This window comes from Sceloporus occidentalis, unplaced genomic scaffold (assembly GCF_023333645.1).
Source record: "Sceloporus occidentalis isolate IW3139 unplaced genomic scaffold, rSceOcc1.0.p SCAF_50, whole genome shotgun sequence".
Lineage (NCBI taxonomy): Eukaryota > Metazoa > Chordata > Lepidosauria > Squamata > Phrynosomatidae > Sceloporus > Sceloporus occidentalis.
In genome coordinates, this window is record NW_028317030.1 from 3,383,732 (window position 1) to 3,522,243 (window position 138,512).

Here is a 138,512-nt window from a genome sequence, read left to right on the forward strand (position 1 = left end):
TAAAAATTACTACCCCAAACTTTAACAAAGGCTGGGGGTTGAATTTTTGTGCATGGAAAGAGTTAAAATACTAGCATTTGAAATAACTTGGTGTCTCGTTAACAACAATATATACTTTGATGGGGTAAACTGAACTGACAGGGCCCTTGATGACCAGATTCGGGGGGGAAAAATTGTTTTGAAATGGCAAAACGCACCTTGTACTTTCACTTTAACGTTTTTGGTATTTCTCAGAATAAAATCTATTTAGAAGGTTTGCTCAGATCTTTTGAAAAAAAGTCGGGAGTTTTTTTTTTTGTTTTTTTTTATAGTAAATTAGCTGATAAGATCAAAATATTTGTATCTAAACAAATCAATTCTTGTCCTGGAAAAAACAAGATATAATTTGTGTGGGTATAATAAATAGGAAAATGTAAGCGCAAATACTGCAGAAATGTTAAAACAGCCATTTGTCACGAAGGGTACAAAAAGTTTAGAAGCCAGCCCTGTCCCTAAGGGGTTAAGAAATACACCAAATGTTCATCTTTGAGTCAGTAGGGTTTAGGAGGAAACTCTGCAATGTTGTCTCTCTGCTGCAGGGCACCCAGCAGGGTCAGGATTCACAAACACACACACACACACACACACAGGGCCGGCCCAAGGCAAAATGCCGCCTGGGGCGAATTTTAAACTGCCGCCCCCCCCCATTATCTACCCTTCCTCTCCCTCCGTCCCTGCCGCCCCCCCCCATTATCTACCCTTTCTCTCCCCCTCCCCTTCCCCTTGTACTTGCCTTTCAGCAGTCCTGCGGCGAGTCTCCCTGTCCCTGTTCGGTCTCGGTGCCGGCTTGTAATGCTGAGCGCCGGAAATCTTCCGGCACTCAGCATTACAAGCCGGCACCGAGACCGAATAGGAAGACTCGCCGCAGAGGAGAGAGAGAGGGGCGCCGAGCGGGTACTGACAGCTTGGTAAGCGAAAACCACTCGGCACCCCTTTCTCTCTCTTTCGCTTTTAAAAAAAAAAAGGGCTTGGGGCGGCAAAGTGCCGCCCCTTCAAAAGTGCCGCCTGGAGCGGTTGCCCCACTCGGCTCCATTGTCGGGCCGGCCCTGCACACACACCCCACAAATTGTGTCAGCTGCAGCAAAGACTGCGTTGGGTGTATATTTATTAATGTATGGTGTTAGAGAGTGTGTGTGTGTGTATCAGTGGTGTGTGTGTTAGTGGTGCTAAGGAAACGAGGAGGTTGTTTGTGTGGTGTTAGCGTGTGCGTGTGTTTTAGTTACGGTGCGAGGGAACTAACTAAATACCGCGAGCACGTGTCACTAATCCAAGACTCAATCCTACTACTTCCTCTGATAATCCAAGAGCGGTGGGTCCTCTTCAGTTGCTATAGTGTCATAAAGTATGAATTAGTAAATGTTACACAACTATATATCACACGTCTTAAATTCTACAATACAGAGGCTTCTCTCCAACATCTGATAATCAACTGGCAAAGAATATAAGGTTAACTGCTCTAAATAACAATAGAAAATAAGTCAGAAAAGAGATAATTAGATATCTTATTTTATATATATATTGTACAAAATGCCCTCAGTTTAAATATTGTACCCAGTCCTGGCATCAGTGCTTCATGATAGTTCAGTGCCAAGAGACAGTTACCAATACAGGAAGGTTTTAGTGAATTTGGCATGGGTGTACTCGTATAAACAGCCTGCGGTAAATTCTGTGCCCGCTACACGCATGCATTGCCAGTCAAACTTTGGACTAAAGACTCCACGTCCAAGAAGCTGCATAAATTGACATTAGGCATGGTTTTTATTTTTAATGGACTCAACTCAATAAATCAAAATTAAATTCATCAATATTTTATAAAAGAAAAAAACATCACATGTAAGATATTTAAATAATTAATTGCCAGAAAATCTGATACAGGGAGTAACATTATTAAGGTTTTATATAAAAAAATGTTACGGCATACGGAGTGATTAAAAATAAACAAATATATATTTTAAAATAAGAATTAGCAATAAAAATAGGCGAGAGGTATTTTAGGGGTAGTTTTTATGTTGCACTCGTTATTTTATTCATTGTCTTTTCATTGGATTCCATTTGGTCTGCGTTTGCCCTCTCGTTGTTTTGTGCCTACTCTTTATACTTATCTTTTGGGAATTTAAATTCATTCATTTTGTGGCTCATCAACTAATCACTTCACAATCACATCAGAAATGGAATGTCTCATGACATCACAAAAGAAGTGACATAATAAGATACAGAAACGTTCTGATCTTTGCCATTTAACTAAAGAGATTGAGTGGATATTGACAGCTGCAGCTTCTAGTATCGGTTAATTGTTATCGCCACTACTGATTATTATTATGTATAAAAACATTTATCCTTTTTCAACTATTTGGTTAAATTGGTAGAAATTTGGTTAAATTGGGAATTTGGAGTTTAAAATTTAAAAAATTTAAAAAAGTGTTAGGTTGGGGAAAAATATTTGTTTTTAATTTATTTTCTAGAAGCGAGAATTAAATGCAAACGCTCTTAATTTTCTCATTGGATGCTTTGTATTATTTAACGATACATGTTATATATTATGTTTTCATTTATATTGTAAATTTGTTTTCTTCTGTTGTATTTCCTTCACGAAGTTACTAAAATAGATATACTGTAGATACCAATATTCCCCTTCAGATATATAATTTTCTGTCTATATAATATCTCCTAGCAGTCTATAAGCTACCTGTCAGAGATCCCTGATGTACAGAGAGAGGATTCAGGGACGCGAGTGATTTATTTGTGTGTCGGGACACGTGTGATGTCATTTATGACACTGATAACTAATAGCTATCTTTTTCTTTCCTTTTTTAGATTCAGAAATGAACCCGTCCCACCAAGAATCATTCTTTACAGCAGGTAACACACTGGATGTTATATTAATACTGGACTAATGACAGAAAATAGGAGATTCCAAACCTACCTGACCAAAAAATGATGTCATTCATAGTCACCCGACCAATTAGCTCTTTATTATAGTTTATTGTTAAATCTTTTTTTGGGGACTGACGTTCCGAGTCGTTATTAAATATCGGGATAATGGCGCATTACTGGAGCCGCAGAGCTACACAATGAAGCTCGGCTCCTCTCGGGCGGATGAAACTTGTTCTTGGGCTGAAACACAGAATTCTATGGATGTGAGGTCACTTCTAAGTATGAGGTTCTCGTAAAATGACTGTTTTTCTCTCTCTTCCAGTTTCCCGGTATGGATTATACGGGCTTCTAGGCCTGGGTTTGATTGTGGGGATTGGATATTTTGCAGTGATGACATACAGACGCAGGTGAGCGTAAGGCTGATGTAACATCATTTCTCGGGCACGGCGTTTAAATAATGGCCGTTTTTACCTCTGCTAATAGAGGGTGTTTGGAAGGGAGGGCTGGTAAGGGGCTAACGGGTGACCTGAAAGGAGATGCAAACTCAACTTCACTTCATCAAACCCATAAATTAGGTCTCAATGGTTGTAAAGAGGAAGATCTCAGTGACTTTAACTGTCATCCCATCTTTGCCAAGTCCCATAATAATTATATTCCTTGTACAGGGGGTATTTTCGGCAGCCATTGGGCATTAGGGAGTCTGTTGTAGTGGCACAGAGTGGCGCAGAGTGGCACAGAGCTTTTTCTTAATGTTGTTCATTTAATATGCAGAAAACAAGAACAAGCGGAGAAGGAAGCGGAATTCGATCAGGATGACGTTTGATCGTGTTTCATCAGAACAACATATATGAAGCCTCCACCTTCTTTGTATGTCACCATCTATTCAGATTGTTGTTGATATAAAATAACATCAATAAACAAAAATAAAATCTGAAAGATTTGTATCCCAATTATTTCAGCAAAAAAACAATTGTCCCAAACGGTCTATAAAATTCACTGTTTTACAACAGCATTATTCCTGTATATAAATATTTATATATATATATAATATCTGCAATATATATATATATAACTCCGACATATTACTGTAATGGAGATGCATGGATCTTGGGGGGGTCCTAACCTGATTTTTACACGGTCACATTGTGACAAAAATGTTATGTCTTCCCCCAAAATTGTAGCCCTTTGTGACCTTGAGGAAAGAATAGAATGCTCACCCCTTTATCACTCGCTAATAATTAATCCATTGATCACATGCTCCTAGTATGAATAGTATATTTGCCTAAATTATCTTAATTTTTGTGTTTGTTTTTTTAATTCAAAACTAACAATAGTAAATGGGGGTGACTGTGGGTTAGTATTGTGTATCGATAAAAAAAATCATAATTTTTTTATTACTATTTGATTTAATTGGTTGAAGTTTTTTGAATTGGGAATCTGGAGTTGGAGCACACAGATTTTATATATATATATATATATATAACCAATGAATGTGTTTCTTATATAGAGAATTCTATTTAAAAGATAATTGCTTTAACTCGATGTTCCAAATAGAAAGCAGGGATAGCGAGGGCTAGTAACTCAACAGAGGATTATAATTTTCCTATATATATATATTTTTTTCAATATTATCGGTCCCACTGATCAAAGAGGAATGAATTCCCCAATAAACATAATTTCCCCCAAAACATTAGGACAAATAAAACCTTAATTCCCTCTAAAGCAACTGGGGGTGTCCCATTGGATTTTAAATTACACAGTATATGGATCAAATCCTAATTTTGATTCTCCATCAAACAGTTGCCCGCAAGCGTGGTTCATAACTAAAGCAGTCCCTTCTTCTGGAACTAAAAACAAGAGGGATACATTCGTTCCCGGGGGGCGGACGACTCGTTTTAAAGGGTTTTCCCTCTTGACGTTGGATGAAGAGGCAGTCCTGGCACTTTAAGGTTGGCAGCCATCTATGACGTCAGTTGTATAGTTGGATATTAGAGGTCACGTGTTCGCTTCTATGTTCACACAATGTAACATCCAATCTGCTGCTGGAGCATTTAGAGCGATGTTGGTCACCACCCAATCAGGCATTTTCCTGACACCTAATGGCCAGTCCCGATCTGCCCCAGAGCAGTGGTGGGCAACCATGGTGTATATTTATACCTTATCAGTTATCATATCAGCTTTATTTACGTCAATTTCCCTTTTTGAGGCTGAATAGTGGGGTTGGACCACAGGCCAGCTCACTCATGGTCCATCCTTTAACTTGTTTTGCAACAGAATACAGTTGTATAGAGGTCTGTTATGGGGGCTGGTGTCTGTATTGATATCCATGTCCCAAAGGAATTCCAGACAACTGCTGGTCCATTTGTTGTGTCTCAGGCCAAACTTGAACAAACTATCCAGCAGCCACATTATCAAGTTGATCTCGCTGAGTTGAGACAAAAAGAAGCAGATGACATAAAAGAGATGTAAAAATAAATAAATATGTTTCCTTTTTTTTTCCAAGAGGCCGTTAAGAACCCAGCCAGGGACTTTTCAAACATATTGGTTTAAATAAAAATAAGAAATAAGTAGGTATTTCAGATACAGGGTAATTTTTTTCCTTATTATAATTCGTGAAAAACCATTATTTGCCCCTGCGTCGTGGGGCAGCACTTAGGCTTCTTGCAGAGGGTTTCACAGAGGAAAGATGTACCAGGGGAACCGACACATTTCTACAAATCAAAAAAATTATATTACTAACTCAATTTTATGCAAGACAACGCTTTTAGAGCCTGACCTACCACGGAGAGCCATTTAAAAAAATAAATCTCAATTCAAGTGTCTTACAAACCCCGGGGTTTTTAAGTAGCACTTATTTACATTCAGGCAAGATGGGCTTCAGGGCATTCGCTTCAGCGAGCTTTCACGATCCTTGGATGCTTAAAACACAGCTTCTCTCTAAACATGCGCCTGTTTGCTCGTCGTAGAAACCCAGCTTACTGTCCTATGATAAGGTCATTTAATTTGTCATCCTAAAAAAAATTATTATAAAAATATTAACGTTCGGTTATCGTAAAAATTATGCAACATTTCTAAAAAAGAAAGTGTTCCCGGCTGCAAGATGGGCTGAGCATCCTGGGATATGTAGTTTAGCAATGATGACTAGCGAACAGTAGGTGATCCAAGCCAACCTTGGTTGGGTATTCCGTATCAGGCAATTGGAAATTAACGGGCAATCCGCCTCATTTAGATGATTCACCTGAGAGGGTGTACAGATGTGACCAAAAAAAGTTAGTTAGAAACTTTATAGTTTTTGTTTTTTTTAGAAATAATTCTATTCTGGGATCTTACATCATAATGCTAACTGGCACCATAGAACGTGGGGTTATTGATACTTATTCCTTTATATAATAGATGTTATTGATACTTATTAACCCCTTATACATCGCCCTTCAGGTTTAATAGATGTGTCTGCATGCACGATTTGTTTTATATACAGTACAGGTTGCCATTTGTTTTATATACAGTACAGGTTGCCATGGTTCCCCTCAACATCTTATAGGAATCCAAATGTTTATTCCAGAGTAGCTTTTTGTTGTATTAGAATGTCCATTATTTTCTTTAGGTCACTGGGACAGAAGTTTATAGTAACAGGCTGTGTGGATGACACCTGCGACTTCCAATGGACTGGGCCTGAGGGTTATTTGAAGGGGTGGATAGAAATGGTGGGAAAGCAGCCTCTCGTTCAGTTTAAATCTTCACATTAGCCCAACTGCCCGAGTAAGCTGCAGCCTCCCCCCCCCCCGTGTAGCCCCCTATATCTATAAGTAAAAGATGTTTCCAGACATGGGCGTAGGAACCCCTAAAAATCTGGGGGGGATAGATTTTTTTACTGGTAGGGTATACCTGACCATTTCACCAACAGGGACTTTTATGACATCGCATTATAAATACATAGACATTAATATGTAGTTGGTCCCCCTTTGCAACTATAACGGCTTCCACTCTTCTGGGAATGACTTTTTTGCAAACCATGCCTTTATGGACCTTGTTTTGTACACTGGGGCACAGTCATGATGGAATAGAAAAGGACCTTCCCCAAAACTGTTCCCACAAAGTTAAAAGCATAGTGTTGTCCAAAATGTCTTCAGCTCATAAAACGTTCTACTAGATGAATGGGAGAAAATTCCCACAGAAACTCACAAAAAAAGAAAAAATTTACAACCACAGATGGACCCCACTGGACACGGCCACAGAGACTACTATGATGTACTGAAGGAACCATTTAAGACTCCTAACACGTCATGCACACAGGAACATATCCACACGCTTAAACACTTGAATAACATACACACGCATGCACACACTAACATACACACACACAATGGGTTAAACATGTGTTACAGGGAATCATTATCTTCCCTTTAAGTACGACATGCCTGCTCATACACACATATGCACTGCTCTTACGCATGCCTGCCCACAAAAACACACATATACACTGCAATTGCCTGCACATACACACTTGCCAAGCACTCACACAAATGCACTACCCTTATACACGCCTGCCCAAACATACATAAACTGCTCACACACACACACATGCCTCCCCATAAATATACACTGCCCTTGCACATACTTACACAGACGTATACACTATAAGACAAATACACTCCTTATATACACACATATACACTGCCCATACAGACGTACACATATACACTGCCCATACACACGTACACATATACACTGCCTATACAGACGTACACATATACACTGCCTATACAGACGTACACATATACACTGCCCATACACACGTATGCACATACACGCACATATACACAGCTGCCCTATACACACACACATATGCCTGCCCAAGTGCCCATACACATGCCTCACCATATGTATATGCACACACAAATCTACCATCAGACCCCCCACCTTCGTTCTCCACATCAGACCCCCCCCACAACCTTCGTTCTCCACATCAGACCCCCCCACCCACCTTCGTTCTCCACATCAGACCCCCCTCCACAACCTTCGTTCTCCACATCAGACCCCCCTCCACAACCTTTGTTCTCCACATCAGACCCCCCCACCCACCTTCGTTCTCCACATAAGACCCCCCCACCCACCTTCGTTCTCCACATCAGACCCCCCCAACCCACCTTCGTTCTCCACATCAGACCCCACCCACCTTTGAGGAAAGATGACATATGGTGACACATGAAGGCTGGTTATGGGGACTGACAAGCTGTTTAGCAAAGATGGAACATGCAGGCTGTTTGGTGGGGGAGAGAAACTGGGGGCACTTGTAATCTGGGGCAAGGATGGCACAGGCATGCTGTTTGGAGGCTAAGATGTCACAGTCAGGCTGCTTGGTTGCAAAGGCGTCACTGGAAAGCTGTTTGGGGGCACTGACAAGCTGTTTGCAGGCTAGGGTGGCACAGACAGGCTGTTTGGTTGCAAATATGGCACAGACAGGCTGTTTTAGTTTAATGATTGCACAGATAGGCTGTTTGGGGCAAAGATTGCACAGGGAGATGGCACTTATAAGCTGTTTTGGGACATAGGTGGCACTGTGGGACATGTTGCCCCTTTGAAAATTATCATTTCTAGTTATGCAACTGTGTTAAACTTTAGAAATTAAGGAAACTTTTGTTGAATATTTATAAGCTTGGACAGTGAGAAACCCACTTGTTGAGTTGCAATCCGTAGAAGCTGTACTGGTTCCTGTATTATTTTTAAGTATACATCTTCTTTTGATGTTTTAGGTTACACTTTCATAGAGTTGGCATCAAAGGTCCTGGTTTTTCTTTATCTAGACTGCAGTAGCTACCAGCAATTATTTATGTGATGCGCAAGCACAAATATTTACAATAGTGTTGCATCAGCAAAACTCTTATGAAGTTAGTTGGGAAAGGATTGCTATTAACCTGTTTGTGACATAAATAAAAAAAATCATTTATTTCTTCTAACTCCCTGAAAGCTTGTGTCAACATTTCAAACACCGCGTTTGTTGGTTATAAATGCTATATTTTAACTGAGCATTTGCAAATATGGCACTGGCAAGCTGTTTGGGGGCACAGACAAGCTCTTTTCGGGGCAACAATGGCACAGATAGACTTGTTATAGAGGAACATTAATGTACTATTGGGTCACATTCAGTAGTGGGTTCCGGCAGGTGTGGTTGGGGGTCAGTACCTGTGCCGCATTACTTGGAGCTAATTGCCCACCTTACTCAATGGGACGGCTGGGGAGATGATAGATCTCCCATACAACTTGCCCATCTGCACTCCTTCGGAGGATGAGTGCCAGGACACGATGCCTGAGAAGAACATGCATACCTGCTAGTGGTGGGACTAGGTTTGGGGAGTTAGGCTCAGGGCCGTGACCCCCATAAAAACCCTACTATACATGCAGAGACATATGGGTCCTGACCCAGTGCAATGCCCCAGCTGTTCCAAACCTCTTACCTTAGCGCTGCCATCTGCCGTGCTGTGTACTGTAACTCTTACACACAGTACTCCATAGCATATTTGGCCCAAGTACTAGGGGAGTGCTAGCCTGATCAATAGGGCAATCAGTCCCCTGGTAATGTGGAAGAGGGGCTGCCACCCCCCCCTAAAAAAAAATCACATTTAGAGACATTCACAAGGGGCCGAATAACCCTTTTTATTCTCATTTTCTCATTATAAACCATAGATTTTTACCATATCTGACTTTTCTTCTGTCTTTCTGTTCCTATCCATTTATTTCAAGGTGTGACCCTTCTCATCTGCAAACAACCCACAAAGGTAAGTAATCATTTTAAGACGTCACTTACCTTTCAGTATCTTAATGGTAAGAGACACGCTGTAAGGGTTAACTGTATCGCCGAACCTGGGCGTACATTTTCAACAAGTCAGCAGATTAGATAACTATTTTCTCATGTCCGCTCAATTGCTCAATGACCAAAAAAATATGTGGGATGATTAAAATGGATTTAGATCCATTTAATTTTGATTGATTTGATCATTCCACATAATCCTCTGTTAAATATGCGCATACCTCGTAATCCGCTTTCTTCTTTTGATGACCATATTAGCAAAATGTGCAAAACTGCTTTTTACCACCCAAAAAAATTTCAATTAGATAAAAAAACTATAATAACTGGAACTCTGTCAGGAACTTGATATAATGCAGTATAGTTACGTTCGTTGTTAACACTGGGTGCAAAAAATATGATTGTTATGTAAAGTTTTAAAAGTTATTTATAACCATAGCAACCACTGGAATGTCACTGCTGTTTGGGTCACTATGATAGGAAGACCACTTCTCCAACCATGCACCAAAAATGGGATTTAAATACTTGGGTGCCACATTTCTGATGCATGACATCACTAAAGAGCCCTAATAAAGGACAAAATGAGCGATATTGGTTGTATGTTATATAACTGGTATTTCGTTCATTGTGTTTTTATCTTACTGAATATTAGTATTTTGTATTTATTAAGTGCTAACGTATTCCGCAGCGCTGCACAATTTGAACGGAGGATGCCTGTAAGCATACAAAGCTCCTGGTAAAAATGGCGAGCTTATGATAGCCTTGCTCATGAGCTTACGATCTAAACATTTTTCTTTACACAAGGGAAAAATGACAAAAGTGTCCGAATGGGCAGTCGGATTTCTCCCTTGGACTAAACAAAGCCAAATTGCCCAATTATACAAGGGCACAATTATATATATATATATATATACCACCCCATACCTTGTATTTCAATCGCTCCTGTCTTTGCACCCAAAAATGATGGCCCTAGGGTGTAAAATAATATAAATAAATAAATATATATATATATATATATATATATATATACAGTGTGTATGTATGTATATATATATATATATATATATGTGTGTGTGTGTAATTTTCTCTCACTCAATAAATAGACATTTATCTATGGACCGTCTGAACACATCTCAGAAAAAAATGACCTTCTACGTTACATAAATTCCAAAAAAATCCTGTAAATTAATTTCTATATGAAAGGAAAATGACATTGCAAAACTGATGAAATGTTAATGTAAAACTGGTGGAAATGGAGCATCCCTGGATTATTAATTGTACCTCATGGATCTCATTGCACCGCATCCCAAAGACGTGCTCCTGATAAACAACAGATAGTATCGCGTGCCGCGTGTGTGTCAAGTAGATAAGGAAAGTTCATTAAATTACAAAAAATACGCTATGTGACTGTTGGACACATTTACAAATATGAAAGGCTTCTTGAATCCAATATACCATCAAAAAAAAAAAGACATCAAACAATTAAATGCAATGATTTAAAAAGTTGCAAACGCTTCGGTACGCATTCATAATCAGAGAAGGCGGTGATATATTGGCAAGTCAGGGATGGTTAAATTACATTTTGCAAAATATCTGATACACCTTAAAAGGTTTTCTCCGCACGCTATCTTTAAAAATTAATGCACTTTTTTTTTCAGTTTAGCCATTTTTAAGTATTCAGCGACCCAGTTTTTAAAACCTTATTTTTAATGCAAAATAGCGTCCGCCTTCAAAACATCAAATAATATTCTCCGTTTGCTTTCTTTACTTCTTACAAAAGTTCAGTAGTTCCAATGTAATTACTCCAGGCTTATGTTATTAAACTTTTATCTAAGGTCACAGCGGGCGCCAATCATATATATATATATATATATATATATATATATATTTAATAAACTATATAACATCACGGGCTGGTATGCTTACAAATGCAATTATGCATATTTAACAGTATATTTCATCTTTTAAGTCAAAAGTGGTATTTTTATGTGAAAGGATGATTCGGAGCGTTTGCAGTTATTGTAATGCTATATGGACACTTGTATAAATATAGGTGTTATAAAATTGTGTTGTGTGTGAGGTGCTGCTTTAAGAAGCATATTCAGAAAAAAAGGTGTCTGAAAGGGAGAAAATTCATCTTTTTAAGCATTCTATTTGTTTATCAGGATGTATGTTAATGAATGTATTCCATCAGTCTTTAAGACAACAAGAAATGTAATGTTCAGCACCCAATAATACATAACCCACCACTATCTTACCACCTAACACCTTCATCATGCGAAGCAGCCATGGTTGATTTGCTTTGTCTTACCGACCACTCTCAGCCACACTGATACACACTCAAACACAATGACCACTCTCAGCCACACTGATACACACTCAAACACAATGACCACTCTCAGCCACACTGATACACACTCAAACACAATGACCACTCTCAGCCACACTGATGCACACTCAAACACAATGACCACTCTCAGCCACACTGATGCACACTCAAACACAATGACCACTCTCAGCCACACTGATGCGCACTCAAACACAATGACCACTCTCAGCCACACTGATGCACACTCAAACACAATGACCACTCTCAGCCACACTGATGCGCACTCAAACACAATGACCACTCTCAGCCACACTGATGCACACTCAAACACAATGACCACTCTCAGCCACACTGATGCACACTCAAACACAATGACCACTCTCAGCCACACTGATGCACTCTCAAACACAATGACCACTCTCAGCCACACTGATGCACACTCAAACACAATGACCACTCTCAGCCATATTTAAAGGCCATTGTTTCTATCCTGAATCTAAAGGACCAAAAGAGGTTTGAGTCTCTACATCAGCATAAATGGGAAGGCCAGATGGGCTAAATGGTTCTAATCTGCCATCAAATCCTACGTATCCTACCTATTAGGTGTGTGTTGCACCCGTGTTCCAGCTTCTTGGGGTGTCTTAAAATATTAAGGTTCTAACAACCGGTTCTAAAAGCACATGGTAACTGCAGATTTTTTAAGTACATGTTAAGTACTTCTTCATGGGTCAGAGAAGTATAACGAAACAAAGTTGAAATCAGTGTGCATTGCGATAAATCAAAGCAAATACAAAGAAACATAATAGTAACAACACTCTGTCACATAGATGGAAGGTACAATAATATGATAATACCATACATGAACACCCGTACACCCAGACCCGATCAAGAACCATACGCAAAAGCACTGCACTAAACCCCGATGATCGGACGAAGACCCCTCAGAACTTGCAGACAATACCCTTCAGTGGTGTTGAATGCATTAAAAAGTGATTGGCGAGTATCCCTGTTAAGGGTTTCGATATAAGGCAACCAGTGACCAAAAAGCGGCCTCGCTCTACTTTCTTTGTGAAGAACGGACACAAGCCAGTCCATACGGAATATGAGTTGCAAACGCGGGAGGGCCATTGCTAGAGAGGTGGCTTTGGGGAGATCGACTGAGATGATATGGCACACATATATTACTTTTTATACATAACACGTGCAACTATACAGAATTAGACAATAAGCACATCATAGCTGGAAACGGTGTTAGCTACTACTACTCCGATGAAAGGTTCACGGGAATGATTGTGAGGTCACACGCCAGAAGCGTATTGTGTTAATCGTCATCCTCAAACCTAAATGCAGATTAAAATGACTTGTGGTTATATAAGAGTTAGTTAATAAAAAGCACTAACCATCTGAGAAGATCATGGCTAACAGCACATGATGCCTTTGAGGTTGAAGATCAATTATCCCCTTCATTTTATGGCTTCAAATTGTCTTTGAAACATTTTGTAACTAAAGTCATTTTGGTAAATTCATACTTTATGCCAGAACATGATGAGCTCCTACATAAGCTTACATTTAAAATATTAGTTTTTAAATATACCCAAAAGTAAATTAAATTATCGGTAAATTCATTGTCATATTAATATGTGCTTTTGACATGTTTTTGTTAAAATCCGCTGTCCGGGGGGGGGGGGGCAATCAGAGAGGGGCGCCCTCGAGATTCCAGGTCTTTGTAGCAGTCATGATTTGATGAAATGGGCTGAATATTAAAGAATATATTAAAACAAATAATGCTGTTAAAAATACATAAGAATAAAAGGAATTAGTGTCATGGGAACCTTTTTTTAAAAACCAGTGATTCCATTACTTATGAGAGCATTTCTTATGGTTTACCCCTTAAAATTAAGCTGTATATAACGCGTATGCGATATTGCGGTCAGGCCCAAAAAGACAAACGTTACTAGTGAGCAAATATAAACCACAGAACAATCATAGTGAATATTCACCACAATTTTGTAGAGTATTCAATTACTAAAATATTTGAAACCTGAATTTTATAGAATTTTAGTAAAGTCTGTGCCCAGGAGTTGACACACTTGTCGCGAGGCTCTTCTCACCTCTTGATGAGGTCACTTAATGACATTTAACACGTTTTGTTTAAAAAATGAGTGCATTGGAAACAAGTAACTGATACCGCCACCTGGGGGGGCGCTGGAACAATGGGGGGGGGGGGGGTAGTAGCCTCGGGTGCAATTGGGGGTGTTGAATAAAAATATGGGGGCGGTGGATGAAAAAAGAAGAGAAGATAATAACATTTTGAAAAAACATTCGGACATGTTTCATCTGTTGTGTAACATAGAGTTAAAGTCGTAATGATTACTTTATTTTCCAAATAAACACAAAATGCCCGTTATAACTATAAACCAGTTCTTTCAAAAGTGGGCGATACCACCCTCGGGAGGGGGGGGGGGTCCTGCTGGGTAATTTTTTTGTCTGAAAAGGGGTGGTAAGCCAAATAAGTTTGGGAACCTTTGTTTTAGAAGATAAGCATTCACAGCATTTTAAATGAGTTCACCAAAACTACCTTGAAATTGTGCTTTTTTGGGGTTTTTCAGTTGTGGTACTTGATTTTACATATTTAGAGATCTTTATATTTGGGGAAAGATGCTAAACATGGCAGAACTAGCATTATCCATGCCCTGGTTAACAAAGGCTATCTGAAACAATCAATTACGCAATGAAAGGGGAGAGTGTATAAAGGGGAGGAATAACCCTGCAGATCCTGAGAACAGGATTGGTGCTCCTATTTGCACCCAAATTGGGGATTTATTAGGTTTATTTTGTGTAGTGTACGGTTTGGAAACAATGACGGACGACTTGACTTCAAAGTACTGAAAAGATGAATTCTACATATATTTAGAAATGTTAATCAAATGCGAATTTGGGTTTCTGCTTCACTAATCTCAAACTGTAAACCTGGAATATGTTTTGTTTGAATCTCATTCATTGTTTTTTCAAGGTGAAACAGATTTCACTTGAACAAATGTAACAAACCTTTATGATGGGCCTACCAAAACGTCTCAATGAAAGCTATTTAATAATTATATGAAATAATAAGCAGCCCTGCTTCATTGCTCAATTATAACAGAGAAAGGAAATATTTGCAAAATATTGGATTTCTTAAACAAGGGAAATATTTTTTTACTTTTAACAGATTAAAAATGTATTCCCAAAACCCATTGTGCTTTTGGTTTTTTTTGTTTTTTTTATTACCATTACATAAGTTATGGTGGGTAAAGGTGATGGAAACCCTTCCACTAAATTTAAGGGGGTAGTAGAAGTATTATTATTAATCAATCATCTACAGACACCAGACAAGCCAGAAGGCTTGTTTTTCCCTCAGAAATCTCATGGTGCTGCCACAACAACAAGGGATTCTGGGAAGGCGCATGCAAATAAGGTCAACAATGATCACCTTTTGCCTCTATGTCCACCTTATACATGGATCCTTTGAAAGTCCCTTTCAAGGGATCCATGTATAAAGTGGATATCGAGGCAAAAGGTGATCATTGTTAACCTTATTTGCATGCGCCTTCCCAGAATCCCTTGTGTTTGTGGCAGCACCATCTGAGAGATGTCTGTAGATGAGTGTTTAATAATACTTCTACTACCCCCCCCCCCACAGTTCTAGTTTTTATTTATTTATTTATTTATTAAATATAATATAATGTTTTCAGGTAGCTGCGCATTATTGCATGAGTTCTTGTTCTGTTATTTGAGCACAATCAGTTAGACAAACACCCTGACACCTTATCATACTGCCCGTGGGAAACAATAGAATGGCTCAGTCTTACTCAAATAGTTGGGCACTGAGACTACTGAAAGTGTATGAAGGAACAGACTTCAGTAGCATTACCATAACTAATTTACCCTCCAGGTCTGCAGATAAAGGGAGTTTAAAGGGAAAGCAGGTTTTTGTCACTGCTGATAAGATTACTGTATACAGCGCTGGGGGTTACTTCTGCCCTTTTAAGAAACACGGGAGCAGGTGATGGCGTAAAGTCTGTGTACGGACCCTATTTCATAAAGTAATGTTTCACCATTATTGATGTTCAGTTTCCATGTAAATCAGCATACTGCATGTCTTGGTTTACTATGTGCTTTTCCTCTAAATGTCCTGCAATCCTCTTTATAAAATAAATGACACAATAAGCGTTCTCTATTAAGACTTCAATCTGTCTGCATCGTTCCATATACCTGAAAGAATTCTGTAACCCCCCGGCATGTAAGAAATCGTCATCGCACTCATTCCATGTCAGTAAAAGTATTCATAGCCCAAACGTTTCTTCGGCTTGATGAAAGGACAGACGGATAGCGGGAATCATTAATACCTTCTCTGTGATGCATCCTAACTATTGTTTAGAGGAAAAGTGCCCGTACCAAATTGCCGTGCTCTGCCGATATTCATAAAACGGCCATTATTGTTACGGACGAACTGATGAGACATGATGCAAAATATGACAAAAAAAATAAAATGCTTTGAAATTATTTTTTCTCTTTAAATTATGATTAAAGATGAAGTCGCTCAACTAAAATATTTATCGGAACAATAGTTTGAAGTTAGTTCATTGTTTAAGATTGTAAACTATTGTAACACCTCCACCGACAAAAGATGGTCAGCTCTTCTACCTCGGCTTACATTATCTATCAGAGGTGGCGTTTTAATGGCACCCCGAGTGTTTGGGTTTGATTATGAAGAAAACAAAGAGAAAATCAGTGGTCCAAAATTGCTAACTCCCTGCTGTTTTACGCACCAGACGCCTGTGATGCCTTCTCTCCACCGTGGAACATGTTGCTATAAGAGTTTGAGAAGATGGGCTTCAGTATTCTACCGTGAGGTCCACAAGGCATGGTTTCCTCACTGACTCAAAGGGTTAACCCCCCAGTACTAACCGATACTTATTATTATAATTAATAATAATATATTTGATTTATTATTTATTTATATTATTATATAATAATATATTTGAGAAATTATTTATTTATATTATTTTATAATAATATATTTTATTTATTATTTATTTATATTATTATATAATCATATATTATTTAAATAGCGCCAACAATTTATGCAGCACCTCTTACAATACATATATTCGAGGGCTATGACAAGACTAGAATTGACAGACCAAGACAAAACCGATACTTTACTCCCATCTATTTTAATTAGAGCACTTTCCTTTCAATCAGTGGCAAGAACCGTCCTGCAATGTCAGAGGAATGCAGCTGCAGCGCTGCAGCTTCTATCTTAGTGAAGTGTTTTTTTTATTTTTAAAAGTACTCACAGATGGTTAGGGTTAGTCACATAGTACTTTAAAATGCATTTCTTTTCATTAGTATCCCCCTTAGCTGGATAGGCACGATGAGAGTTGTAGTTAACGTGGGATTGTAGATTTCCCGCACTTCCTAATAACGCTAGATAAAAGTCAATAAGAGAATTCTGCATTAATTTGAATGCATTTATAGATTTTACAAGGTAATGTTGAAATGTTTCTGGTTCTTGGCTTATTATCACTTGGGTTTCTAAGGCTGCTGTTTTCTTGAGGCTCGGCTCTTTTCAAGTTCTCGGGCCCTGTGTTTGATCTCAAACTTCATAGACTCCAAAAACACTACAATGTGAGAAGTCATTTCAGTGGCTCTGCGGATAAAAACACCAAATGTTCCGCAAAAAACACGGATAAATAGCCTTTCAGCAATCACTCTGAAGACATCTGCCGGCTCCGGCGGGTACCTCGTCTGCTGAAGAGGCCCAGGGAACAAACGCAGAGCCTATGGTCTGCCACGAGTATACAGAAAAGTAACCCCTTCATGAACCCCTTCATGACCTAGTGTCCAAAGCTTTTTTTTTTGAGGACAGATAATGCTTTCTTGTGAAAGATTTTTTTTTTTTATGAATAGTCCATTATTATGTTAAAAACAAAGAAAAACTAAATAAACCCCCACATTTTTACTTTTACAAATGAGGTCCCACCGATTTATGTTCAGCAACATCAACCATTGGAATAACGGAATAATACCCTGCATGCAGAATGTTTCCTTCCATCCCAAACATTTTAAAAAAATAATAATAATAAATCCCTAGTTGGAAGGGTCCGAGATGTTTTAACCTTTTTTTCACATCCTTTATTTGTACTTTTTAAACTTTTTTTGAGTGGAGATGCTTTAGGAGGCTTTAAACATTGTACATACAGCCGTCATCATCCGCACAACAACCACAGGACACCCGTAGACCTCTCAGGTATGCCTCAAGTGCCTGTCCCTCTGTCTTTCCTTTCCCGCCTTCCCTTTTTTTCTAGGAGCTCAGAATGTTTGCCGGGCATGAGAGTATCGAAGGGTTCTACAGTCTAGAACCCTGGAACTTTAAGGGTTCTAAATTCACAATAATGTAAAATAGGCTTATAACATAAATTGTCTAAATAAAATACACTATTCTTTTTCTAAATGGTTTGTTCAGTTAGTTACATAAATAGCTAATAAAGTCACATAAACTTTTTGGTAACGCCATGTCTTTAACCACAGCTTAGAAGACAGAAGTGTCCTGTTCTTGGCCGTTTTAAATGTTTGGCGCCATTTAGGAAGGGCGCTATGTAATTCCAGGATGTGCAGCTTCTGTATGTCTCTCATGTAGCAGCCTTTTGATGGAAGCCAAGGCCCTAAAGAGTGATATACTGATGGACAGGGTCCGACCTTTACCCTACACACATGGGCACTCACCAAAACTATGACAGATGGAGGAACGTTACCATAAAGTATAATCCAGTGCTGGACTTGTATTTGAAAAACACTAAACTCCCATTCTTCGATATTTAGAATATTCAGGATTGGTCAGATGTAGCCCCATCTTGGCATGATACCTTGGAGATTATGGCAAATATCTCATTCTATAGCTACATTATGCAATCAATGTATACTTTCACCTGCACATATCATAGGACGCATTAGGGGAAATCCAGTCCTTAAGGGTTTTTCAAAATCAGCATGAGTTGGTGGACAGGTTATACATTTCAACTCAACAACTTTACTCAACTGCATCATCTAAGAAAACCATATGGCCAAGTGAGCGGTCCACCGAGTTTGGCCCTTCGTGAAAGCTGGTGAATTGAAATGTCCGTCTTATCTACAGACTCACATTTTAATATATAATAAACGCAATGGATGCATTTCAACACACAGCAAATATTATCCAAAGGCTTTAAAACTTCTTACGCACTTTTTCCCGATGGTTGTATGTTCCCGGGCACAAGCCCACTGGCTGACATCCTTCCATGTGTGCGTTCTGTTTATATCGATAAACGCCACTAGCCATGATCTACAACCCGGGGCAAAGGACTCTTTATTTTAACTCTCTGGCCTCTCATCATCCTCGAATGCTTCACCACCAAAACCCTGCTCCCCACCATCCTCCATTATAATGGACCCAATATCCCCAACATCTCTCAGGCCTTCTCTCAACAGCCGGCAAGTAAATCCTTTGGTATCGGCACCTGTGGAAGTTCTCCGGATCACCCAACGTGGGCATACGCGATACTTTGATCTGTACAGGTGGCTCTATGTGACCGGACTTTTAAGCAGACGTGTCAGCTCACCACAGCAAGGAGAACTCGTGTCCCAAACCGTCTGCACAAGCCGGACTCTACCTTTTATAATTCTTTCTATTGCTGCTGTCGGAACGTAACTCGCAGGGGATATTTGGTCTTTCTTTTATTTAACACTTAAATTATGAATTAGCTCTCTGTAATTTAATTTATTTGATATCAGGAGATGGTGCGGCAGAACATTACGCATTTAAACATTCATATAGAGAAAGGAATACAAATGTATAATCAAAGGTGTCGGGACGGGAGAAAAAAAGAACGAGGAATGGGTGTAAAAAAAAGAACCTGCTGTAAATCTCTGATACCGGGTCATGGGTCAAAAGAAAACGAAAGGTACTAATTGTAGATTAAGACCCTTGGGGGCTACTATCTCCATCTTCCGCGTATGATATAATCCCCTCTGAGCGAATGTATCTCCATCAACGTGTCCAAAAGAAAATTTGCTTCAAAGGGATTGTTAAAATACAAGCAGTTCAATAACTTATATAGTATTCCTATGAATAATATTATTCATTTTGCGATTTCTGGCCCAAAATTACATCAATCAACACTTTTTTTTTTTTTTTTTTTCTTTTCTTTACTTTGAAAGAAAAAAAAAATAGTTATTTTTTATATATATCTATAGAAAGAGAGAAGAAAAGAACAACTATTTCTCAACTGCAAATGGGTTGATCTCCCAAGAAGAACAAAAAAAAGGAAGCTTTACTTTAATAGAGACCTTTTCACTAAAAACGAATTGTCAGAAATGTCATTTGAAATTCTACGGTACATTTGGTTAAATGTTTTAAAGCTATTGAAATAAACGCTTTTCTATTTAAATACATCACTTTCTTGATTTTTTTTTTTGTTCCGTCCAAGACAATTACATTCTTAATTCTTGTAGGAACTAATGTTTGAATAAGAACGTTAAAATCTAGCATATTAAATATATATATATATATATATATAAAATATTTCACATATTACTCATAGGAAGCTCTGAAAAAAAACCTCTTTTTTCTTATGCAACCTATTCCATTAAATCGTGTTAAATAGTTTTTTTTTTTACTAGCTGGAAGGCGATTAACCCTTCTTGTGCTTGGAGGGTGGCCAATGCTTTGTGCAATAATGTTAACTATTTAACTGCCAGGTTGCAAATGTTTTTTGTTTTAAAAAAAAAATATTTTTACACCATTTTACACTATTTGTACTCTTAGCATTATCGGCACTTTTGTATCCAGAGACTGTGAACGAACTCATCCTCTTGCCTAATCTCCTCCCTACGGTTAGGAAGGCAGGCTTTAATTAACTCTTTTCATGCACGCCGTCAGGGAGGGAGTCCGATCTTACTCTCTCTTCCACAAAACAGGAATGCTTAGTGATCTTTTCAGCACTGGTGCTGTCAGTTAGAGAGAGAGAAAAGGAGAAGGGGGGAATCATACACCAAGGGAATTTCTACCCTGTTCCAAAAGCTATCGGACATACATGCACGCAGGGATCAATCGGAATGTCCTTAGACTTTACAGAAATTTACTGCGAAGTATTGTATCTGTCTGTAACAATAGCGTTCTACGACTCTTAAAAATATCTTGAAATGAGGGGCATGTTAGCACTTTCACTAAGGCAGCGAGACACTTGTTTGTGTCGGAAGAACATCAACTGAATTGAAGTTCCGTCCAGTGTTTTTTTGTTTTTTTTTTGTTTAACCCTCGTCGGGATTAAACGAGAAGTTCGTACAGTCAACATCATGCCCACTAATGGTTCGCAGCTAACAAGCCCTGAAAGTTCCACGCCGTGGAGTCCTTTTCACGGACCTCTAAAAAGCATAGAGCCCTGGAACTTTAAGATCCTGGCCGTTCTTATGTTCCTGATAACATCGCTTTCCATCGCTGAGAACTTTATAGTGATCATCGTTACGTTCAAGTTCAAGCAGCTGAGGCAACCTTTAAATTATATCATTGTAAATATGTCGGTGGCAGACTTTCTGGTGTCTCTTATCGGTGGCAGTATCAGTATTGCAACTAATAGTAGAGGCTATTTTTACTTGGGATCTTGGGCTTGTGTTCTTGAAGGCTTTGCAGTGACTTTCTTTGGTAAGCATCAGTTTCATTCACGTTCTAAAACTGTAACACTCCTGGCATTTAAAGTGTTAATCACTGTATAGCGTTTTGTAACGTGCATTCATTCGCAGTATTACCGGCGATAGTTCATTCGTAGTATTATTCATTCGCAGTTTCCTTAAAGGGAACACGTATATGCACTGCCGTGTAACGTATCAATGCCAGGCATGTCATTTGTAAAATGTATCAAAGTTAGTTTATTAAAGTGGCAGCAAAGTTATTTTCTGTTATATTAGGAATAAGGTTTGCACACTTGAGTGAAAGTCACCTGCCGACGCTCACTCCACCTCACAAGCTTTCTCCCTGGTCTTCGGTGGAGAGCTGGTCTCCGACCGTGCAGGAGCCGGCCGTGGCCATATCGTCCTGATGCATTCAAGTCAGCATTGGCAGGAAAAGAAAACTTTTTAAATTATTTATTTAACTTAATTTAAGGTTTACTTCATAATTTTCTTAAGAAAGAGGGGAGAACCTTTACTGCCCCTTTAAGAAAATCTCACGTGCGCTCACGTGGCTGCCTCTCTTTTCACTGAATCCACGCACATGGTCTGTCTGACGATTCCCTTGCTTGATTGAACCTAAAAGTGGTTTTTAACCTCCGAAAATCATTATTCGCTCAAACTTGCAGGAAAGTCGAAAGATTTCAAATAACCAATGTTTATGAATCATTAAATCAGTGAGACGACTTTAAAGATCTCTTCCCACATTAACAATGCATTATCCTGAGCCAGCTCAGCGCTTCTTACAGGAGACCCGTCGTAATCCATAGTGAAGTCAGGGAGTTGGAGGCGATAATCTGAAAATGATAATAATCCTCTATTTTATGGAGGGGCTTATTTGCTAAACGGTCAGTGGCAACCTGACGGACTTCAATATGTCGGTATGGGCCAATTCTAGTGGGTTTCTACTTCTCCAAGGGCTAGGTCGGACCTGCGTAACGTTATAGTCATAGTAAATTCTTCATTTGACCAAATCCTTATTGCATTTTTATAGCTACGTTGTAAGATATGACCTCAGGGAAAGTTATTGTGGAAGGCGAGCGAAGCCATACAGAAACATCCATCCAAACTTTTTACGCAAGTTCTTGTTAAATAAAATATTATTGTACAATTGTTGAGTTTCTGCCTTAATAATGTATTTTAAATTGTGATAATTTATTAAAATCTAAAGCTACGTTGACAGACACTCCCAGCATGCGATTTTATCAACTTATTGAAGAAATACTTTCTTGCACAGTTGGCATTTGCATAACAATATTAGTTTCTGTGTCTTGAGAATATCTCATGGCCATTAAATAACAATCAGTTGTTACATAAATGATTAAAGGCAATACTTCAAAAATGGGGGGAAAAAAGTGGATTATTAATTTAACGCTGATCCTGAACTCTTAGATGGTTTGTACTAAGAGCTTTCCTCCGACATCTATGGCCATGAAGGGTCAAAAATAACTATTGGACTTTTTGGACAGCCCTAAAGTAATGATTCCCCCAGTTTTCTGATAGGAACTCAAGAGCGATTCATTTATAACAAAAGCCACGAAGAGTATACAATGATCATTTTATACCAAAAACTATTTACTAAATAACCCACATATCAAGAAAATCAGGAAAATTAAACATTCTTTAGTTACTTTTAAACAAAAAATGAATACGCCTATCTTATCTTATTCTAATGATGAAATATCCCAAAGGGTTGTAGTTTACTTATTACCAAACTGGAGAAGGCAAAGGCCATTAACTAAAAAAACAAAAACATTGGGAATTCACAAAATAAAAGATGTATCTTTTATTATTATTAATAAAATCCCCATAGTTGATTGTTAGTAGTGTCCAACATTTGTCTGCCGGCACCGTTAAAGTTGTATCCGTTTTATTTCTTTTCTCTTTTTTTAAGGTATTGTGGCCTTGTGGTCGTTGACGATCTTGGCTTTCGAGAGGTATGTGGTCATCTGCAGACCTCTAGGTAACATACGTCTTCGGGGCAAACATTCGGCTATCGGCATTTTGTTTGTATGGATCTTCTCCTTTGTGTGGACCTTCCCTCCAGTCATGGGATGGAGCAGCTACACTACAAGTAAAATTGGGACTACGTGTGAACCCAACTGGTAAGCGTTCTCACCGACATGATGGCAACGTAACTCATCACTCCAAGACTGAGTAAAGTCTTTCTTTACATTTAAGAAGTTAAAAGGTGGCCAGTCAAGGAAATGCAGATTTACACTTTTCTGCATTAAAACCAGATCTTACCCACTTAGTGGACATCCCATTTACTTCTTAAGTCAACTACTCATTGAGATGGTTGGTGAGCCATCTTGCAATATGGGGGGGGGGCAATCTCAGGGATGTGAGTATAAAGCGTTTTTCCTTTTTGGGGTGGAAAAGTCGACTTAAACAACGTGGTAATGGAATGATCTAGAAATAGGATACGTTCCATCACAGATACGTGATGTATAATAGAAAAATAAATGACAATTCATTAAATTATTAAGATATAAAAAATATTAAGATTTAAATATTCAAATTATTAAAATTAAAAGGTAATTCCAAGTTGAACTGCAAAAATTTAAATGAAGGTGATGATGTCATATGAACTTCTAATGAAAATGAAAATGGCTGTTTTAATTAAAATTGAATCGGGAGCAATACCAATTTGTTTTGGACTCGCGTAGTAGATAAGAAAATGAGTTTGAGAACTGGCTCTAAAATTAATGGGGATTTTATGACTAATTTTACATTTGTAACTTCTGTAATTTAAACTTTTAACTTTCCTACGGTGATTGGAATGACTTTTTTGTTTGGTTTCATCCTCATTCAGCTCATTCAGCTCCTTTCGAAACTGGTTGTTTATTCAATAAATTCGCTGTTGGGCAAGTCAAATACAAATTACTTTATGTAAACACCTAAAAAAAAATTGATTGTTACTTTTGTGTCTTTTACTAAATCGACACAATATATTGGTGAGCATTATGACATACATTTCATTGTATTTTACAATACGCAGATTATGCTTCATTATGACATATCGGACAGTATATGACACAAAACATGTACTACTTTATGAGGCGCGTGCGTGTACATGACATCACCCTTTAGTGTGAGATTATGACCTATTGCCCTAAAACCAATAGAACAAGAGACTCCCTTCTGTACTTTGTTAAATTTATTTAAGTATTTAAACATTTCTATGACATCACATCTCTTCTCTCCTCTAAGCTACTCATATTGACGCCCTGTAGTCTTTGCTGATCATCTCCGTCCTGGACCCATAGAATTCAGTGCAATTGTACTGTTAGTTCCCCAAAGTTTCTTAACTCAAGGAAAGGGAACTCAGTTCATGGGTGGGTCCGTAGGGGGTGCAATGAGGCAATTGCCCCCCCCCCAGAGAGTTCCAGGACGTTTCTCGAGTTCCTCATCTTCTTTATGTCCCTGATTTCCAGGAGGAGACGAGGTTCACTGGGGTCACTATGTGAGTATAACAAAGTAACGCGCGGTCACTCAAATCTAGCTGCACTTACATCATCTGGTGGCCTGTGGCCCTAAAGTGCCGCGACCAACCCGGCATCGCCAGACTGGCCCTGCTTACAACAATTTTACTCCTTAAACGGCTTCATCAATGGGTCTGATTAAGGTCATATAAAATATCCCCTACTCCTTATTACGGTTAATACGATTACAATCAATGACGCGGCTTTTTCTTATTATTCAGTATAAAGTAGGTAATCTCCTACGGAGCGCATCATTCATCGCGTAAAACAAATGGTTTATTAATAATTGAGTCCCCGCGCGGTTACGTGGAATTAATATTATCTTTCAGAACAGAACCTCTGGATGACATAACACGTCTGCCAAAAGTACCAAAAACTGACGCGCTAGATAAATAGGATACAAAATGCTTTTTTTTTTTTTTCTTTTTTTTGCTATTTGAACACCATAGTTATGTATTTTTAATGGATTTCCGTAACGCATTTTATTTCAAGAACAAGTAAAGCTGTTGTGCAAAGAAATAAATAATTCAGAAGGGATTGGGTAAGGAGCGTAGTACAAACCGAGTAATAGAAACAGAGGTCGTTGTGCAAGCGGGAAAGGTGCAGGACCCGAGGGTAATACGGGCGAGTGTGTGTGTTCATGAGTCCACGCGTTCAACAAGAGAAATAGAAGGGGCCGACTAACTGGAATATGGTAGAAGCATAGAATGTGACGGCGGATAAGACCCATTTGGCCCGGGTAGTCCGTTGTGTCCACCTTAATCAGTGGTCGGTCTCGTGTTCAGGAGCCATATGCCTATTCCATGCATGTTTAAACATAGCGTCTCCGGGGAGTTGGTAGATAGATGGAACAGCCTCCCATCAGAAGTGGTAAAGTACAACTTCCTTACATTTCATGGAAACCTCTGACTCTCTAGTTTTCCGGACACTGAGGCTCGTGGGAGGTGGGGATTGAATCTGAATGAGACTTCCCTTTAGGTTCGATTAAATGTTATGTATGGACAATGCAACAGTAACGTATATAGGTGATTTATTTCATGTTAAAGCTTAGCAGGTTAATGCATTCATGTGTATTCATATATATAATATAATATATAATAATACGTATATATATAATAATACATATATATATATATATGAAAAAGACTTTGGTTGCCAATTCAAAAATGTCAACATTTATTTCATCAATCAGCCTTAAGAGATTAAAATATTTTTGTGACTTTTTTTTGTTGGTAAAACAGCCTATTTAACAGCTATTTGCCTCTGTATTACATCACATAAAATGATACACATTACCAGTTTATTCATTTGTTGATCGTTAATAGCTATTAATTTCAGATTTTTGAATGAGATAATAAACTGTCTGCACAAGAGGGGTCGGTGTTCATTTCAGTAATCCAGGAGGGCGATAGACAGAAGCCTGTCGGAGTTAAAGGTCCTCCGTATGGCCATTTAATATTTTATCGTCTCAAAACGATCACGTTCCCCCGGCCGGTGCCTGGAAATTCTGTATGCACCGCGTGTTAGAACGGAAATACATGTTTTATACTGCGTGTCACAACGCCGCACAATCTACATTACAGAATGTCTTATTCTAGCATAAAGGTTTTTTACGGAAACTAATGATTTGTTGGGAAGAAAAGCATGGAATGGGAATGAATCAATAAAAATTCACTGTCAAATAACTTGCCGGGCTTTAAACAAACTGCCTTTTTGTGCAGATTACGGTGAGATTGTGCCCAGCGACATATAAATATCGTTATCAATTTTTCAATTTCAGTATTTTTCTTCTGAACATTTTTCTATTTTAACCCAAGAAATGATTACATCCCAATAAAACAGAGAACCTCAGCACAAAAAAGAAAGCTTCGCAATATTTGGGGATGAAGTTATTTATAGAATGGATTATTTTTAGCTATTAAGCTATTTTGAAGATTATTTTATTATTTAAAACGCCTGCCTGATAAACATTCTGTGCACCTAGAACACAGGGACACCTGGAGGGGGGAGGGGGCAGATGTATTTTGGGACACTTGGGAGCTATACTAATGTATTTTTTTCTTCCAGAAACGCAGTTATTTAAGGAGCATCCAAGATACTCACTAATCCTTTTTTAATCCACTGTTCTATGTAGCGGGGGCTTTTATTATAAAAATACTGGCTCCTGACTTGTAATGCCAGAATGTGACACTAGGGGGCAATGGCGCCGATTCCAAAAACTTTCTGTCCCTGAAGGGCAGTTTTTAATATTTTTGAGTAATGAATGCTGGATTTTAGGATCCGCGCTGTTGATTACTGGAGGTTGTAAAATTAATAAAAAAAATATGTCTAAATACGTTCAAACAAATCACATTTTTACTTTACTTATTTACGGTAGCTTTATGCACAAGCTTTCTGGCACTCTTTTCTTCTACTACTGGAAGTGCTTTCTCTGTATCTACTACCCTTTAAGAATTAATTAAGGATATTAAGCCTTTCCTGGTATGTTTTGTTAGGTACCATTTAGTGGCCTTTTTTTTTTTTTTTTTTTTTTAATCTACTATAATATTTATGTTTTTCGGAAGCCATAGTCTCTGGAACTGATTTAAATACAGGTACCCAGCACATGCTCTGGAAGCTACGACTCCCAGCAGGCTGAGCCGGCCCTGATAATGTATAGTTCAAGCAGTTATATTACTTAAATCATGAAATCTAACTCATTTAAATATGCCTTATACAGGGCCACCCCAGCTATTCTTTGGGTACGATGCCTGTTGGGTTTGGCTGCAGCTCTCCTCCAAACTCTCTCTATTTATTGAAGAAGCCTTAGGGTGATAGGGGTTCACATTACTAACTTCTGGCCACGCAGTAAATTAAAAGCCATTTGTGACACCATTAGCGTGACACCATTAAATGTTATCTAATTATGTCGGGGGGGGGGATTAATCTGGCGGCCAGGTTTGTGCATAAATATTGTATTAGTGTTAATAATTTATATGAGCTTAAAATCTTCACCCAGAAGCAGTAATATAACCTTTCACATATAATCATTTTTACATTTTTTATGAATTGTGGGTTAATTTATTGCTTTTTTTACAAGTTAAGTTAATTGATCTTGGACCCGTCACTCAGAAATCCGTTTTATTTTAATCCCTGCAGTGAGCCGGGGGCCGCTGTCAGCGGATTCGTGCAAACGTATTGATTCAAGGGGTTGGTTTGATCTAAAATGTTTTAAATGATCGCAGGGGGCAAAGGGAACACAACCTATTATATATATATTATATATATATATATTATATATTTTTTTATATAGATATATACCGGTATATAAAGTGTTCCGAACACTATGTGCTCTGTATATGTATTATTATGATTAATATTTATAGAATGGCGGATATTTATATGCATGCGCAATATACCCAAACATCAGATGCAGAACAATGATATACGAAAGCAAATGTTCAGTGCATAAAAATGGAAATCTGTGTAATAATTTGATGCGTGTGTCGGGTGGGCATATTTTTAATAAATTGAGTATGGCTGCTATCCAGTGACCGAGACGTCCGTGTAAAGTTCTGCGTAAGCACACTAGTAAATTTCTGTAAGAAAAGGTAAAATTCCAGTGTTGTCTTTTTTTCTTCCAGGTATTCGGGAAAGAGTTCGGATCAAACGTACATTATTACGTTCCTTGTTACGTGTTTCGTTTTGCCCCTGATGGTCATTTTTGTATCTTACGGAAAGCTGATGAGGAAGCTACAAAAGGTGAGAAAGGCCAAGCGGGTCGTCGGCGAGGAAAGATTTATGAAGCTGAAAGGAAAAGATGGCGTTCCCGTTGCTGAAAATGCTCATGTGATATGGATGTTATTGCTCCTTGTGGGGAAAATTAGACTCTCTTATGCACCCTAAGCATAACTAGGGACCCTCAGGGTTTGACCTCAAGTCTCAGGGTTTTTGCCCCACTCTCAGGGTGAAGGGGCAGATTCTCAGGGTCACACAGTCTGAAACTGAATCCTTCCTGTTTTACACGGCCGGGATCATATCTCAGATTCCCAATTAGTGCTTTTGCTACTAGTATGTTGTGGTTGATATCCCTGCTTGAAATATATCTTTAAATAATGAGTGAGTGTGAGTAAGGAGAGAGGCAGACAGAGAGTGAGTGAGATGATTTGTATGTATTTTACAATGAATGTGAGTCTGTTAGCATGAGTGTGTATGTGTAAATGTGTGTGTGTGTTAGCATGAGTGTGTATGTGTAAATGTGTGTAAGTGTGTGTTAGCATGAGTGTGTATGTGTAAATGTGTGTGTGTGTTAGCATGAGTGTGTATATAAATTAGGGTAAGTGTGTTGGTGCAATAGTTTGTAAATACGTATGCTGGCGCTTATGTTAGTTACTGGTGGGGCATCAAGGGGTCGATAGGGCAACTTGGCTTTATCTGCTCCACGGGCCAGAAGGTGCCAGCCCTCCCCTCCTTAAAGGAGGAGTAAAAAGTAAAAATCCTCAGTGGATCAGGATCTATCTGTATTGCAAATAGAATGACAAGGACAAGGAAACCGTTTATCTAAGAAATGTTTTTACACAGGTGTCCGATACTCAAGGTAGACTGGGGTCTACGAGAAAGCCAGAAAAGGAAGTGACTCGGATGGTTATTATAATGATTATTGCCTTTCTCATCTGCTGGTCGCCTTACGCTGCCTTCTCCATACTAGTCACGGCCCGGCCTTCCATTCAACTGGACCCGCGATTAGCTGCCATACCTGCCTTTTTCGCGAAGACGGCCTCAATGTACAATCCCGTCATTTATGTCTTTATGAACAAGCAGGTACCGTATGAATGCTCACCTGGAGTAATATATGGGGCTTCCAAAACGTATAGCAGAAATGTCAGGCAGATTAGACGGGCTGAACGGGTCTGATCTGCTGTCAGATTCTGTGTTTCTGTTACATGCATTACTAGGTACAACATTATGAGCCTACAAACAATGGGGTAAAGTCTGTGTGCGTGTGTGTGCGCGTGTGAGGGTTTGTACCGGACTGAGCTGCAGGTGGTTTGAAACATATCAATGTTTTCATCAATTTTCATGGCAGCAGCTCATCAGAACCGATCCGTAACGCATATGTAACGGGCTGCGATGAAATGCTTTAACTCGCGTGCCACAAAGAAACGTACCTTTTTTTTTAATTCCTGTGTATAGTAAGTGCCCCTCTATAGAAAAAATATTCTACTGAGGTTTTACATTACATCAGAACTAGCACTTTGCCCCTGTGTAATAAAAGGGTTAATTTATGTTCTGTAGGTGTCAATTCATTTAGTGAAGTTAAAGTGCCGATTACATTAAAGGAGGAAGAACTTGCTGAAGTCAGCGAGGTTCTCACAGATCCCCCTCCCCTCCCCCGAGTCTACAGCCGACGCATTAACATTTTCTGCCAGAAGAGCTAAGTTGCTGAATTTCACCCGAGGCTTTTAATGGATCCGCTTGTAACGGAGTAAAGTGATAATTAAAAACTGTCCGGTAAGCGGTGATCGATCCCTTCGTCGAGTCAACGACACCTCTGGTCTCTGTAACACGGCGAAAGTGAGTTCATTCTTTCACTAACCCATAAAGCTGTGTCCATGTTATAACAACAGGTCATTATCTAAAAGTAGAAGATTAGAGACTGAGACGTAATGGAAAGAAGTTTTACTTTACTGAGAGGGTGGTGGGTAAATGGAACAGCCTCCCAGCAGAAGTGGTAGAGCCTAATACAGCGAGGGGATTTAAACACGCACGTCATCGGCATATGGCTCCTGAAGACGACGCTGATTAAGGTTCGAGTCTTTACAACGGGAACATCGGGCAGACTAGATGCGGCTGAATGGATATTATCTGCAATATTCTGTTTCATCTTAGATCCAATTTCTACCAACAAATGGCAGTTTGGGGGAGATTAAACGGCCTGATACATTTTACCGAATCTCTTTTTTTGAAGGCAATATTGTCTCTCACTCAGCTCCCTGGGTTTAAAAACATCAGCAGGCAGAATATCCCGTCTTCCACGGCTTCTTGCACATTCCCCGACCCCCCTGCTGTGAAAGAAGCTCTTTTTCGGATTCAATTTACGAGATCCCTTCTAGAAGTAATAGTTAATAGTTCCATTGTGAGTGAAAACAAGCTTCTGCTGCTGCCGGTCTATCTTATCAGCATGCCGTCTCTCGCGTGCAACGCACAAAGTCCCGATATTTCTTAGGAATACAAACAAACAAAAAATTCTCAGCTTCTCAAAACATCAACCCGAAAAAATCCGCCGCGTATATAAAGTCGGGATGCCTGTTAGGGACTGACTTCTTCTTGTTACATTTATCGTGATTTGTGCAGCCCTAGTCTAGTAGATTTTAACTGGATCGATGCCCTCGCTACACAGATATTCAAAATGAAACAAAATTGAGACATTGTGCTCGGAATTACGCGGGATTCCGGGTATTTCTACGCTTCTTGTAGCGGCTGATGCTGTTCTGTGCAGTTAAACTTGTTGCGACTCGACATGATGAGTCCCGGAGCCAACGCATCCCAGACTAAGTCGTATCTTTCCTTTTTTGTAGTTCAGGAGATGTCTTCTTCAGATGTTTCACTGCGGTGACACGGAATCCAAAGAGTCGAACGTCAACCCAACTTCCGACAGAGCCGGGACTACCCGAGATCACCAGGGAGGGGAAATGTTGGCCATCGCAGCTCATATCACCACTTCCAATAACCGGAGAACCGAGGAGGAACAGAGCAGCTGTAATTCCTTCGCTCAGCTGCCAACGTCTGATAACAAGGTGTGCCCAATATAGACGGCTACGTGGAGACATGTTCTGGAAGATCACGGATCCTGGCTGGTGAGCACCCAAGGCATGGAAACCGCTACGAGTCAAGCGATAAAAGTACATTAGTCTTCTGTACGCTGGCATCCCGCGCATCATATTGACTTTTCCAAGCGTTAAAAGTTCTTCATTTGAAACTATGTGTTGAATAAAAGCGAGACTCCGGTGGGTCATAGCAAACAGCCACCAACCGCATATGGAAAGGTGGTGGGTGTGGAGAAGGTGAGCAATAAATTCAGGGGTCGGCACCAACCCGACTCATGGTGGACATTTACTGGGGTCTGTGGTGGACACTGTTTAAGGGTTAACTTAATATATATATATCGATCGCCTCTGAATGTAAAGCACAAGCTAATCCTGCGCATGTTAATATTTACGGAATGAAATATTTTTTCACTTTATCCTTTAAAGGTTGTCCTATGTATGTTTAGTATTAAGTTATATTGTATGTTCGGTCTTGGAATTCATATGTTCACCGTTCATATGTCCCTCTCTTTCCTCTCCATGTCTTCCATCTCTTTCCTCTCCATGTAGTCCATCTCTTTCCACTCCATGTCGTCCATCTCTTTCCTCTCCATGTTGTCCCTCTCTTTCCACTCCATGTCGTCCATCTCTTTCCTCTCCATGTCGTCCATCTCTTTCCTCTCCATGTCGTCCATCTCTTTCCTCTCCATGTCGTCCATCTCTTTCCTCTCCATGTTGTCCATCTCTTTCCTCTCCATGTCGTCCATCTCTTTCCACTCCATGTCGTCCATCTCTTTCCTCTCCATGTCGTCCCTCTCTTTCCTCCCCATGTCGTCCATCTCTTTCCTCTCCATGTCGTCCATCTCTTTCCTCTCCATGATGTCCCTCTCTTTCCTCTTCATGTCATCTATCTAAGTCAACCCCAAGTAGCCGCTGACAAGGGAACTGCCGCCGTCACAGCTTTTAGTGGAACCAAAAACTTAAAGAAAACGACCTACAGTTTGTGGCTTTTGTTTGACAATCAGTCGCTTTGGGGATAAAGGGAGCAGCGGGTGACAGGGCCAGCATTATCTAATTCCTCATCCCTTCTCATCTCCCTTACAAAGACTGCCTGAACCCATCAACAAAAATCAGCAACTTTACAACAGGAGATAACGTTACGGGGAGGAATAATCATGCAGATCCTAAGCAAGTTAACCTTGCAAACCAAAAAAAATCAAGAGTTTCTTATTATATATAATTATTATTTTACTCTATAATTTCAGTTACATGAGTTTATTTAGTGCGTGGAATTTGGAGAAATCTTCAATTTACATTCATTTTGATTTATTTTCTTTCAAGTATTGAAAAATGAGAGACGATGAGTTTGCACCTATTTCTCCTATTTACGAATGAAATAATCGGGTAATTGGCAATATTGTACTTAGAAACGTTTCTATGTTCTAAGTGCTTGCCTGATCCCTAAGGTTTCGGTTCTCTTTTTAAAAGCCATATTTTTATTTTTTATTTTTAGTCTAACTACATGATAATAAATATAAAAATGTTTATAATAATGCTATATTATAATTTATATATTATTATATTATATAAAATTAATGTTAATGGCTAGATATAAAATGTGTGACTATTTTTTGTTATTTTATGTATTTCTGTGTTGTTTAAATTAAAAAAAAAAAAACGGCCAGGCGAGGGCAAGGTTTTTATGAGCTTGTAAATTGTAAGCTCTTTGGAGCAGGGCCCTTAGCTCTTTGTGCACCCATAGGTATTGTGTGTCCTTCTAACGTCTAACATATACAATGTTATACTAATAATGAATAATAAATAAATAATAATAAAATGATGATACTCATGTAGGCTGATGTTGGTTTAAAGGTCTATTGGACTGGCACGGGTGACTTGCTGTCCAATCATTTGGACTCTTAACCTCTTTTTTGATTATTGGGCAATGAAGGTTTTATAGGATGAAAAATCTCCGGGTTATTACATTAAACACACTTGTTGTAATTACATTTTCCACGTAGAAACAAAGAATTTGATAGCAAAGCCATCTAGAAGCCCAACTAGCGATTTTACTGAAACTCAAACCTTAATCAGTCGTTGGTCTCATCTTAGAGTCAGGAGCCGTATGCCGATCCCAGGCGTGTTTAAATCCCCTCGCTGTATTACCCTCTACCACTCCAGATGGGAGGCTCTTCCACTTATCCACCACCATCTTAGTAAAGAACACATTCTAAACTTACAAGATGCAGCATGAAGGTTACGCACACATGTAAGTTCAAAGGGCTTTTGGTTGAGAAAATAGACCCTGTGGTCTGGAAGCGATGGTGAAGAGTAATACAGTAAAGGAATTAGTGACAAGGCCGCATCCAAAAGGCAGCCCATAAGAACGGTCCATTCTTGGTAACCAAACCGGCAGTAAATCTCAGGCTAGTGGCAAGTCAACAGGGCAGAAGGTAGTCAATGAAGCATTGGTGAATTGGGATAAGTGCATCAATCCACAGTGTCTTCGATGGAATGGTTACAAACACAGAATTTGGATGAGAACCATTTGGCCCGCCATTATTCCTGATACAGAGACTCGGACCTTGATCGGCCGTCGGTCTCGTCTCAGATTCAGGAGCCATACGCTTATCCCACGCGTTTAAATTCCTTTAACCTCTATGACTGCCAGGCTGTGTCCAACATGATCCCGCTCGCACCGGTTAGAAGTATTCAACGCGCATGGTGCCACAATACTTACCCAACACGAGACATCATCGCAACTCCCACACGGTTACATCGGAGATGCCTTTTGATGTCGCGTCCTGATACAGAGCACTCAAGTCTTTGAATTTCTGTTCCTGACGCTTCTGCTTCCCAGAAAGAGAAAAAGGAGAGAGCAATGTAAGTCAGGTCTGTGTATTCCTTCTTAAACATTAACTTTCTTTCATGTTTCTCTAGAGCTTCGAGAGATTACGCTGACGCCGGTCTGTCGCCTCCGCACTTGTATGCACTTCGGTCTCACAATAATACTTTGGGGCCCTCAGCGTTAATATTTAGCGTTTTTATAGGAGGTATTAGACCAATGAACAAAAAAGTTGATGCCGTTTATCAAGTTCTGATTTTTGATATAGAAGGAAAGTCTCATTCTCTAACCCCAAAAACTAACGAACGTCTGCATTTTCCCTTGAATTAGAGGTGTTTCCAGCAGATGTCAGCGGACCAGCCCACCAATGTAAGCGGGACCACCCACCGATGGCAGTGGGACCACCCACCAATGTCAGTGGGCAGTCCTGGCCACGTCCCGCAAGGGAAGGCTCCGGGTAGCCGGAGACCAAAAGTTCCCAGGTATGTATATTACCGTGTACAGCGCTGGGGGTTATATTACTATATACAGCGCTGGGGGGTTATATTACTGTATACAGCGCTGGGTGGGGGTTATATTACTGTATACCGTGCTGGGTGGGGTTATATTACTGTATACAGCGCTGGGGGGTTATTACTGTATACAGCGCTGGGGTTATATTACTGTATACAGCGCTGGGGGTTTATTACTGTATACAGCACTGGGGGTTATTACTGTATACAGCGCTGGGAAGTTATTACTGTATACAGCGGTGGGTGGGAGTTATATTACTGTATACAGCGCTGGGGGGGTTATTACTGTATACAGCACTGGGAGTTATATTACTGTATACAGCGCTGGGGGTTATTACTGTATACAGCGCTGGGGGTTATATTACTGTATACAGCGCTGGGAGGTTATATTACTGTATACAGCGCTGGGAGTTATATTACTGTATACAGCACTGGGGGTTTATTACTGTATACAGCGCTGGGGGTTTATTACTGTATACAGCGCTGGGGGTTATATTACTGTATACAGCGCTGGGGGTTATATTACTGTATACAGCGCTGGGGGTTATTACCATATACAGGGCTGAAGTTTATGCTAAAAGGGAGAATTTTTTTTTTTTTTTTTTTTTTTTTTTACCACATATCGTTTTTTGTACAGAGCAGAAGTGAATGAACTTTAAAATAAATAATTAAAAGATTCACCATAATTATAACGAGAAAGAAAATGTGTTTTTCTGAATATCGGATAACTTTTACTTTTGCTTATTGTTTGCAGAGACAGCGATTTGGACGACAGAAAAACAAAAGTTGTGTTATTTCCAATCTATAATAGCAATTAAGGCGACTGTATGAGAAACATTGATCCCGGCTTCTATGTAAATACCACAATGTAATAATTAAACGGCGGGTGGGAGATTAGATAATGAGCCTGTGTGCTTAAAACGAGCAGCAATCTCTTTACCATTGAAAACGTTACAATGGAATAAAAGCTACACAAAAAATTCACAATAACTGCCACTTATTGTCTCACCCAGCGACTGTAACAACAACGATTCCCGCGCTCGCGTGTTACATCCACCGCCGGCACATTGTGTTGTTGGCTCATTATGATGACAATGCTGTATTACCTTTACGAATTAAACTGTTTACCCATTCTTATTAAATATTGACATTCGTTCGAACAATTTGCTAACGAGACGCGGAGCAAAGACATCGATTCAAGGAACTCATTGCGAGACATCATTAGATGTGGGCCGGATAGTTCCACCCAATCGCCCCCAGGACCAAATTCTGTCTCATGACTTATTTTAGGTGAACGCGAGCTATAAAACAGATATTTTAATATATATATATATATAAATATATAATAATTACATGATTTTAACTGAGCTTCAGATACCTAGAATAGTGGTGGAAGTAAATAGAAAGTAGTAAAACAATTAGGATAAAATAAGATTGGTATAATACGAAGAAAGGAAGATCATCTATGGGGGGACACAAACATAGATAGCGTGGTAGGGATACGGAGAGACTTTGGGCTCAATTCAGTGACTTTTTGTAAAAGAAAGTATTATACTCACAGGTAAGTATTCCCGCTTTCCGAGGACAAATCCAAAAATGATAGCGAAACGTTCAAATGTTTATTGTGTTTATATAAGCTGCTTGCACGTCCCGCACTCTGCGCCTACAATCCTGTAACTGGAATCACTATCCAGCTATCCGTACAAACGGGGGAGCGGAGGAGAGGGGGAGCGGAGAGGAGAGGAGTGGAGGAGCGGAGCTCCCAACAAAGCCCTGTGCGAGGACGTTATTTTTCCATGTAAGCGTTCAGCACTTTATTATTAAACTTTGTGCTTTTATTTTATCAGCGTGTGAGTCGCTCCTCTCTCTATCTGAATACTCCATTAAATCCAATAAAAGGAGGAATAGCGAGACGTGTGTAATCCCTACATATAGAGCAAGCTATAAGTGTTCAGAGCAGAGCGAGGTTTCAAGGGGGAATATATAAAGTTTATATATATATGCAGAAAACACTATGAATTATATTATATATAATATAAGGCCAGCAATATATATATATATAGAAGGCCAGCAGGGTGCTGAACAATAGAAACATGCTTTACGCATGCAGGGTTCGTAGCTTTTTTTTTTTTTCATGCACTTTTTTTTGGTGATTAAATCTTATTTCTGGTTGTCTTGTGCTAATAGAACCATAATTTGCAGCGCGAAGCATAAAACAAAATAGAAATCTTCGTTTTTGTCAATTATGAAGAACAAAAAGGTGGTTAAACAAAGGGTTTGTCAGCCAGAGCTATGAACTAATCCTCTTCTTCTCTTACATGAGCACAATTGGCAGAAAACAAGATAAAGTTGCTCTGTGAGATACGTTGAAACGGCTAAATCACGGTTAAGAAAGAGGTGGCGGGGTGAACCGCGGGATCGCCCTTCTTACTGGGATAAAGCTTTCATCTTTATCATGTGTCTCAGGAACATCGGACCGGTTCACGGAAAAGTCAAAGGTCTGGATTCAGCAGTGCTTGAAATTCAATAAAAACCAGTTTAAATGCATTAACGTTTCAACACAAACCCTTTTTTGACCCATTTACACACCGAGGACGTGAAACTTGGATTTCCTTAATAACTCTTTTAAGTTTAATTTTGCGAGTTGCAGACAAGGACCACTCAAGGAGCCGAGCTCTGGGAAGCAACTTGTGTGTTAGTGAATATACAACATGCTTTGGAAGTGTTAGTGTGCGCAGTCATGCAACCTCGGATAAGTTAACCCTAAACTCGACTGACTGTGCAACTTTTTAGTGAATGGAGGCCACTGTGCTCGCCGAGACCTGAAAAATAGAAATGGAATTGCCCTCTCCGATCGTCAAATAATTTTAATATCAATATTTGAGAGAAACCCATTGGTTTTGCTATAATTTACCATTATAAGCATAAATGTACAAACAGTTCCTGACTGTACAAAAATGCGTGCGTGGAATGCCAAACACACTATACATAAAAAAAAGAGGTTTTTACAACTAATAAAAATACTCCACGGTTAGACAAATAGAATTTGGTTTATTTAATCCAGTTATAATGTGGTTTTACAAGCAGTTCTACAGTTCAAATTTTAATTGGCATCCCATAAATGGCAGAGCTGTATCGTTACAAAACTTTTCCTAAACATGAAAAGAAAAACTTCACAAAGCCGCACGGAAATAATATAAATAGCCTTCAGTGATCCTGGGGGGTAGTTTTAAGCTTCTATTTAGTGATTACCAGCCTCTAAGAAATCTAGCCTTACTCTGGACAAAAAAATACAGTTTATATAATGTTATAAAAACTGATGTTAACAGAGCAACAACAAAAAGTAACAAGAATTACACAACAATCATGTTTGGTAAACCATACAGAACATAGCGGAAGAGCGATGGGTCCTCGGGGGGACGCGTTGAGTCACAAGGGCCCGGGGAAGCCGCTCTCCGCTCGCCTTCAGGAACATCATTCTCTTGTCCTACTGGAAAACGAAAAAGTATTTCAGAAAGAAGGTAACAGAAAGTATCAGATCCCACGCTATGCTTTAAGACAGAGTAACAAACATCATAAATGTTATATTTTCACATTAAAAAAGAAGATATGTATTTAATATATATATTTAATTTTGAATCTTTCTATTTCTATGTTAAAAATGAAAAGAACAATAACCAATCTAATTCAGTCATTTGTGATTTCCCATCCAGATTATTGCAACTCTCTAATAATTGGCCTCTCCCTCTCCTGCCTGAAGAGCATCCTCGCAGTGCTCAGCGTCAGGGCGTTGCGAGAAAGCCGGGTGAATGAGATCCGAACCCCTTGGCTGCAAAGAGGCGTTTTAGCCGGTACAAGATTGGTGATACCGAGCAGGTGAAGTTCATCGCTACCGGTGAAGATTGATACGACTAACCAAGCTTACCCTTCAGTGAAGCAGAGTCCCCGCTGGCGTGTCGCAGACTGTGTATGGTTTGTCCAGATGTTTTCCCAAGTCCTAATAAATCTACAGAATAACAATGTTTCCGGTCACATCATAATCATACTTTATGGTATCTGGGGATAATTACAATAATGATGCTTTCTTAAAAATAACCTACTTTCTGATAAGAAGTCAAGGTTTTTTGCATTCTGTTCCAGAGTCGCGTGCCACTGATTTAGCATGATAGATTGAACACCGGTGACACTCAACAAGATGGCGGTTTCCACTGGACTTTCCAACGCCAACAACGTTTCGCTGGAAAAAGATATCCAAATGAACAGTTTCTATTGAAAATAAACTCTCACTCGTGAAATAAATCGTCAGGGGCGTCTTGAGGACGACTCGAGTACACTTGGCTCCTGGTTGAGGCAGACATTTTTTTAGTGTCTATAAATGAACTATTGTAGGGCTGCAACAACTAATCGATAAAATCGATAATAATCGATAATGAAAATGGTTGCCAACGAATTTCATTATCGATTAGTTGAATCGATTTTTATCGATTATAAAACGAGGGTTTTTTCAGAGCAAACGCTCTGAAAAATACCCCTCATTATATAAACCGTTTCAGTGACTCACAGCAGCAGCTCCTACTTACCAGCCCCTCCCTGTAATCACTGTGACAACTGGCCCCGCCCCCTTCCTTCTCCCAGAAGGCCAGAACCACATGGCTGTGACACTCATCTAACTGTAAGTATAACATTAATATTTGGGCTGCTGAACGTTAGGGGAGGTGGGGTTTAATTTAGGGGCAGTTATGGTTAATTAGGTGTTTAGGGTTAATTTAGGGGCAGTTATGGTTAATGGGGTGTTTAGGGGCAGCTATGGTTAATTGGGTGTTTAGGGTTAATTTAGGGGCAGCTATGGTAATGGGGTGTTTAGGGTTAATATAGGAGCAGCTGTGGTTAATGGGGTGTTTGGGGTTAATTTGAGGCAGTTGTGGTTACTGGGGTGTTTAGGGTTAATTTAGGGGCTGTTGTGGTTAGGTCTTTAGGGTTAATTTAGGGGATGCTGTGGTTAATGGGGTGTTTAGGGTTAATTTAGGGTAGTTGTGTTTGATGGGGTATTTAGAGTTAATTTAATGATGAGGACTGAGGGTTAATTTAATTACTTTAATAAAGTTAACTTAAGGTGCAGTTAGAGGTAAAGGGGGGCAGACTAAGGGGAATCTAAATCCTGGGGGCAGTGAAGATTAACCCAGTACTGATTTATAAAAGTATGGTGTCAGTGTGATGCGAACGGGTCTGTGACTCTGAGGGGACTATGAGGTATCTGGGGGGTATAAGGCATATCTGGGGAGGATGGAGTGACATATCTGGGGGTATAAGGCATATACGGTATATAAGGCAAATGTGGGGAGGGCAGCGTGGCATGCCTGGGAGGCAGTGTGGCATGTCTGGGGAGGATGGAGTGGTGTATCAGGGGGTATAAGGCATATCAGGCACAGTGGCATATGTGGGGGTAGAGTGGAGTGGTATATGTGGGAGGCAGCATGGAGTGGCATATGTGGGAGGCAGCGTGGAGTGGAATATGTGGGAGGCAGCGTGGAGTAGCATGTGTGGGAGGCAGCGTGGAGTGGTATATGTGGGAGGCAGCGTGGAGTAGCATGTCTGGGAGGCAGCGTGGAGTGGTATATGTGGGAGGCAGCGTGACATATGTGGGAGGCAGTGTGGCATATGTGGGAGGCAGCGTGGAGTGGCATATGTGGGAGGCAGCGTGGCATGTCTGGGAGGCAGCGTGGCAAGCCTGGGCTCAAATGTGCATAAATTGGGGGGGCTGGTTGGAAAATAAAGACAAGAAATGCATTTTATCAAAGTTTTTTTTTTTATTCTGCTGTTTGTATTTAACATCATTTGTTTATTAAATTATTTTAAATAAATGAAAAATGTACATTCATTTTTTTTATCCGATTAATCGAAAAAATAATCAGCCAACTAATCGATTATGAAAATAATCGTTAGTTGCAGCCCTAAACTATTGAATGAAAGATTTCCACCTTTTCAAGCCCATCGTCTCCCTGTCTATTACTTTCATTCATGCTCACCTTTTCTGGACGTCGGCTGTTGATTGTCTAGAGACGCTATGTTTTGTGCGTACGAGATCCAGAAGAATCATCAGCTGACACTCTGAAAGTTAGATTTCATAAAATAACACAGTAAAACAGAAACATAGAATTGGACGGCAAATAGGAACCATTCCGCCCGTCTCGTCTGTTCATAGTCCCTGGTGGAGACACTCAATCCTCACTCAGTCATTGTTTTTGTCAGGAGCCGTATACATGTCCCATGCATGTTTAAATTCCTTTGCTGTATTACCCTCTGCCACTTCTGTTGGGAGGCTGTTCTGTTCATCCACCACCCTCTCAGTAAAGTAAGACATTACATCTTCGTGTAACACCTCCCTGAGATAGAAGCTGCAGCCTTCAGCTGCCCTTCTATGCGGTACGATTCTTGTCAATGATTGGCAGCTTGAAGCAGCCAATGAGAGAACAGTGCTCCCAATCAATGCAAGCATGTCCGCCCATGCTCATAGGGCTCTGTATTTGCTTATCCAGAGCGGACAGGAGGTAAGTATATCATATGTATAGAGATGTGTCCATCTGAATACTCTGCGGTGTGGTGAAAGGGGCAAATGATTACTGGGGGACACGCATTTGGAAGGGGGGCACTACGCAAATTTAAAGGGGCCGCTCAGATCTCCTATGCATTAAAATGCATATCCAATTAATATAATGAGTGTTTGATTTTAAGCAATGCATACGAAACACCCGGATAATTACTTAATAAAACATCTCCAGATAATAAAGTCACCCTGTCTACTTGGGTTGTTGCATTCGGGTTATTCCTTCCGATAACAGTGTACTACGGGGTAGTACGGGGGGGGGGGGGTACTACAGGGTTGTTTTATTTCCAAGTCAGACTTACCCGTAAAATTCATGGCAGCAAATCTGTCGAGTAACGTATGTGCCAGGAACCTCTCCGTTCCGTAAAAGAGAAAAGCACTGCAGTCCGCCATCAGTTTTTCCCAATCTGCGTGGCTGGAATAAAAAAATATATAAAATAGCTTTCCGAGTCTCAATTATGTAATCATTCAAATGCAAAAGGAGTTTAGAAAGAAGTTTTTTGTGGCAATTAATGTAATTTTTGATGGTGTAAGCCTATAATCTGTCAGGACTGCCTGTCTAGTAACAAAAAAATAGTTCACCGTTCTGCAGGCAATCATGTGCGACGAACAAAAGCTTTAATTCAATTGTATATATGGGTTTTTAATTTTGTTTGACATTTTTTTTGTCAATTATTAGGTAAAGCATGCTTTTAGATTTTTTTTCATACTATTATGTAACCACTGGCGGGGGGGGGGAAATAAATATCGTACCTTTATTAACGATTTTTTAAAGGGACTGTCCAGCCATCAGATGCACTTTAAAGCACATGATAGCTGAGCATTACCTTTAAATATTTTGTTTCTCCCGTTGCGAGGTTCTGCACATCTCGTCCTCCTGGCAGCGGCAGTAATGTACCCGCTTCCAATGACTGAAGAGCTATGTGAAGTGGGGCAAAGTAGCTCTTCTTGCCCCCTGAGCTTTGCCGGCAGCGTAAGGCGATGATCTGGCGAGCTTCCTTCTGGCGTTAGCGTGTATTTGGGGACACCGCCTGACTTGGGCAGACGGGACACAAAGTGGCAGCCCTGTCCCTAAGGACGGACCGGATGGAACGACAGAGGGACGGACTTTAAAGCTAATAATCAAAAGGCCAATCAGAGGATTTGTTAAAATTACATATAACTGTCACGTGGCCTGTGATTGGATGCAGGCATGTTCAATATACAGCCCTGGAAGGGGGTAAGTGGATTTCCATCACAGTGCAGAGGACCTGGGCTTTCTTATACACGGCAAGTAATAATAATGGACACAAGAAGATATAAAGAGTTATGGGGAGACGTTTTAACGCGCAAAGTACTCGGCAGAAGTCGATGGAAGTACCAGTCCCTAAGAGATATTACCGTGTTTTTAATATTCTTGTTACAACTTTAGACATTCTCAACAAATACAGATAATAGATGACAGCGGGTACAATTTCAGATGCAGCGAAAGTTTTAAAACAAAGGCATAATAAATCAAGGAGCGGGACTTTGAAGAATAATGCAAATTCATACAAGGTGCTTTTATAACAACGAGACATTCTCTAACTGATATATATATCAATGTAGTCATTTATAAAGAGCTGTTGTTTACGTTCATAATAATGTAAATGTGTCTCCTACAGAGCACAGTGATAATTATGGTGGTTTATAGGAACTATAGATCCATCCAGAGATCTTTAGAAACCTATAAAAGCCATCTCTTTATAAAAGGTTCTCCCAGAATGGTCATATTGATCAGACCGGTGTAATTTGTGCGGAATAAAGCGCAGCTTGCTTCCCATCGAAGCGCTTTGTGTGGATTTTAAAGTAAAACCAAAGATGTATTCACGCACATAACACACAAAATCACACGTCAATGAGACCGGACCCTTGGGATATCGAATGTAACGTCGTCCATACAACTGTAGCCTGAGTACAATTAAAAGATAACAGATGGTATTGAGCCGTTTCCATTGACGGTCCATCCTAATCACCGTATTGAAGTTTGGAAACAAACCTTGGGACCCGGGAGCTGCCGATAATTCCTTCCCAAAGAGCAGTGAATTGCTGGCCGTATTTTCCAAGAATCTCGTTCATTTTATAGCTCGGGCTGATGACTTCTAAAAGGAAAACCAAAGAAATTAGAACTCTGCTTCTCAGTGGACCTGCATGGAAAAGAAGAACTTGAACACGCATGAGATGCCAACATATATTCGGTAAGACGCTAATGAGACGGCGCTCTGTTTACCAATCGTGGACATGGGGAGGACAACATATCACATGTGACAAGTTAAGAAAGTCCATCTATTAACGTGTGCCCTTAATATTTGTGATGATTTCAGGGCTTGGGAATAGCAGGATCTCAAAGTAAGATGCCTATCAAAGCTTTTTGGACCCTCAACCACTGAAAGGTTGCGGCGCAGCCCCAAAGCGCCTTTCAATATATATTGCTGAAGAAACAAGAGGCATCGGCCGGCCAGCCAACAATACCATGCGATCATCTCTGATTATCTGCTATGTATTAAGTAACCAACAGGTAGCCTGCGAGCGACTCTACGGCTGCCTCTTGTGGATCTAAAGCATATGGCATTCTTAATGTGTACGAGAAGCCGATGGCATGAGATGTCTCAGAACAAATATCCCTTCTCGTATAATTACCTGGCTCTCTTGCTTCATTGTATGGATCCACAATATCTTATATATAGTGTAAAGAAAGATAGCAGACAAAAGATGTTTTAGGTCCTAAACTGAGATCGAGCGGCTTAATAAAGGCGAACAACGTGTCCACCCCAGTTACTGACCAATTATATTTCCATTTTATTAACCATAAAGGATACATTTGAAACGATGAGTGTCCACCGGCAGGCAGTTCTGCGGAAGCACGCGATTGGTGGGCACCTAAAACAAAAGCCCAAGAGTGTTTATAGCGGTAACGGCATTACCCGGTCTTTTTCACGTCAGATACAATGTTTCCACCGTAACTGAAGGAGTTGGATTTTACAAGAGAGTGACGACTGGAATATCTGGCTGAGGAATAATGTTGGTACGTCGATGACATACTCACAATTTTTACATTCCGTTTTTGCTCGCTTTTTGGCTTTGAGTCTTTTGCGCTTTTTGCGTCTCGCTTCGATTCATCTTCTGCTGATGAGAAAAATCAAGGGAAGGAATCAGACTTTCCCACAAACGGGCCTTCAGGGAATAATTAATCATCCTATTGTTTGCCTTTTTTCTGATCGAATTCAGATTTGGCATTAATGAAGTCCACCCAATAATTATATTTGTGCGGCCTCGAATCTCGGGAACTGTTTAATTATAAGGTTTACGACTCAAAGTGGTTGGATACACACGCTGCTGTATGTGACGTTGCAATCACGAGCTTTATTATGCTCAGCCTTATGTTATATATTGATCCAGAATGGTTTCTGAAATCACAAACGTCATATATATCAAAATAACCAGCGCTTCATTCTAATCTTTATCGCCAGAACCTTCTGGTAAAGAGAAGGGACAAGACAGACGGAGGGATCCTGAACACCTGCCTGGGGGGGCGAGGGTGGGAAGCTCTTACCTTAAGCACAGCTATATATATATATATATATATATATATATATATATGTTTAGCGTTATGGAAGATAAGTTATCACTCAATACATTTTCTTTGCGGTTATAAATAAGAATTGTTTAGTTATATAAGATGGTCAATCTATTTAAATAAAGAGCATACGCGGTCTACTAAAAGAATGAAATTCATCTTACAAAAATAAATAGATATTAGTCCATAGATCACCTAGTCTAGCCTAAAATTCTATAAAGTTGTAGATTTATTTGACTTTATTTATAGCTTTCCCGGTTCACGGATTTATGGATATGTGTCGATGACAAATTGTGATTGATAGAGAGGCGCAGAACACCTTCCATCGTTCGTTAGGGGATCTCATTACAAAAGTGAAGAACTATTTACCAGCGTAATCTTGCAGCGTTATTCAACAATGTAGTAACTTTGTAAAGCAAACTGAATTTAAGTAAAACTGTTCTCAAAATGACTGTGCCTAACAACTTAACCCCCTCACACCGGGGGATAGGCGGAAGAGGGGGGGCAGATACCCCAAAAGGTACTTCCTTCATTTGTTTTAACTGGGAATGGAAAGAAAGGCACAGAGAGGGGACCTGAAATGGGGTCTCATAATGCCCATTCTAGATGTTGTTAACTTTAACCTCCATTCACCGTGAGTATAGTTTGGGTCTATGCCCCCCCACGGTTTATTTAATTACCCCCCTCCTCACCGTGCATGAGCTCGAAGCGGGTTAGCAATTGGTTAACAATTCTTAATTACTAGAGCCAAATGTGCTCCCCAACACCTGAAGATGAGGAGTTAATCGGCAAGTGAAGCGTTAATACCGGAATATCACTGCACAGAACAGGATTGCCCCCATTACCCTTAACGTCTCGAATAAGGTGCTTCGATGTGTTTTAAGGTTGTTTTAAGGTTTCATGGGAAAGCAAACCGGTTCTGTGCGAGTTCTGGTTGCAAATACGTACTTTCTCATAATTTATTTTTAACTGACATTCGGTATGAAACTATGTCTGTTAGGGGTTAAACAATGACAGGGAGGCACAAACCGTCATTTAACCCCTTAAGGACAAACCTTAAACCCATTAAAAACAATGAATTGTGAGCCCGTACATGTACGGCCTTTGTCATGAAGGGGTTAACATTCCTTACCGTTTCATAAAGTATACTGTTACATAGTGTTTATCGCTTAAATCAATAAGTGAAACCTTTGTGTGGCGCGCGATGTGCCAGAGAGAGCCGGACCGCTTAGTCGCGTGTCTAAGAGATGTTCTTAGTCCAGTGATCGTGATTTGGGAGCGGGGAAATAACTCTGTGCAGAAAGCAGCGCTGCACAATGGGTAAAAATGACCTAAATAGTAGATAACAATTTTCACCAACAGGAATAAAAGGTACGGGGGGAATATTTCACAGAAGGTAAAAGTGTTGATCCTTGTAACAGATCGATCAGTTTAAATACTGGATGAATAGATAATATTGCTGGACATAAGAACAGTCCTACTGCAGAAGTCAGATTAGGAGAGAAAGCTACAGGTAGTTATTCTATCTGCTGACAGGATTCAATAAAGAAAGGATAAAGTCCAATAGGCCAGGGAAGGGCATTCCGGAGGCTGGGGGTAGCTTCTGAGAAATCATGTAGGCAAGCATAAGAAGTGGAAACAAGAGAGGAGGACTTATTGAGTTATCCGTAAATACTTGATTTGAAATGCTTGATTTCTTGGTCTCCATCAAGGTAAATGATTTTCCTAGCATCTGTGTTTTTTGAGAAAGAAAACATCCAATTGCACCTTCTATGAAACCCGCCGGACCTGGTTCCGAGCTGGCAATCTATATTTAAAGCCGCATTTTGTTACCTGTTGGTGCTTTTCGAATCCTGTTGTACAATAACTGAAGTGAGAAGTCCCTGGAAAGAGAACTCATTCCTTCCTCCCTGAAAACACTCAGGGCTTCCAGAGGTAACTCCATGAGAGATCTGTCCGCCAACAACACAAAGCAATCTCCCGCGTCTACCGAAGCACCTACAACGCATAAACCAAAAGATTTCCAGCAACTATCCCTATAACGCAACAAAAAAATACCTTCTACCAGAATTTAAAACACGATCAGATGGAATTCTTTATAAATGTTTTGTTTGGTTGTTTAAAAAATCTTGGTATAAATTATCAGAACCTATTTCGGTTTAATTAATTAATTAATTAATTAATAGAACCCTTTTCATTTCTATGAGTACATAATGGCACGATAGAACTATTTCTGCCAACGCTTTGACGAGGATGAGATCCACTAACATAAGTCACACAAGGATCGGGAAAGTGGAACGGAAAACATACTTGACGTTGTGTGCTTTTCGGCTTTTTCTCTGGACTTCGCTCTAGATGTTTCTGTTGCTGAGAGCAATGGAGTCGATGACCTGCAATTAAAAACTCAGAGCTAGCCACAGTATATTCAATTATCGCCCTAGTTTGTTGCAAAATTGGAAAAAGCCACAAACTGGGTTTTTTGCCTTCTTTTGGATCAACAGCAAATAACAAAATAACAGATATGAGGAAGGCTGCACTTGATGGACGCATGTCTTTTTTCAGCGTTGTTGCCCCGTTACACAAGGTGGCATCGCCTAGTACACAGGACACAGATTCATGTTTCGCTAAGCTTGCTTATTATAACTGAAGAAGAATAACACCACAGAGTACTGTTTAAAGAGACGCAAATTCCCTTAAAGGAAGTCTTTTGGATTTTAAATGTTTCCCCGCGGAATGCGCTGCTGGAGGCAGAGAAAGACTTTTGATCTCTCTCTGCATTTAAAGACGACGGCACAAAAATCCACCGGGAAATATAACCGACATTCCTCATTCAAAAGTCGGGTTTTCCTTTTCACACGGAAAATAACTTGAAGCAGATGCTCTATTGTAAAGTATAGAGTAGAGTACATTTCAAATAAGCGGGAACGTTAGGAGAAGAGATCATACTTTGAAGCGAGGTTCGTCGGAAAGGCCTATTCACAATAAAGTTATCGACTGAGTTACAGAGATAGCTTCTCTGAGCTAAATCAAGCGCATCCGGCAAACCTGATCGGTAACTCGTCTATCCGCTAAAAACCGCAGCGCTGCTCTGTTTGAGAGTTTTGAGTTTTCCTTGAAGTTGCGTTGGGCTGTGATTGGCCGCTGCCGGTATGGAGGACGGTTCAGACATGTTGGCCGCCGGTCAAGTTTCTCAGTCTATTTGATTTAATGAAATTCAGTCTAGACGCGAGCCAACTCTCCCTCACCTGGGAAGTTACGTTTATTTCGTCGAGTTGTCCTTCTCAGCTTGACCCCTAATGTGACTTTCTGAGGCTTCCAAGGTGACCCAATTCAAGGGGTGAGATAAGGAGTAATTTTTTTGGTATTTGTTTTCTGTTGAAATGAGCTTTGAGCTGGTCTTTGGTTTACGCTAAGGGAAAAGACTCCACACTATTTCTATTCACAGAGGTGGTGGTGGTGGAATAGTCTTCCAGGAGAAGTGGTAGAGGCTAACAGCCCTCGTCTTTTTAAGATGTGCGCTACTTTGTTCGGTCAAAGCTATCTTTTTCTCAACATGACACATTCTTGACGCTAAAAGGCAGTTTTTATCGCGGTCTTTTGCTCTTTAACAATGTAAACTTATCTGGATAGTTCAGATAGGATGGGTATTCGGAAGGATATTGTGCATCTACAGCAGCGGTCCTGAACCCGGTCAACAATGCACGCTAACAGGGCATGATTTAGTAATTAGCACATTCTTCTCATTTAGCTATACATTTACTATTAAAAAAGAAAATAGAATAATTCGTGAATAATAATAGTTTGGAAGCTGAGAAGCAGCACTGATAAGGTTCAGACGTGGATTTGTGAGCCGTTTCCAAGAACTTTTCAGTGCTAGGATTAAAGAAAGAAAGAAAAAAAGGAAAATCCTACCGAAATGATGAAAAATCCAGCTTTTGCAGCACAGGGCTCAGGTACGCTTCCATGTCACGAACAATTTCATTAAAGGTTGATAAGAGTTTCTTCTCTTCTTCATCTTCCAAGCTGCCCGATTCCTTCTGGAAGGAATCCACATTAGCATTTATACATAACACGGTAACTATTACAGCTAAAGGAAAGAGTCACCATCACAACTTTTAACACAACTTAAATGTATTTATTAAAACGACGTATAAATGGCGCTATCATTTGGATTCATCATTTTGGAGATTTCCGATTTAAAGGTTTCGCTCAGGCAGCTGAGATCTGTGGCTCAGAGATGGATAATAATCTAATCAACATCCCGAAGTTCTCTGCCTTCTCCTCACTCAGCCTTCCAATGTATGAGCAAGTATGTGTGATTAAGGGAATGAATGAGTATCTGTAAATAAATGAGTATATGAATGTGTGTGTGGGGGGGGGGGGTGGCATGGCATAGGGAGCCTGTAATCACACTCCTATCATGCCCAGGTTCTAGCATGTTCTGGCTGCCTGGGCATGATTAGGAGTGTGATTGCTGTTAGACAATATATATATATGATATATATATATATAATATATAACAATATTAGATTTTTTTTGGTGTGTTAACCATTTTTATTAAAAGTAAATACACCAAAATTGGACAAAAAAATGCAACAACAATAAATATATATATATTGTTAACAGCAATCACACTCCTATCATGCACAGGCATTATTATTATTATTTTTTTTAAGGAGGGGGTTCCGTTCGGTTTCTGCCAAGTGAATCCTGAATTTTCGGTTTCAGTCCAGAATTTTCATTTCAGTGCATCCCTAATACCTGTAATAGAACTGATGGTGTTTTCTGTAAGGAACTAGCTTAACACCAATCAGAGATCCAGAACATGCAAGAAGCAGAAGCTCCAAACTACTTTGTTGTTTTGGGGGGGGGCAACAACATGAAAGGTTCTCCAGAACATGAATGTTATCATCGGTTGGAGAAACAGCAGACATACTGTATATATGCATCAATGCTGATTTACTGAAGGTTCTTTACATATTAGAAAAAGAAAAAAAGATTTGCATTATAAAAAATTACCATTTCACTGTTCTTGTTGACTTCTTGAATTTTTTCAAACACGTTCTTCTGTCTACTGAAGCTTTGTTGATAATCCCTTTTAAGGAGAATCTGCATCATATCGTGTTTAAACAGCTCGCTTCTCGCCAGCAAGTCCCGAAAAATGGAAGGATTCACAGGACATCCAACTACTTTTGCGCTCGCTAATCAAATAAAATTAAAAAATTTTCAAAATGTAATGTTTGTCAATCGTATAGGACTGAGACATCTTAATGCTAAGATAAGAGTCAAACAATAATTACAAGTACTTAGAATTTTTTACAAATTGGTACTTTTTCTCTTAACAGAAGTAACTTACTGCCTTTGTGTTGTTGATTTAATTTTCCCTTCGGTGCGGAGCTACTTTTTGACTTTTCAAGGACAGCGCCATACAAGAAGGAGCTGTAAAAAAAGAAAATATTTTGTTATTCACCGATATGAACTAAAAAAAAGATCAGGGACGTGCAACATGAGATCAGGGACGTGCCACAATTTTTGGATATTTCAGCCTGAGTGCAGGTGCTTTACAGAATATCCAGTATTCCTGGCCCTTCTTGGGCCCCGGAGGACTGGAAATGCGTATCCATGTTCTTGATGTATGTTGCATGTACTATAAGCATCTATGGTGTCATTATTCGCATGGGGGGGTAATAATGTTTGTTGCACCCACTTCCTCCCCCATTAAGGCTGTGCCATATCCACAGGGATGGGGTACTGCAACGTTAGTAAATCATTTATTAAAAGCTAATATGACTTAACCAATTAGCTGTGTTACCCACAAACTGAGTGATTGGGTCAAAATGTCAATAACACAAATATTAAATTCTGCATATAGCATAAAATCAATAGATGGGTATATAAAGTTACATATAAATAAGCATAAAACAAAAACTTAACAGAAAACACACGACTAGATACGTGATTTACCTGTCTTCTGAGTGCTGGAGAACAATGAGGTTGAAGTTCGACGGCAGCTCATTAATTATGTTGAAAAACTGTGTGTTAATCTGAAGGTATTCCCACACCTGATGAACAGAAACAGTATTTTAACACGCAGAGAACAACATACAATACAGAACATCACTATCAAGAATATATACACACACACACACACACACACACAACACAGTGTACAGACATAGCCCAAAACTTGCTGCCTACGTCTGTCCCTCCTCCGGCATGGATGTAGCATTTAGCCCCACCCATTACCCGCCCAGTATGGGCAGTGTTAGCCCCGCCCTTTGAAGACACTCCCCCTAGGAAGATCACAGGTATGTTATACATATAGCCAGAATTTTTGCTCTTAAATTAAGGGGACCTGCTGCCTTCACAGCTTGTAGAATTACTAAAATGACCCATAATTTGTGTTTTTTTTGTTTGTTTTCTTTTAAACGGTGTATCATTGGCCATATTTGTCCAGTTAAACACGTGCAATGCTAATGGAAGAGATTGTATCAATTGCCCTAGTTTTACAGTTTAAATCTCTATTTTTAAGAAGATTTTGTGTTGTGTAGCAGAGTGAACGCGCAAAGCCATTTAATCCCATATTTTATTATGATTAATTTTAGCAGTGATACTAATGTGTCGGGTCGACAGTACCTTTGAGGTGGCAAAAAGTTTCTGCTCGACGGTTTTGTACAGACGGCCAGTGTTGCCTTTCCTCTGCAGATGCTGATGAAGATGCAGCAAAGCAGCAAACTGGGAGTTACTGGTATTATACGTGGCACGGCACACCAGATCCTTCATCATCATAGAGGTACAGCAGCTCTGAAAACAGAAGAAACAAGTTACCGGGAAACCTTGCAGGCATTTCGAGAGTAGAAACGCTGAACCCGGTGGGCGATAAGAACCGTTTAGCCCGTCTGGTCTGCTATAAAGACTCAGATCTTAATCAGTCCTTGGTCTAGTCTTAGACTCATCTCGTTACCTTCTGGTAAAGGCCACTGCTCGTTTTGCCCATCTTAAAGATGGACCTGGTTCCTGTCTGATTATTACTCACGGAATATGTGTTAGAAACACTTGTAAATAGTTACTTTCATCAGGTGAATGGATAACTAGATAAAGTTGCACAAAAAAATGAAATAATTGATTAAGCTCATAAATGTACACGCCAATGCGAAAAAGAGAAAAAATAAAATATAATTGATGGATTTTTATTAGCTGCTCATGTCAATCATTATTTGAATCATAATATTTTATAACACTACAGCTCTAAGGGATACAATAACCCGTTCTCTCCAGTTACCTGATAAAGAGCCAGGAACATTCCGGTTGAGATTGGGTCGAAATGTCCGAGACATGAAGTGATCTGTAGACTCGCTGCCGACAAGGTGCTCACAAGGTGGTTACTGATTGCGCAATTAATGGACTGAAGCAAAACTTCACTGGCCTGTGCAAGGAAAGTCGTGGCATCTGCTCTTTTTCTCTAAGAAAGAAAAAAAAAACCCAATAAAAACTCATGTTAATCTGCGTTCAACCCAATTTACTCGAAATATAAAATAATTAAATGTTAAAGTGACTGGGAAGATGAGGAATGTATAAGGAGGGGAAATGCCTAAGATAAAAAGTACTAAGATGATATGGGAAGTGGCCTGTTCCCAGAATCCTCCATAGTGCCTCCCCATTCCTCATTATATAGAAAGGAGAAGGGGACAGAGCAATACATAAAGTCCCTTGTGAAAAGATTAACCATTCGATGAACGCCCAAGTTCACAGGAGCCATAGTAGACGTCCCTTGTGCTGGACTGAAACACGTGAAAGAAAAAGAAACTGGATTGAAGTAGGCATAGAGGGGTAATAAGATGGCGGAATGGTGGGTAACAATAGGAGGGGGTAGTTAGGGAACCTGTAGGGGACCAACAAACACAGACTCACTCAAGAAAGGGCCTAAACCTGAAGGAGAATGGACTGTATTTAAAGCCTGATAATCAATCACCATACTGTCAGCCCTTTGCGATGAATCCAGAATAATCCCAAGAACGGTGATGACATAGTGTGGCTGATAAACAGAATGTTTAATTAAGCGTCTCTGAAGGTACAGGGTAGAGTTTCTAGCCCACTGTGCCTTCAGTGATACCAACCACCTCTCACTGGTGAGCCTCATGAGATCATAACATACGCCGGGGTCATTAGTTGAGGAAACTTGGCCTGCGTTTCGGATCTAGGCTGTCCGTGCAGGTGAGATTAGTCCGATGTGCTGGTGGAACCTTTTTTACCCGCCGTAAGGGTAAAAGTGGCTAAAGCAGGGACTTACCGTACAGTAAGCATTATCTGTTCTCGGGAAAAAACTAAAATCCTACATTTACAAACGTAATGCACACAGAAATCATACAAATGTGGAAAAATGCCAAGAATGCATCTTACCTTTAATTCCACAAAGAGTTTGACTATATGGTCTCTCTGTTTGTTAGTATCTTGTAAACAACCATTGGGCAATTCCAAGTCTTTACCGCGACTTATTGCAGCTCTTTTCCTTTCATCCTAAAAAAACCCCAAAAAACAGTAATGCTTTATATAAAGAATTTTAAAAATCAAAATTGTTTCCATTTTCTTTGAAGGATTAGCTTGCAGCTACTTGTTACTGGATTTAATAAAAAAGTCTATTTATCAACAAGCAACAGGAATGCGCTGTACAAATATTTTATTTACAAATAATACTATTAATTAATTCTTCTGAAAACCTTATTACACGTTAAATAATTTGTCAAATGCTCTGCTGTTAATTAGCGACTTAAACCTATTAATTAGCAAATTGTACTTTGTGCAAACCTGAAAAATTAACATACCAAAAAGCTTTCATCCCAGTAGACGTCTTTACCGAGTGGATCAACTTTCACCGAGAGCAAGTAGAGGCATTTCCCGGTAAGATAGAAACATCTCGCTTTCAGATCAGGGCAGCCGACAATTAATGTTAAAATACTGGCCAGCTGAGAAAGAGCGATGGAGCCAACAATGCGTCCTAACGTTTTCCACTCCTAAAAAAAAGGGAAAAATTATGTTTAACAGATTACACATGAAATGATGAAGCCTCTAGGTATGAGAAGTGAGAAAACTTACTTCGCTTACCAAAACTAGATGTATCCCAAATTGAGGTTTTATTACTCCTTCTAGAAGGGGTAGCCCAATGGGCAGATATGTAAGAGTGTGGAAGACATTAAAGTTGAATATCTATTTTATACATTATTGAAATAAAATTACTGAAACCAAGAAAGTGGCCTGGGCCAGACGCCAATTTCCGTGTATCTACTTTAGTCTGAATTCAATTAAAATGTATCTATTGAGGATTATAAAGTTGCGGTGTGATAAGGTAAGACAGAGATGACATTCCTTCCATCTCGTTTTATACCTGGTTATCTGTAGCTAAGCATGCAAAGGCTACTCTAATGACAGTTAAATAATTACATTTCAGTGAAAAGAGACTATGCGCACCCAAAAAACGAAGAAAAACCCCTTTATTTGCGTTGAATTCAATTCCCCTGAGGGTCAAGTTAAAAAATGCTAAAGTTAAAAACATATTTATATATATATATATATATATATATATATATATATATATATATATATATATATTTTTTATATAACACAGGGAAATACAATCACAATGAGAAGGAGAGAGAGGTAGAGAAAACGTCAAAGGCAGAGTTTACAAGCCTTGCCTTTGTCATGTGACGGCATCCCAGCATGTGATTGGCTGTAGAAGCGATCACATGAACGGAAGAGCAGGGGTTCTACCGCAGAATGAGCGCTCGGGTTGTATTTTACAACTTTCTGCCTGATTCTGATGCCTTCCGATCTTCATGAAGGTATCATTGTGAATAAATGAAACGTTGCAGTCTAATCTCCAGTGCGAGAGTTTCTTGTTGATGACCCATTACATTACATGACATTTATTTATAAAGCGCCGGCCGATTTCGCCCATTCATTAGACCCCAAATGGATCCTGCTAATATCTGGCATATAATACCTACCTGTGCTATCGACTTATAATCAGGAGTAGCTCTGACATATTCTTCAACAGCTACGCGGAGATGTCCTTTACTCTTCTCATCTCGTAATTTCCTGCTTTCCTCAGCAGTAACAAGCTGGATTATTTCCAAGGACAGATCCGCCAAACAAAGCTTTGCTTTTGCGAGTTTTCTCATAATTGGCAAACTTATACCCCCCACCTACCAAGAAAACAAAAAGAAATATGTTACAAATGACAGAAAATGCCTAAAAAGGGTTTGAAAGCAGTGTAGTTAGCAGCACAAAGACAATTCGGAATCATTTCGCGGTAGAGCTGGGTGTTTAGAACCCTATTAGGCAGACAATGGCAGCGATCCATACAGTTTCGCTATAATATGTTTTTCACAAACATTATTTTTTAAATTACTATCATACAAAAACAAATGTTTTATTAATATGGTGGCCTTGATTTATAGATAGATATTATTTTATTTGCACTTCTTATTTTGCTTATACATTCTCTTTCAAATCCTGCAATGACTTACCCCTAATGACTGCTACACGAGAGCTATTAGGCTAGGTTTCCACTTGGGTTTTTGTCCTGCGTTTTTTTTCTTGATGAAAAACGCCAAGAAAACTGCCACTGCATTTTCCTGCGTTTTGGCATTTTTTTCTGGCGTTTTTTCTGGCGTTTTAGCCTTTCTGTGGAAATTGCTTTTTTTGACCTTAGGCAGTTTTTCCAGCCTTTACAAGTTAGAAGTTTCACCCAGCTAAAAGGGATTCGGATAAATGGCAAGTATCTGCCCCCTGATGTCATTTACTTGGTAGAGTTCTACTTAAACGCCCCGGCGGACCCTTTTGTCACTTTTCTGTGGTTTGTAAGGCCTGCTTTATTCCGAATGTCTGCTCCTCTGGGAAGATTGGCCCCAAATGATGGTGCAAATTGTTTGCTGTTGCTTTTGGCACGCAGAATCCAGTTGATGTGTCGCGTATGTTTGTTTGTAATGGCATGTTTGTTCCAAATGGTGTAAAATTCAATATGAACCAGTCCAGGACTTTGTTTTGTGTGAAACTGTTTGTTTCCCGCCTATTTCTCGTAGGACACACAGATACTGGGTCCATCCTCTGCATTGTAACTGTGGAAAAAACGCCATAAAAAACGCCAAGGCAATAAACCCACATGGCTTTTTCATGGCGTTTTTTCTCTCCCATAGACTTCTATTGGAGAAAAACGCCAAGATTTCCTTGAAAAAACGCCAGAGTGTCAACATGCTGCGATTCTGAAAAACTGCCACAGAGCCCAAAAAAGCAGAAAAACGCCAAAGAGGACTGAAAAAACGCCAAACAAAAAAACGCCAAGTGGATCTGGCATTCTGCGATTTCCTATTGAAGAACAGCTAACATCTGGCTGCTGCGTTTTTCCACTAAAAAAACGCCAGGTGGCGCTATTGGCGTTTTTATGGGCGTTTTTAGCAAAAAAAAAACAAGTGGAAACCTAGCCTTACTGCGTACTTTTACCCTCCTTTTGTCTCAATTACCCTTATAATTCCATTTAGAATTTAGATCACGAAGGGGGCTCTCATAAGTGCCATGAAGCTGGATGGCGAGCTCCCGGGCAGGGTCCTTAACTCCTGTTGTATTTGCATGGGTAACTATATCCTCTTTATTTATTAACACCTTATCAATAAAGTATAATAATGATAATTATTAGTGTTAGAAAATCTCCTGCAGTAATTATGAGTAATTTTCTTGCTAATGGTCATGGGGGTCTTTGCCTGCAGAAGTGTTTTTCCCATGTCTGAAATATAACTATAAATATGAATTGGATTTTATATTTCTTATATTTCCAGTGTAGGTTCTTCCAAGGAGTAATATTTCATGCAAAATAATTTGAGGTGATTACTTGAGATTAAGCATGTGTTATTCAAGGTTTAGAACTCTTTAGCACACAAGCTCATTCATAATTCATTCAATCATAACCGGAATTTATAGTACCTTACATGATAAACATTCATCAATCTCTGTTTTAGAAATATATACAGATATTTGCTTTGTCTTGGAAGACCGCTCGTAGTCCTATGTTACAGGAATCTTATACATCTTATACGGTATTTGACTAAAATGAATGTTAATATTAAACTTGCCGTCTTTAATGTATTTCAGATAACATAACTGGTTCTTACCTCATTAATGGAAAACAAACTTTTAATATTGTAATGTATCTGTTCTAGAATGCTGATTGCGCTCTCTGCCATGGTATATGCATTTAAGTAGTAATGGCGCTTGCATTCTTCGTTATCTGCTAGGTTGGCAAGGATCCTAAAAAATATTGGAATCAAGTTACAAGGTTGTCCTTAACCCGTAAAGCTGTATTGCTATTTCTTAGCATGCATTTGTTCGAATGATCCAGTTCCCATAGGTTTGAGGACTTGAAAAGATGTGTCTCATATCAGGTAGCGAAGACGAGACAGACCCACCTGCTGACCCCTAGTAGACCCCATCTTTACTTATCTCTTCCAAAGTTCAATACAACCCCTTTCATAAAACACAACCGAAATGTCCACAATATCAAGTTTATTTATACCGGTCAATGCTGCCAGCTGACCCCAAGAAGGGAAAAAAGGTGCAACAGTCACCAGTTGTCCTAATGTTGTTGGTAATAAAACAGAAGACGACGCCATTCACCTGAGAACATCCACGTGTTCCAACATGAATTCGGCTCTGTATTCTTTATGTCCACATTGGAGAAGGTCTGTTTCGGTCTGGCTCATGGTATCACATATTTCGAGCAGCGTGACAATTGTTTGAGAAGATGCAATACCGCTATTCATAACGTTCTTGGCTTTCTGGATGAGGATTGAAAATTTCCTAGGGCGAGACAAACGAATAAGTGTGTTCAGAATTAGATCCATACAACAAATCATCATCATAGCCCACTGCTTATGTAAGCGCCGTCTGAACTTCATTTTTAGAATATCTGATTAGAAGATGCAAATTTGGAAAAAGACTAATACAAGAATATAAGACATTGGTGTTTTTTCGTTGCTAAAAGGCAAGTTGTGTTGTCCATAGAAGCACATAATTTAATGGCAAATAAGAACCATTTAGTCCATCTGGTCTGCCCCTTTTTTTTGATGTAAAGACGCAACCCGTAATCAGTCTTTGGTCTTGTCTTAGATTCAAAATAGCTTTATGCCAGAAAATACAGAAAATTAGGCGCTAGAAGGACCCTGTAGAACACACGTCTCCGTGCTAGACATCAAAGGGATAGTAACATATAGTTACATAGTACATAAGGTTGAAAAAAGACCTAAGTCCATCAAGTTCAACCCTTCTACCTAACCTTCCTACTCTTGGATGGCAAAATGACTTGCAATAGAGAACCATTAAATGCTGGAAATACATACATTTTAATAGTGGCCATTTAGTCAACTGACATTTAGCTTGGTGTATATTATAGATTTATACACAAAAATAAAGCTCCTTCAGTTGATGAAGACGTTATGGTTTTTGACCCACCTTGCTTGTAATGATGCTATGAAGTATCCATAGTCTGATCTTCTGTTACTTTCTTTTTCCATCATTGTTTGAAAAGCAGATATAGCGGCTTCCAAAATCTTGCACGCCTAAAAGAAAGTAGTTGATTTATCCAGGTGCGCCCATTTAAACAGACATGTTCAAAAATGTATCAAGCAGGCCATTAAGTATCTTAGTGCAACAATTATATTTGCAATAAAATATTAGCAATTATATATGTTGTCTGTTTAGTTGAGATGCTGAGGCTTCCCAGCATTCAGCCCATTTTGTTTTATAACTGGGGCATAAAACAGGAGAATTAGCTCTTTCAAATCTTTTAGCACATAAGGAAACTGAGTGGGGTAGATAATGGCGAATGGAACACATTGTCGGGCAATGACCCACTACACATTTGCCCAGACTGCCCAATGGCCGGCATTGACCCGTTTACAATATGAAGCCTTGTGGGTTAAAAATCGTTACCACAACATACAGGCACTTTCTTTCTACTCCCCTGCTTAATGTCAGGTTTATTTATGCTGAAAGGTCTGTTCCTGAATCAGAACGCAAAGCTTGGTTAGAAACGAGCTGCTCTGCTGCATTAATAACTAATGCTCTGTGATACCAAGAATGTTTATTCACTATAAGACTGATAAACTACTTATATTAAAGTCTATCGCAAATAAATATTTATTTCATGTCATCATGAGAAGAAAATGTTTCCTTGTTCCTTGCCAATGTTTTTAAAAGAAAAGAGATATCATTATACCAACCCTTACCTTTTTCTCGCTGTCCTTGTTATTTTCACCCAAAACGGCCTCTGTCATGCTAAGGGTGGTCTTGTACCACAGCGCTGCGTCCCTGTCTGTTTGATGAGCTTCCCGAAGCAGTTCCTTGGCTTGGCCGTAGTTCCTCTCGCAGTTAGCCAGCAGAGAGAGGGTGTAGAGGCATTTCATCTGATAATATTTATCTCCAATGACCTGCAATGAACATGAAATTATTCAGATACCCCAGCCTGAGATACCCCAGCTCGAGGACTGGCTTCTCTATTAAACATGAATCATGGTTGGATACAAGGATAGCCAGGAGTCCTGGCGTCTCTGGCACCATGGAGGACTGGAGTAGTGCTGCCCTGCTTTTACCCAACACATCATCAAAGTGCATATCTATTCGATCAATAAAGTACCATCGCTGTAGTCAGCCTACGCTTCTTATGGTCTTGTGGTACTAGTAAAGACAGCCAACAGATGAAAAGAAGTCCACCTCCTGCAGAGCACAGCCGTTTTGGGGACAAATAACCTTGGTCACACGATATGTGTCGATGTTTATATATTAACATGTGTGATTCGAAGATATTGCCCATGTTTACCGTGCCTACTTCACATGTAGGCCATATGGCAGGGGCGTCCAACCTGCGGCCCTCCAGCTGCTGCAGGACTACATCTCCCATCCTCCTCAGCCAGCCCCTTAGCTGAAAGAGCATTATGGGAGATGTAGTCCTGCAGCAGCTGGAGGGCCGCAGGTTGGACGCATCTGCCATATGTGCTCTAAAATTTGAGTCCAGCCACAAGGTGCCAATTATTTGAAAGGGGAAGTCATTCTTGGTTGCACACCCGCAATGCACTCTCCAGTAGGAGGCTGATAGAATTGATTCAAGGTTGAAGCTGAAGGACTTGACTTTTTTCAACCTAAATGTCCCTAACTAGAGAAACAGAAATGTAAAAAAAATACCTGACCTCTTTAAAAGTCTGTAAGTATGGATTTGCAGCATATTTTTCGTGATCTCACCTGAAAGGACTGATCCGCTTCAGCGAGAAGAAGCCGAGCCGGTTGGTAAAAGCCTAGCTCTATCAGCGTGTCTGCTTTCTCCAGCCACACATAAGGAAGGGACCGAGCGCTTAACCCTTTCCCATCTGGGTTTAACATCAAGACCTGAAAATAGAACAAAATATATAGTTTTCACTCAGTTTTATCTCACTCACCCTGAAGACAGAAAGATTCATACATCAAAGAAAGTGTACCTTTGGTTTTGTATCAAGAGGCTGGGGCTTGTCGCTTGAGTCCAAATCAATTTCATTCTGTTCTTTGTCCTTAATCAGAGACATTTCTTGCCGGCAACTGTGAGAATAGTTTTACGTGAATGCAAGAAATAACAATTAGGGACCGGATCATACATCGCTGCGACACTAGAAATCATGATTTCTATCTTCTATATAAATGCATATATATATTTATTATTGCTAGAAACATGAAGCAATAAAGGAAATCTATGTTATTAGTTAGTTCTAACCGGTCTATAAGAAGACAATATTTGATACACGATGTTTCCATGGCTTGACATATCAACGACAAACAAGAGCTCGGAGAGGCTGATGGTTCTTATTTATTTAAATGACTATTTAAATAATATATATATTTTATGTATTTTTTGTTAAAGTAGCATTTTTGCAACGTCTTTTAGTGAGCAAATTATTCAGAACGACCAGTAACAGCACCAAACACGTACCTGATCTGCTCCTGTTCACTAATGAACATATTTCCGACTGTTTTTTCATGATAAGTAGCTGCTTGATACAATTTCAAATCTGCACAAACTAAAGACATCCTGTAAAAAAACATGGCAGTAATTAAACAAAAGTCTTAAAAACCCAGAATACAACAAAATGGTACTTTACTACGAGATCCTCTAAAGTGTAAGCTTGTGAGCCGGGCTCTCTCTACCTGTATCAGCTTGTGTTATTCCAGACCCTTTAAATGTAGGGACTGTAAGAAGCGCTGTGGAAATTGTCTCTCTTCATTAAACTGTTTATAATAAAATAGGATCTGCCATATTCACAGATTTAATCATTAAGCATAACATGTAGAGCTTGTGTAATTGTGTTGTGAATATCTGGTTTAAAAATAAGGATTATACTACATTAGCCACGCTGAGACTTGTATATAGAATATGAACTACTTTAAGGCCACCAGGGAACAGCTATCAACAGTCTTGATTGAATTTATCCCGGAGTAAAAGTTGGCAAGGCCACCAGAGCCAACCTGTGTAGGTTCATAAATACCAACCTCAAATGGTAGAGATCAGACAGACTTTCGCTTCCCACAACATCATGCGCAATGACTTCGGCGAGATGCAGCACAGGGAGGGTGAGATGAGCGAACGACATGCCGCGCAACTCATGCGCTAGAAGGTCCAAGTAGTAGAGGCTGTACGTCTAGAAAAGAGAGGACGTTTGTCAGGTATCGGAACGCTTGAGAGTCTTTGCACACACAATTCTATTTAAGACAAACACAATCTTCTAATAAGGACATCCTTGATAGGTCCTGCGAAGACTACCTTAGAAAGGTGGGCGTCATTAAATTGTTAACAAACAACTATTTCTATCTATCCATCTATTTTTTACTTGAACAAAGTAATAACAAGTGAATTTATAGGATCTCATGGAATGCTTACATAGAAATGCCCATTCAATATAGATAACCGATTGGTAGCTGAATAAATAATTATATTTATACGTATATATGTAATATATTATATTATTATCCCCCCGATATGTGAAGTACTGCTGAGGAAAGTAAGGGGTGGTGGAGACAAACCTACTTACCGGATTCATCATTGTGGTTGAATTAATACTAAAGCAAGACGCGTCGAGTTTGAATGCTTCTCTGATTTCATCTGGGCAATCAAAATGAGCCCACTCTTCTACATTGGATGGTAAGGCATCAATCGGTCCTTTCCGTCTGGATTTCTCCTTAACCACTGTTGGCTAAATAAAGCAGAGTTGTGAAAGCTTTTCAAATACTTACTAGCCTAAGAACCCATGATCTGATGTGAACATGTGATCAAAAGCGGTAGAACGTTCATTCATTTAATTAGACTGGGTAAACAGAAACATAGACTCTGACAGCAGATAAGAACGAATCGGCCCAGCTAGTCCATCCAGTGTCCACAATGCTAAATTCTGCATTGGGATTTTTATAGCCCAAGTGCATTATTTTACATTTATCAACATTAAACTGCGGCTGTCACACTTGTATCCATTCTTCTAGTTTATGTAAATGATTTGCCATTTGACTTTTACCACTCCGAAGGTCTACCCTGTTGTGGACCGTTCTATCATCTGCAAAAAAACATACCTGACTTTCTGTATAAAAATATTAGAAAGTGCGGGTCCCAATACTGAATAACTGAAGTTAACCAGATAAAACCGAGTACAATAGGGAAATATAGTGGTTGCTCAATATGTGGAGTAGGGTTCCAGCAAAAGTAGTTATTTCAGTGGGAATATATGAAAAAAAATAAATACAAAACCAAGGTTTGAGGGGGAAAAATGGGCAGACTAGCTGTGTCAAAATCCCATCAAAATATATGTTTCTGTGTAATCCGGCTGGCCCTGCATAATTTAAATTACCTCCACGGGTTCTTTTTTGCCTTTTTCTTTCCGAGATGTCGGAGGCGACGGATTCTGTGTTTGCGGAGGATTTTTGGGCAATGATTTCATTAAAGATACAGCTGCTGGCAGTGACACCTAGAGTGAAATATTAGAACAAAACACAGATGCATCAGATGTTCTTGCGAATAATGGATAAGTACACCGTGCATTATTGACGTCGGTACAAACATTAAAGCCACGCTTGAGAAAAACACAGAATATATCCTAAAAACAGAACGGTATTGTTATGCTAGCACAGTACCCTTTCTCAAGTTATCAAGAGAATACAAATGTTCAGCGTCATCTCTATACCAAGAATACTTTTTATACCGCAAATAATACGATGTGCTGTTGTACTGCAAAGATCAGGACTTTAGGTGTCGGCCGACAGTTACAAGTCATTTGTGAGGACAGTAGATGGAACACAATTGGCACCCAATAACATTTATGGCATAACGATGGGAGACAGGGGGTCACAAGCAATTAGAGCAAAATAAAGGGAACACAGAGCATGACCGGCATCCAGTGCCCACAAAGACAAGTATTTGGAGTTTCACTGTTCGCCAGAGAGCAGTGAACAAAGCTTTAAAGGGGTGGTAGACATTTCAGTGTTTTCAGATGGTTCTGCTATTAAATCATCCGTCTGTTCCACCGGATGCCATTGCGGTTCCAATGAACAGCTTACCTGCCAGATACGCATGATGCAGGCGTATGCCATCAAGCAGTACTGTTCATGATCAGGAGAAACTCGGCCACCAATAACCGCCATTAATGTAAATGCCCGTGCCAACGCTTCCAGCTGCCTGATGTTCCTCAAGTCTTCAAAGGAGTTACTGGCGTGAGGAACGTCCTCTTCATTCTTGGTCTTTGCTACGCTCGCTTCGAGATCTTTGTCCTTATTCTGGGAAGACTTCTTTCTTGCTTTTGTTTTTTCTTTTTGACTTTTACCTTATGTAAAAACCATAAAAAGTAATTAAGCTGGGAGAGCATGGCATCGGTTAAATCTGTCCGGGAGTACAAAAAACTCAGCGTTACAAGCAATATCATGGCCCAAAAAACCCATCTAGGTACTGAGGTATAAACTCAATCTAAGCCGGCCATGCATGTCCAGGACACAGCAGTATGTACTCAATGAAGACATATATAGAATATATAAACTGCACAAGGCCCGGTTGATGATATGATGAACGGATGTTCGTGTAATGGTCACATGTCGGAAAGACATGTTGTTTTTCAGTTAAGGGAAGCAGAAGTTTCCCCAGCGTTAGAACTAACCACACTAAGGTAAGAAATGTTATGTAAGGCTCTCTATCCTGGAGGGCTGAGCTAGCCCTGTGTAATGTATAATTCAATGTACATTGTTATAGTGAATGTGTGTGTAAGGGTAGGTGTGCGTAAGGATGAGCGTGTAAGAGTGCGTGTGTTAGTATCAGTGTGCAAGTGCAATTCTGTTAGCATGAGTGTGTGTGTTAGTATGAGTGTGTTAGTGTGTGTGTGTGTGTGTGTAAGGCTGTGTAAGTATGTTTTAGTGCAAAAGTGTGTGCCAGTGTGTATGTTGGTTGTTTAAGAAAGGAAAGGGGATAATGGGGCCATCCGGCTGTACCGGCCCCTTGGGCAAGAAGGGGCCAGCCCTTCCCTGCGGTTAACTCTCTCTTTAGTGAACAGACTCCATATTTCATCTTAGAACCTGTTAACCCTTGCCTTTCCAAATACACGTGCGCACCTTTTGATGAAAAAAAGTCCCATTTCAATTTAGATCCCCCATGTGGACATTTGTAGACGTGAAAGTTTAATACAATTCTGCTCATAGACTAATTTCCTGAAATCAGAACAGCCCATGTAATAAACCCACATTTAAAGAACACAGACAACAGATACATTTGGATCTTACCTTCATCTGTGTCACTCACAAACTTCATTTGAAATAAAATAGCCAGCGCTGATTCAAGCAGGACGAGGGCATCGCTCACAGGGAACTGCTTACAGTACAGCCACTCGGACATCTCCATCATATAATCTACTTTCTGCCACTGGTTTTCAGGTTTCTTTAAAGGAACAACAGAACAGCGGCCCAAATTTAATGACAATGTGATGCTGTATTCCGTGAATTCCAAGCCAGTTTAAAAGACGCTGCGTGACATACGAACGTACGTCCAAAAGAAAATGATTGGCGCAGGAAGGATTCTTTCATCTTAATTCTCTATATCTGGAGAGCTCTTGGATTTGGATCTAACGGACCTAAATGGTCAATGTTATCAAGGAGGGGTATTCAAAAGCATGAGTTTTTGGGTTAGATGACATGAGATCAAACGTTGCAGCTCAGTGACTTCATTATGCTGTAGGAAGGGCTAACTAACCCTTGTTAGCTTTTGCTATAGATGGGCCCTGCATAATGGGGGGATGTTTCTTAAATAAAGTTCTGCGTTATGCGCCATGCCGGGGACAGACGAGCCTTTCTCACAGGTGAAGATTGTCAGTTATATGTATAGTGAAGTCTTCGAGTTGAATCGCTACATCTAATGTCAACTTTCTCACGCTTTGGGAATAACTCCCCTTAACTACACGGAGTAACCCAGTGTTTTTTAAAATACGTGTAAATTGTCCCCAAACTCGCAGTTTAGTGCACAAATCCCTGAGCCGGTTAACAAGTAATGTTTAGAATCAATTTGGAAGGATCAACTTGGTCCTCCCAGCTAGAAAAGCTCACACCTTGAAAGCGCCAACTCAAAACTACTCCAATCCAACCAGGAATCCCTAAAGTACTCCAATGAATATTGCTAAACGAGAGTAGTTATATCTACTGTTCCTTTGTATATGATCGCAGCTCCTGTACTTACTGGATCCTTCTGATGCTCTTTGTGATAAGCCTAAGAGCTAATAAAATATGTACAAGTCTTTACATGCAAAAATGAGAAAAGCAGATAAGTTTTTTTTTTATAAATGCAAGAAGTCCACTGAAGTACCCTTTTGACAGAAAAAAGTTAAAGATATGTACATCAAAAGTATATTATTATTATTAACAATTATTATTATTATTATTATTATTATTATTATGTTGGCTGAATGTCTTCTTTGCATTATATATTTATCCACTGCTTGTAGAAATAAAAGAAATAACAAAAAAAATAAATAAAGTATATTCATTCAAGGGGACTAACCTGAAATGTCCACCCCAAAAATTGGAATAAAGAATTGACACACACGTTTCATCTGAAAGAACTCTTCTTCAGGGTTAATTCAAAATGGGCTTATCTGTGTGTTATTAAGAAATATAACTAGCATTTATCATTTTCACCGACCTGTAAGACATCAATTGCGTTCTGATAGCAGGCTAATCGTTGGGCTGTGTTTTTGGATGCCAGCGCAACGTGGTGCCAGATACAGGACAGGTAGTCTTCGCTCTCGTCCCGGAATTTCTGAATGTCCATGAAGAAATTCTGACCCAACCTTGCCTTCACCAAAACACGGTGTTTGAAAATGTTGCTGGGAATTAAAAACACAAAACAAGTAATTTAGTGAAAAAAAAGGGATTTAAAAAAGCATAATAATAAGACGGAGACTATCGCTCTGATTAAACAACACTGGGTGGAAAGAGCACGGCCAATGCAATGTTTTAGTTTCCGGGACCCCTTGAGATATACAAAGTGGTCTATGGGCCTGGCTTGGTCTTGCTCATCAAAATTGAGGGAATATTACTATCCAAATCAAAAAAAACATTACATCATAAAGATGGATGTAGAAATTTTCCCCAATATAAATGTTTGTTTGGAATTTTCAGTACAATTATTGACTTAATTGTCTGAATATACTATAAAAAATGATACCATTTACTATAGAAATTTATGTGGGATTTTTGGGACAGACTAAAAATTCATTAGATCATTATGAGGGAAAACAAAATATTCGGCGCAAGTGGGACTTTATTTATACCAACACTACTCCATCACATTGTTTTATAATACACTGATGGATAGGACACAGGGAACAGATCAGTAGGAGCTCCATTCCTTCTAGTCTGGGACAGGAACATATGGCAAGTCCTTTAGCAATCAGAGACTGGCTTGTGGTGAACCCATGCCAGGTCTACCATCATCGAGCCCCACGGACTAACAATGATGATGACAAAATAATAACAATAACAGAGAATAATAGAATGACGACTTACAGTCTATGTCTAGTACGTGGCAGAACCTGGATAGCTTCGTCCAGAACGTTTAGGCCAGATACCCAGTCCTTTTTATCTGCATATATGTTGAAGAGCAGCTCATACAGTGAAGCCCTCAGACCGAGGTCCTCGCTGGTTTCATTACTAGAGTCTACGAAGTTAAAGAAATATTCATGTTATCATATATATAATATATATATATATATATATATATATATATATATAATCTGCTTACGGGAAAATGGCCGGTCAAAACCAAAATGTACAAATGTATGGAGGAGGGAAGGCAGTAGGTTAGATGTCCCCTCTGGAGCGTTCTGCTCAGAGAACCATGTAATAAATAATGTTTCTGTTACTTCGGTCATTTGCGTACCATCACTTACCATCACTTAAGATCTCAATATATATGTAAAATTACACGTGGTAATGATTTTGGAAGGGAAAGAATTTGGGAGGGCTATGTGGTATGGAAAGGGGAGAACTTGTTCACTGGTACAGAATGGAGAGGACTTTTTCTTGGTACAAATTCCCTTTTTTGGACATTTTTTTTGTTGTTTATTTTTATTTATTTACCCAGAGCCCCCCGGGGATAATTCACAGGTAACATTGTCTTTTTTATCACCATATTAAATGAATTATTGTATTGCGGGGGAGACTACTTTACAGCCAGTGCTATTTTAATGGAAGGGGGTTGATGGGGTGAGAATCCATAGTAAATAGTGTCTGCTTGTCTGGCAGTATGGGTGTTATTCAGCAAAGATCACCAGTTGGACAGCCCTGGTTCATAGAATGTAGCGCACATATAGTGCATTCTAAAAGCAAATCCAGACTGGTTCTAATGGTCATGAAAGTCCCTATATCAGATCCGGCACGGCGCCGAGGGATGTTTGAGCGTGGATCTGTCTGATACCCAGACTGCGTAATAAGCATTATTATTCAAAAAGTCTCATATTCAGGCAACGCACATCAATTATTCATTCTAAGTAACCCATTTTCAGTAAAGGCTATAATTAACATTTCACTGATATTGGAACAGAAAAGGTTTCAGGCTTACTTTTAAATGAGTCTGTTTGGCTCTGGACATCTGCAGAAGGCCACAAGTGCAAATAAGTGATGTCATTGTCTGACCCCTTTTAAAAAAAAAAATATCAATGTAGCAATAATACTTTCCATTCGAGCATACAATAAAGAGTCAGAGAAGAACTTCTTCTTCAAAATCTAAAGCTTTTATTTACTTTAAAAGAAAAATATTCTAAAAGAGACCCTGCACTTCTATTACGATTGTAAGTTCTGCAGTCAAGTCTCTCTGTAACACTTACATTTTTACTGTTCAATTACTTAAAAAAATTGTAAAGCATTGGGCTACTGCACTTAGAGTGGTAGATAAGTGGAACAGCCTCCCAGCCAAAGTGGTAGAGGTTAATACAGTCAGGTAATTTAAACATGCATGGGATAGGCATTTGGCTCCCAAATCTAAGACGAGACCAACGGCTGATTAAGGTTTAAGTCTTTACGGCAAAAATGATAGGCAGAGTAGACGTGCCAAATGGGGCTGATCTGCCTTTAAATTCTATGTTTCTGCGTCTAAACGTTGCCACTGCACATAACCGACTCATTAAATCTCAATTAACTGGGAATTACCTGCTTGCGACTGGACGCTGTGTCGCTTAGGGCTTTAATCAGGGACAGAGCGGCTTCTTTTAGCGGTTCTCTTTCTTTAGCGGACCTTGTAAAAGGAAGGCAGGCGTGCCAGAAATGTTCCGCCGCTTGTAATGCCAGCGTGGGGCTGCAAGCTTTGCTGGCAAACCTAGAAAATGAGAAAATTTTTACCACGTGAAAAGTAACACAATAGATAGGGACGACAAAGCAAATGGAATAATAATAATAAACATTTATAACGCGTAATATGCGCTTTAATATTACTTTGCCTACCTTGCGCTTAGCTGAAAGGCTTTGATGGCCGACATGCGCAAGTGTCTTTTCCCAGCCAGGTTATTCATTATACACTGACCCTGGATGCAAGCGGCAATACTTAACACTTCATGTTCCGGTGTAAAACTGCGCCTGCAATAATCAAACAGTATTTTATTATTGAATTAATCCCTAGTGTGTCATACAGAATAAGGGTGCCGGACTGGGACGCTAAAGCGAACCATTGCTCCATTGATGCCTTATAATAAAAGAATGGCCTCCGATGCATATAAAAGACATTTTTCTGCATTAATGAGTCGTAATGATTTGGAGCTCAGGCCGTCATCCATCCACCAATTCTGATAAAACATGCTAGCAATCTATACTGGATGCCAACCAAGCCGTGATCAGAATAAACCATCCATGCTGAAAAAGACGACCTGCAATAATATGTTCAGCCAGCAGATGTCACTCTTACACTTCCATTCTGTTCCTAAACGAAAAGATTTTCCCGCGCAGAAAATGTTCATAGTTAATATTTATAACAAATCAGATTGGAGCAGATTTAGTTCACAAAATCCTAGAACTCACACGAGAAACGTTAAGATGTACGAAGGTGAATTGAAAGAGCCAACAATTAATACACAAGAAAAAATCTAAGCAGTCACGTAATGATCCATCAACCTTCACCAAATCTTCCCAAGACTCGTAAAGTACCAGGTATCCAAAAAATGTAGAGGATCTGGTTACGATACCATAACCATTGCCTTGTTTGCATCTTAGATTCCTATAAATGCAATTATGGATCCGAACTTTGCAAACCTCTAATGATAATTGAGGTATTGTGTACATTACAGCTGTATGTGGCCCCTCTTTAGGACCCAAGTGACAGAAAGCATATAAGTAAACGTTTACTTACAAGTCTTGCTTTTTTGGACTATTCCTCCCGTCGAGCTGAAGTGCCTTCTGCGTGCAAGACATGGCGAGCTCAAAATTGCGAGCATTGTATGCAAAGTGCGCTAGTCTGGAGAACACCTGCAGCTGGACCAGAACATCGGACCAAACGCATTCTGTGGCCATTGTGAACACCTGGAAAGAATTTTAACACATTTACTATTATCACGATTTAAATGTGTTCCAGGCTAGCTTTGTCGTCCTAAAATAAAAGTTTTTTTCGTTTTCTCTCTCTTCTGCAGCAATGTTGTTCGATACACTGTAGATCTTTAACATTTTAAAAGCCACTTCTCCCTTCTTTAGCATTATCATTATATTAGTCCATTTAATAATGATTTAAAAAGCCCCAGATGTAAAAATACAGAGTAGGATGTTTTCATGAATTAGCATCATCGGGTATTCGGCTATACAGTTATTGTGCTAAAAGCCTGTGACGTTATTATTATTGAAGTGCAGTAGCTTCTATTCTGTTTAGAAAGGATTCATTGAAGGACATTCAACGTCCATAATTGTGTCGGGAGGACGCATAACCTTATGTGGACCAGGAGAACATGCAGTAGCTGTTAGTATACTTACTTGGGACAAGCTGGGGACCGTGAAGTCCATTAGTCCAAGACCATTGCATGATAGCATTTCTAGAGCAACAAGAACTCTTGTCATCGGATTTTGCCCTTCGTTATTTTCCTACAACAATCATGATGGTAACATTTTAGAAATCACAGAATATGGTACACCGTGTCTTTTTTATACGTTTAGAATACCCACGCAGGCTCTGTATCTGTAAGTATTCTGTTGCGCCCCTCAGGTGCCTGGCTGACTTCTACACTTTGGGGTAACCATTGGTCCCCCGGGTCCAGTCACCGCAGACAGCCGCCTGACTTCCCTGACACTAGGACTCCAGCCATCATATGTACGTTAATGCATGTGATCGCTGAGGGGTCCCTTTAAATGTATCTGGTCCCCTTTGCAAGTGGAGTGACCCTATAGGATCCCCCGCCATTACGTTGGTCCTTTACCAGTCCACCACTGGTTGTCATGCTGGAGATGATGTGCCTTGCCAAACACATCTCCGGACCGGTGTCCACTTACCATCAGTCAGCTCCAGTCCCTTTAAATCACGTTAAGCAAATAAACCTACGCAGATCTGATGTGTTATTCCCACCTCAGCAGCTTTTAGCACACAAAAAAACAAGAAAATAAACTTTTAAGAAGGGGTTTCAGTTTATATAGAGACCTATCAGTGGCTGCTTTCATTTTGTCACATGGGATCAGTTATTTTGGGAAGGTTTGGGGCATTTGGCAGTAGAAGGAATTACATTTCCAATGCTGAATTCAGTTACACAAGTGTGACGGCATGGAACATGGCGGTTTAAGTGATGTAAGAGAAGACAAGACTCTTACTAAAATTGTGTCAGAATATCATACGTCTTATTGAAACACTGCTTTCAACGAGGACCATCAGAACATCGGTACGACCTGTACCTGATGAGACTCTCCCATTTCGCAGCCTGTCCTGAGAGTGACCGGGTGCTTTATTAAACAATTAACAGAAGGATCCAGTCTACCTCATCGGCCGTTCCTAGTTTATGTCCAATTTGCTGCTGAAGTAGTTGCTTTGCCTTCACCCAAGCAGAGATGATCTGATGTCGTACAGAGATGGGTACCAAATCTTCTGTTCTGTTCCCATTTGTCATATCCAAAGCATATTCACAAATCTAAGGAAAATGTATAGCGGCGTATATAAATATATATATTCACACACACACATATATACACGCTTTCATTGCATGATTCTATCTCATGATTACCGGGGTTTTGTTGCTTTTCTAGAAGTCATTATTTGTTACTTTTCATGCTTTTACTTAGTTTCCCTTTTTTGCTTTTCTATAGACGGCTTATGTTGGGGTTAAAGGGTACCATGGACTGATTGCTATTGATTGGCAGATGACAAGGTAATGCCGTCCGCTGCACTTTAACATGACAGTTGTATTAATTGCTAAAATTATGATAGCATATGTTTGATGCGAGTGTCCTCCGGACATTTTTTAGAGTTGATCTGATTAAATATTGTGTATTTAGATTGTAATTTATCTGGCAATATTTCACTTTTTTTCTTCAGGCTAATCTGACCAATGTAAAAGTAATTTTATAATTCATACTGGATTCTATAGGTTGATGGCATAGCAAAAGAGGGTAAATGTTAAATATCAATGGAGAATCATAGTTACATAGTTACATAGGCTGAAAAAAGACATGCGTCCATCAAGTACAGCCTTTCCTATATCTGTTAATTTGTTTGCTGATCCAAAATCAATATAGAAGTTCACAAAAGCGAAGTGCACAATGAAATAAACACAGAAAGGATCCAGTCCAGTATGGGGGCTGCAGAAATTCCATTGTATTATGGTGGCTATATGTGGAAATGATGGTTATCCTTGCCAGCACACCCCAACACATTAGTACCTCTAAAGCCAGTTTCACATCTGGAAGACCATTTGGATCAATGGACAAACTACGCCCTAAATTTGATTTTGGGGAGCCTTTGCTAGGAGCTTTTCTCCCCTTTTCTGAATTGAAAGCAGTCTCTGGTGTTTTGCTTGCTGCTGATCCGGGTATCCAACGTTGAATTAGGCCCTTTGCCAGCGCACTGGACAGCATCACCAAAAGCACAGGATTCCTGCAATTATAAACCAAAAAAGGTCACTAATAATTCTAGAAGTGACTACAGGTATAGAGAAGTACAATTTCTTTACATATATTATTATACAATCCATTATCAACACATAAAATGCTTTCATTCCAGACAGTGAACGCTATGGGTATATATACGTTCTCTGTACCACTTTTTGTGATCTACTTATGGGCCCTCGAATGCGCTTATGTCGATGTACGTGGTTCCTCGGAATATCTCTGCTGGGACAGGGGCCACAGGATCTTCAGGGAAGATTGATTCTCATGGACACAAAGCCCATTGAACTGCACCCTCGACTACACCCCAGGCAACTGTTCTGGGTGCTCAGGAAAAGGTGAGCCAAGACTAATAACGTACCCGTTGTGTCCCGTTTTCTCAAGCGCTGTGAGCAGTTTCTGAAGGGGATCTGTAAGCTCGGAGAGTCTCCCAGTCGCAATGAGATGCTTGTTGTAGTTTAAGACGTACACGGCTGCGTTGTGAGTTATCCACGGTTCGTGCAACTCCACTCCGAGCTCGGCAGAGCGCAGAAAGTCGTCTGTGGCGTACCTCGAAAGCTGAGAAATCCAGTCTCTATAACATAGATGTTTAAAATAATGAGAACGGCCAGAAAACACAGGATTCGAGGTCAAAACTATGTATGTGGGTTTCAACACACGAACTCTAAGAAGTATAATATGTTACATTTCAGAAAGTTAACCTTTTTGGACCATGTTTATAAAAAACTGGGAGAGCAGCTACATTTGGAATAACCATCAGAAAGTGTTATCTTAGAGTCATTTATCGTATGACCCTTAGCAGTAACAAAAGAAGTTATAGTTGGGTGAATAAAATGTAATCTTACCTATGTCTTTGTGTTGTACTGCGTATGTAATCAATGTATAGAAATTGAGTTGGCTGCTAGCGCGCAAAGTAAGATTCTTACTCAAAACCCTAACCCTGGGCTCTACAAACTACCGGGCAGCATCCAGAATTGGGCTTCTAGATGTCAACCAGCCTATTGCAGTAGTTGTTAGAAAAAATATTTTCTTTGATAAGTTCATGAAAATACATAAAAAGCGTCTAGGAGCCTTCACTTTCCTTGATGCGTGGCGGTCTGGAAGGAGACAATGCCTGGGCTCGGTAAGCAGAGACTCTCAGCCAGGATAGCCCAATGACGTCAATTGTCCTCAAAATCTGGCCAAAGCCAAAGAGCTCCAAGACAACGAAAAGAAGTGTGAAGGATGGTACTCGACCGATAGGATGTAAAACGGATTACCAAAAGTAACCTGGATTAAGGGCAGCACAATACTTTAGGAAACTAGCCATCCTTTGGTTTTTTTAAGACTATTTTAACTCTTGGCCTTTGAAGCTACACACTGTAATCCTGGTCAACAAATATGTTTTTGGAAGTTTAAACTGTCAGTTTGTCCATGTTGAGAAGAAAACTTGAGCCTTATCACAGGTATCCAGGGTTTAACTTATCTATAAAAGTACACGTCACAAATGTCTTTCTACGTCACCTTTTTTTTAATGAGGCATCCCTTTAAAGAGTATTATGAAGAATGACCCATTTCCAGTAGGTAGGGTTTATGGCATATTCTTGCATGGAAGGGTAGAGCTCCTCTAACTGTATGAGACATCAGGAATTGTAACAATAATCTCTTATATAATAATTTCATTTTAAAATACCACCTGCTGCAGTGGTCCATGGATAATCCTGCTAACGTCAGTTGCGAGACCTCAATGTAAATTGATTTTAATGTGTAATGATGTTTCTTGATATATGCTTTACGGCAACACCTTAGGAACGTGACCTTTTGGGTCAAATTAACAAATAAGAGAGATGAGTAATAAGTTGCACTTATTATGAAAATTAAAGGGACACTATAGCCGTTACATGCCCTTTAATGCACATGATAGATGATCATTAAATAAAGTCATCAACATGATGGTCATTATTAAATAAATAATGTTTGGAACGCAAATGCATAAAGGGATTCATCAGCTACAACAGTCATTTACAACATTAACCCTGTCTGCGCTGTATTTCTGATCCATTTCATGCTATTTTAATGGAAACCTTTGCTTTTCTTACAAAAACAAGGAACTTTCTGTGTGACCCCAAAAACTTTTGAACAGTTGTGTATGCCTTGACATATTTTGTATGCTAATTACCCAGCGCATATGTCATCAGGCATTGTTTCTGGGTCTGATATGATTAAATTACATCTACCTTTATTAAGATTATTAAGAATGACAAAATCCCCCGAAGTACGTGACGGGGCAATGAACCAGAACCAGCCGGAGACCCGATACACAGAACCACGGGGGTTCCCAGAGCCGCACTTACGTACGCAGGAATCAGCATTGTCAGATCGCATGTATCAGGAAACCGGCCAGAAATTGGATCCGTGTTTCAATGTCATTGAATTTTTGATAAAAATGTATTTATTTTTTTTTACTGAATTCTAATCTGGAAAAACATAATTTGTAATAGTAGGGCATTGGACCTGGGCAGGCAGACACTGGCAGATGATAGGCACATGCAGCCCCGTGGAGCAGGACTGAATTTCTCCAATATTATATATTATAATGCCTGGTGTTGTCACCAATATTTATTTATCAATGAAGAATAATAGATGATCTGATAGAAAGGGAATAAAAAATTAACTTGCCCACGAGGTTTGGCTCGTAGCATAAATGGCCAACTCTGTTACTGTGTTACTAAACTCTACTCAGGTACAGGGGAACATTTCTGCTGCAGTCCCTGTAATCACTACTACAGTCACTACAGCTTCTCCGATCCACCCCACCACAGCACATTTTCTGCACTAAAATAAACTATTCACTAACTGGCGGTATTATATATGAGTAACCAGCATCAATCTCAGCCTCAGCGAAGCTAACCGTTACTGTCTCACACTCCAACTCCCATCAGTCTGTAACTGCTGCTACTGATGAGTGAAGCTTTTTTTTAATAATGTTGCAGATTTAAGATTGGAAATATGAACACCACTAGTAACAGTCATGCGTTCCTATTCAATCAGTCTGAGTTAAGGTTACAGAGAGAACTACAGAGAAAAATCTCTTATTGTACACAATGAAAAATCTAAAAAAAAATGACACATTAAAAAACAAATTGAACAGAAAGACTATAAATGAGGAATTGATTAGTAATGGGTTAAAATGAATGCCAGGTTCTTCAATGCCTTTTAGATATAAAGCAAACGATTCCTCGGGACAGTTAACAGCTATGTGGAAACCAGCAAGATTTTATGCAAACATTAAAGATAAAGTGGTCTTTTGTCTTTAATAGATTGCCCCACAATACATCTATGTGTCGTTTTATCATATTTGTAATGCAAACGGGAAATCTGATTTACTAACAGAGCATAAAATAGAGCAACAATAAATGATTGCATCTTACTTGTAAGTGATCCATTCTGGGAATTCCTCTGGATTCTTAGCAATATAGGTTGTCGGATGCATGCTTGAGTCTTTGGGAGGGATGGGACAGTCATTTAACTTACAACCTTCTGACTTCAGCAGGTGTATAGTGGCCTGACACGAAAAAACAAAATCACAACATCCATGAGCTTTTTGAACAATTGCCATTTCTGTCTATATTACACAGCACAGGCAAACATATTTTTAAAGCTTGGAACCCATAATCCCCCGTAAAAATCCCATTTCCCTCATTATTTAACATATTCAGTAGCGGTGCGGATGTTTTTATACGTCTATTTTGTCTAAGTTTTAAGATAACAGATATACCGTATTGGCCTGAATATAGGCCGCACTTTTTCCCCCCACTTTAAGTCTTTAAAGTGGGGGTGCGGCCTATATTGGGGGTCTAGCGCCCGACGCCCAGGACATGCAGTTCCGGGCGCCGGGCAGGCAACGGGGTTAGGATACAGATTCCCCGCAGCGGGGCAGGGGACCCGTATCCTACTCTCCGATACGCTCAGACAGCCTCCCCTGCCGGCACTTTCCACGGGGGGGGTGCCGGCACGGGAGGTTGTCTAAGCGCATTGTGCAGATGTTCACCGGCAGCAGCGATGCGCGTAAACAGCCTCCGCTGCCGGCACGTCTGCACGATGTGCTTTAACAATCTCCCTTGCCGGGAATTCCCACGGGGGGAGTCCCCCCGGAGCGTTTTACCTCTGCCCCCAAGACTTACCAGAGCAGACTTCTGGGTGTCTTGCGGGGGACATCTACGCAATACGCGTATACAACTTCCAGTGCCGGGGGGGGAGGACAGTGGCAGCATATCTCGGGGGGGGGGGCAGTGGCAGCATATCTCGGGGGGGAGGGCAGTGGCAGCATATCTCGGGGGGGGGGAGAGTGGCAGCATATCTCGGGGGGGGGGGGACTTTTTCTTTAAAAAAGCACCAAACTTTAAGGGTGCGGCCTATATACGGGGGCAGCCTATATCCGAGCCAATACGGTATATAATAGTAAAAAAATATTAGCACATCTGTGCTTTTTTTGTATGTTTTCTTGTACACTGGGATACATGGCCGGTCTGGCCACCTGGCACACCAGAAAAAAGGCAGGTGGGCCAGTGGCTGGACGGCCACATGCTTATCTTTACGGCTACTCAATCGGCAGATGCGATCCTTCAGTGTGTAGCCACAGGCTGGATTCAAGCGACCGCACACTGCAACAGTATCAAAGCATAGCACGTGACCACGTGAACCCAGCCGGGGCGCATCTGCCGCTTGAGTAGCCGTAAAGATAAGCATGTGGCCGTCCAGCCACTGGCCCACCTGCTTTTCCTGGGTCGACCCTACTGGGATATACTATATGACCAACCTCGCCGTTGACAAATCTTATTTCGGCAAGTGTCCTTAGTATTGTTCTTTCTTCATTATACAAGATCTTGGGTTTGGTTGATTCCAACTCTATACTCAACCTGCTTCCTCCTTCATCAGAGCTATTTGTTGTAGATTTTGTATTTTGTGCTAAAAAAAAGTAAAAAAAAAAAAAAGATAAAGCAAAATATTTAATCTATATAGAATAATTGTATAAAAAACAGGGGGGGCAAACGCTAATATAGGTTTTTGATTACATATTAATGACATTCTCTAAATTACAAACACTAAAAGTTAGCCCTGTTAGGACAGGATTATCTTTGAAATAAAATGTTTTTTGTAAATAAAAATATATATATATATATATATGTTTATAACTATGTTAAATCAGATTTTTTTTCCCCATAGGGAGTGCAAAATTGTCACATGAGTATTTTTTAATATGGGGAAATGTAGCAAATATTTAGAATTTGACTTACTTGCATCATATCTTGTGCTATTCCAACGTCCGTCGTCATACAACAGACAAAACCTGCATGCTGTCCTGCACACGTCCCAGACCTCCTGCTTCCGTGCCACTTTTGCCAAATCTGCCCAAAGCCTCACCCTATATAGAACAATAAATGGAATTCAAGAGATGACTCTTTCGTTGGATCAAGGAACATGAAAACACACTACTAAAGATTAAAAACATTTTTGGGATCTACCCTTTGCAAATGCATGGGGGAATTCTGCAGGGGATTTGCTTCTTCCCCTGCTGTATGTAGTGATGTATTTATGTGGTATATTTATCTTTCCGGGTGCCCTAGGCCTGACCCCCTAGTTGCCTATTCTTCTGTGGTCGGCGACCAAGAGACAAAGAAGTCCTTGAAAGTTTGCCTCTCTGCGCTCCATTTTGGGTGAATGCTTGTCCTGCACATTTCTTCGTCTGCTTCAGCTCTCATAGATGCTCCCTAGCATTATATTTCTGGGGGTCACCCATGACGCTTATACCGACTCGAATTTGACGCAAGAATTTTCCTGCACTGAGCTGCCTGAGCCAGTAAATCTACAAAATAACTATTAAAAAAAGTTATTGACACAAACCTCTCACGATCGTTTTTGTCTTCGGTGCGTTTTAAATGCCCCTCGGTCTTCTGGACACACTTTATGTGGTGCCGTGCTTTCAGGCATAGGAAACTTATGGTGCCTTTGCTACTTTTACCTGTGGAGACTGATCCCAAGAAACAATTGCATTATTATGCTAAAAGTGACAGGTATTTACCAGTATGTCTCTACCTAGGAGTTCTGAAAGTGTTTGGATACTTTGCCATTCTTTGAATCATGTCCATATTGGCAGTGACTTATCTTGGCTTACGGAGGTATTACCTGGGGTACTTCCCTGGGTCAGTCAGCCACGTACCTCCACAGCCGCTATCCTCCATGCCCAACACCAAGATATGGCATCATGTCAATATTTTACTCTGAAGCGTGGAGTAAATTCACTATGGAGGCTGTGCTGGCTAGATACAGTACTCTACTACTATTACCCAGAAGGGCTGTACATGCACTTGGGATTTCTAATCAGTTCTATTAGTTTGCTTTGGTGGCTGTACTTTTTGGTATTGGGCTATTGCTACTTTATGCTTATGACAAGCCTACTATATATAACATATAACGCAAGTAAACAATCATTAAGTGCAAGTTTTCTCATAGAATAACAATAATTACTTAAAGGGCCATTCTTTAACAAATATTTTATTTTTACTTCTGCGTGCGGCTTCAGCGAACACTTTCTAACTAAACTCCAAAGAAACCAGGAAGATCGGGAAAGTCATTGCAAAAGTAATTACTGCATGGCCAGCCTGACCTCAGGTTTAGGCTCAAAGTGGCATAAACACAGATGGATAGAACTATTAGCATTAGCTTCACTTACCTTTAGCTTCATTTTCACTATCGAGGACCATCTGAAACACATCAGGAGCTAAGCAGATGCCAGCATTTACAAGGAGGGCGCGCTTCTTCCTTACCGAGTCTTTTGAGTTACATTGTTTGGCCTAAGGGAACGAAGCCATTGTTATTTGCCTGGTTTCACAAGTTGATACATTAGTTTTACTATTAGACTGCTGCATATGGTGGATCAAGCCTACAACCTCTGTTGATTTTGGTGAACTGTGTGTCGTCCTAAATCATAGTCACTCAAGAACTACATCATCAAAAATGCTTTTTAAAGGGACTTGTTGGACCTAGGAGTTCTGATTTGGCTTGGAACTTGTACATGGTTATAGGCATCCTTACTGGGGGGTTAATAATTTAGCAGTTTCATAGGACCCAGCAATCCAGAAGAAGTATTATTTCTGCTTTTCTGCTGCAGTTTCAGGTTGTACACGTTCTTGTGAAGATTGTGTGAGCAGAATGTTGCTGTAAGGCAGAAAGGGTAGAGAATACAAAGAAAAAAAGTTCATCTAACCTGCAACTGATTTAGAGGACCAATCACTTATTAAACGACATCCATTTTACAATCAATCTATACGTTATTCTAGCAAAATATGGTTGTATGATGCGGACATACCAGGAACGTCCCAGTCTGGCTTACGCAGATCTTAACCTCTCTGTTTCTATATGGAAGCTGGGAGGAGGCAGAGCAAAATTAAGGCGGCGGGGAAAGCCACACGTACACAATGCCATCATCACCCTTATTACATCAGAAATGAAGCAGGGAGCTACAACATCTATCCTGGATAGGACCTGGCCTGGAGGACCGTTAATGAACATCCATACCAGGAGCCTCTGGCGTTAACAGATATGGTCCTGGGGTTTCAGATTGGGTTGCAGGGCAAACACACTACTTTGCCCCCAATATTGCACTTGGGCTGAGGGCACCACATTGAGATTGTGAATGCAGCACAACACAGAACTCTTTTTTTAATGCATTTAAAAACATATATTTTTTCCTGTAAATGAAAGTGTCTTTGAACTCTACGAATGGAACCAAGTTATTCATATTCCTTTGTAATTCAGTTTTTAAAATGGCATTATCAAATTAAAATGCTTTAAAAAGTATTGTTAGCTAAATGAAGAGGAGTTACAGCAGTCTGCTCAGAGCCTCAGACCACAATGTGCAAAAGTCTTCTGATTACCTGTCTATTCAGCAGGTAGCCGAGGGCAGGCGGAAAACGCTTTAACGCGACCTTTCACAGCTTATAAGAAATTCACTTGACCTTAATTTGTACTTTTGAAGAAGAACACAAATGACATTGAGCGATGGTGTGAAGAATATTACCTGCTCGATAATCATAGTTGCTTGATCTTCCGAAGACTCTGGCTTTTTGTACAACGTGGCTCTGAGCTGGAGACGGCGAAGAAAGGCCTTCAAGAAGTTCTGATACTGTCCGTTGCCATTTAAAAGCAAAGCCTCTCGAGCGTGTCGTAAAGCGACCTCGATGCGATCCTCGTCTTCCTCAATGTGCGCAATTTCCAAATGGATTTGACAACGCAGTTCGGTTAGTAAGCTAATTAAATGAAGAAGTGGAAGAATATTTGAAAAATCATGTAGATAAACGTAGTTTATATATATATCCGACAGACTGTACATCCCTGACCTCCACATATGAAAAAAATATCATAAAAACTTATTTTTAATTTTTTCATAAAATCAGTATAGACAACAAAATTTCTTCTTTAGAAATTTCTTATACAAAATTTAATTAACAAAGTCGTTTAAACATCCCTTGAGCCACAAAGTCTGAAGGTATTCTTCCTTTGCTCAGCTAAGGTGACACATTGGCTATAAATATACTCATGTATTATTCAGCAAACACAAAAAAAGTTTTTTAAATTAATATAAAAATGAATATATATATAATACCATTTTATATTAATGGGCAAAAATTTCTATTGGTGGCGTAACTACAGGGGTCGTCTATAATAATAAAATAACCCGGGTATACTTGCCTATCGATGCTTTCTAGTGACTGGGAAATGGAGAGTAAGGGTCTCCGCAGAAACTTGCGCACGTTATGTTGCAGCAATGGCAGGCAGAGATTCCACAGAGATGCGCAGACGGTCTGGACCGTGCCGGGGTCTCCGAGGCGAACAGCTTCTCGAAGAGTTGATTCAAGCCTTTGTATAACGTGTAACTGTGACTGTAAAAGAAAGGATAGAGCAACGTTTTTCATGCTTTATATCTCTGTTTCTTTTAAGCGTAAGTTTTATTGGATTTTTCAAGGTTACAGAAAAAAAAAGGGAAGCGGAAAAAAGTCACAAATATTGTTACATTTAGGAGAATTTGCATAAAATCATGAATTGTACAAGCAAAAAAGAAGCTAAACAAAATCCGACCCCCCCTCCAAAGAAGGTAAAATGGTCTCCATCCACCACGGCAGTCCAGCCATACGGCAATCATTGCGATCTGTTAGGTTGAGCTAATGCAACCTAATGCAATAAAGCCTGATTTGAGAGATGAGGCCAAAAATAGTACCAATAGGACCAATACGGATTAATATATACATTTTTTAATCCTAATTAACAAAAAAATTATGCTGGATTTCACATCTGAATACCTTGATTTGTTTTCAAATGAGATGCACAAAACTATTGATATAAATGTCTTCGTAATACCTCGACAGCGCTCTTTGTGTACAAGGCAATCCGATTGCCAAGATTCAGCATTTCAAGCTCACTCTGAAGACATTCGAGGATTATAATCGTCTTTGGATCCTGATTAGGAGAAGGAAGCAGATGTGGATATAAATAATGTATCGCTACACAACTCCACGGCTGCAGAAGATGCATTTACACACAAAGACAAAACAAAATCGGAGTACTTCCATATGTTTAATAAATGCAGTGCCATTAATACATTTCATTCCTTGCTATTAAAGCATTTAAAGATAAATAATGGGATAACCATGCTAGTCAATTTTTCTTTTTTAATTTTATGACAAGACAATGACTCTCTTACAGCCGATTACCTGATGCTGTACAATAAGGCCATACATTTAAATGGCACATTTAACCAGAGGGGTATAACTGACAGCCCTACCAGCCCATCCTTAATTTAGGTTTGGCGGGGTCAACTTAAGCATCGAGATAAGAAGTTTCCTTTCGAGTACCGCAGAGGTAACTCACAAAAGTGACCTAAAACTGTTTTTTTTCTCCTCTTCAGGGATAGGCACAGGCATGGATCTGGTTTATAAACTTACCACACTCACTGAAGGATACTATCGATTCATTTTTGTTAATTTAAAATAATACTGGATAGTTCCTCTAGGTTAAAATATGTTACAATAAATTATTCTATTCACTTAGAAGTCCAGAAATAGAAATAGTAATGGAAAGACTAAAGAAACACACATATACACTTGCCCTTACACACACACACACACACACACACACACACACACATATTCACGCTTTCCTTCACACAACCACTCTGTTCCTTATCTCGCACTCTTTTCCTCTTCCCCCTCATTCTTTTCCTTTTCTCCCACTCTCTGTTCATTTTCTTTTACTCTGTGAGAGATCGATGATCTTTCCAACCTACAGTGTGAGGGAGGGAGACACCACAAATACTGGTGACAGATCCCAGTGTCCATGTATGGACACCTTGCCTCTGCCCTGTCCTTCCTTTCATCTAAAACGCTGCAAATGTAACACAAATTGCACAACATTTTAAAGGAGAATTATCACTTTTTTCATTCTTAATAATAAAATATTAAAAATGAGCTTTCACTAATACTGGGCTGATTTAAAAAAAAAAATATTCTAGTTTTTGCATAATATAATGTTTTCAGGCAGATGCATCTTAGCCATTTGTATGAGTTCTAGCTCTGTAACCCAATCTACCATAAAAATAAGCTGGCTCCTAATCATGAATGTCTCCGTCTCAATCACCCAGCCTCATACTCTAACTAATGAAAGTCTAAGGAATCACAAAGAATCAGCTCAGTGTGGTGTTTGAACAAAGTCACACGAACCATCACATGACTGACTACAATGGCCGCCACCGGGTCTGCAGAAGCAAGCTTAATTTTTTTTTTTACATGAAACCACATTTGCTTGCTAATGCTAATCTACATTAATATATACAAGACCGTTTTTAACCCTCAAAGAAAAAGATTGGTGTTTATAAGGGACTTTGCCCTATAACTCGATCTCGTAAACATACCGTGATGTCTGTATTTCTCAGATCCTGTATACAGAAAGTGACAAGTTGACTGCATTTCAACTCCACTGCCAGCCAAGCCAGCTCAATGAGTAAAGAAGTTCTGCAAACAAAGAGATTAATACAAAGCTATTGATACGTCAGATTTCACAAAAAAATAAAGCTGAAATCGGGAACATGTTTAACACAATAATGACTTTTACATCCAAAGAGGTTTGAGACCCACTCAACCAATAAAAGAAAGTAACAAATTAACTCTGGATGAGAAAACCATCAACCCCGAACTTGAGTTTCTGCCTCATCAGGGATAATATCTTTCTAGGCATCGTTTGACCAAGAATTGTAAAGTGTAAACGTCTACCTCCTTGCTCACTTGTGCCTAGAGGGATACCAAACGCACCCCACTGAAGAGGCCCATGAATTGTATCCCCTCATGCAGAGGAGATTTGGCTCGCATTTTGGTTCTGGACTGCCCCTGTCGGTAGGATCAGACCGATATGGAGGTTCTTCCTCTGTAATAGCACAAGTGAGCTTCGACATGAATCGCTCCTGAGCGGGGATACACCGTACGGGAATAGTTTAGTTGATGCCATTTCCTAGCGCACTGTATCTTTAAGGCACACGGTGCCTTTTAATGAAGTCTATGAAGACTTTGCTGAGCTGTCACATCCTCCATAGTCTAAATAGGTCGGTTGGGGAGATCAAATATCTCCTTTGTACCAGACCCATTGTTCAGCGGGTCACTAGCACACTAGATCCCCCGAGACAGCGATCTGTCACCCCCCCCCAGTTACGTAGGTCGGGATACAGCACTAATTAGGGTTGAATAAAGTAAACCGCAGCAGCTTTTTATCTTCTGGCAGATAGCACTGCTTGGATGTCTGTGTATGTATGTATGGGTATGTGCTGGAAAGGATTATGCGTCCATTGAAAATGGGACAGGTTTTGATTAGAAGATGACTTCATTTTTAATTGAAGATTTTCAGCCAAAAGGCAAAGACAAAAAGCACGGTTTAAAAAACCAAATGTGCTACTTTAAAAAATACATGTTAAATCCAACATTTTACAAAAAGTCACAGAAAGTTGTTAGGAACTTACTTTTCTGGAAGTGAAACCGTGGCTTCTTCTTGGACAGTTGACAGAAGTTTATATGTTTCATTCAGGGTTGTAAAAATGTCCTTTGTTGTTAATTTATCTATTTGTCTTTTTTACAAAAAAGAAGATAATAATAATAATAACAACAACAACAATAATAAACAATAATAATAATAATGTTTCTTTAATAGATATCGTTCCAGCATCCAACAAAACGCGCAATACTGTAAAGGTGATTAAAAAAGAGAATAATGCTAGTCCTGAAAATTATACTTTGACCAATGATGTGAATAAACCTGGAAAAAGGTAGCTGAAAATTAAGCCAGTGGTAACACTTTTATAGCAGATCAACTAAAAAACCGAAAGCACAATGTTCCAAATTATTACTGTAGCTTAATCCAACCTAAGTGTTTGCCTTGTTTGTTTTTCGAGAGTGCGGCTACTGGCATGGCTATGGGGAAGAAGTGTTTACCAAGATGTTTTATGAACTATTAGCGAGACATTTAAAAGAATTTATTTTTCCTTATACAAGTTAACGTATAAACTCATTTTGGGGCTGTAGAGGACTGTAATACACTTGTACCCTGCAAACATTCTGTGGTCTTGGAAAAGAGGGTCATCAGGGAGGACAGAGGGACTGTCCCTCCTAAAAAAGGACGCTTGTCAGGTATGTTTCCTGACTCCTGACCAAAACATCTATGGGCAGGCATTTGCTGATAGGCAGTCGTACTTACGATTTTAGCTTCTGCTTTTTGTAGATGAATGACAGAGTCACAGAGGCCTTTGCTTCTTTTGCTGCTTTTGCGGGATCAATTAATTTATGATGTACCTTAAAGTAAGCGAATTATGAATTACTTAAGACTGCATGCATATATCTACACGAATACACAAACGCAAATCTCCACGTTGTGAAAGTAAACACTATTACCATTTTCAGGATACGGTTTATGAGACGGTCTTACAACATTTTACATATTAAGGAATGGAGTGAATAGACAGTAATTAGCATGCCTCATGTTAAACGTCTTGTTAAATTAGACCTGTCACAAAAACAGAAAGCGCTCTAAACATCCTAGTGTAATAAATGGCAATATGTTGGTTTGCTGGGTTTCACCAGGAGTCTCCGAATAGTTATAGGTAATATAATATTGTATTATTATTATTATTATACAATATTATTGTATAATATATGTCTCGGTTTGTATTAGTCTGTCAGTTCTAGTCTTGTCATAGCCCTTGAATATATGTACTGTAAAAAGCGCTGCATAAATTGTTGGCGCTATATATATATATATATATATATATATATTATCTTTTATTTATATAGCACCAACAATTTATGCAGCGCTTATATATATATATATATATTTATATATTAAAGAAAAGTGTTGATGGGCCCATGCTGGGAAAAGTATATTGTATTATGGTCAGATTACATTATATTATTCCCATTAATTAATAAAATCGCTGTAATTACCATTTTAGAGAACAGAAGGGGGTATTTCGAAGGCACTTTAGTTCTGATGAATTCAGCAATCCCTGATGCAAAATCAGCAGCTTCTTTGTTTTTTTGGGCGTCCACCAAGCACTCAATTAGTTCCCTGAAAAAGAAACACATCGTGTGTTACAATTTGACATGTCATTTTATTAACTATCTCACAGCAAATGGTGATGTCAATGTCATGATGGTAAACTATGGCCCCAAGGCTTTCTGCATCAAACCATCTACCAGACAATGAACTGCTGAATATGTATTCAAGAGCAATTTTGGTGGTAAAAGTGGTGCGATCATCACTGGAGTATTTTGCTTTTTTTGCACTTAATTTCTGTTTACTGTTTCACTCATTGCATTATATTACTTTTATTAATGTCACAGCGTCTCTGAACAATCCTAGGATTAAATCTTGCAGCTGTCTTTTTAGTGAAGCATATGCAGGTTGATGTGCTTTACTACGTTCGCCTTTATTGTCACTGGACAATAATACCCACATTTATCAATACTTGATAATAATCAATAATACTCATAATAATAAATACTGATCGTTTATTTTTTTCCCAATGCATTTATTTGATGAGGTTTTTTATATATGTATTAAATATGCATTACATTTATTTTTAATTCTTATGTTTTTTTATTACTTTTTATAGCGCTCACACTAATATATTATTACCTATGATAGCATGTGTGCCTGGGTTAGTGTATGTGTGTCTGTCTGGGTTTATATGTGCATGTCTGTCTGAGTTTATGTGTGGTTTTGGTGGGCTTGGTTGTCGGGGACTGCATTCTCGGACCCAAGCAGCAGAATGTCTTCTCGGCCCTGAAGGCAATATACTACTTTAATAATACAAATAATTTAAAAGTGTTTTGAATTTTAAAAGAATGCTATCACCTTTAGGATTATTCCAGACATAAAGAGTATATATAACGTAAACGAGTACTTGTCTCTTTTTTTCCATTGTAAATTCTGTAACATCACACTTACATCATCAGTTCTGCTCTCCAGGTGACATCATTTTCATTAATTTCTTCCAATGCGCTAACGACACTGCTAAGGCTGGGAACGAGGACCTGGCGACACCCTGGCTTTAGAAAAGGACGCAACATTTGCCAATACAAGACTGATGCGTTGTAAACCAAGAAATAATATCTGAAAAATAAGAGAATTGGATTGTATGAATTGTATGATATATATACCTAAAAGGCGACGGTAAGATGTCAATCTGAGGGCAACACACCTTGAGAGTACACACTGGAAAACCCATATTATTGTCTGGGAACAATCAGGGTTTGTCCTGATTATAAGTGTTTTTACCCAAATTTTCAGTTTTTGCCCCAAATCTGAGTGTCTCGGGCTAAACCAATAGGATATCCTCGGAGATACACTGTCACTTTAAGCATTCCAGTTGATGCCTTTCTCACAGGTAAAAGCTCTGGCTGAATAAAAGTGTTTTATCACAGATTATCCTTACCCCTGGTAAGTAATAGCTTTCACAAACAGCGTCATAAAACCAATTTGGTTGCCAATGAACTACAATATATCCTTTGATGGGCTATTAGAGAGTTAATATTTGAAGAGCCTCAGGGTCAGCCCATTTATAAAGTCTCAAAGTATGCCCATATAAACTTTTAAAAGTTTCATAAACTGGAACGTCTAGGATCCAACCTGGATCATTCAGTTCCAGGTTGGATTACAGACTCCACACGAGTAAGTGGTATGGTCCATTTGCAAGCCTCATGAGGTTTATTGGTGAGCGGAGTTAAGGGTTACCTCAAGTGACCATACTTGCCTACTAACTGCAAAGCCCCATTTAATAGTTGTACACTGTAGAACAGACCAAGATACTGCATTTATTTTCTGATTTATACCTACATCTTGAAATATCCAAGAAGACTTTGTACCCGATTCAACGCTGGCAGTAAATCTATTACATAAACTGCAATCTACGTGTGGATTTCAAATCAATTACTCGTGATTGAATTATCTATCAACATTTATTGAGTATACAGAAATGTACGGATCAAACCTCTGCTGTTGTTTTGCAAAAGCAATTGCCTTGAGATAGTAAGCTACTGACGTCTCTAGTTCTTCCTGCAAGAGAGAAAAAAGCAGACTTATTATAGTGAGTTTAAAGCTAATAGGAAATATATCACAAAATATAACTGGCAATTATTCCACATATAATTATATAATTTTAGTTACTACAAAAAAATAATACAAATATTGCTGCTGCACTTAACGGGATTTCTGATCCATTTCATGTTATTTTAATAGACATCATTTGCTTTTCCTTCAAACACAAGGACATTTCTAAGTGACCCCAAACTTTTGAATGGTGATGTATATTGTTCTTCACATGTGCATTCACTACGCTCGGAGTTTGCAGATTACTTTTTTAATGGGACTCCTCCTTTATACCAATGCACTCCTGCATGTTAAATCCCCCTTTTTAGTACCGTGCTCCCACATGTTAAATCCCCCTTTTTAGTACCGTGCTCCCACATGTTAAATCCCCCTTTTTAGTACCGTGCTCCCGCATGTTAAATCCCCCTTTTTAGTACCGCGCTCTCGCATGTTAAATCCCCCTTTTTAGTACCGCGCTCTCGCATGTTAAATCCCCCTTTTTAGTACCGTGCTCTCGCATGTTAAATCCCCCTTTTTAGTACTGCGCTCTCGCATGTTAAATCCCCCTTTTTAGTACCGCGCTCTCGCATGTTAAATCCCTCTTTTTAGTACCGCGCTCTCGCATGTTAAATCCCTCTTGTTAGTACCACACTCTCACATGTTAAATCCCTCCTTTTTAGTACATTGCTCTAACATGCTAAATCCCCCCTTTTTAGTACATCACTCTAACACGTTAAACCCCCCTTTTTTGTATTGCGATCACACATGTTAAATCCCCCTTTTTTAGTATCGAGCTCTCACGTTAATTGACTTATTTTTGTTTTAACCAAATACCCTTCCATGTGTTAAGCAACCAGATAAGCAACCGAGCAGCGTTTTTTTCCGTGAGATTCTGCTCAGATTGTATGTATATTTGTTATATGATTTTACAGTGAAACAGACCCATAAAAAAACAACTGGAGCTTGACTGCCCCCTTAAAACACTGAATGCTTTTTTATCATTTAATATTCCCTTTAGGGCCAAAATTGACTCCCAGCTGTCAAAAGCTTTAGCAAGTTATACGTGTTTAAAGTGTGAAAATGTGAGATTGTCACACAGTTTTCTCTTCACTTTCAATAACGTGTTCTAGCACATAATGTAAAAAATGATCCGTACCGCGTTATTAGCAGGCTGGGGGGCATGTAATTGGGCCAAACACAAATAGGCCCGTCCGAAAAACTGGTTTGCTGGAGGCTCGCTCTTGAAATACATCTGTAAGCAATCCTTGCTCGTTTCAGGATTTCCAATCTGCAGCAGAAAGAAAATTAATAGTACGGGGCAAAACTTACATGGGGCAATTCTAACATTAGCAAAGATCCTCACGACGTCACATTCCTGTTCAATGATTTACTATAAATAGTAAATTGTTCATATCAATTAATAAATCTTCATGCTTTGCTCTGTAACTCATGTTGGATTTTTTAAAGTAGACATATCAAACACAAGTGTGAAACCTCTAACAAATACTGCACTAACTCCCTATTATTCTCTGTCCAGTTTGCCCTTGAACCTCTCAGCTCAAAGCTCTTAGGCTAGGTTTCCACTTGGGTTTTTGTCCTGCGTTTTTTTTCTTGATGAAAAACGCCAAGAAAACTGCCACTGCATTTTTCTGCGTTTTGGCGTTTTTTTCTGGAGTTTTTTCTGGCGTTTTAGCCTTTCTGTGGAAATTGCTTTTTTTGACCTTAGGCAGTTTTTCCAGCCTTTACAAGTTAGAAGTTTCACCCAGCTAAAAGGGATTAGGATAAATGGCAAGTATCTGCCCCCTGATGTCATTTACTTGGTAGAGTTCTACTTAAACGCCCCGGCGGACCCTTTTGTCTCTTTTCTGTGGTTTGTAAGGCATGCTTTATTCCGAATGTCTGCTCCTCTGGGAAGATTGGCCCCAAATGATGGTGCAAATTGTTTGCTGTTGCTTTTGGCACGCAGAATCCAGTTGATGTGTCGCGTATGTTTGTTTGTAATGGCATGTTTGTTCCAAATGGTGTAGAATTCAATATGAACTTTGTTTTGTGTGAAACTGTTTGTTTCCAGCCTATTTCTCGTAGGACACACAGATACTGGGTCCATCCTCTGCATTGTAACTGTGGAAAAAACGCCATAAAAAACGCCAAGGCAATAAACCCACATGGCTTTTTCAGGCTAGGTTTCCACTTGGTTTTTTTTAGCTAAAAACGCCCATAAAAACGCCAATAGCGCCACCTGGCGTTTTTTTTGTGAAAAAACGCAGCAGCCAGATGTTAGCTGTTCTTCAATAGGAAATCGCACAATGCCATATCCACTTGGCGTTTTTTTGTTTGGCGTTTTTTCAGTCCTCTTTGGCGTTTTTCTGCTTTTTTGGGCTCTGTGGCAGTTTTTCAGAATCGCAGCATGTTGACACTCTGGCGTTTTTTGCAAGGAAATCTTGGCGTTTTTCTCCAATAGAAGTCTATGGGAGAGAAAAAACGCCATGAAAAAGCCATGTGGGTTTATTGCCTTGGCGTTTTTTATGGCGTTTTTTCCACAGTTACAGTGCAGAGGATGGACCCAGTATCTGTGTGTCCTACGAGAAATAGGCGGGAAACAAACAGTTTCACACAAAACAAAGTTCATATTGAATTCTACACCATTTGGAACAAACATGCAATTACAAACAAACATACGCGACGCATCAACTGGATCCTGCGTGCCAAAAGCAACAGCAAACAATTTGCACCATCATTTGGGGCCAATCTTCCTAGAGGAGCAGACATTCGGAATAAAGCATGCCTTACAAACCACAGAAAAGTGACAAAAGGGTCCGCCGGGGCGTTTAAGTAGAACTCTACCAAGTAAATGACATCAGGGGGCAGATGCTTGCCATTTATCCTAATCCCTTTTAGCTGGGTGAAACTTCTAACTTGTAAAGGCTGGAAAAACTGCCTAAGGTCAAAAAAAGCAATTTCCACAGAAAGGCTAAAACGCCAGAAAAAACTCCAGAAAAAAACGCCAAAACGCAGAAAAATGCAGTGGCAGTTTTCTTGGCGTTTTTCAGCAAGAAAAAAAAACGCAGGACAAAAACCCAAGTGGAAACCTAGCCTTATACAGTTAATAAACATTAGCTCGACCTTGCATTTCTGTGAAAGAAACTCACCTGGAAAGCTTGTTCCGCACATAAGACATACAGATCAGAACTGAAGTTTTCAGGAGCATCTCCCAGCAATCTCTCCGCATTAGCAGCTTTTATCAATTTATAGGCGTTAAGCAAAGCGTCAGCATCTAACGTAAAAATAAAATAGGATTAATTCCATATACAAAGTCATAACAGCAAAAATAATTCAATTCTAGATGGTTAATGTTAAGATTTATCAGAGGCAGGTCAGTATGAGATGACTTTATAGTCCTCTCTGGGCCAATCGTATAACATCTAGAACCCGGGCAGATTGTGTCTTCAACACCTCCGGCATTTAGAATGCCAACGCAGGCATAGATCTGCCATTTCATCCACAAGCATTGTTGCTGCTATCTCGGCACACTTGGCAGGCTCCAGATCTACTTTCACACGTTGGGGACATATTGTAGAGACCCACCATCCCTGGTCCAGGTGCCCCAGGCGGTTGGCACTAAGACCGGCCCTGCCTTCTCTGTCCCAGGTTTGGACAAACACAGGACACCGCATGAGAAAATCAGAGACAGTAAAAAACGTTTGAGATACCAGATGGCAGCGAGGAACTTTCCTGAGAAACTTCTAATCTGATGAGCAACCACAAAGCAGCCAAAAGATGAAAAGTACCTTCATCTGCTAATACTGTAAGTAAAGAGATGCCTGGCATGTCCACCAAAAATGTAATGCACAGCATCTTTTAGGTACATGTATGCTGACATCAGCTGTCAGGGACTACATTACCCATCTTGCTCAACCAGGACCTGAAGTGCCACTTAGTTCGTACCCCTACTACAAATCAGCCACACGTTATGGAATGAGAAGTGACAGCGGCAACTTTGTTGACATGATGAGAGTTCTATATTCATATATTTCAGTCACAATAGCTTAATGCATCTGTTTGTAATTTGGGAGGAAAGCACATAAACTACATGGTTGGCTCATATAAGAAATAAACACACATTCCAATTAATAGGTGATATATGTCGCCTGCCAAGTATTGTCTTCAACTAATCCTCTGTGGTTTAGAAAACTGTATTGTTCATTGAGAAGACCACAAGAAAGAGAGCTAACGCCAATACCTTGTTGATCTTCTGCTGCGGAGAGGTGCTGTCTGATTGTCACATCCATTACTCTTTGGGACTTCAAGCCGATCTGCAACATAGATTACATTTCCATTAGTAATGCCCACGCCGTTACGATGCGATGTGGTGTACGTGTTTTAGAAATAGGATTCCCCAATCTCAGGGCTTCTGGGTGATGGGACAGATTCTCAGCCCCACACCTTCTGGAACTGACTCCTTCCTATTCTAACCTGAGATGAATATATAGAAGATTCACAACTGGTGCTTGTGGTTCCAGTACGTTATGGTTGAAATCCCTGCTTGATTGCAGGGGACTTGATCAAGTGTATCTTTAGATTATGACAAGTCAAGGTTTCCATACGGACCATACTAGAGCCATTTGGCGAGTCCCGACTGGGAATCTTCATGATATACTATTAAAGGGTTAATTTTTCAAGGAGTTTCAGGGTCCGCTCATTTAGAAGGTTCCCAGGTATGGAACTGTGTATAACATAAAGTGACAAAACTCTTCACAATTTGTACGCTAAGCGATACAACACAGCTGAAGAATTTCATCAGTGTTGAGACATCGGCAAATTTAAAGAGAGAAAAGCTAGAAAGCAAGCAGTTGGTTTCATTTGATCTGTTCTGACTGATTGAAATAGTATGCAAACAGATCTGTTTCCATGGAAACTATCAAAAAAAAACACAGACTAATTCAATGAATAATATAAGTCTATACTGAAAGGACAAAAAGGTACAATTAAAAAAAAATAATAATAACATTGAATGCAGTTCCTACTAATCTGATCACACATCGTGATGAACCAAATTAAACACATTTTGATGGGTAGCCTCGGCGTAAACTGGGCTCCCTTTGATAGGTAGCCTCGGAATAAATTGCACTCCCTTTGATGGGTAGCCTCGGAATAAATTGCACTCCCTTTGATGGGTAGCCTCGGAATAAATTGCACTCCCTTTGATGGGTAGCCTCGAAGACAAATCTCCCAAAAAAGTATTTACAGGAACAGGGACAGACAGGTTTGGGGGTCTCTGCTATATAACAATTAGGGAAGTAGGCTTTTTATCATAATTATTAATAAAAGTCAAGTTTTATTTTTTTAGTCTTACTCTCTAGTTTATGTGTTTTCTCGTAAGTAGGGGTACTCCCTTTTTGGGGGGTAATAATTACAGAGACCCCCCAGCTTTATTGTACAAATCTGAATTTATTGTGCTGAAGTCGCTGGTCCGCAGCGCTGCTTCCCACTAGATCCGGCCAATGTTGACAAACACAGTGGTCTTCTCAGTAAGCTGTCGGGGGTCTCTCCTCTCGTAGGGTTTTTGTGGTGCCCTCACGTGAGCGCTTTAGGATATATCAGTGTATCTGAGGCCTCGATAAACCACAAAGATCAGGAGGCCGAAGCATGAAAGCCAATAACCCGCATTCCTATTTCAGAAGGAAATCCACAATACCGGGGGATTTATGGTCCCATTGTACTGTGCTACGGAATATGATGGCACTATATAAACCAAGAAATGATAACAATGTGACCTATTAATGTATAGACCTTATTATGACTCTCAGAGCTTAGAGGGAGAACTGAGGAGGAAAAAGTTGACTTCCCAAACAGAGACTGTCCCTCCTATCCAGACTGACTGGAAGGTTTACTTACACCCCAGCCTGTGCAGCCCTTTTATCCCGAGCTCACACATATGCCCTGGGTCAACTACAACCCCAGGCTTTCCGGAAGCAGCAGACTGCAACTCCCATCACGCTCAGCGTGGAAAGCGCAATCTGAGCATAATGGGAGTTGTAATCCATACATCCTGCTGCTCTAGAGACTCCTGCTATTTACCATTCGCCCTCCTTTCCTGCATGTGAATGTCGGGAGCAGGAGATGTGACGGATATAAACACAAGCAGCAAGCGGTCTGGCTGACAATGATACACGAGAAGCCGTATAATAGTACCGAGTAACCCTGGCCGGGTTATTTAATCAGAAGCTTGCACTCACCGTCATGTGTGAAATCCGGAACGAATCCTGTCGGTAGCAAGGTAACCTAGCAACCGGACGCGCAGCCGCCTACAGGAGCCGCTAGGGGTCAATCCTAAACAAGTTTAGATCGCGATTTCCATGTTTTCATGGAGTTTTTAATTCGTCTCTGCTGCACAAAATCCCTTTTTAGTGTTTTCAGCATTAAAATTATGCTGGTTTTTTTTTCACAATCAACTTAACGTTGCACATGGTACAATTTGCAGTTCATATATCTGGGCAATAAAGTCCGGGGGTCCTTACTGTATACAGCCCTGGGGGTTATTAGTGTATACAGCGCTGGGGGGTTATTACTGTATACAGTGCTGGGGGGTTATTACTGTATACAGTGCTGGGGGGTTATTACTGTATACAGTGCTGGAGGGTTATATTACTGTATACAGCGCTGGGGGGTTATTACTGTATACAGCACTGGGGGGTTATTACTGTATACAGCGCTGGGGGTTATTACTGTATACAGCACTGGGAGTTATTAGTGTATACAGCGCTGGAGTTATTAGTGTATAAAGCACTGGGGGTTATTAGTGTATACGGTGCTGGAGTTATTAGTGTATACGGCGCTGGAGTTATTAGTCTATACAGCGCTGGAGTTATTAGTGTATAAAGCACTGGGGGTTATTAGTGTATACGGCGCTGGAGTTATTACTGTATACAGCGCTGGAGTTTGTTCCATGGGGCTTCCCCTTTCAATGTAAAGAATGGTTAGCGCGTGGATCGTTCATCATATAGCCCTGTCGGGTAATTATCTACACGGTTGATTATCAAGAAAAGTTCTGAAATACGGCGGAATATATTGCCATGACCCTATTGTGACCAATATTTCAGAAATTAATTCGGTCGGTCTCCTAAAATTACTAGGTAATGAAAGTAATAAGTGAATTTAGGGCTATCCTCGTAGCCACATTTACAAAAAAATTTCTATTTAATTATTTTATATGGAACGTGGCACGTTATTTTGCGATTAATATTGCAGATGGATCTCCGGAAAAACAAGTTGACTGCAATATGCTTTCATTCTAAAAGCTTTGACTGATTACCGAGAACTGTTTTAACCGTCTTCTCTTACATATTTTATGCAAGTATACCATTTTACAGCTTTTTGATGCTTTGCATATTTTAATGTTGGGGAAATATATGCGTCTTCCTTCTCGTCCTAAAATATTCATTTAATTTCATGAAATATTTGTGTAGATCTATGCCGTGGAAAAGCCGGCCGTTTAACTCACCTTCTACATTTCAGAAAATGAAGCGCGGCGCAGGCAGCCTATAAAAGGGCACTTAAAGACCTCTCGTAAAGAGACCTCTGAGCCTTGTTCTGCGCTGCTTACTTGGCCGCACAATTAACTTAACCTCGATATTCATTTGGGATTCGAGCCTGGCTGACAAATGCAGAGAAACTGTAGGCATGTAAATATGCATTTTGTTAGTAATGGCCAATTGACTCTAAATAGCTCATGTAAGAAAAGTACTACGAAGTTGCGTGCCAATATTTAAATATATTCTTGTTGAATATATACAAGGTCATCCCTTGTTTGCTGGTCTATGGATGTTTTTCTCATGGGAGCCACCGGGGGCAGTGGTGGGTCAGAAGAGGAAGAGAGGGGTGATGGCTAAGAAAGTAATTCTATACATAATTGTGTAGTCGCTGGATTTCCCACGGAGGCTCTGAAATCAGAACTGATTACTCTTATTAATTTATTTTATTTGTGGGCTCAGAAAGAGCTTTGGTTCTGCCCAATCTGACCAAGGTCCTGCCCCAATTGCACCCCTTCCCAGCCCCTTTAAATTCTTTCAGGGGGCTTGTTCTGTCTATAGGAAAAATCAATTATACACACGATAAGCAGCAAACTATTTGGGAACAACAGAAAGCGGTGCTGGGAATTATATACAAACAACTCTGATAAAAATTTTATTTTAAATATCTGATAAGGATAATGCTAGGTAAGATGTTTCATTATAATTGTCACTGGGATGATTAAAAGCCATTTATATTTTTAAATGAAATATTATTTTACTTATCAGTGGTCGTCAAGGGGTTAAATAAAACACCAGTATACTGTTATTCGGTTTAAATGTTCCCTTTAAAACACTGCACCTGTAAGCACAGTTTATGCCACCATTTTCCTTGGACACCATGCCCAAATACTAGGCAGTCCGGTTTAAAACCGGACACCAGATAGAAAAACGTATCGAATACGTGCACCGCGGTTCTTTGTCATTAATAAAAGAAATATATCATAAAGAATTCACTAAAATGCGAACATGAGTTTAAGACTCTTTTAATGCTATCTTAACCAACTATCTTAACCAACTATCTTAACCAACTATCTTAACAAACTACTATGAACTATGTTCAGTCCGCATCATTCCGTGATGATCTCAAATGGAATGTGCAAAGTTAAGTCACTGAGTAGGGGGTTCAGGTTCCTCAGCATCAAAATATTGATCCTGTTCATCCGCAAAATTCTCTGCAAAATCCCTGGTCCTGGCAGCGTTGTAGCCGGTCAAAGGGACATAAAATGCTGCTGTGTTGGTATTTTTCAGAAGCTCTTCCAAAATTCTGTTTGCCTGAATCACATCCTCTTGGTCTTTTGGATGGCTGAAGATTTTATCTATCATCAGGATTTGTAACAGCAATGAAAGCAGAAGTGTTGCTGCACAGAATTTAAGTTCGTTGTTCGCAGCCTCAATGCGGTTCATTCTCTCCTCCAGTTGTTGCTGAATTTTGAGGTTCTCCTCATGCTCTCTGAGTATCTGTATGAGGGCCTCATCAGTCACAGTGTCATTTGAGAGAAGGAATGGGTGGAGGACAATGGTGTAAACCAAAAGTGCACACATTTTGAAAATAGCGAAATACATGGTGGACCTAGAAAGAGACAAAAAGAGAGAAAATTGGCCTAAATAATATAGATTCTATATCTAACACCATACAGGTGCCCACACAGGACGAGGAGGCTTCATTTAACAGTTAATGAAAATGAGAAATAGGTGACCTCTAATAAAAACAGGGATCATGATGCTAAATAATGGAAGAACATCCCTATTTATCAGGTGTCACCACAGGAGGCGTAAATCCACTCATCACAGACCATCCCCTCTGTATAAAGGGCATTACCAGGTACAAATTAGGCTGCACTTACCTTTCCCTACTACTGTAAATGTAGAATAAAAGTCAGGGAGACGCTACTCAGTGCCCCCCGCTAGGGGGCACTAACAGGCTAATTAGCTCTGTACAATCTCCGACTCGTATCTCCTCTCGCAAGTAAATAGTTTTTCCTCTTGCAAGTTAATTGTATCTCCTCTCTCTAGTACTGCTCGGTAAAGTGTTGCTAGCAGTAGTGGTGAGTGGCTGTGTGCTGCTCCTGTTTAGAGCTGCCTGCATCTGTGACATCATAGTGCATGCCTGCCTCTGTGACATCATGGAGCATGCCCAGTCAACGTTAATGGTTGCTATGATACGGAAGGAGTGCGCTTCCTGGTGTAGAAAATGAAACCGTGCGCAAGGTTTCTGAAATTGTTACAACGTGGCAGAAAGCGAAGTAAAGGCCAAATATGAGTGCTTTTTAGATGCTTAGAAGACCTACAATTGGAACCATGTCTCTTCACCGCGGGAAATGGGAAGGGTTTGAGGACCTGCCATTAGATGGAATGGAAGGTCCAGTCTCGTTCCCCAGAGAGTGCTGTCTATCCTGATAGGCGACGCCATCGGATCTACTGTGCGTGCACTCTCTCTTCTAGTTTCACTCAACCTCACTCTTTGTTCCTCTGGTTCTTAACAGTCTTTCTTGCTAACTATCTTTCCGACAGTTCATTGTGTTGGCTGCTTCCAGTAGTCATGAGACTGCAGTTAATAGACCTACCCTAGTGTTGCCATATTGGCCATTCTTTTATTTTATTTTTTTTTTACCCATGTTGTTGACGAGTACATGTAACATCTCCCTGTACCATGAATTTTGAATAAACTCACGGAAAGGACTCAGTTACTTAGTTATACATCTTATATTCTGCAGCACTTGATACGTGCTGATCAGAGAACTTGACGGCAGATCGGAACCATTCAGCCCCATATAGCTCTGTAATGTACTTAAAAAAAAGTCACTACCTGGTTGATCTGAAACAATGTTGGCAGGCAGATGGATTTCCTGGAATTTGAAGGCAACCCATTCTTATTTATTTATTTAGTGTGTGAGAGCAATATAAGTAAAGGGCAGAAGACTCATCTTTACCCAATATCACAGACGAGGACATAATTGACCTTATTGGGAAAGGAACTCTTATTTCTTTTGCCTTCACTTTACATTCTCATCCTCGTTATTGCTGCCATATAGCTGTATACGGGAAAGCAGCCTGCAGGTCCCCTTATCTTCCTCTCCATACCAGATCATTTAATTCTTCTGATCTTTCTTAACATCAGCTCTGTGGCTTCTGTATATTTCTTTTGATTAAAGGTAGTAACATTCCTCAAAATAATATATTGTTCTCATTTATTTATTTATTTATTTATTTATTTTTATATCTTTTAAGAGGTGGCTCTTTTTTTTAACCCCCGCTAGATAATTGAAATATTATGATTGTGGGTCCAAAAATGTTTTACTATATTCAATTCAGTGTACATGTCAGAGATAAAGTGTTATTTAGAGAGAATGTGATTCTTGTTATATTTTGGAAGAAAAGCACCAAGAAGCCACTCAGAATTCAGCTTTTAAATGCCAATGTTTCAGGGTTTTTGTCATTATTTTTTCCTTTCTTTCTGTAAAAGACAGCAATAGTGACATGAAGACATAAATGTCAAGTCTACTTTTTACTCGCTTTTTTTTAAACTTTTCTTAAAGAGTAATACGGTTACTAGTATCAGATTAAAAATATGTTTTCCAAAGTATTGTGCTGTTTTCTTAGTTTTTTTGTTGTATAATATACCGTAATATTTTCAGGCAGCTGCATATTAGCCATTTCTAGGTGTTCTCTGTTCCTCTTAACCCAGTCTACTAGACAAACACCATAAGTCAGATTGGCTCAGTCTTAGTCACCCAGCTAGACACTCTTACTAATGAAAGCCTATGGATGATGGACTTCATTAGCATCATCATAAAGCATTAGCTTGGTGGGGTGCCTGGGCAGTGAAACTCTATTCTATCTGAGAGTTTGCCCTGCTGGCGTATAAAGGGTGGGTTAGACCAGCGGGGGAGGTCAGAAAGGTCCTGAGCAGAGGGAAGCTCAAGGGTTGCAGGGAGCAGAGGGACCTGGAGGGCAACACAGGGCACTTCTCATCGTGGGCATTGTAATGCTGGACGGCACAGGGACCAATCAGAGATCAGCATGCACACTCTGTGATTGGACCTTACCTTAAGCCCCGCCCAGCATTAGCCAATTCTCACATGACTATTAGATACATATTAGATCGCTTCCTATGGACTTATTACATTAGACATGAACCTTTTTAACTATTTTTGAACTCTTTGTCACATGAACATCAGGTGCCATCTACTAATCAATCACCCAATTTGACGTCTTTCTGAACCCATGGGCTTTCAGTTGTTCCTGTTTTAAAGCGGGCACCAACCCTGACGATGCCGACTTAGTATCAGTAGGATGTTCACCCATGCCGTGGATAGATCTGTTAAGATATTGACTGGAATGCAGTGGCTCTTTTCTTAGGTTGGTCAGGAATTTCTCTTTTAGAGGACGCAACAGAAATGAATTAAGTGCTGAGATTCACTTTCCTCTTCTTTCTCTATGAGGTTCACAAAGTTTTAATCACTACCAAAGTACTAGTGCATTCTAGTATAGAATCAATAAAAGTTAAGTTTTATAAAAAATAATTCTATGGCCCTTGCCTAGTATTTATTTTACCGTTTCCATGGAGATTGGATAATGTATACTTTTTAGAGTGTTATTTTAAGTGTACACTAAGGCTTTTTGGCACGTGACTTACCGACTGTATGAAGGTAATGTGTTGTAGACCGCCTGGTCATCCCCCAGAGGCCAGAAGCTCTCAGCCTACCTTTGTCCTACTTAATAAAAGTAGGCTTTAGCTGCGTAAGGTAGCCCAGATAGCGCCATTGAATTATTTTGTTGCGAAACCTTGTCATTTCATGTTACTTTCATTATTCTCAAGCTCTTTATGATGTTTTTTTTGCTTTATTTATAACAGACTACAAACCGGTGAAACGTTTAAAAATATTACGCATTTATGGGCACTGTTGGTGCATAGTTTAATAATAAAGTAGACGTATTTTAATCAACATATATAATTAAAGGGCATATTTCTTATTTATATTTCTCACCCCTTCCAACTTTTTCCTCCTATCAATCAGAATGCACTGATTGAAAATATTAACTTTTTTTGTGCAAAGATGAGTGTAACTTTTCCGGCAGCGTTGCGGACATTGTGACATCATAAGCAGTTATGTGACCTAATAGTCACATTGCCAGTGAAGCTAATGACTGCAAAAAAAGTGGCTAATGCAAAAGAGAGGCTGGAGCATTTGGATTGAACGTATATTCTATTAAATTGAGTATATAATTGTGTATTCTCAAATTAAAGTAAAATTTCTGAATTCTGTAATAAAATTCTTAAAATGACTGTAACTATTACTAGAACACGTTAAGCGACTGGCCTGTTCGTTTTGGTTTGAACCTACATGTTAGAAAGCGTACATTGTGTATAAAATCCAGAAATTCTCCGATGGAATTGTTGAAAATGAGTTAGAGGCTGCCTCCTGTCTGGTTTTCAGAAGTTCTAATTCAGATGTTCGGCAAGAAATAATGTCATAGAAATGCAAACTAGGTTTTGACAAATTCAGAACTAATCATGGTGATAACTGGACAAGGTATTCAAGCATATGAATGGCAACGCCATGCTTTACATTAGGTGTGACAGCCTCCTGTTTAAGCATGAGGAGGCACGTTCTAGCGCCAATCAAGCCGTCTAACCTTCAATCCGTTTAGTTCTGTAAACATTATACAAGGTATTGGCTCCTGTTATTTTCTTTACATGTGAACATGAAATAAAAAAAGGCGTGCGAGTTAAGTATTTGTTTATCTTATAGGTAATTATCTAGAATTTTATTTCCGGATCGCTGAAAACATCAGTTGGAATAGCCGTAAAAAAATATAATCTGGTATTCCGCCGGGTATGCATTTATTTGTTTAATAAATTCAGCGTTATGCTACGTTCGCACATCTTCCCTGCCAATCATAGTCAGGGGGTTTCTGCTGTTATCTTTGTAGGGACAAAAGCTGCCTCTATAATGCCACGTTTGACATTAAAACCTAAATTTAACTTTGATACATCTTTTCATAAAAAGATGTATCTGTAGTGTTGTTACTCGCGTTATTCTGGTGTTTATTGGAACGTGACAATTATATATCTATACGTGCCAGTGCTATGGAGAGCGAAGCGTATTTAGGCCAAGCAATCCTAGGATACGTGCCTTCAGATTGGCTGCATGGCACATTTAGGTGCCACCAATGAGACAGCAGAGGTTTGCTCAAGCAGCCACTAGAGGGCGGAAGTGATGGACATCTGTGGGGCAACTGGCCTCATAAAGACTTCTTTGATAATTGGGCCACCATGGCAATGCCATCGACTACATAACTATCGTGCTGTACATATTTACAGGTTTTGACCAAGCCTTGGGGTTAAGCAGTCCCCTCCTGCCACACAGGAGCCTCACTAATGGTGTCCAGAGAGGGCTTTAAATTGCTTGAGAGTCTCTTTTGGGTTAAAATGCAGCGCAGTCCCATTGATTCAGCTCCTCGGTAAGCAATATAGCCATGAAAAATTAGACAGACTTGCCAAACTTGGGGTACTTTGATGAAGTGGTGGACAAAGAAATATATGGCCATATAGTGTGACGGAATCCCCAATATAATTTCTATCTACTGTGCTACTATTTCAGTACCATCAGTTAACAGTAACCTGATAATATATAACAGATGACATGTATCTTGTTTTGGTTAATTTGTACCCAGATCTTGAAGCAGCATCATCCAGTTATCTAAATAGCCACAGAATACCAGAATCACCTGTCTGTTTCCTGATCATTGTGTCTTCTGAACCAGTCTGGACCTTAATCTGATCATTTCTGGTTTTCCCCCATCCTGGTACTCTTTGTACCTGTAGGGTGATCTTTGCAAGCCCAGTAGCCACAGAAACCTCGGGTTACTCCAAACTGTCCAACAGTTACGATGTCCTTTCTCAACCAACTGAACAAGGCACACAGACTGACATCATTCCGACCAACAACTTGATCTAATAATTTGTAAGATTTTAAGAAGTTCTATTCACTAAAGACCGGGCAAATTCTGACAGCACCCCCCACACTCACCTGGCCTTCCGCTCCACTGTACAGCCGTGTTATTCCGGCCACTGGCTGCATAAAAGTGTAGCTTGAAGCTGTGGATATCCATTCATTTGCCAGACCTACGTCACTGGTCGCCAACTGGCCTTAAAGCTCCAGACATTGCCAGTCCTGTCCTGTGGTTAAGTATCTAAATATGTGATTTATTTATTTTTTGTTTTTTAAACACGTTTTTATTTCAAAACTTTCAAAATCCCCCAAAATGTTGCCTCTAAATCACGAAGGACAAATACAAGGCAGTTGAGAGTCAACGTAAAAGGAGTATAAAAGGAGTAAAAGAATATGGATAATAACTTCTCTTAGCAATGACAAACAAGATAACCCCGCCAGGGAATATCCATGTTTTCGAATAATTACTCAGAACTCCGTTATTGTTTCTGCAGAACAAATAATGTCAGATAATTGTCTTGGAGCTAATTAGACACATTTTTTATTGTTTTAAAAAGAAACTATAAGTGCAAATCTCATTAGAATCTCAGTAGCGTGCTAGCAACTTTTATTATCCTTTTTATAATACTATAATACAAAGCTTTTCCTTTAGGTATTCCTTGGATATTTTCCAATTAAAAGAATCAAATATGACTTTTCTACGCGTTCACAGTGAATGTTGTGCATAGCGAGTCGTTTAGCTGACACGTGGGAATAAATAATTTAGATTTATTGTTTATGATATACTTGAAATCTCTTCTGATTTGAATCATAAGCTTGTTTAAAGGTCCCAGGATCTCTGGACAACAGGTAGTTATATATATATCTATCTATATATATATATATATATATATATATATATATATATATATAGATATATATATTACCGGTAGGTTCTTCACTGCAACTTATAACTATATAACTAATGCTTTTTCTAAGACTTCCTTATGATCACAACCAATAAGAAAGTCGAAGCGGACATATTGGGGAAACTTTATGACAGATGGGGTGCAGTTCTCGGGGCATGGTTAGCTTGCCAAGTGGATAATCCAGATTCCAGACCCGTGTCTTGTTCTTACAGCTGGGCTATGGGGTTTGCAAGCCTGGGTTTCTGACCTGTGTTGATGAAAGACATGGGGACGGATAGGGCCAAATTCAGCTAAGAAGCCCATTTCTATAGCAGCCTACAACACACATGGTAGACAACATGTGCCATGGAAGGTCCAGGGGGCTGCTGCCAAACCGATGGGCAGGTTGCCCTCTTGGGCGATCAGGCCCTCCTGGGTGCCGCTGCTCCATGAAGGCTGTGCCGACTTAGCACAGCCTCCATAGACTGTATTAGAAGGCATTATTTTTTTATGATGTTTCTTTCCCGAAACAGACGTTTAAGCACTTGCTATATTAAATAATACAGACTGTTAATGTTTACTCATTAGCACAACTTTGTTGTTTTTTTTGACATTTTTTTTTATTTCTCATACATTACATAACTTAGAAACACAACGCAAACCTGCCGCACGGGAAGAAGGGAGTATTAATTTGTACGTTTTTAACCTACGGCTTCAATCAGCAATCCAGAAAGTGTAACGAGCGGAGTCTACCTCTCGAGAATAACATGTGCTAACAGCTGGAACAGATGTGCTCTGACGGGCATGTAGCTCGAACGTCAGCTCTCTAAAATGTCAAACGTGGCCCTTTGTTCAATTATAACAGAAAAACAATTATGTGTTTGTTTGTTTTTTATATTGATTTTAATTGTATTATTATCAAGTAAACTTTTCTGTTTTATTGTGTGGTGTTTCTAATGTTGCAATTAGTTACAAAAGTGTTACATTTTGCTGAGTAAATGGAACAGATTTTTCAGAGGAATTAAAGCCTATGACTTCATCATATACATGCTAGAAGCACGCAGCACCTTTAGTATGTACCTATACATTGGGTCTTCCACATCTTTTTGGGGAAAACTCAGTTATGTTATTTAACCTCATATTCTTGTGGAATATATTTCTTTGTTAATTATATTATGTGTATTATAAGATGTTGTATAGCAAGCCTGGTGGACTAGAGTTAGGCAGACCTTAATTTAGAGTTGTGAGACTGGGCAGTGATGTAATTTGGTGATGTAATAATGTTCACTTCTAATAACAGTGCCATGACATTAATCACCTTTACACATGTTTGGGGATTTTATACAGTGACATACATTTAGATCATACATCAAATAAGCAAATCTAACTCCAATGGCCAATACCACTTGACTTGACTCAACAAAAACAAGTCTATTGTATATATACTGTGGCAGGAGTCTCTTCAGAATTAATTATTGATTTATATAGTGCTATCATATGTCACTATGTTGGACACCTTCGCTGGGGAAGTGGTTAGAGATATGGTGGGGCCATGGTTAGAAGTAGGGCAATTGCAGGACCATCTTCTTACCTCACCTGTCCACTCATGATGTCATATCACAGAACTCTTCAAGACATTGTAAGGTCGCTTGGTGGGAGCAAATGAGGTCTTATATATGGATTATTATGATTTACAGTAAATAAAAAGATGTCCCAGGAACAGCTGGTACTTGGGCATCGTAATACCACGAGACTTGTCCTTTGGTAACATGCCAATCATTAATCATGATAGCGATCCTGTGAGATTATAACTATTTAGATAGATATGCGTAAACAACAAACTAGTTATGTTGTTTTAAATTCTGGTTTTATGCAAAAAATCAAAAGGCTATCTGTAGACAGAGTTCCATGCTAACGTATGTGTGAAATATAATATGCTTAAAGCTGTGTAATGTAAAAATTACATGAAAAACAGATACAAAATATCGATGAATATTATTAGAAACATCCTCACAATAATGTAAATTGTTAAATTCCATGGCCGTCTTTAATGTTAATCTGGTCTGGCCGTGGCTCCTGTACAAGGTCCCCAGATACCACTATGTTCCCCTTTTCTTCTCCCCTACAACCTCATTATTTCACCCGAAATCCCTTTGCTGTCTGAATTTGGAATTAGGGACAGGTTGCTGCGAGTCCCCATGACATTCTTGGACTGGGTAACTCCTTAGTATGTTTTCATGACTTAAATGTCTTACTTGGAGTGTCCTTTCTGGACACTGGAGCTAGACGAAGGCTATGTACCACATGTATCTCCTGCAAGGCAAGGAGTTGTGGGATGGCGAAGAAGAGCAAGTCTATAGAGATGACTCTGATGAATCCCTCTATGCATTTGGGTGAAAAAAGTAGAGTATCACTCAGCTATCATATGGATAGAGTATAACCGTGTATCATGCAGGGCCTGCTAAGTCCTTCTTCCAAGAGAAGCTCGCAAAGGTTGGACTTTCATGCTGCTTATTTAAGTCATTTCTTGAATAAGTAACATGTTTTGCACATACTGTTGGACGTGTGACATAATCAAAAATTCAACACTGCTTCCATTAATGTAGCGCTTTTCACCCTAGGGACAGACTCAAAGATGGTCCTTTAATTGATATGGAATTATCATCATTTGGGGGTGAATTCTACCTGTTCTTTTACTCAGTGACTTAAACACTTTGAATCCCACTGACATTAAGTTTAGCAATCACAACGATTAATACCATCGTTTTCATGGATATTTTATATTCTAGATGCTTGGCAAACAGCTGCAACACATCATGCATCTGGACCAGAAAGATAATGTATTCAACTATATATATATATATATATATATATATATATATATATATATATAAATTAAACTATTAAAGAACTCTGCTTCAATTATTCACAAGCTCATCAGTCCTTTCTTTCAAACAAAGATGGAGCCGTAGCACGTTAATTTATAACTCATGTATTTTATTAATTAGAGCCAATTTTCCCCATTATGACTAAAGTCAGGTTTTGTGAAACTGACAGAAACAGAATTTTGAGCAATCTGTCTCATTGTTTGAAAATACAATCCATAATCTTCCCGTTTTAGCTGCGTAGACCTCGGCTGAACCTGCATGCATAATTTATACTAATGTTTGAACGCAGATTAGTAGCAATAATACAAATTAATTTGTTAATCCCGACAGAGAAGTAATCAGGGAAACCTTTCTTTTTGTTGCTGTACAAATAGAATTTAGGAAAGAAGAGGGGTTTTTTTTACAATAATGTTGGCAATGATTTAATTACAATTCTACTATCATTAGCTACTGCTTGAATTTTATCATCCGCCTATAAATGTCCATTTTTTTTCTGCATCTTTCTCTTCTCCTGACCGCGATCACAAATATGCATGAAATGAAGAAAATGTCCCCCTTCTTAAAAATCTCTTTGATTGACAACCTGGGCTTTTCTTCTCTATAGTTGCGTTTGTGAAAGGTTAGTAGTCTTGATTTAAGTGACTTAGCTTTATATTTTAAACATATTTGCGGTAACACCAAGGATATCTTGCTGCATCGAGGGATGTTCCGTTCGCTTTGCGCAGGTAGCTATGACTCTGGCCAAGTTTTCCTGAAGGTGAGCGCCCGGCTGATTCATTGTATGTACATGCTATGTTCACCAGGTCCAGACGCTCTCGGCAAATGTCTGGGGGTCCGCTGGCCAGCAGTGCCCCTCATTTAAACGATGTGCTGTTCCAGTGGCAGATCGGATTCCTGCGTTTGGAATCGCCAGCTGGCTTTCTAATGCAGCAGCGCATATCCAGCCGTCAGTTGGCCAAAAAGTGCCAGGGCCGCCTTGTGATCGCCAGTGCAGCCCTTATAGTCACTTTACTTGTCTGTGGTTAGAGGCACGTCATGTATACAGCTTATCTGAATGAATAACACATTATAGTTAAAGAATTTTCAAAACGAGTTCCTAAAAGAGAGGGATATCAGGAGAGGAATGCGGGGCAGAGGGTACAAAAGTGGGATTATTCCTCTTGGAGCGAGAAATATGAGATATGATAACGTTACGCAATATAACCAAAATGGACATAGCTGCGTTTGCCCAAGAGATGGAAGAAGAGATCTCTGAGGTCCCAAAAATCTATTTGACTTGGTCCAATAAAATGTATCACCTTTGACTAAAGATTCAATCTAAAAAGTGTTCATTCATGCAACACTTTTTCTTCTGCCCAACAGGAAAAACAAAACTAAAAGAAATGACACATGAAGTGAAAAGAGTGCCTGTGACAGGCAGTCCGTGTAGTCGGCTGTAACCTCTTCCCACGGTGTAAGTACAGTACCTCCCCTCTCATCCACAGTATATTTCCCCATCTCCCACACTATCAGAGTCTTTTTCTCCGACATAAGCCTCTTCTTAACTCTTACAGATGTTCGCCATCAGCTAAAAACATAGTGTGACCCTCGCCGAATTCTTCAAGGTACCTTTTTAGGATCATATATTTTTTACCATCTTCACCGACACGACGATATGCACAAAACCAACTTCTAGGTATGTGTAAGACATCCTCCGGGTATTTCAAGTGTTTTGTTTTTTTTATTCTGATGATGGGTTTCCGATATGACTATTAAGCTACAAACACAAATGGTGTGATAGATCTTTGTTGATGTCTGTTAATCCGTTGCAATTATTATCTAGGTCAGTCTAGGATACTTAGCAGAATTAGGGACATCTTTGAGTAGAGCGATTTTAACAGAGTTATTTGCTGCTGATAAAGACAGCTAGAGGTTTTTTAAGACATGACAGATGGCTTGCGAAAGTTAGATTCCGAAAACAGACTGAATACAAATAATTTGAAGTATCAGCATATATATATATATATATATATATATATATATATATATATATATATATATATGAACTCTGATACAAAGGAGCATGGTGATTGCTCAACTTTTACCAATTGGAATAACATTTTCTCTTTGTAACCCTTCTTTATGTCAGAGACATTAAATTGTGTACTTGGAATTATGACATCACATTAAAGTCCATGCAAACCCTATGGCAATAAATGAATGACTAATAAATACAAAATCCAAAGTTAATATGATCTGTGATTGGAAACTAAATATATTTATAGCTATACTATAGAAATTGTTTCTTAAAATAAAGAGGGAAATACCCAAATACGTGTTTGTAATACAGAATATAAATTCCACTAGATAGCATTAAAAATCTGCTTAAACTGATAACTATATACATGTATAAGTACACATGTATCAATATTGCAATAATATGCATCTATAAAACCTTAATTTTATTTTCTGGTAATATAAAATGATAACTATGCAATTAAACTTGAAGGTACTTGAAGGTAGAGAGAATAGTTTTGATCCAATAAGGTAAAGGTGATTCAGAACAAATGTAAAATAAAGAACAAACATTTATTCAGCTTTTGTTACATATGAAATCTCTTGTTGATCTTTAATTCCCTCCCTAGTCCAGGCTTGTATGGGAGCAAGAAAAAAATATATATATATATATATATACTTATATATGTTTTTACCATTTGGCATAAATCTTAATTAAAATAAGAAATGTAAAAATTAAATACCAAATACTGTGATGCAACAAATGATTCCGCTTCAGACAAATGTTTGGGGTACATTCAAGTTATTTTGCTAATCGAAGGGGTCGGCTGAGTAAAGGTGATGATTAGCAACAATGTAATCGTGATAAAGGACCTATAGGGATGCACTTACAGTATTTTTACAGTATTGCTGCAAAACGTCTCGCCATCTTATTGTTGACAAAGATTTTGTCTTTGCTGTGATTATGAATGAGCCAGAAAGAAACTCATCGATAACTGTACCATTTACCTGGACAAAAGTCCCCAAATCGGGGATCTGTACCATTTACCTGGACAAAAGTCCCCAAATCGGGGATCTGTACCATTTACCTGGACAAAAGTCGGGGATCTGATCAGGTGCTGGTGACAGTATATTAAAGTATTATGTGGTTAATTGGCTTGGGCTTCCATTATAAAACCTGGGTAAAGGTAACGAGAGTTCAGAAATCCCTAAAACGTTGTAAGTGCTTACTATTATCCATTGGCAATATAGAAAAAAAATCTGGATTGCTTTTTTTAGTGGTGGTTTTTCCATCTCGAATATTTCCGTTCCGCTGCTAGCTTTAGTTGTTATTTACTGCATGAAATCAAACATAGTAATTAAAAAATGCTTCATTGCAGAAGGTTCAAAACAAGGCTTCACCAAGCAGCTGCCTTCCATGAGTGGCTGGCTGAAAGCCATCCAGATGTGCCCCGCATACACAACATGTAAATCCAGCCTTCGAAGTGCACTTTCATCGACGGTAATTGGAGTCATTTAGAAAAAAAGTCGCATATGTTCCATAGCAAGAATAAATGCAAAGTGGCATCCAACTCCCATTACAGTTCTACGTAGAGCACCTCTTTCCGGGTCCAGCACGGTCTAGCACCCAACTGCGTTGGGATTTTTACTGTATCAGAATATTTAATACAGAAAAAAAAATGTTCATCAATTTAATGGGCAAAGAATTTAAAAGAAAAAAATGTAAAAGAAATTCAATAATAAAATAAATTACCTATTTCTGAAATATGGTTAAATATGAAATTATTTTTAAATTATTTAAATTGTATTATAAAAAATAAAGAAAAATGTTCTAACTCTAGTTCTTTTTAAAAGCTACATTGATGGCTTATAAAAAATTAGTTCACGGAGGAGTTCATCAAAATACATAATTTTTGCAATATCTTGATATGTTATTTAATTAAAAACAACCCATTTCTCTCTTGTTTGTGATAAGCTGGTTAAAAAATCAAGAAGGCAATTGAGAGAATCCATTTCTTTCTTACGATTATCAAGAATAATAATCAGTAAAAGTAACAGGGCAATCTGAAGTAAATCTCAGAATCCCAAATGATCGTGTGGATTTTAATATATTTTGACATCGGATTGGACGTGGATATAGCTCACATTTAGCAGAACGCAAGGCACGGCGTTTGAATATTTCCCATGCATGGTTGACAGCAGTATGTTGAATCTCTCTACTTCTAACCTATTTGAGATATTTAAAAAGTGGAGTTAGAAACCAGTGTATTCCGATAAGCTGATTCCTTCCCTTTCGTAGTTGCTGGAGCTATTTTGAATCAGCGTCCAAGCTCGGTCAGGTGTGAAATTAAGTAAATTTGAATAGTTTTGCTTAAATAGATCCAAGTGATACTGTACGTTGGATTACTGCCTACTCACCGAACCATGATGGCTAGCCCAAGGCTAATCTGATTTAACAATACTTTTTTTTCCAATGGAAAGCACATTGTCCATTTTTAAACAGAACACATTTCTAAAAAAAAATGAATTTGTACTTGTAACAAATATTTCCTTTATTTATTGTGTAGGTCCACTAGTGTAATGGCTGGTAATCATTTCTTTGGGGTCCTTTACGCTAAATTTGTTACTATTTTTTTTATTAAACTGCAGGTCAAAGGTCAGTTTAGAGGTCAGATTGCTGCTGGCACCTTCTTAGATCACTGGTTTTGTACCGAGGTAGAGATTGCTTGGGTCACCTAAACCTCAAATCATCTTGTATTTCATATAATAGTGCCATGTGAGATTTCTTGTCACCAACAGTCATAGGCATGGATGCTCATAGTGCATAAGGAAACCTAAAATATTTTTAAAGACTTTAGACTCTTCATTTGGGGATGTTATTTTTCAAAATGAAACGGTAGTCACCTGTATGGGCTCTCACTCAGTATTGTGTTTCTGAGCGAGAGCCCACACAGGTGACTACCTTTGTAACATGTAACTTTGTAACATGCAACATGTGATATTATGATGATAATTTTGGTAGTGGGCACACATCGCAGATTTAGGAAGTCCCCATCTCAATAACTCCGTAAAAAAAGCCCCTGTCATCTTCTTGCCTACTGCAACCCATCTGCCAGGTTCATCTACCTTACCTATCGCTCTACTAACACCTCTCTCCTCTGCCCGTCTCTTCTGGTTACCTGTATGCTCCAGGCTTTAATTTAAGACCCTGACTCTCACTAACAAAGCTGGCTGGTCCTCCTCAAACATTTGCACTTTAACCTCTTGTAAGATTGTAAGCCCCTTTGAGGACCCTCCATACCTTTAGTTTCCATGAATTCAAATTGTTCTTCATAGTTGCTTTACATTCCTATGCATAGGGTGATATTTGGGTGATTTTTTCTTCTGTGTAATTTCATCTCTAGTGATGAGCAGATCAACGTCAGAATATTTAACTTTTTCTTTTTACACTTTAGGTAATACTTCCACATCTTTATCTGTTAACAAAAACCAGAAATGTATTTTTATCATCTGGAAAACCAAGCACTTCTACTCATCTTCTGTAGGTAAGATAGACATATACCGGTAATTTGTTGTTGGAAAATTGTGCTCACAGACTATGATTACAGGGATAAGTGGAAGATCTCATGGAATAAAGGGGTAAAATTGTGAGCATGTTTTCACTTTTTTGCTAAGTTTCCCTTATGTGAATCCCATGGGAGAACTTTCTGCTCCAAGGATTTGCATGAATAGCCCTTCTGAGTTACACCGTGGTGGACAATCATTGTTTATGGAAGCTTTAGACTGAGGTGTATAGTTACATTACAATCGACTCTATGTCCCCCCAAAAATTGGAGCCTTGGCAACCCCCACCACGTATTTTCATCCATGCAACGATGAACACAGACCTGATAATTGCCACCCTGCCCCGACTTTGCCACCCATCCTATGTAAGGAGAACAGGTTATAGATCTGCTCCCACAGGGCTGACTTTATATATAAATGTGTTCAGGGCAAGCTACATAGCCCCACTATGGCCCTCACCATCATGCCTTCCCCACAATCGTATCTTAGTGGGGCCGCAGCTGCTGAAACAGATCTCAGCACTATACTTCCTTCCTATTCTGAGTGCTGCCTGCTGCTAGGTGGCAGGAAATGACATCATATGATGTATGAACTCATATGATGTGCATATGATGTAAGGGAGGGATCGTTAGGCAAGACCTATGTTTTTTTTGGCACACAGACCTCCGCCAGACTATGGTAGATGTTGAGGTGGCCCCAGAGACAGCTGTTGTAGGCCTCTAATGTAGACCTGGGCCAAGGGCAACTTCCCTTTTTGCCCATTGAAAAGACCGTGAACATTATTTATAGGGGATAAAGTCCCTGTAGTAAAGTCACCAAACGCACAATTTAACACAACACACAGGAACGTTTATATCCCTGACACCACGCTAAAGTAACTATTATACCTGCATTAACCTAAATATTATTACCTACCTAAACTGATCATTTATATATATTTTGCATTTGTTTCCAACAGCATAATGTATTTTGCCACTGTTTGTGCTGATGGAATAGAAGGGGAAATTTTACCTCCAACAATTCAGAAGCTAATGAAAGGATACAACAAGTACCTGCGTCCCTTCTTTGATAGTAAGTGCTGCGTTTTATTGCAAATGAAGCTCTGTGAAAGTTTTTGGGATTTACTCGGCGTAGTAAGGTCTGTGTTATGTGCAGCGAGCTGCTACATTCTAATATGTTGTGTTTCAAAATGCTTTGCAGTACAATATATCTCTCGTGTAAATGGTGATTTAGAGCAGTTAAGATGTTTCTTATTGTCTTGGAATGTGAGAAAATGCATAAAAAATGCCTGACCATGTCAGATATAGAAGCAAGTTTAAAAAAATGCCCCTTTGTGGTAACGTGCAGAAAGTAGCAATATTTGCTCCAGAAATGTTTTCAGGGAGAAAAACCCACGTTTTTTATCCTTTTTTTGAGCATTGTGATGTATGCACCACCAGGCCACTTGTGATGCCAAGACTTTTCTGCGATTACAGAAAATATCATATAAAGCCTTTGCCGTAAATCCTGCAAATACAGTACTTTCAACTGATGCCCTAAAGTCCTCATCTTCAGCTTAAAGAAAAGGGCCACTCCAAAAAAAGAAACAGCAGTGAATTGCATGCGTATATATATATATATTCCAGTGCACTAGCGGCCTCAAGTGGATGGAGGATGCATTCCATCCTTCATTGACTTGATTAGAAGTAAGAGACCACCCGGGGGGTCACTGGCACATGGAATTAAATAATCAGGCACCTATGGAGCCAATAGTCATTTTAGAATATTCTGCCATTGGGCCTTGATGGGGTGCATTTTTCCACAGGCAATTTTCTTTTTGATATTTTTGGAGTGCTTCATTACTTTTGGTCAGATATGAGAAATTAAGGGTAATGGTTGCAAACTCTGGATGACCCCTAAAAGATATGTTTAAAAAACACATGTTTCCCATTAGTTTCACCCTTTGAGTGTAATGGGGATGGGCATTGAATGCATTGGATAAACCTAATGCCCCCTCACTTATGGTACGTAGATATGGTGGGTTAGGTAGTGCTCCCAAGTGAATGCACAGTGATTGTGTCCACCCTCCTTGCATCCAAGGGATGCACTGGACTGACCTCACCTTCCGCCACATAGGGTACTTAGAACGTAGAACAAGTTGCTCTTCGAGGGATAGCATGTGAAGGCACAAGACTGACCCCTTAACATCTTAAACAGATCACAAAGCTTTATTGACCAGAAGGTCAGCTCATGTAGCGTGCGGCCGGTCATATCCAGTTGCCGTCCGCACGCTGCAGCACTCGTGTGCCAGGTGGCCGATCCGGGCCTAATTGTCCACTTCATCTGCCAGGAATACTATAGAGCTTTTAATGGCGATGTATGGTTGGTTGCACAGCATGCAACACACTTAATGTTAAACTAATGTGAAGATTTTGAATAATCAGTTTGAGACACCATGGCGCATTCCAGGACAATGTCCCCTGGAGAGGTCTGCAGGGATTCTGCTAAACTATATGAGACAGTTTGATATTTCTTTTATATATTTGCTCATCTCCCTCTGGTTATGCCTTCAAATTGCAACAGTTAAAGCAATACACATGTTTAGTATTTATGCGATGTGGTGTCAAAAAATGAGGGGACTGGGAGGGAAGGATTGTGAATATGGATGAATATGATGTAGTTGCTTACATCACAGGGTCCTTCTTTCATGTATCAGAAATACATATTAGTGATGGCCGCGGATTCTTGACTGTAAAACTTGATTTTCTTCCAAGGAAAATCTCCGCTGGAGTTTCCATACAGTATAACCTTTTACCCCCACCTCTACTCTGTCTGCACCCCTACGTTACCCTCCTTATTACCCCTATTAGCTTTACTCAACCTTGCCATTCATTTTTACTTTTCTGCATACGGTAACCTCACCATTCCAGGTAAAGGTTATTAATTGAAATGATGATTTGCATAATTCATTGATTGCATTTCCATGTAATATTTATTAGAAACACACTAAACTACAACATTCATTTACATTTTTAAATGTTTACCTTTAAAAAATAATAATTATAATAATAATAATAATAGTGATTTTTACAACATTCTCTACAAAACATATACACTACGGTTCAAAAGTTTAGAGTCACTTTTCACCGGAAAAGAAAGAACTCTCTACCTGTGTTAAAATTAGCCTTTTAAACTTAAACTTGGATCAGCGAACACAACGTTCCATTGGAACACAGGAGTGATGGGAGTGATAGAGGGCCATTGGAACACAGGAGTGATGGGAGCGATAAAGGGCCATTGGGACACAGGAGTGATGGGAGTGATAAAGGGCCATTGGAACACAGAAGTGATGGGAGTGATAAAGGGCCGTTGGAACACAGGAGTGATGGGAGTGATAAAGGGCCATTGGAAGACAGGAGTGATGGGAGTGATAAAGGGCCGTTGGAACACAGGAGTGATGGGAGTGATAAAGGGCCATTGGAAGACAGGAGTGATGGGAGTGATAAAGGGCTGTTGGAACACAGGAGTGATGGGAGTGATAAAGGGCCATTGGAAGACAGGAGTGATGGGAGTGATAAAGGGCCATTGGAACACAGGAGTGATGGGAGTGATAAACGCTTCTGTACGCCTATTAAAAATGAGCTGTTACTAGCTACAATAGTCACTTACAACATTAAGTTAAAAAATGTAGTGCATTTATTCAATAGATATTAAGAGACATTAAATTCCAGATTGTGTGTGTATATATATATATATATATATAGATATATAGCTATACTGTATGTAGATACACAGACTGATATTTATATATACTATAATGTTCATATTATATGATTACATCGTTTAAAGGTCTCAGTGCTTCCATTGCAGCCATATTCCGGTATAATGTTATTTGTTCTGTACATTTTTTTCTTTCTATTTTTTCCCCCACTTCTTATAGTGGTTATGCAAATACCTCCTTTTTTCCATTATATATATATTTTCCTTGTTCTGAAAAGTACAATAAAACCGAAGTGTAAAAAAAAGGTTTTCTTGTTTGAGAAGGCAGGAAAACTTTTAACTGATAAATATATTGAGGCACTAGAAACAACCGATTACTTGAGAATATGTCATTGCAATGAAAGGACCAAAATATGCTATACATATAAAAGTGCCGCCGGCGTGCAATGTATTATCCTGACAATGGAATATCAGAATCTGATTTTAGAGCAGCTTGATGGAGGTGGCACTGAAAATATTACAACGTGATTTATGACACAAATTGAGCAGTTTTTTTCATCAACCTGTATCTCATCCTCGGCCCCCCAGTCTAAAGACCGTAACAAGCTCATGAAATCAGCATCAGATGTCTAAAATTCTGATAGCGTCATCGATCAATTCATCTCCCGAATAGTTTGCATTGTGTTGTCTTTTTTTTCAAATTAATTGCAGTAATATAAATAAGAATGTAAACCAAACAGTTGTCATGGTAACTACAACATCCACCATTTATTCGCTAAGCATACAAAGTCACAGGAAAGGTTGTGATGTCAATGGGCATGACATCATAAAGCCATATTTTGATAGCCTGCTACATCCTATGAGGTCACAGCCATATAGCTGTGATGCAGCTGTAACTGTAATTTGGCTATTTTTTTTATTTTTTAAATAATCTTAGGCTCACCAAAGATATACTGTAACTAGTTTTATTACATTTTACTGACGCAAGATTTAACTTTTGTAGATCCCATAGATGCTGTGACGGCGCCCCCTTTATTGTAATTTATTGTTATTCATTCATATATCCGATATTCATATTTTAACCTCATTGTAGAGTTGGGCAAAAGCTTTCATCCATATCCTAAAAATAGCAGAAAATCCCCCCCCCCCAAAAAAAGGCAGAAAAATGAAGGGTATTTGTAAATATTCCCATGGGAAGAACACTTGTCACCCAGCTTAATTCTTCTTCAGGTATCCTACGTATCCTCAGTGACATATCTCAGCCTAGGCCAACTACGCCAAGGCCTAGGGCGGCAGTCCCCCCAAATATAAAACCTCTTTGGCGATCAAGCCCCCCCCCGGGGATTCTGCTGCACAATGGGCTGGTTATGGGGGCATCTATGCCTATTTACACCATGCGGCTGTGTTGGCTTAATTAAAAGGCGTTGTGCCCCTTTTAAGTTACAGCACACAGGGATATGACATCATATCCCCCCACTTTGTTTCTTAAAGGCACACAGCACCTTATTATACCGGATACACAGATATGGAATGGACTGGTTGCGCTGCTGTGCTGGCCTCAAAGATAAATAAAACCCTGCATTAGCTTATATTTTTTGGTGAGATGATGAACCCATTTCCCCTTAGAAGCACCTGAGATTAAGTTCTAGCCCTGTTAAAATCTGTAAAAAAAAAGTATTGTAGAAGTGTGTAAAACATTCTAATGCGTGTTAAAATATTTTTTGCTAGGAAAAGATAATTCTGATCAGGGGTTACAGCTGGCAGGGGATATTTTTTTTAACAGAAACGAATGAGAAAAGGCACTCCCCTGGTAGTGAAGGGTTAACTCCCTTATTTTCAAAATGAAATATAAAAATAAATTACGTAATTATATTGAAACATACAGGGCCTTAAACACTTCTGATGTGTTCTCCACCGTGTGCTAATTAAGTAAAAACATAAGGCATTTGTTAATGAAGAGGCAGCTGACGAGCACATCTGTCTTACTGCTGGCGAGATGGCATGTGCCAATATTTTGTGCTACTAAAAAAACCTCAACCAATACACTTAGCACAGTTGGCAAAGAAGGAGAGTAAATTAAGGTCATATTCGTGTTATAAACAGACGTTCTTAAGACTATACCCATATTTAACCCCTTAAGGACCAGGGCATATTTAACACAATAGGACCAGAACAATTGTCTTGTTTTTGTTATGTCCTTTTTTCAACCGGTATTTTCAATCTTTCTTGTTTATAGAATTCACATAAATTATATGTATATATATATATATATATATATAAACCCTAGTGTTTTTTATTATTTTATTTTTTTAAACAAAAAGCTTGTTCGAGTAACGCCATCAGATGGTACAAAAGTGACTGATTCCACGTTGGCTATTTTGCTGATTTTTGCTGTGTATGGCAAAGTCTCCTGAGCGGGGAAGCATCTCAAACTCCTTTGTACATATTTTCTCCTTCTGGGAATCTTAAGGAACTTCAAAAGCGAGTTCATCAGCCAAATGGCTGGACATGACTGCCCTCCAAAGCTGGTGGTGCTCGATTCTCGGCAGGGCTACGCATGTAGGGTCCTGCAAGTCCTGTAAGTCGGTCAGCTAGGTCAACAGTGAAGTTATCATCAAATATATCATTCCTATTGAGTTCTGGATCATCTCACCTCTTCCTCTAGTTGGATCCTTACTTACTTACACCTTCTTTCTGTCAATATACTTGTTGACTTGCCTTTTCTGATTGCTAGTCGGCTTCAAACGTTGTCCACTTGGCAGAGTTGGCCCAAGCATCTTAAACGAACTCATTTGAAATTAAAATGAATTATATTTTTGAGGACTGAAAATATGTAAAATTCAAAAGATTGCTGAAATAAAAGTGATTCTGTCACCTAAAAATCCTTAATATTAGCCGTAACAGAAAGTTTCAACATGTACCAAATTGACATTTTGAGGAAAGTGTAAAAATCTTTTAACCTGAGGATGTGAGGCTGTGGCCACTTTGGGTACTCATCCAAACCGACCCCTATTTATACTTTATGGTGGGGCTTCCGGTGACATCCTCTCCCACAACTGCATGAGTTGTAATATTTAAGATATCAAAAATATTTTGTAATGCATTCTCTTTAAACATTTCTTTTAACAGATGGGCCTGTAACAGTTGGAATGAGTTTGGACATTGCAAGTATTGACACCATATCAGAGATTAACATGGTAAGACTCTATAAAGTGTATATCTCACATACTAATTATTGACCGTATCAGTCTTGAGCACATATTCTTAATTCTTTTTTCTCCTTAATTTATTTGTTTCTTTGGTGGAGGTTGATCTCTTCTTTTCTCACTTTTTCCAAACACAACATTTTATAGTTCTGTATACATCTATAAACCTAAGGTTTTTATGAACTAAAAAGTAGTCTATTGTTTGAAAGCGTTCAGGAATTCAAGATAAATAAAAATTATCAAACACAGTCCTGATGATGCATTCCTGATGGTACATCAGATCAGCTAACGTGCTTTGGCCAGACCTTTGCCGATAAGTCTCGTGTTTATTGAAAGCAGAATTTTGCAGATTGGGACCTGAGCGCTGGTATCTTCTTCTTTATCCATAATATTGTGTTTTCTAGGATTATACGGCTACCATCTTTTTGAGACAGCGCTGGACCGATGAAAGACTTTGCTTTCAGGGCAACAAGAGCTTAAGTTTAGATGGACGGCTTGTGGAGCTTCTTTGGGTGCCTGATACATTTATAGTGGACTCAAAAAAGTCATTTCTCCATGATATCACGGTGGAAAATCGGCTCATAAGGATTTATCCCAACGGGACTGTACTCTATGCCCTACGGTAAAAATAAATACATATATTTGACATCTATGATGTAAAAATCTTCACCATCATGATCATTATTACTGTGGAACTTTGCTTCATATATAACATTATGACAAGTGTGGTTTTAGGCATTGCTCCTTTTGTGCGCATATCACACCTTTACACATAATGTAATGACACTGCATAAGTAATAGCTGCTTTCATTGAACCTCCTTAACCCTGTTTAAGTGGCTTAACAGACAGAATTAACCTAAAATGTTCTCGTCCTCTATTTTTTAAAGTCTAACTTCCCTTCCCAATGGGCAGAATGGTTTATACAGTCCCTCTTAAAGGGACAGTACGGTGCTTTTAGCAGCCAATCAGCACCAATAAATAACTCCTATTGGGCATGCAAGTATGATGGCCGGAGCGTCCCGAACAAAAACATTACAAATCTAGAACAAAATCATTTCTCAATAAAATTTCACAGGCATTTACGTGCAGCTAGCAGACTGTTATCGTAGTGATAGTTGTATATGTACCATCGTGGCTGATAAAATAAAGTTAAAATAAAGCTATTTTTTTAAATTACAGAATAACAACTACAGTAGCATGCAGTATGGATCTAACAAAATATCCAATGGATAAACAGACGTGTACCCTGCAACTGGAAAGCTGTAAGAAATGAAATTCTCTATTAACAATATTATTATATCATATAGCTATGTATCATTATTAAGCATTTAAAAATATTTAAAATGACCTGTAAAAAAACAAAATGAAAAAAAACTTGAATGGAGGCCTTTTTAAAACCAATGCAGCTTTTTTTTTTTTTTTGTATATTTTAACTGGCCCTAATATTGTATTTATTTATTTTCTGGAAACGTTCTTTTATAAAAATTTGTCAAACCTATATTTTATATACTTTTCTATAGTTTTCTTGGCAGGAGTAAAATGTAATGATGATCTTATTTTTTTTTAATCTGTCACAATCCCCCAAAAAAGTCCCATCTGATTTATTGTAATATCTGGCTACGGAGGTTGCTCAGAATTCTGGGAATTTCTGCCCTTGAACAAATTAAGATCTACAGATCATTGTAATTATTGTCGACAAGAATAAAAGTCAAGCTTTTTTTTTTAAAAAAACAATGTACTTCATGGCTAATTTTTCAAATGTAATCTGTAGCTGTACTAATTGATATATTCTGCAGAGCAGGAATTTTCATTAAAAAAATCAATTTCATCCAATGCCAGTTACTTACTGTTATTACATTTATTGCATTATTTTGTCTATGGGTGACAGTTAATACAAGATCATTGCTTATGTAACTCTAATATGAGTCCCTTCCAGGTAACTTTATGAGAATTGTCAATATTACACCAATAATTCAATAAAAGAATAAAATCTTTAAAAAATAAAATAAAAAAATAATAATACTACATTATAATACTTATACGACCTAGTTTTATACACTAAGTTGAAATGTATACTTATTTAAAACTCAAATACAACCCAACAAACTTTGAGATGCTTCGGAATTCAGTAAATTGAGTCTCTATCAGCCCCCGTTGTTATTGGTGCTTCTATGAGATGAGTTCCTACATGTAATAATTGTAACTGATCTCAGCAGGGATCCAGGTACTGCGGAACTGGATGATCTCCATCATACGCTGATTCATCTTAAAGATCAACCATGTTGACAAGAACCTGGGTCTCAAGAATGGTCTCCACATGCTTAGCTTGGCCAACCAAGCCATAACTGTTGGATCTCTGTTATTCTGTAATTTGATCGCTAAATACATTTTTTTCTGCTTTTGCTGAAAGATTTTAGTATTTTTCACTTCTATTCCCCTGTCTCATTTCCCATTTCAGTCCGGGTTGGATCCTGCTGACTTCCGCACATAGCGATACATTCTTTTTTTCAGTCTTACGGAAATATTGAGTTTTGTAGCTATTTGTAGTATTGATGTATCCATTGGCTCGCTCGCTGCGGTTATCACGTTCCTCTCGTTCTCCCTGTAGGGGGTTATAACATCAATGATGTTATGTTTTACTGGACCAGAGGAAATGATTCAGTCCGAGGGCTTAATACTCTACGCTTGGCGCAATATACAGTTGAAGATCATTACACATCTGTGTCAGAAGCAGTATACGAAACAGGTTGGTGCGGCTGCTTACCTTATGCTGCTTGGATTCCTGTGGCTTTCCTTCCTATGAGGTCAAATTGTGAAAATTACATGTTTATTTGAACACATTATTTCCAATTTGGTGTTCCTTCCTTCCCTCTGTAGTTATGGAAGAGATAATTATCTATCTTGTTCACCATACAGTATTTTTCCCCTTAAATGTTCCGCAAGCTCATGCAGCATACCTTCCACGTGTCCCAAATCAGTCTTTGGGACCCAAATACCTCTTTTCTCGTCCATCAGTCTTCTTCTTAATAATGTAATATGAAGAAGTTTTAATTTACTGAGAGGTTGGTAGATAAGTGGAATAGTAGCCCAGCAGAAATGGTAGCGGGTAATACAGTGAGGGGGGGGTTAAACATGCATGGGACTGGCATATGAGTAGGGTTGTCAACCATAGTTGTGCGGGTCGGTGAAGGTGGAGCCATGAAGGGGTAGCACTACAAAAAGGTGGAGCCACAAAAAGGGGCAAAGGCGCAAAAGGTGTGGCACCTCAAAAAGGTGGAGCCACAAAAAGGGGAAGAGCCACAAAAGGTGGGGCTCCTCAAAAGGGTGGAGCCACAGAAAGGTGCGGAGCCACAAAAGGTGTGGTACTTCGAAAAGCTAGAGCCACAAAGGGGGCGGAGCCACTCAATGTTGCATGCAGCAGCACTGTCTGGAGATCGAGTCTGCGATTCCCTCCTTGAATGTTGGCGTTGAGTGAGATTGCCTGCTCTCTGCCCCCCGTCTCGAGTATTTTGGGGGATTTCTTTTTTCTCTTTGCTCATTTTATTGAAACGTGTTTTGGGAAGGCATTTACTCAGTTAACGTTCAGCTAGATGGAGTCGGAATAAATGTTTGCCCAGGAAACGTGGTTCGGATAAAAGGTGCTATGTTTACAGCCAGCATGTGGGAAGTAAATGAGATGTAACGTCGTATACTGGGTTTCCTTAGCACTATAGTGTACTGAGACTTATATAACCTGCATCTGTTTCTCGTGCATCGCCTACAGCTTGCTTCGGACTCAGTCAGAACAAATAACAATTTTTAGCTGCTCTCTCATACATGAAAGTAAACCACATTTCACAGTCATGTAAAAAAAAGCAATTTTAAGCCTCATTATTATACTAGGATATAAAAAATAGGCAAGACATTATATTTCTTCTGCATTTAGGTTCTTTAAATTAGAGTGAACTTGGTGAGGATTCTAGCCGTCCATAATAATAATATTGGGAGGAGAACGGGCTGCTCATTGCATAGAGACGTGTTGCAGCTGCAGCGTTATCTTTTGATTTTCGATGGCTTTTGTGAGTGGGATTAGGCTGCGGAGATGTTAATAAGTGAGCCATATTTTCAGGCTCTCTTGAGTGGGGATTCACTTACGGGCAATTAGGTTGTTTGTCTTCTTCAGTAACCAGCAGGTGTACTCATTTTCAGGAGTCGTGAGACCATATAAACAGATTACGCAGCTGCTTAGGGCCCCCGTTGGTCTAATGGGACCCCTCAGAGGATATGGAAGGGTTAAGGCACACATGCCTCTTAAATTTATATCACTATAGTATGTTCATCAACTAACTTCTGATCATAAGTATTATGCTCTTTCGTTTATGTATAATTATTTTATCAATTGTACGTACTTACAACGGGGCCCACCTTAATCTCATAATTTAGGGCCCCAAAGATAATCATGAGTCCCACAATAACACATCTGTCCTTGGTTTCTCTTGCAGGGCGCTATCCAAAGCTAGTGTTTCACTTTGAATTGAAGAGAAACATTTTATATTTCATACTTGAAACATATGTGCCCTCCATTCTGCTGGTTGTGCTTTCATGGGTTTCATTTTGGATCAGTCAGTCTTCTGTACCGGCCAGAATATGTATAGGTATGTGACACACCTTTTACTTGTCATCAAGTTCTTTTGTGTGAAATTCTTTTTTGGTTTGATGAACTAATTCAGTTGCTGTAGAATGTGGAGATTAAAGGAATGAGATGGAAAAGGGCTGTAAAGTAATGGGCAGATGCCTAAGGATCTGAGCTGTAGAGGGCACTTTAGTTAGCTCCAAAAATGGGCAGAAAGTAGTGATATCCATCCCGGGGAAACTGTTACAGATGGCAAGTATGGATCAAAATGGACACAAAGTGCATTCTACAACATTATATATTTATATATTTTAGATAGATGGAATAGCTGTCATCGCAGGAGACCTGATCTCCTAGTAGTTTAATGCAGAGCTTCTGAAACCTGTCCTAACAGTCCTGTTAATCCATACCCCTAGGTGAATGCATTAAGTTTTGCTTTCTTGCATCGAGTATGGCTCACATTAATAAAGTGAGTTGCTGGGGTATGACATCATCACATTTGGTGGTTTATAGTAGCCTCCTCTAAGTGGACCCATATCAGCTTCTTTACATCAATATTTATTTTATAATCCTTGTTAATTGTTTTCTATCCACTCTGTGTCTCTTATTTTTCTGATACACAAAAAAAAATTATACCGTGAGAATGAACTGTGAACTAATACTGGTGTTTTGTAAAACTTTATTCTTGTGTGTGGTTTTTTTTGGTAGGCGTGACAACGGTGCTCACCATGACAACGCTCATGATGGGAGCTAGAACATCTCTCCCCAATGCAAACTGCTTTATAAAGGCAATTGATGTTTACCTCGGAATCTGTTTCAGCTTTATATTCGGGGCTCTTCTGGAATACGCAATTGCGCACTTTTGTACTCTTCATCGACTAGATCAAAACAACTCAACAAAGGTAGAAAAGCACTGATAATCAAAAAAAGGTTTCTTTGCCTTGATGTACTGAGTTCTGATGTGCACAGTACTCGCTAGATAATGAGACATATTAAATGATTAAATCATATAATGAGTTAATAGCTTAAGCAAGTTCGCTTACTTGGGGGGCACTAGAGAGACATGCACAAGCCCCCATTACTATTATTATTATTATTATTAAAGGCAGCCTTAATGTTTTTCACTGTCCATCCTCCCAACGTACACAGGATTGCATTGGGTGGACATCGTCTCTTCTACCTGGGGTACTTAGAGGTAGGCAGGGTCGGGATTTTATTTGTTTAATCTGGGAGCGGGATGCAAGAACTGCTAAGTAGATGTTCTGATTAGTGTCCTGAGCATGCCTGGGAACTTTCCAGGACAGACTACCCAGAGCTCTCCCTGTTCTGAGGCAGTGCCTTTGTGAGGTGATGGGGATAGCCATGTATGAGGACGGGCTAGCCATGCAAGGGGCAAAATTAGCCTTATGAGGGGTGGGGCCAGCCACTGACAGTGGGGCTAACTGCAAACAACTTGAAATGGATTGGGAGTAGGAGGAGATTTGTGTGAGGAGTAGGCAATGACTAAACCCGTCAGCATCAGAGAATGTAGACATTGACCCGGAGACCCAAGAAAGCAGCATGTCACCCGGAAACTCCGGATCACACCCAGAGGGTTCTCAAGTTTGTCCCTGAGCTCCCAGTGATGCTGTATAGACTTTTAAGAACAAAGTAGAAATGAGCTTGGTGGAGAATGAGGTCTGGTCATTATTGTTACAAAAAATACCAGCCTGCTAATAAATTACTTTTTAAAACTAATATTTATTTCAACAGGGTAACATGGATGAAGATGACTTCGACATGAATGGCTCCATTGCAGCAGTTTCCACTAGAGAAAACAACCAAGCAAAAGCTATCAGCACAGAAACTAAAGACAAAGGAAAGCTCCACCGTCCTTTAGCTAAGGCAATGAAACGCTTGCTTTGTATATTTTATTGCTTCCAGGTGGAGAACCCCCAGCATATAGATAATTATTCCAGACTCTCTTTTCCTTTATCATTTATGATCGTAAATGTCCTGTACTGGGTTTATTATCTGTATTTTTAAACTATTATTGCCGAATATTATTGCTATTTATATATAAGGTAATAAGCAATATGCTATTACTGTGAATGGAAACAATACTCTTTATAATATTTTTGTTGTTGTTGTAGCTTGTTTCTGAATAGATGAAGGCATATTTAATCATTAATCATTCCACGCAGGAGTTTTAAAATGATTATAATTATTTATTGATTTATATAGTGCCATCATATTCTGCAGTGCTGAACAATGTATATTTTTTATTTTGACAATGATTCTTTTTTTGTATATAATCTTATAATATGAATTTTGGATTAAGTTTGACAAAGCACTTTTTTTTTTATATTTCTATTTTTTATGCAGCAGTTAAAAAAATGTTGAATGTGAACTGGGTGAAATAAGGTTAAAAGAGATAGACAAACTTTGTATTAATCAAGCATACAAAATATCTACTATACTGTATGTTTCCCCTTATTTATATTATTATGGATGTGTATAGATACTTCCTAGGGTTGGCTACAGGAACTCTGCCTCAGCTATGGCTTAGTTTTGTTTAGGGGCAAGCCTAGCCTCACTTGAGGTGAGGCTGGACTCAGTTAGACTTTGGGCCGTGAGGAGGCAGTAGCGGGCAATGAGCAGGTAGGAACTTGGTTTCATCAAAGTCCATTCCTCTGCCCAACAAAATTACCCAGAGTCTCAGGGAAGTAGCACTTAACCCAGAAGCTCCTGGTAAGTCCCCAGGTATGGTGCATACAATGTCAGCTCTTTTTTAGACGTAAACGTTAATTCCCCAGGTCTCCCACTATTAGATTTGCTAGGCAGTGACACCTGGAGGTAGGGAGCCATTTGGGTACAAAATAGTAAAAGTGATGCAATCACCATGGGATGCTCCACTGATTGAACCACTTGTATAACTTTTCACAAAATTGCACTTTAAACATAACCCCCCATTTCGATTTTCTTTAGTTAAAGGGAACATTGTTTTATCCTAAATTAGGTATGGTTGCTCCTTTATGTACAAATAATCCTAAATGAAGTTTTAAAGGCATGAAAAGTTTGTTGCATGCTTTTAGGCTCTTGCCTTTTGTAACTGCTTGTAAATCAAGTAACATGTATTACAAAAAAAGCTACCTTTTTTAAAACCAATTTTTTTATTATATATCTACTGTAATATAAATATAATATTTATAAATACATAATTTGTATTGCCAATTATTAATCATGTAAAATTTAGCCTCTCTTTTTTTTTTTTTGCTGGGAACACAATTGTCCTGTGGCACCAAAGCTAGCGCTGATAGCTTGTTGCCATGGAAACTGGAAAAAAACTTCTTAACATTTTTTTATTGTTTTTATGTTATTAAATCTTTCAGAAAAAGAATAAAATTAAAGATCTGCTAGGATTTTTTTTCCTGCTAGGGAGTGCAGTTAATGTTGTATCTAAATGGAACAGCACCTTTAATGGGAGCCACAATCTCTCTCTCCCATCTATGGCCAGCAGTTCTGGCAAAGCTCTGCTCATTTCTTTCCATGTACCTTCTTATCCATAGTCATCTAAAGTTGTTGTGAGTCAATTATAACATGGAATATATGGAATGCTTTAATTTATAACGTAAATAAACTGCATTTTTATACTAAAATGTGTTTTTTCATGTTTGATTAAATAATAATAATAATAATAGTCATGCAATCTCAAAATAAATCAATCATTATTTAGTAATTAGTGTTCACTTTACATACCTGTTGTGTCTTGGTGTGTGTGTGTATGAAGGAGAGCAGTGGCTGAGGGGCCATTTTGCTTTTCCCAACCCAGGGCCAGAAGGTGCCAGACCTTCCGTCCAACTTCCGGGAAGCAATTCCATCTGGCCTCCTTACATGCTCAATGCATGCCTGCTGAGTACGAGTGCATCACAGTGTTCTACAGCCTTAAAAGTCACAAAAATGCAACTGTGTTATATACATTTTTGTATTATAAAGGTCACAAAGTCACAAAGTCTAAAACAAAGACTTTAGATTTAAGCATGCATGAGATAGACATACGGCTCCCGAATCTAATACGTGACAAATGACTGATTAAGGTTTCACCAGAATCAGGAATCAGCACTCACTCACCACAGGAACTCAGGTGCTTAGCTGAGCCGGGAAGGGCCAGCTCCCTAGTAAATCAAAATAGAAAAAGGCTCCAGGCACTCAAGGGTTCCATCAGACAGATTTATTGAAGGAAACGGACAACAAAGTTTCGACCTCACAACTTGATAAAGACCTCATTGTGAGGTCGAAACGTTGTTGTCCGTTTCCTTCAATAAATCTGTCTGATGGAACCCTTGAGTGCCTGGAGCCTTTTTCTATTTTGATTAAGGTTTCAGTCTTTACACCAGAAAAATGGGTAGACTGCGTTGACTTATTTGTTCTTACTTTAAATTATATGAAACATCTCAAGCGGCTGTTGGGTATTCTAGATTAACACGGGATTCTCTTGGCTGGGAATCTGTTCTAAAGTTACATTGCCTGTCCAAAGATTACAGAAAAATAACACGCTTTTATGAAGAAGACAAACAGAAGTCTACCAAACATCAGCATACTGTTTCTGCTCTCACTGGGCCCAGATGGGACCTAAGCTCTTCCAGAAAGAATCCTTTTTTGCACTTGGGACAGCATCTTCGTCATTCCTCCAATCAGCTGTAGCACCCCCCATGTATTTGCCAAATGGACACCATGAACATTTAAAGAGGCCAAGAAGCTATCCTATGCATTAAAGTGTACATGATGGCTGGAGTACCCCTTCAATCTGAACTAGTATCAGGTTGAAAACAGGTTCAACCAAATATTAAGCAGTTTTCTTTTAAAGTTCTAGTCTTTGCATAATATAATGTTTCCATGCAGCAGCATTTTACCCATTTGTATCAGTTCTCACTCTGTTATCTTGGTGCGATCTACTAGACCAGGGGTGTCCAAGTTTTTTCTGCAGTGGGCCACTTCATCAGAATTGTATACGTGCGCGGGCCGCACTCATTTTTCACTGAGAGAAAATACTGCCTTTAATAAGATATGCAGATTAAAATAAAGTAAATGACACAAAACCTTTACTTTTCCTCTCACTGATTTCTGGGTTTTTTGGGCCTACAAATTCAGGATTCTGGATAAGTAAAAATAAAATAGTTCTATTTATTTTAGGGATGCACTAAAATGAAAATTCTGGACCAAAACCGAAAATTCAGGGTTCACTTAGCCGAAACTGAAAGTGCCCCCCCACACACTTTTAATAAAAGTAAGTTACACACCAAAATTGCACAAAAAAATTATATATTATGATTGTTAACAGCAATCTCAGGCACACCCAGATTCCAGCATGTACTGGTTGGCTGGACATTGTATTTTTTGTCCAATTTTAGTGTGTAACCACACTTTTATTAAAAGTAACACATCACTATTGGACAAAAAAAATCAACAATATGACTTGGCATGATAGGAGTGTGATTTTCTAACAGCAAACACACTCTTTTTATACCCAGGCAACCAGTGAATGCTGGAACCTAGGCATGATGGGACTGTTAGCAGATTGCTGTTAGCAATCACACTCCTATCATCCCAAGTCAGCCAATACATGCTGGTACAGGGTGGCTGTAAGTGCAGACCCCATACTTCTGGCAGCATCAATACACAAAGGGGGCAGCTAGCCAGGTTTCAGCATGTACTGGCTGACTTGGCATGATAGGAGTGTGATTGCTAACAGCAATCACAGTCCCATAATGCCTAGGTTCCAGCACTTACACATCCATGCTATCACACACAAATTCATTCATTCACAGATTCATTCCCTCAATCAGACATACTCATTCACACAACCTACCCAGGGCCGGCCCGACAATGGAGCCAAGTGGGGCAACCGCTCCAGGCGGCACTTTTGAAGGGGCGGCACTTTGCTGCCCCAAGCCCCCCTTTTTTTTTTTTTTTTTTTTTAAACGAAAGAGAGAAAGGGGTGCCGAGTGGTTTTCGCTTACCAAGCTGTCAGTACCCGCTCGGCGCCCCCCCATCTCTCTCTCCTCTGCGGCGAGTCTCCCTGTTCGGTCTCGGTGCCGGCTTGTAATGCTGAGTGCCGGAAGATTTCCTCATAGCCGGCACCGAGACCGAACAGGGAGACTCGCCGCAGGACTGCTGAAAGGTAAGTACAAGGGGGGAGAGGAAGGGTAGATAATGGGGGGGGCGGCATTTTAAAATTCGCCCCAGGCGTCATTTTGCCTTGGACCGGCCCTGAACCTACCCCACCCCCTTACCTGCTCTACAGCTCTCGATGCCGCTCACAGACTTCAGCAGGGGGCGCGCGGCCTCCCTCGTTGTCCCCACAGAGGAAGAAGGACGGAAGCAGAGAATAGACCCTCCCACAAGTAAGCAGCAGGGCTCTTGTGATCTTGGCTGCTGATCTCACGCGGGCCGCACCTCGAGGTTCCGCGGGCCGCATGTTGGACGCCCCTGTACTAGAAAAACGTCTTGACTCCTTATCATACTTCCTGGAATAGACGTCATTAGCACTGCCTCAAAGAATCAGCTCAGTGTGGTATTTGAGCAGAGAAAGTCACCCAAAATAAAACATGCCTGACAGCGACGGCGCCTCCAGGTCTGCAGATAAAAATTTAAAGTTTATTGGAACAAAAATTGGAAAATAAAAAATGTCGGTGCGCTAAGCTAGTCTCAGGCTCAAATAATACAAATGTGTAATACGAGGCCTACCAAACAGGTGTAAGCAGACAAAAATTGGAACCAGATTTTTGTCACCGACCAACATTACTGTATACAGCGCTGGGGGGTTATTACTCTATACAGCGCTGGGGGGTTATTACTCTATACAACGCTGGGGATTATTACTCTATACAGCATGGGGGGTTATATTACTGTATACAGCACTGGGGGTTATATTGCTGTATACAGCGCTGGGGGTTATTACTCTATACAGCGCTGGGGGATTATTACTCTATACAGCACGGGGGGTTATATTACTGTATACAGCACTGGGGGTTATATTGCTGTATACAGTGCGGGGGGGTTATATTACTATATGCAGAGCTGGGGGGTTATATTACTGTATACAGCGTTGGGGGTTATATTTCTGTATACAGCTCTGGGGGGGTTATATTACTATATACAGCGCTGGGGGTTATATTATTGTATACAGCACTGGGGGGTTATTACTGTATACAGCGCTGGAGGTTATATTACTGTATACAGCGTTGGGGGGTTATTAATGTATACAGCGCTGGGGGTTATTACTGTATACAGCACTGGGGTTTTTTTACTGTATACAGTGCTGGGGGTTATTACTGTGTACAGCGCTGGGGGTTATTACTGTATACAGAGCTGGGAGTTCATCCTTAAAAACTTGTACACATGGACTAATAATAAGAAGATTGGTTACCTTAGAAGAAATTATATCACAGGTAACTACCTATTGCAAGGCAACATGGCTGCTTCACATGGTTGTACCGCATAATTGAAAAAGAAGAGTAATTCAAAACATAAACCCAAATTGTCTCATTTTAATGTAACAATATGATTCCAGTGTGAGTTGTATATAAATAAGCACCTGCCAATATAAATTCCCAACAGAAATTCTAGTTTCATTTAGAAACAGATTGCAGCAATAACCTATTTCACCTACAGGTGTCACCGAACGCCTACTGTTCCCTTCCACCAACGTGCAGGAGGGAGGACCAGATGAACGGAGTCTGTGACACATTAATACAGAGTTTGTACAAGGAGATTTTACGGCTGTGAAACAAATCTCAATTTAATTTGCAGTATTTCAACAAATGTGTTTCTATTGACATTAAACATGCAATTTCATCCACACCGGGTTTTATTCAGATAGCAGACGGTTCAGCATCCCGCAGAATGGAACATGAATATAATTGGTTTATATATGAATTATAGTATTTAGAATAGTACTGTATTCACATATGTATATAGACTAGCATTCACAATTTTGGGGTCACTTAGAAATGTCCTTGTCTGTGAAAGAAAAGTACATTTAGTCCATTAAAATAACACGAAATGGATCATAAATCCAGCTCAGACGGTGTTAATGTTGTAAATGACTATTGTAGCTGGAAACGGATGATTTTTTATGGAATATCTTCATAGGCGTACAGAGGCCTCATCACTCCCATCACGCCTGTGTTCCAATGGCCCTTTATCACTCCCATCACTCCTGTATTCCAATGGCCCTTAATCACTCCCATCACGCCTGTGTTCCAATGGCCCTTTATCACTCCCATCACTCCTTTGTTCCAATGGCCCTTTATCACTCCCATCGCTCCTGTGTTCCAGTGGCTCTTTATCACTCCCATCGCTCCTGGGTTCCAATGGACCTTTATCACTCCCATCACTCCTGTGTTCCAATGGTCCTTTATCACTCCCATCACGCCTGTGTTCCAATGGCCCTTAATCACTCCCATCACGCCTGTGTTCCAATGGCCCTTTATCACTCCCATCACTCCTTTGTTCCAATGGCCCTTTATCACTCCCATCACTCCTGTGTTCCAATGGACCTTTATCACTCCCATCGCTCCTGTGTTCCAGTGGCTCTTTATCACTCCCATTACTCCTGGGTTCCAATGGACCTTTATCACTCCCATCACTCCTGTGTTCCAATGGTCCTTTATCACTCCCATCACGCCTGTGTTCCAATGGTTCTTTATCACTCCCATCACTCCTGTGTTCCAATGGCCCTTTATCACTCCCATCACTCCGGTGTTCCAATTGCTCTTTATCACTCCCATCACTCCTGTGTTCCAATGGTCCTTTATCACTCCCATCACTCCTGTGTTCCAATTGCTCTTTATCACTCCCATCACTCCTGTGTTCCAATGGCCCTTTATCACTCCCATCAATCCTGTGTTCCAATTGCTCTTTATCACTCCCATCACTCCTGTGTTCCAATGGTCCTTTATCACTCCCATCACTCCTGTGTTCCAATGGCCCTTTATCACTCCCATCACTCCTGTGTTCCAATTGCTCTTTATCACTCCCATCACTCCTGTGTTCCAGTGGTCCTTTATCACTCCCATCACTCCTGTGTTCCAATGGCTCTTTATCACTCCCATCACTCCTGTGTTCCAATGGCACGTTGTGTTCGCTGATCCAAGTTTAAGTGTAAAAGGCTGATTGATCGCTAGAAAACCCTTTTGCGATTATGTTACAGCTAGAAATGTATATGTTTTACTTGAAAACAGCTAAATTACCCCAAACTTTAGAACGGTAGTATATAAACATGTGGTACTTTAAACATTTGATGCAGTAAATGCCAACATCAACATATAAATGGACACAAGGGCTTCCTTTTCAGAACGAGGACCCTTCCAGGGTCGGTCTTCGCACCATGCATGTGTATTCTTCCTATAGACACTAGTGATGTCCGGATCATGAACGAATCGTTCATTTGATCCGGTTCTTTTTAGTGATCCGGATGAGTCGGTTCACTAGACTGAACGATTCGTTTGTAGCGGTTCAGTCTGTGAATCATCATGCAGCTGTAACCTGATCCTAGAGCTGTGAGTCATCTGCAGAGCACTCTGGGGTCAGGTTACAGCTCATTAATTCTCACAGGAACGATGACTCATAGAGTCAGAGATTCGTTCAAAGAGTCGAATGATCCGAAGAGTCGAATGAACCGAAGAGTCGAATGAACCGAAGAGTCGAATGAACCGAAGAGTCGAATGAACCGAAGAGTCGAATGAACCGAAGAGTCGAATGATTCGAATCTTACAGGGATCCGGATCTTACAAGGATCCGAATCTTACAGAGATTCGAATCATTCAGAGAAAATCACTGATACCATACTTTTATAAATAAATACATTAATAATGTTCACACTGCCCCCAGGATTTAGATTCCCCTGAGTTTGCCCCCCTTTACCTATAACTGCACCTACAGTTAACTTTATTAAATTAATTAAATTAACCCTCAATCATCAGCATAAAATTAACCCTTATACCCCATCAACCATAACTGCCCCTGAAATTAACCGTAAAGATCCCATTAACCATAACGGCCCCTGAAATTAACCCTAAAGACCCCATTAACCACAACGGCCCCTGAAATTAACCCTAAATACTCCATTAACCATAACTGCCCCTAAATTAATTGCATGTACTCCAGATAAATTACCTAATAAATTGGTATGGTTGATGGGGTCTTTAGTGTTAATTTGGGGGCAGTTATGCTTAATGGGGTGTTTAAGGATAATTTAGGGGCAGTTATGCTTAATGGGGTCTTTAGTGTTAATTTAGGGGCAGTTATGCTTAATGGGGTGTTTAAGGATAATTTAGGGGCAGTTATGCTTAATGGGGTCTTTAGTGTTAATTTAGGGGCAGTTATGCTTAATGAGGTGTTTAGGGTTAATTTGGGGGCAGTTATGCTTAATGGGTCTTTAGTGTTAATTTAGGGGCAGTTATGCTTAATGAGGTGTTTAGGGTTAATTTGGGGGCAGTTATGCTTAATGGGGTTTTTAGTGTTAATTTAGGGGCATTTATGCTTAATGAGGTGTTTAGGGTTAATTTGGGGGCAGTTATGCTTAATGGGGTGTTTAGGGTTAATTTGGGGGCAGTTATGCTTAATGGGGTCTTTAGTGTTAATTTGGGGGCAGTTATGCTTAAAGGGGTCTTTAGTGTTAATTTGGGGCAGTTATGCTTAATGGGGTCTTTAGTGTTTATTTGGGGGCAGTTATGCTTAATGGGGTGTTTAGGGTTAATTTGGGGGCAGTTATGCTTAATGGGGTGTTAAGGGTTAATTTTAGGGGCAGTCATGGTTGATGGGGTGTTAAGGGTTAATTTTAGGGCAGTCATGGTTGATGGGGTGTTTAGGGTTAATTTAATGGTGAGGGTTAATTTAATTAATTTAATAAAGTTAGCTTAAGGTGCAGTTGCAGGTAAAGGGGAATGTAAATCCTGGGGGCAGTGATTATGAATGTATTATTTATAACAGTATGGTGACATTCTCTGAATGATTACAATGCCAATGAAGGCAGAGAGTCGTTCAAAGATCCGGATCTTACAATGATCCGGATCTTACAATGATCCGGATCTTACAATGATCCGGATCTTACAATGATCCGGATCTTACAGTGATCCGGATCACTGTAAGATTCGGATCCCTGTAAGATCCGAATCTTTGAACGACTCTCTGCCTTCATTGACATCACTGGAGGCAGGGGGGAGGATTCATAATGAAAGGGGCGGGGCCAATCGTTAGTGTGCCTGCACGGAGTTACTGGAAAACAGTAACTCCATGCAGACACACTGAGTGATCCGAAGATCCGGATCATGAATCGGATCATTTCAGTGAACGAATCGAAATGATCCGATTCACTTTAATGATCCGAACTTCCCATCACTAATAGACACAGGTCTGGGGTGGTGGCATCTACTGGTTCCTGGGGCAACTTTTTTGTCCCCTTATGTCCTTCCCGTGTGCGTGTATCACAATGTTCTATAGTCACACGATCAAACATTTCGTGAAAACACGCAATAATTGTGTAAAATCATAATACTATCTAAAGTTAAATAAATGGAGTGACTTCCAATAGCGTTCTAATAGATTGTAAGCTTACAGAGGGCCATATATATTTACACTGCCACCCTGCCATAAAAGGAAAGTATATACTGTATCCATTGTTGGTTTCAGCAGTGTCACGTCGGGTTGATAACCTCATTTGCTTTGGGTACAGTTTGCCAAAGCAACAGCTGAAAAGCATTAGTGTCCTTCCATTAGAAGTGCGTCTGACCTTCAATAATCAATAAAATATAAAGAAGCCCGCCTGTATGTTTTGCTGACTTTTAAATGAGAATACTCAGTCTACTCATATTATAATATTATTTGTAATATTTCTTCATATTAAACATTGTGATTTACAAACCCCCTGATCTACCTTATGGGCCTGGTCGCCAAACTCCAGATAAGGGTTTCCTGGGGTTCCTATTTACTTGTCATTTTGATTGCGTATAGTTGGCTCTATTTTAATTTGTATCCGTATGATTCAGTAATAATCCCCTAACTTTGCAGTCAAGGTGTGATCTCAGACAACATGACCGTGATGTCGATTCACAAAGAATATATTGCTTTATAGTAAACAAGAAAGCTGTATTTGAAGAAAAGCGTCTTTTAATCTAATAACGCTGGATATAAATACACAATGAAATACATGTCACATGAATACACATGTCCTAGAGGACAGATAGCCGGGATCCTTTTTGGACAACAGAAGTGTTTCGTATAGAAGTATTTTTGAGTAAACACTCTAGGGAGTTACCAATAAGAACATGTCATAAATGTCTATTTCTTTTACAATTACCTTCAATCCGGTCTGACACAAACTTTTTTCCATCATCTAATAAGGGCTAACCTTTCTTTACTTCCACCGTGTACCAAGAGACCAAGACCAAGAGATAATCCTATGCTTACTTAACCAATGAAGAATAACAAATCTCTCAACAGGTGTTCACTGCCTTGTTATAGTAATAATTAATTTATTAAATAGTAACATATAATATAATAATAATATAATAATAACCAGTCTACAACGTTACTTGGAAGGAATCCCAGAATGTGTGGCCACCAGCTGGATTTGCCCAACCATACGCCGGGGAGCATAAAAACGTAGTGTGCGGCCTCTTATATCCCACCACATCCATGTCATATGCGGCCCTGATAAGAACAGGTTACTAGCCCCCCAATTTCTTAAGATCTGGGTTTAAATAAAAAATGTAGGTCTCACATTGTTAACATCTGGTCCGGGCCAATGGTGCCTTAATCTTCCGAAGGCATTAGGAATAAAGGCTTGTGACTGTGTTAGATAAGGAGAACGCATATACAATGTGTGACGCTCACCACGCCATCCGGTAATAATATGTGGGGCCGGGGGCTATACTAGCTTCAGTTTTCACACCAAGTAGCAGTTAGCCTGGAGCCGACCACAGGAAAGAGAAGATGAGATCAACGCACTATGGGCTTCCTTGATAACAAAGACTTATAGAAGCCTCTGAAATGGGGCAATTTCTTACTTTATTATTTAGCAGGAAAACTTTTGCTAAAAATCCTTGGTAAATCTACGGCAGCTGATGTTCCGTTTCAGTGTTTGGTAAGTAGGGACCATGCAGTCATAAAGCTGTTTGCACTAAATAATAACTAGCTGTTCCAGATCTCAGCTGCGTCCGACTTTATTGCGGTAATATGCTAATTTTTATTTCGCTGTGCTGGATCCCTTTGGAGCTGTAGACGAGGTACTTTGGTGAAATTTGTTGCTGTACTTGCCTGCTGAAATGCAGTCACAATAATGCTTACGCACTTCCCGTATCATTACAATAGCATCGTGTTCATAGTATTCATGCTCCTGCAACATATTAAATTAAAAGCCTAATTAACGTTTGGTGTAAATGTAGGGAAAAACTTGTGGGAACACCAATGTATCTCATACAATGGCCTCGACTTTTAAGTTCTATTAATATTACATTTGGAAAAAAAAAATCCATACCATTAGCTTACATAAGACAGAAGGGACCATTAGTGCTTTTGTGAATTATCGGAGGTGCAAACTTAATCAGCTAAAATACCAAACAACCCTCAATTACAATAAAGAGTCAGTTTAATGTTCCTCACACCCCCCAGTAATGAATAATACATAAAGCTAAGACAAGACCAAGGGTTTGAGTCTTCAGGACTCAAATGGGCAAACTAGATGGATCTGCCATCATATACTAACGCATATTAGCGTACTCTGTACTTTAAAATTCATTATTTGAAAAGAAAAAACAGAAAGAAAATTAAAGCACTTACACCTAACACAGAAGATGCAGCCCTGCTTCAGCAGCTGCCTTCCTTCTCCATGGTCTTACTGTTGAGATCAATAAGAGCCGACAGGAGGAGAGTATTTAATGAGCAGGGAGATGTGTTTAGCGGAACATATCTTCTGCATGGTAACATCTAGCTGGGGGGCAGCCTCCCCATGTAACACGAACATTTAAATGGGCCACACAGCTATTGTATGCATTACAGCGCATGTGATGGCTGGAGTGTCCCATAAAATAGTTAACAAACCCAAATTATGCATTAAGTTTATTTACTAAGGCTTATTTACCTTGGTGACGTCTATCGTCTCCATCCACACCATACCACACTTCATTTTTCTAGCAGGCTACAGCTAATGAGATAGTTATACGAGTTTAA

General features: G+C 39.5%; 3 protein-coding genes across 3 annotated transcripts; 2 read left to right on the plus strand and 1 right to left on the minus strand.

Annotated features, from left to right (window-relative positions):
- Positions 1–21,422: 21,422 nt before the first annotated feature.
- LOC149288662 (opsin-VA-like) lies at positions 21,423–32,067 on the plus strand. Its single transcript, XM_089491512.1, has 5 exons — positions 21,423–21,768; positions 23,686–23,896; positions 28,900–29,017; positions 29,837–30,076; positions 31,834–32,067. The coding sequence occupies exons 1-5, from the start codon at positions 21,423–21,425 to the stop codon at positions 32,065–32,067; spliced, it is 1,149 nt and encodes a 382-aa protein (XP_089347638.1).
- A 6,704-nt stretch (positions 32,068–38,771) lies between these two features.
- Positions 38,772–93,211, minus strand: LOC149288663 (cilia- and flagella-associated protein 46-like). The gene is made up of 56 exons (XM_089491377.1): positions 93,163–93,211; positions 92,072–92,196; positions 90,079–90,210; positions 88,825–88,889; positions 87,783–87,947; positions 86,777–86,900; positions 86,034–86,128; positions 84,208–84,307; positions 82,659–82,757; positions 81,993–82,183; positions 81,322–81,550; positions 79,975–80,095; positions 79,146–79,272; positions 78,539–78,666; positions 78,061–78,209; positions 76,673–76,806; positions 73,624–73,836; positions 73,038–73,251; positions 72,140–72,289; positions 71,151–71,258; positions 70,540–70,709; positions 69,642–69,773; positions 69,351–69,516; positions 68,764–68,839; positions 67,710–67,860; positions 66,844–67,027; positions 65,436–65,589; positions 64,230–64,492; positions 63,524–63,640; positions 62,717–62,878; positions 62,178–62,326; positions 61,621–61,719; positions 61,136–61,232; positions 60,903–61,046; positions 59,894–60,094; positions 59,118–59,224; positions 58,284–58,466; positions 57,782–57,917; positions 55,622–55,819; positions 54,440–54,628; positions 54,018–54,134; positions 52,900–53,079; positions 52,254–52,421; positions 51,582–51,679; positions 50,974–51,056; positions 50,637–50,818; positions 49,530–49,654; positions 47,928–48,007; positions 47,451–47,615; positions 45,083–45,166; positions 44,040–44,142; positions 42,325–42,437; positions 41,445–41,526; positions 39,519–39,655; positions 39,344–39,424; positions 38,772–38,905 (listed from the first exon to the last, which is right to left on the minus strand). The coding sequence occupies exons 1-56, from the start codon at positions 93,209–93,211 to the stop codon at positions 38,772–38,774; spliced, it is 7,728 nt and encodes a 2,575-aa protein (XP_089347503.1).
- Positions 93,212–108,046: 14,835 nt separating this feature from the next.
- Positions 108,047–126,326, plus strand: LOC149288664 (gamma-aminobutyric acid receptor subunit pi-like). Its single transcript, XM_089491378.1, has 12 exons — positions 108,047–108,245; positions 110,599–110,720; positions 111,869–111,875; positions 112,675–112,783; positions 113,742–113,854; positions 119,612–119,679; positions 120,093–120,310; positions 120,869–120,951; positions 122,298–122,435; positions 124,171–124,323; positions 125,010–125,203; positions 126,054–126,326. The coding sequence occupies exons 1-12, from the start codon at positions 108,047–108,049 to the stop codon at positions 126,324–126,326; spliced, it is 1,677 nt and encodes a 558-aa protein (XP_089347504.1).
- Positions 126,327–138,512: the final 12,186 nt, after the last annotated feature.

Excerpts from the sequence above, each read along its gene's own strand:
- LOC149288662 (XM_089491512.1), top strand. The coding sequence starts at position 21,423 with ATGCCCACTAATGGTTCGCAGCTAACAAGCCCTGAAAGTTCCACGCCG. Across the intron at positions 21,769-23,685 it reads CTTTGCAGTGACTTTCTTTG|GTATTGTGGCCTTGTGGTCG; the intron begins GTAAGCATCAGT and ends TCTTTTTTTAAG. Across the intron at positions 23,897-28,899 it reads ACTACGTGTGAACCCAACTG|GTATTCGGGAAAGAGTTCGG; the intron begins GTAAGCGTTCTC and ends TTTTTCTTCCAG.
- LOC149288663 (XM_089491377.1), bottom strand. The coding sequence starts at position 93,211 with ATGGATGTGACAATCAGACAGCACCTCTCCGCAGCAGAAGATCAACAA. Across the intron at positions 71,259-72,139 it reads AACTAGGAACGGCCGATGAG|GAAAATAACGAAGGGCAAAA; the intron begins GTAGACTGGATC and ends TGATTGTTGTAG. Across the intron at positions 65,590-66,843 it reads ACGCAATTGATGTCTTACAG|AAACCTGAAAACCAGTGGCA; the intron begins GTCGGTGAAAAT and ends GTTCCTTTAAAG.
- LOC149288664 (XM_089491378.1), top strand. The coding sequence starts at position 108,047 with ATGTCTGGGGGTCCGCTGGCCAGCAGTGCCCCTCATTTAAACGATGTG. Across the intron at positions 113,855-119,611 it reads CCTGCGTCCCTTCTTTGATA|ATGGGCCTGTAACAGTTGGA; the intron begins GTAAGTGCTGCG and ends TTCTTTTAACAG. Across the intron at positions 122,436-124,170 it reads AGAAGCAGTATACGAAACAG|GGCGCTATCCAAAGCTAGTG; the intron begins GTTGGTGCGGCT and ends TTTCTCTTGCAG.